Source organism: Crotalus tigris, unplaced genomic scaffold (assembly GCF_016545835.1).
Source record: "Crotalus tigris isolate CLP2741 ecotype Arizona unplaced genomic scaffold, ASM1654583v1 scf7180000018486.1709376, whole genome shotgun sequence".
NCBI lineage: Eukaryota > Metazoa > Chordata > Lepidosauria > Squamata > Viperidae > Crotalus > Crotalus tigris.
The window spans coordinates 219682-341577 of record NW_024097034.1 but is presented as its reverse complement, the minus strand read 5'-3'; the positions used below and the strand labels follow the sequence as shown (position 1 = coordinate 341577).

The 121896-nt window shown below is 36.9% G+C and overlaps 1 protein-coding gene across 3 annotated transcripts; it reads right to left on the bottom strand.

The window, feature by feature from the left end:
- Positions 1–454: 454 nt before the first annotated feature.
- Positions 455–97461, bottom strand: LYST (lysosomal trafficking regulator). 3 transcript variants are annotated; one of them, XM_039352983.1, is made up of 54 exons: positions 97320–97427; positions 96785–96830; positions 84296–84376; positions 82725–82923; positions 81146–81236; positions 78153–80235; positions 76074–77031; positions 75055–75216; positions 74220–74376; positions 73239–73465; positions 71121–71187; positions 69555–69664; positions 67650–68073; positions 66712–66853; positions 65674–65847; positions 63421–63581; positions 60469–60659; positions 59723–59968; positions 58694–58867; positions 58054–58203; positions 56733–56870; positions 55635–55833; positions 54214–54327; positions 52963–53593; positions 51901–52078; positions 50074–50243; positions 48984–49214; positions 48134–48300; positions 47877–48029; positions 47313–47504; positions 45319–45488; positions 44361–44567; positions 42682–42858; positions 41527–41603; positions 40722–40910; positions 39564–39709; positions 39381–39477; positions 38517–38578; positions 37200–37255; positions 36613–36765; positions 34925–35169; positions 34704–34770; positions 33115–33271; positions 32690–32830; positions 30370–30587; positions 28848–29069; positions 26142–26331; positions 25086–25222; positions 23875–23973; positions 19851–19990; positions 18711–18808; positions 8674–8830; positions 7266–7337; positions 3069–3207 (listed from the first exon to the last, which is right to left on the bottom strand). In XM_039352983.1, exons 4-54 carry the CDS (start codon positions 82914–82916, stop codon positions 3069–3071), a joined length of 11298 nt encoding a protein of 3765 aa, XP_039208917.1. In that variant the 5' UTR covers positions 82917–82923; positions 84296–84376; positions 96785–96830; positions 97320–97427. The 3 variants fall into 3 exon arrangements, with proteins under 3 accessions (XP_039208918.1, XP_039208917.1, XP_039208916.1); XM_039352982.1 differs by lacking the exon at positions 96785–96830 and having other exon boundaries at positions 97320–97461; XM_039352984.1 differs by lacking the exons at positions 84296–84376; positions 96785–96830; positions 97320–97427 and having other exon boundaries at positions 455–3207; positions 82725–82916.
- Positions 97462–121896: the final 24435 nt, after the last annotated feature.

Below are 121896 nucleotides of genomic sequence, written 5' to 3'. Positions count from 1 at the left end.
TTAGATTGGGTATACAAAAATATTATATAGCTTTTTCATAAGTTTTATTTTTATATATATTATAGATATCTTTTTTATATATATAAATATAAAGTTTTTAATTTAATTTTTATTTTTTTTTTTTTTTTATTATTATTATTTCTTAAGCCTATATTCTGCTCTGGGAAGCTCAGGGGGGGGGAAGGGAGGGTTTTTGGGAGGGGTGTGGGGTGGGGGTTTTTTTTATATGTATTGTTTAATTTTTTTTTCTTTTGTATATGTTGTTTTTTGTTCTGTATTGTTCTTGTTTTTTTTTGTAAAATTTATAAAACTTTTAATAAAAAAAAAAAAAAAAAAAAAAAAAAAATTTATCTGTTTTGGATACCAAAATAGAGTCCTTGAAGAAAGCTTGATAGTTGGTGAAATGGAACCAATTGAAAAATAGGCTGGCAGAAAGCAAGATGACTAGACACCATTACTGATACCATGAGCATAAGTTTATAAAAATTGTTGACAGTCCTGGTGAACTGTTCACATCATGAAGAGTCATAAGTAACAACAACAGAAACCCCCCTTGTGGTATCCTTTTCTGTATAACACTATGGTATAAAGTTTAACATGCTACAGTTTAAATAAACAAGTTCTATTTCATTCCAATATCCAGTAATAGTACATACACCCTGTTTTAATAGCCTAGCCCTAGCTTGATTCCACCCATGGACATTGTCTTTTTATTTAAAGTCCCTAACTACCGATGTGTTCAGGCGTCCAGCACTTATACCAGCTTGCAAACATCAGTTACACTCTCCTAGATTCTCTAGTACCTGATCCAAATTTCACAAGCCCAAGATCCTTGCTGTTTTATATGTGCACAGTGTTTTATTTTCTGTCATGCTCCAGAATGTTCACATTATTTCTAACATAGGCAGCCCCTGAAGTTCGAAGTCCAAGACAAGGGAAACCCCTCTAGACTTTTTGCTATATCATAATGCTGCAAACCCTGTATTGGAAAGAAATCATAAAATAATTCATCGTAGTCCTTAAAATTCTTGTGCTTTTTGATGTTCAAGCATGGAATTTAAGGTGTTACACAGAATCTTCTGAGATTCTGAGACAAGCTTAAGTCATTTTTATATATGTATTCCTAAATAACTTTTCAGATATCTACCTCATTAAAACATTCATTCTGAAAAAAATGAAGACTCCAGTACTATGAGGAGTCTTAGAAACATGATTTTCTAAGAAAAAGAGGAATGCCTGCATGATGGTGTTTGCCATTGCAGGCATTTTAATAAATACTTGTTTTCAAATTTATTTTTTAAATATCTGGCACCCATCATTTTTTATTCCATTGAAAGTTTCTACAATATAGTACTTATTTCTAGAAAACATTTTACAGTTATTTGGGTTCCACTGCTAACCTGAAGGAATCCTTTCTTGAGTTCAGTCATGGATAATAATGTACAATACAGCCCATGGTGAAACCATAGTGCATACTACTTTTATTTTTATTTGTATTCATTTTTTAAAATGTTATTGGATTGCTAAGTTTTTAAAATATAATATTCCATCTATTCTTGGCATATCTTCTGAGTGCTAATTATGCTAAAGGCAAGTCACTTTGGGGGAATCAGTTAAGGAATAAAAATGCATCTGTATAATATCTGTATAATATTAAATCCTTGTAAGGGTTTATTTTGTCAACTTTATGCTATATGCTATAAAAGGAAAAAAAAAAAAAACACTTTACCAAGCATCTTGTAAGTGAGGAACGGGGAAAAAAGCTTACCGGCAATTGTTTACCTGGGGGTTTGTGCAGGCATTAAAGATCCTTATTTCTAAAAAAAAAAGGTACTAAATAAACTGTGTTCTATTTTATGAGAACAATGTCTTCTGCACACTTCCAGATACATTTCAAAAACCATGTTGTCTGGAATTCGGGAGTTGAAATCTGGGATTACTACCAGTAATACCGGCTGTCAAAGCATAAACCCATGATTATTTAAATTATACGCAAGGACAAAAACTTGCAGAATGAAATGCCAGACCTGGTTCACAAATAAGGGCAGGCAAGACTTTTTCAAACAATTATTTCTTGGCCTGTAGATTGTGGCCTGGCCATATAAATCATTAAGTAAGTTTGCACATCACACTAATGAACAAATCGCCTTTTTGACTGACATCATTTATGAAGTAGGGCAGTGTACTAGTTATTTCATTTCCCAGTTCCTGCATGATAAATCTAGTAAAAAGTGAACTAACACAATTTATTAAAAGGCATAAGTATTCATGAAGTACAGCTAGCTTCATCTAAATTTAATCTATAGCTCAAGAAAGCTTATGCCTTTTGAAAAAATCTATTGGTCTAGAAAGATGGATAAAGATAATGTTTATAGTTTTAATAGATACATGTATTATGCTTTTTTATTGATGTTGTTTTAATTGTTAATTGAGAGCCACACAGAGTTTGATACAAGATGGGAGGCTATATAAATGTTTTAAATGAATAAAATTAAATACATAAATTCAAATAATTTTAGTGGAGAGACACCTATTGAATTTATCAAATTCTCCATAAAAATTTAAGCATTTAAAATTCTAGTTTTTAAAACACTTGAAATCGCTATATGTGTAGAAGAACAAGATGGATTACAATCTAATAATGAGTTAAACACAAACACTGGTTTTTATATAAACCTTTGAAGTATTTTAATTATATTTTTACATAACAGATGAGCAAAAGTTACCGCTAGCGCTTCAAGATTTAGAATATGTCCAGGAAATTATCCATAAAAATATGTTTATGTTACATAACATATTGCAGCATATATACTTCTGGGTTAGTGCCTTTAGCATCCTCTTGGTATCAAAAAAGATAAGCCAGAATTTTCTTAATCACTGTGATATAGTTCATAAACTTGGTGCATAAGCATACATAACAGCCTTTCATTGACGTCATCAATGATCTACTCGCTGATGATAAAGTTATACATGTACTTCAAAATCTAGCAAAGCCAAAGAGGCTCCACAGTCCACTCTGTATTGAAAGTGCTTCACAATTTACCAAAGCCGAGAAGTCCACAGAACTGTCAGCCAGCTGCGTAGTTGCTAAGGAATGAATAGAACATAGGAAGCTTCAAGCGTTGTTGGTCCTTGCGACACCAAGAGATCACTGTTCCTTCATTATTTGCTGTGTACAAATGATGGCCATCACACGAAAAGGTAAGGCTATAAAGTTTTCAAAAAGATACAAATAAAAACAAGTCTGTTAGATAGCCTATAGGTCCTACGGTATATATCACTAAAGGGGGAGAGGAAGAGAAAGAAAAGGATATAGCCTGTGAATGGGCTAAAGTCCCACTAAGTCTAGCCCGTCCTACTCAGGCCGGCAGAGATGACCTGAGGCCGGCAGAGATGACCTGAGGCCGGCAGAGATGACCCTTCGGTCAAAGAACTCCAAGTGTCACTGTCGGGATCCAGAAGAAGAGCCTTCTCTGCCGCAGCACTCACCCTTTGGAACATCCTGCCCTCCAGGGTAAGATCTGCCTCCAACCTCCTATCATTGCGTAAGAGCCTGAAGACCTGGCTCTGCAAGTTGGCCTGGGGACCCAATGGGGAAGTTCAATTCTGAATTGATAGCAGATTGATAGGAGAGTCTTCCTCTACTCCGAACTCATCCATTTTTTTTATTAAACATATTGATGTATTTTCTACGTTTTTTCTTTGTTTTCCCTTGATTATTTTCTTTTCCCTTGGTTATTTTATTGTTCTATTTTGCTTTCACTTTGTTTAAACTTCCTTTTTATTTCTTCAGGGGATTTTTTTTTTTTTTTTGGTTATGAGCTGCCTAGAGCAGAGGTCCCCAACCTTTTGGGCATTAGGGACCGGTGTAATGGAGAAAGGTTTTTCCGCGGACCAGAGGGGGTGTGGTTTTGAATATTGCCTGCATCCCAAGGATGGATCTTTGCTTGTTTGTGCCGCCACTTGCTGGCATGCTGCGGACTGGTGCCGGTCCAGAGACAGGGGGCTGGGGATCCCTGGCCTAGAGTAGTCCCATGATCAGATAGGAGACAAATAAATTTAATAATAAAGACAATACAAATGTTAATTTTACTCATTTTTTTCATTGAATACATATATTTCTATTCAACAGAGTTTTAGTATAGAAACCAAACAATATGTGATATACACCATAATTGATGCATATCAAATCTACTCCCATCTGTTAATTATTTCATTCCGTGTGTTTTCCTAGCTAGTGATATCTCTTGCAATAGACTGCTTATTTAGTTACATTTACATTGAGTTTTATTGTTTACAAAACATATCTCTCTACAGCAAACTGGCATGTAAGCAATCACATATTTGCCTGTCCAATGTAGCCATTCAAATCTTACTGATGTGATCTGGAACCCCATGGAATAGATGTGCAAAAAATTACTCGAGGAAATATAAAGCATAGTCCTCACTTGTCTCATTTAACAGCCTTTTATACTATTGTATTAAAAAAATAACTTTGCAACCAATCTTCGCTTTCATAACCATTGCAGTCTGGTTCCGTGTTGCAGTGCAGACGGTTGTATGAAGAGACTTCTCTCTTCGCCGGCCAGTTTTCCTCCACTGGTAGACCCTTAACAGAGTCAAAAAGTCGCCCTGGAGGGGTGACTACCGTTGAGGAGGCCCCTCATCAGACTGCAGAAGGGTGGCAGCTCCTTCCGCTGTCTGAGCCAGCTCCTTAGGGCCAACGGAGAAAAGATCGGCCAGTAAAATGGCCGATCACTTAGCCACACCAGGCGAAAGTCTGAAGAACAGCTAAGCATAAAGAACCACCGTGGAGGATCTGGGTGAGACCTTTTCCTCCCTTTGCCTTAACTACTTTTCTGTAAAAAGCTTCTGAATTACTTCTCTGCTTTGAGAGAGCGGCATCTGCTTACTTGGGAAAAAGAGCCCTGGAAACAAAAGAAATAAAATAGCTAACTTTTATTGACTATTTAATTTTTGGGATACCTAGAGGTCCTGAAAAAATTCCTACTATAGAACATTATTATTATTTTACTTATTATGTTGGAGATATCTGTTTTTTTTCTCTATTTCCCTAACGAGATAAAATTTCATTAACTTGGAAAAAAAAATCTTACAGTCTGCTGAGGACATCTTGTGGCGAAAATTGTTACAGAAACTGTATTTCTTTTTGGTGTTTGAAGATGGATTTGACCTTCAAATGATAATAAAAGGGAAAAGACAAAGGACTTGAAACAGCTGGGTGGTGAATTTGTTTACTAGAAATTGTGGAGGTGGATATTTGTTGACTTTTAGTAAATATAGCCTCCACTAAAATATTAAAAGACTATTTCACCACTGAAATGGAGGAATTTTACCCACAGCTTGATTATGAGCTTATACTTGAAAAAGTTTGGAAGCTACGGAGTACTTGAAATCTTGGAGAAAGATTAAAGATGATATTTCAGAACCACAAATTGAATCTCAACCCTTAATGGATCATTCTATAGGCCAAGGAACAATAGAGGAACAGATTAGCTTCAAAGAGGCCTTTACGCAACAATATACACAACTTAAAGAGATCTACACCACAAGTCAAGAAACAACAGAAAAAGAACTAATTAACACAGAACTCCATGCACAATTTATGGAGAACTTTGATGATCAAAGAATGACTTTAACTGAGATACCTGCAGTATCAAAAACAACAGGAATTGACATTCAGACATGTGTCACTGAAAACTGTGAAAATGTGGATAATCAACTAGTAACTACAACATGGAATAAAATTGATTACACTATCCAGATGATACTGGAAGAAGGGAAAGAGAACTTCGATCAGATAGAAGTGTCGATAAATACTCCTATTCAAATATTGAGATTCGATGATACAGAAGCTTTATTATGGAAACCAGTTTGGCACAGAAAGAAAGCCAGAGTTAGATTTAAAAATGCGATTTAAAATTTTATTTAATGAGTTAAAAAGGCTTTAGAGATCTTGACTGACTTAGTAATTAACGGAGTATGTAAATTCAACAAGAAAATGCTTTTGTAATAATATGCTTGTCTTAGATATGATAATTATTTGGAGGGGATTTAAATTTTACCTAATGGGTTAAAAAGACTTTTTATGGACATAGATTGATTAATAGAATATATATTTAAAATAAAGTAGAAATGTATTTTCTGAGTAATATTTTTATTTTAGGTAGGATAACTATTTTGTAATGGAAGGAGGATAAGAGGGATTTGTGACAAGAGAAGAAATTGTATTAATAAATGAATTATTAGATTAAGAAATAGAATATATGTGGAAAATACAAGAATGTTACTATTGGAACAATATATGCATTTTAGATATAACTATTATGTTAGGAAAAAAGGGAAACGAGGGATACCCGAAGTATCAACAATATGTTTATTCAAGACTAAATTGGAATATGGTAATTCTAAATTAGTAAAGTTTAAAAAGAGGATTTTTTAAAATGAAATGTTATTGATGACTGTTTTGATTGATTGAATCTTATTTAGAAATGTATTAATTTGAATATGTTATACTATATGAGGGAAACAGAGGGAACTTTTAATGAATCAACCTGAATTATATATGTATGATTTTGTTTTTGGATGACTGACTTCCCCACCACCACGGTGTTTCTCAAGCACTTTGATGTAAAAATTAAAAAACCAATAAAACTTGCTTTAAAAAAAAAAAGAAATGTGATCCTTATTCGGGCATCTGGCAATTTGTTTGTGACAAGCAGAATTAATACAGAAGGTGGAAGTAAAATCATTAGTCACAATCATATATCTTGCTTAATAACTGCAATGATTCACTTAACAACCAAAGTGGAAATGAGGTAAGCCCACCATAATCATGTGATATTTGGTTTAGCAACCATGACAGTTAATGATGATCCTAATTGTCATTGCCAAGCAACTTATTAGTGCAAGATGTTATATTAACAATTTTCTAACCTTTCCCCCCTTTGATTAATTCTGCATTTTAACAAGGAACACATTATTGGGATAGTTTAATGTCATATTAGGCATTGGGCACTTTTATTAAAAGTTATTAAGTGCTACTTCCGAAAGAGAAACCTTAAGGCATTGCTGGCTGTGGAATTCTGGGAGTTGAAGTCCACATGCCTTAAAATTGTCAAGGTTGAGAAACACTGCCTTAAGGGAACTCTAAAGATAAGCAAAGCACTCCAACATTTATACTGACTTTTTGGAAAAGGCATAACAATAAATTGCTAAATGCTATAAAAAGATCATTTTTTTACCTGACAATTGGTTTATTTGATTTAGAAAATGTAATTTCCCGGACAGGTTTCAAATCCCATGTGCTCCACAATCTAAAGAGAAAAGACAGAATGAATGCTACTTTGTGCAGCCTAAATGACAGAAATTGCTTTTGTATTCTGCTATGACTTTTGCTCAAGTTATATTGCAGATTTGTATAATCTGTTGAACTGAAATTGAACAAAACTGAATGTAATACTGAAAAACATGATCCTGATGCACAATGCATACAGTATATATACATTTTGTTATGATCTTTACATTTTATGGTAACAGAAATCAGAATCTGAGAGAAGCCCTGCTGTGCAGGAAGAGATCTCAAGCCCATGTATTACAGCATCTTATTTCCAAATTTGTCAGTTGTGCCACTGGTCTACCCTGAACAAAAAAAAATTCTAGCTGTTTATAGATAGGATCTATCATTATAGTCAAGCAAATTCCCTCCCACCAAAGTTCTATCTTCTGAATTTCTATTGTAATAAATTATTCCTGGATACAAAGTCAGATTTGTATCTTTTTGTTTAAGTGAGACAGCCCCCATATTTGATCTCACAAAATTACAAGACATCCACAGCATTCAGAGGTTCATTAGGTTGCCATCTTTCATTACAATATAATGATTCATGATAGACACCATCCTACATGGGAAAAACAAACCAGTCGCTAAGCATAATCATCTATGGGCATAAATCAATTATGAAAATACCCAAAATTAAAATTGAGAAAATTTCAACCATCCAGATATATTGTTAATATTTGGCTGGGTCTGTAAGTGCTTGTCTTTCCTGCTCTGGAATTATTGATTTAGAAGGGCTGCTTTTCTTTGACAGATGTTAGACACAGGTAGCTACTTCACAATTCCTTGAATGGGATGCTAGTTAGTTCACTGGAGTGGACACTACCTTGTGCTCTGCCCATGCAGTCTATCTGAAAAAAAGATCACATTCTGAGGTCCATGCTAGAATGTACACTGAATGTACAACTAAAGAGAATTTACTTATACTGCTTGGTAAAGCATTTGGCAGTATTCTGAATGGAAAGGTCAAGAGATGAAAATAAGCAAAATTTGGGAAATACAGTATGGTTTTATACATTATATAGGGTAGAAAGACTAGATTTTTGCTTTTCAACGAACTATAGAAATGTACATGTATTTCCAAAGGTTCTTTGTTCTCTGTACTGAAATAAAGCTATAAAAATAGAATCTTTGTAGAACAATGAAGGAAAATGTTTTCACTATATCACAGAATAAAGCCAGAAAGCAACTACACATATCTTAAAATCAGATACTTGGGGGTAAAAACAATGCACACACTGAATAGTACCCAAAAATGTTTTATAAGTGACATATATCTCTAAAAATAAAAAGGTTCTATTAGCGTTACTCACCTCACAACTCCATTTTCCAGCCCTCCAGCAATCACATTAATAGAGATTCCTTCAGACTGGTTGGAGAAAGCAACAGAGCATATGATTTCTCTGCAATGCACATGTCCTACCAGGTCACCATTGACTGTCCAGAGTCTGAGATCACTACCACCAACAACTGAAATATAGTCAAATTATTGAGTAAGCAAAGTAAAATCTGGAACACAATGAAACAAAATAACATATGGAATCCAAATAATTCTACTAGAACAAAGGAAAGAAAAGTTTATAGTCATATACAAGCAGTTAACTGTATATCACCATCTGGTAGTAACAATGTCTACAAAAATATGTAATAAAAATTGTTATAATTGGTTGATATAAAGGTAAAAGTTTCCCCTGTCCACTCATTTCCATCTTTAGGGGGTGGTTCTCATCTCCTTTTCTTAGCCAAGGGAGGCAGAGTTGTCTGAAAACATTTCTGTGGTCATGTGGTCATTTGTTGAGGCACATGGAACGCTGTTACCTTTCTACCGACATGGTACCTATTTATCTACTCGCATTTGCATGCTTTCGAACTGCTAGCTGGGTGAAGCTGGGACAAGTAACAGGAGCTCACCCTGTTGCATGGCACTCAGGACTATAACATGGGCTGTCAGTTTTCCAGCTGACAAGTTCAGCGTCTTTAAACACTGAGCCAACACGCCCTCAATTGAATAATATAATCGTAAGTAATCATCACTAAAAGACAAAAGATATCACTGGATTTTACAAAGACATTTTGTCAGTGGAAAAATAAAAACTTTCTTTTATTTGAGGATGTAAGAAACACTTGAGAAATTACCCTCATGTGAAAAAATAACTACAGCCCATTTATTTATTTATTTACTTTTTCCACATATTTCAACATACAGATATTTGAACTTCATTTCAACAATACTAATTGATAAATGGGATATAATACAAAAGATATCATGCACTATTTACATTTTATGGTCCATTATGTAATTTAAGTAAACATAAATGCAAATTTCCCATGTGGAAAAACCCGAGTACATTCCTACATAATCACTTCCTCATATATCTAAAATTAGAATCCATTGCACCACATCAGGTGCAAATAATTAAAACATTGTTAGAGAGGATCTGGGAGGAACCTGTCTTATTTAAAATTCAAGTATTTAGTCTGATTTGCTCTTTGTTATTTTAGTGTCTACTATTACAATGCCTAGATCAAAACAATTCTTTGTGGTCTTCAGAAAAAAGATTGTAGATCCCTATGAGACTACAAAAGGATTTCAAAAGAGCACAAAAAAATAGGACATAGAACATTCCACTGTCTGGAAGATCATCTACAAGTGGAGAACTACCAACTTGCCAGGCCAGGCCAGGCCAACAAGTTCAGGCCAAGAGCAGATGCAAGATGCTGAAAAAAAGTCCCTAAGATCACCAGAATTTCATCAAGTGACCTAAAGGTAGCTCTCACACCACTGATGTGCGTGATTCTACTATTAGAAAGCAGGCACACAAATTAGACCGATACAGAGGTATCCCAGGAAGAAACTTTTGCTATCTAAAAAGAACATCGAAGCAAGAGTAAAGTTTGATCATGAACATCTAGGCAAAGAACAGGACTTCTGGAACAATGTACTCTGGTCAGACAAGGCAAACAGAGGTATTTGGCCACAGTGCCAAAAGACACGTTTGGCAAAAATCAAAGGTATTTCAGGAGAAAAACCTGATACCAGTGGTAAAGCATGGTGGTGGAAATGTTATGATATGGAACTGCTTTGCTATATCAAGGGCCAGGGTAATTAACCATCATAAAATCCATTATGAATTCTTTATGCTACTACAGAGTCTTTGAGAAACATTTCAGTGTATCCACCATGAAATGGCAGAAAGAAAAAAAAAAAACTAGTCAAGTAAAAGTTTGGATCAAAATCCCATGGAGATGCTATGGAGAGATTTGAAACAGACTGTGCTTGCAAGAAACCTCTCAAATATACATAACTGAAAGAATTCTGCATAGGAATGAGAAAAAAATCCTCCATCTTAAAGAAAAAAATGTCAGAGACTGTAGACGGTTATAAGAAACTTATTCTTGAATTTGCTTCTGCCAAGGGTGGCAATGCCAGTCATCAGGACCAAAGAGGTATTTACTATTTGCAAAGAAGGAAACAACATATGTATTAATTTTTTCTTGAAAAATTGTTTTTTTCATATTTTTTCTTCACCTTTATCTTTAATACTGTTTCAATGAAATACTGATATCTCCATATATGTTGAAAAAGATAAAACAATTACTTGGGGTGTACTTACTTTGTCACATTATTATATTTAAATGTGAAAAACCACAGAAATGTTCAAAATGAGTTTCCTCTAAACACTGAAAGAAACAGTTATGTGAAGTCTATTCCTGGTGTGCAGACTGTCAGTATAGCTTACTGGGCTATTATTCCACAGAATTAACACAGCCAAATTGAACCTCTTTGTTCAAGCATCACTTGAAGTTCGTTTAGCTTTCTGTGTTTTTTAGGAAATAGAGAGATACTCTAGTGCAGTGTTTCTCAACCTTGACAATTTTAAGGCATATGGACTTCAACTCCCAGAATTCCACAGCCAACAATGCTGGCTGTGGAATTCTGGGAGTTGAAGTCAACATGCCTTAACATTGTCAAGGTTGAGAAACACTGCTCTAGTGGTTAAGGCACCAGGCTAGAAACCAGGAGGCAGTCAGTTCAAGTCCTGCCATAGCCATGAAAGCTGTCTGGATGACCTTGGGTCAGTCAGTCTCTCTCAACCCAACCCACCTGGGTTGCTGTTGTGAAGATAATAGGAGGAAGAAGGCGTGTTGGATATGTTTGTTACGTTATTTGTAAAAATAATAACAGCAGGATACAAATAAATAAAAATACCCTTTGGACCAGGACTCAAAAATATCTTCCCAAGTTGGCCCAGTTTTGTGCCATCATCTGCATAATATGTCACACCGTTACCTAAGTTTGGATACTTATTTATTCATCAGGCTCTATAATACTATTTTTATTCTATTATATGCACTCTTATTTATCTTTATAATTATATTCATTATTTTTGGATGGATGGATGGATGAATGGATGATAGATAATAATGCCTCTTAAGCATTATTGATTGAAATCAGGAAAAAGATTAATATCTAACTGAAGCTCAATCAGCACTGGTTGTTAGCATTTAGAAAAATTGCCATGACTTGGGTATTTAACAAGCCTTTGGATATGATAGGCGATTCCCTCTTTGAAGTATGGAATTGCTAAGTTTTCAAGAAACACATTATTCAGTACGATAGAGATAAAGTCTGTTATTATTTTTGCAGGATTTTTATTGCATTATTATTATATTCTGTTTTAATCCTTCTATTGTGTTGGAGTGTGTATCTAAAACCCCAAATAAATACGCAAACAAATGCCTCCTTTAGATATCTGAAAAGCAGAAAATCTCTTCTTCTAACACTAGCAACACAAGCCTCCTGAATCGGCTTGTAAACACACACTGTAAATCTCCTGCAAGAAGGAATAACAGAATTAATACTACGCAAAAATCCAAAATCTCTACTTTAATAAACTTCTTCCAGCAAAAGCATGTGGGAGAAAAGGCAAGCAGTGCAGCTCAGGTAAAAATTCATTTACACTCCAGTGAGTGTTAAAATCCTGAGCTGCTTATCAGAGCAAGGAAGAGCAACCAAGTATGAGATTCTCTATTTGGAAAAAAAAAAAATCAGCTTTAGGAACTAAAATGAATTGGATCAAATTATTTGAGAATTTTGGCCTCAATAAACATGTGGCTGCAGAAAATAAGATTTTTAAGAGCATAAGCATAAAGTTTTAAAGAAATAAAAACTTCGAATCAATAGAGGAAACAGGTTAGAAGTAATATTTACAAGTCTTCATATTTCATTCTGTGGGTCCTTCCCCCTCAACTGATGTTTAATTTATGATCAAAATTATCTTGCAAGCAGGATAAAAGTATCCCTGTTCTATTAATATTAATATTCCAATCAAAGGAACAGATTAAGAATTTATGATCTGACCGTCACAGGTGGAGTCCCTGGATGAGTCATGTTAAGGAGAAGAGTATGTGGAAGCTTCTCTTTGGCTCCCAGACTGTTTGCAGAGAAAAAAAAAAAAAGATTTCCTCCTCTTAACAGATTGCAGCCAGGCGGATGAAGAGCTGATCTGCGTATGTGAGATAGAAGACTGCTTGGCATGTGCACGTATAGGAAAGTATGGGATGCCTCTTTTATAACATTAAAAGGTTGCCAATAAATATTTTCAGATGCTAGGGACTTTCAAATAGCTCTGGACAAATTCACATTATCTACTGAATCCTTCTATTTTTAGGGACATCTATACTGCTCATTTTGAGAAGGGGGGGGGCAGGGAGAGAGAACACAACCTTTATTTGCTTCATTCTTTTCATCCACAGTTAATTTTAATGTAATCCCTATGCTGCCAGTTATTTCTCATCAGGAGGCCAGGAGGAGATATAATTTCAACAAAAGCAATTTGGGTTTATTTTCCCCAAGCTGTATCTTGGTTAACAAACGTAATATCAAAGCCATAAACTTTTAAAACACAATGTTGAAGCCACAATATCACCTATATGTGCCTGCATACATCTACAAAACATATTCTCATTAGCATACGGTAATCATCTTGCTAGGATTCAGAAACATTACAAGTTGTTTGGCTGAAGATTCCAAATGAAGATTCCCAAAATCCCAGATCTGGACAGAATGTCAAAAACCATACAGAGCCACTACTGGGCCATGCAAACTATGATAAGCTGGATGATCAATCTGAATCAATATGTTTCTTATTCTTGCCAGACCTGAAATTGGGATTCTTCAATATATTTATTTTATTAATTTATTTAGTAGAGATATATTTCTGAATTCAACTGAAAATTAGAATAGAATAGAATAGAATAGAATAGAATAGAATAGAATAGAATTTATTCAATTGAATCACTGAGCAAGTGTTTAGATCAGCGGTTCCTAACCTCTGGGTTGTGACCCCATTTGGGATCAAACGACCATTTCATGGGGGTCGCCAAACAAGGCTGTCCACCATTTTTTCCCCCTTTTCTTTAGCTGTGCTACTCCCTCTTATTCTATTGGCTTTCGAAAGCCAATAGAATAGACTCTCTTGAATAGAGTCTAATTCTATTGGCTTTCAAAAGCCAATAGGAATTGTCCAGGCTGTCTCTGCCCTGCTGAGACCGCCAAAAGCCCCAGTCTGCAAATGGTGCTGCAAGGAAAGCTTCCCTCCCTGCTGAGCAACTACTAAAAGTAAGTAAAAGAGGGTCAGGGGTGGGAGGTGGGAGGCCGGCGAGTGCAGGGAGGGTTTCTGGTGCGCGTGGGGCCCGGCGGGTGCCTTACCTGCCTGGGCTGGGCCAGCTGGTAGCCCAGCCGGTGGTCGCCCTGCGCCATCTCTGCCGCTTGCCATGGCCGCCCAGGAGCGCCTGGGCCTGCCTGCCGCTGCTTCAAACGGGCGGTGGCCAAGGTAAGGTTAGCAGGGCAGCAGCGGGCGCAGGGAAGGTTTCTGGCACACATGGGGCCCAGCGGGTGCCCTACCTGCCTGGGCTGGGCCAGCTGGTGGCCCAGCCGGTGGTCGCCCTGCGCCGTCGCTGCCCCTTGCCAGCTAGGCCTTGGCTGGCGCAGGGTGCATGCGCGGCACTCCCGGGCAGGGAAAGTCCTCGACTTATAACCGGTTGGGTAGTCGCGGCATGAAAAAGGTTGAGAACCACTGGTTTAGATAATGCTAATTACAACTAGAGTAGTGAGATCATTTGCTAGATTTCTATTACTGTGGAAAATTTACTCTGTGGACAAGTGTCAAATTCAATACTCTGATTCCAATACAAGTTCTTGAAAAATTCCCTTCTCTGCTAAAAATATAGCCTGAGACCTTGGAAAGCAGCTGTCAGTAATGAGCTGATATAAACATCTATGTTTATACCATAGAACAGTGATGGTGAACCTTTTAGAGACCGAGTGCCCAAACTGCAACCCAAAACCCACTTATGCATCGTCGGGTGCCAGGTGGGTGTGGCCCATTGGGTGGGTGTGGCTGTGGTGGTAATGGCAGACTGGGTGGGACTAAAAAGTTCAATCAATCAATTCCAACTTTGCAAGATCTTTTTTTTCCCCCGCGAGAAGTTGAAATTGACTGATTGATTTAATCTTTTTTTTTTTTTGCACATGGCAGCGGAGGCCTAAAACGAAAAGGTTTTATAAAACCCAGCTGAAGGCCTAGGACTGGGGGGACGGTGCGCGTGCCCACAGAGAGGGCTCTGAGTGCCGCCTCTGGCACCCTTGCCATAGGTTTGCCACCACTGCCATAGAAGGAATAATATAATAAAACAATAACATATTGGCACAATTACAGGATGGTCTTGGTTTGGGAACTTTAACTCAAGAACTAGACATTTTATAGTTTTAAGGTAAAGGAGAGGAGAGTTTCATAAAACTGAAACGGGAAGGTGTTATTTTTCCTTTCCCCTAAAGCACGTCTGCATATTAGAAGTGTGGTTATGCTTCTTCAAGGAGCTACACTCTATAGTTTCGAAGCAGCACTATATGGCACCATAGGTATTCAAAATTTAACTCCACTATCATCTAGTGGTAAACTGGATTTTTGGAGCCCAGATATCATATGCTTATCTATGCAACACTATGCGACTCCTTCATAGAGAATAAAAGCCTCCATCAAGAGAATGTCAACCCTGGGCCCAAATCAAACAGAGAATTCAAAGCCTTGAGAAGCTCTAGGATCCTGACCCAATAAGTCAGTATATAAATAAAGAACAGGCTTTTTTCAGAACAGGAAAGAGTATTTCTAAAGGGAATACCAATAGCAGCTTGATCATGGTAGACTTGCTTTGATCAGCTTTACAGTAATTTATGACCAACTACTGTTGGGGAAAGAGATTAGATTAACACGTTGTGCTAAGCTGTTGTTTATTTTAACAACACTGTATTTCACTGAATAAATCACACAGTTCTGGTTCAGACATAATGCTCTAAAGATGTGGTTTACAAATCATAACCAAACAAATAACACTTTGGCTTAGCACATTGTTTCCAAAAGTGCAAATTATGACCTCCAATGGAATCACTTAGACCAGTGTTTCCCAAACTTGACAATTTTAAGGCATGTGGACTTCAACTCCCAGAATTCCACAGCCAGCGTTGCTGGCTGTGGAATTCTGGAAGTTGAAGTCCTCATGCCTTAAAATTGTCAAGTTTGGGAAACACTGACTTAGACAACAGAGGTCCTTGCTGGACAGGCCTACCAGTTTGATGCAAATATATGCTAAATGCAAAGCAAGGAAACTGCTTCAGACCCTTTATGAAGCCTGAATGATGCTCCTGTTTTTTCAATGCTTTGCTCCTGCCTCTTGAAGGGAGAGCAATCATACCTGGAGGACATAAGGCTTCAACAAAAGCTCTGACCATCTGACTTGATCCTTACTCTGAAGAGGAAATTACAATGGAGAGGGTACTGCCCATTATGCTGCAGGGAGGAGGAAATTACAAAAGGGAAGGTGCAGTTTACAAGCACAGATCAGTGAGCTAGAAATGAAAGAGGAGAAAATGGGCTGCCGCTCTTTATCTCTTGAGGAGCATAAATTGGGAGAAAAGAGAGCTTTCAATAGATCTACAAACTGCAGCAGTTGAAGAGAAGGTAATGCGGGGAAAACACTTTTTGCTCTTCCCACCCTGGATTTTGATGAATGAGCTTTGGAAGCTGCCTAAATCAGTGGTTCTCAACCTGTGGGTTGGGACCCCATTTGGGGTCGAACGACCATTTCACGGGGGTCGCCAAACAAGGCTGTCCGCCATTTTTTCCCCCTTTTCTTTGGCCACGCCCCTAGCACTCGGTGATGTATAAGTGGTTGGGGGTCACCACAACATGGGGAACTGTATTATGGGGTCGTGGCATTAGAAAGGTTGAGAACCACTGGTCTAAATGAAACCTAGATTTCAGAAACTATGCATAAATAAACATTAAACAGCTTGTCCCCATTAAAAATATGTTGGAGGTATGTTTGTTTTCAATAAAAGAATGTTATAAGTTGTATGCTCTATCATTGTTTTATTTAATATATACATTAAAATTTAAGTATTAAAAGTACTGCATATTGTATATGTATTTCTTACACAAACCTAACTCCCCCAAAAATGTTTATTTGTGGAGAGATAATTGCATAAATTCATAAATGCATCATTTTAGGAAGTCACAGGTCAGTGACTCAATCCAGGCAGCATCTGGCTCTAAGCTCCTATCTTAACCTTGTTACTGAGAACCTAAATTGAACTGACATATGATGAATCTAAATTTATCTGTTTGTCAAGGAAACCCTTAGCTTTTAGTATGAAATGGTGCCTCCTAAAGGATCCAGTAAATTGACTACACACTGACACGACTGAATTCAGCTTTTGTTTTACCCTGAAAGCCTCCCCAGTATAACCCATTTATGTAGTGACACAACTGGGAAAAATTAGACTGTGTTTTATAATTTCACCAAGGATCATTAGGAAAGTAGTTTAGCTCTTCAATCATTTCTGATTTGCTGACTAAACCCAGGCTTTCAAGTATCAAAGCATTTTTGTGTTTGGGCAAAACAGCCGACAATCTGCCCAAAGGGATTGTCTTTCCATAATCACCCTTATTATTTGAAACGGAGGATTGTGCTTGAGAGAAAAAAAAAATTGAGCAGAAAATGAAGAAAAACTTCTCTAATAATCTTTTGTGCAACAAGTGCTGAATGTGCACTGAAACCCATCAACTTATTGAAGCAAATAAAATTTAATTTCTTTGGCTAGATTGTTTGCAGTGATTTTAGCTGGAATTTCTTCGTATGTTCATTTCCCTATTGTTTTTTTTCCTAAATTTTTCTTTTTCCCAACAAACCTTCTTTTAGAGTTGTGGTTTCATGGGTTTAATAAGTCAGTTTTCTATTAAAACTACGTGAGACTGCATAGTTGCACTTTGTATTTAAGGACTTGCGCATGGTTTGTTAAGTTATATATTTCTGGGTTTTGGGGTCAAAACATCTTTCTTTCTATTCCTTTTAGGGCTGTTAGGAAAGTCCTTGGTAGGCTAAGAACTCCCTTGGTGCATCAACTAATCAGTGTTTCCCAAACTTGACAATTTTAAGGCATGAGGACTTCAACTCCCAGAATTCCACAGCCAGCGTTGCTGGCTGTGGAATTCTGGGAGTTGAAGTCCACATGCCTTAAAATTGTCAAGTTTGGGAAACACTAAACTAAATGGTGCCAGAAAGTTCAGTCTGATATATATCGGCTTTTCATAAGTATTCATTAATCAGAACCCAAGAATCCATTACAGGAAGAAGTCCTCCAGTGATATTTAATTCCCTTCTCAATTTGTCATAACAGCAACCTTCTTGAACAATGTGCTGGATCTTAAACTATCTTCTGATTCTCTTGTATGCCAATTTACTTCCTGATATGTTAACTGGCTAGCCAGTCACCCAGGCTCTAGACCAGGGATGGGCAACCATGGCAACTTTATGACCTATGGACTTCAACTCCCGGAGCATAGTTGACTCAGGAATTCTGGGAGTTGAAGTCTGCAGGTTGTAAAGTTGCCATAGTTACCCATCACTGCCCTAGACTGAAGACAAGTACAGCAACCATTCTTCCAATTCTAAACCATCTACCCAGGTTATTTACTATACGCTTTTAAGACAAATGAGGGGCTATCAGGTAAGCCAGTTTCACTTATAGATGCTCATCCACCTGAAGTTACTACTGGAAATTAAGTTATTTAGTTAGCTTGTTCGCAGTATAGTTGGGAATCAGTTACATTTTTATTCTGACCAATGGGGATTTCTGCACAATTGAAAAGCTTGCATATCTTGACCGAAGTTAAGATAAAGATTTAACTTCTTACTATTTCCTTTGCAATTCTCTGAAAAGTTGTATAAAATTAACTTCATAGGCTTAACGTTGCTAGTTTGCATCGTTTCCACTTGATAAGACACCTACCTGAATCACAAACAGTTGCAATGTCCCCTGTTGTTTCACTAGCAGACACTGCTGTAACAGGACTTTTGTGCCCAGCAAGACTTTGCACATAGCACAGCCTGCAACAATGATTTGATTGTTAAAAGAATCACTCTCAAAGAATCAATCATTAATATATCATGTTGTAATGTTTTAAAGTAATGCTTTAAATCCTTATTTCCAATAATAATATTGGAATATCTTATTACTTAATTGTTATCTAGAATCAGTGTGTAGATGGGGCAAAATACACAGCTTAAGCAATCTTACTGGTAATTTCATAAAATGGAGCAATTCCACCTTCATTATAATTCAGAAATTGGGGACATTCGATATACTGTGTTTCCCCAAAAGTTAGACCCAGCCCAATAGTAAGCCCCAGCTTGATTTTTGGGGGTGGGCCTAATATAAGCCCTACTCCAAAACTAAGCCCTAGTTTTGGGGCAAGGTGCACCCCTAAAAATAAAGATGGGGGGATAGGGGGTGAAGCTGCCCCACGCACCCCACACCCGTTTACCTTACCGGTAGGACCAGCATAGCCAGGCCTCCCACACCCCGACACCTGTTGCGCCACTACTTGATTTCTTCTGCAGCCACTTGCCACCACTTGTGGCCAGACGCCATGTGGCGCATTGTGCCGTTGCCATTCCTCCTGGTAGGAGGCCGCATGGCGCTTCGGACCACTTCCACTGCTCATGCACTTCAGGCCGCTTCTGTTGTTTGCAGCAGGAGGCCACATGGCGCTTCGGGCATTTCCGCAACAGAAATGGCCCAAAGAGCCACGCAGCGTCCTGCCGCAAGCAGCAAAAATGGCTCAAAGCACCATGCCGGGAGGAGCCGAAATGGCACAAACCACCATGCAGCCTCCTGCCATGAGTAACAGCAACGGTGCAATGCGCCATATGGCGACCGGCCGCAAGTGGTGGCAAGCGGCCACAGAAGAAGTTAAGCAGCGGCGCAACAGGTGTCGGGGTGTGGGAGGCCTGGCTGTGGTGGTCCTAAGGCAAGACATTCTCCAAAATTAAGACCTAGTGCCTCTTTTGGAGGCAAAAAAATATAAGACCGGGTCTTAATTTCAGGGAAACATGGTAGTAAGAGGGGGTGATTTAAAAATGCTTATACCTGTTCAAATCCCATATGATACAGGTTCCATCTTTGCTCACACTTATCATGATGCTATAGGGTTTGCAGACTAGCAAGCTGGTGATCTCTGCAGTGTGTCCATATAGATGCATCTGAGACTCCATGTCAATTTCAGAGGGCTGCAAAGGGAAACAGACAACCATGAATTTATCAGGAGGAGGGAACAAAAGTAGTGTATTACAAGTCAAACTTGAGACTAGATTTGAAGATACAGCTGCTTTGTTCATTATTTTACTGATTCAACAAGTGCTATTTCATTATTTTTGTCCTGAAAGGTGAAGGCTTCCCCTGTCTAGTTGTGTCTGCCTCTAGAGGCAGTGGTCATCTCTGTTTCTTAGCTGAGGGGGCCAGCATTGTCCAAAGACACTCCCGTGGTCATGTAGCCAGCATGACTATATGCCAAGGCGCACGGAACACTGCTACTTTCCCACTGAAGGGGTATCTCTTTATCCAACTGCATTTGAATGCTTTTGAACTGCTAGGCTGCCAGGAGCTGGAGCAAGCACGGGAGCTCACTCCATCACATAGTGCTTGGGTCCCAAAGTGCCAACCTTCTGATCGACAAGTCCTGCGTCTTAATCATTTTTGTCTTATGTAACTGTTTTTCTCAATTTCAGTTACAAAAACAGAAAGCCAAGACTGCTTATGTCTCAATTCAAGCTTTTCTTTAAAACTGAGTGCTTGATTGACACACAATTGCTGCTATGGCATTAACTGTGAAAAGGAGCTCATTTAGATCTTTCACATAGTTATTAGCACAGGGGAAAGCTCTAAATAGCTGCTCATTTTAAAGCACATATCGTTGCTTGAGTAGTTCGTGAGCAGATATATCCAATATATTTCTACAGTTGAAACCAAATGGTGTGCAAAATCAGTAACTTTTTACCCCATGCTGTTTTTTATTTCTGCTGCTTCCTCTCTTAAACGTGAGAGCGAGCTAATTAAGACGCAGAAATGTAATAAAATAAGCTGATAATGAAAGCTGAGGTGATAGACAATAGCTTTGATATGCCAGGTACAGCATTGTCTTGTTGGAATTCCAGAAGGAAAGCTGCTAGACTTTAAAAACTCATTAATATACTAAATCCCAAGATTTCTTATGCTGCAAAATAATTTTGGGCAAATAATGCATATTCAAATTGTACACTGAAAATAGTGTTTCAGAATCTGACCTATCTTTTACAGATAAGAAGGGCAGTGAGAGGTATTTAGACCAAGTTCACTAATTAGTGCACATAGCTGGCATGCTTTTCCTTATTACTCTGTATAGAATCTCATTGTTACTCTAAATTAATATTCATTTTAGAAGAGGAACCTAAACAGATCTTATTGAACATATTGTCCATATCATATGGCCACTTCTCATGGTATTAGCTACACTCTGTATCAGGGGTCCCCCGAAACCCTGATACACAAAATCATCCCCTCTCCTCCCCCGCCAGGCCACAGAGCTGGAAAGGCTGGGGACTACTGCTATATGGTCCAGAGTGTGAGACTCATGAGAAAGGCAATCTAAGGACTACAACTGAAGAGCAGTGACACAAATGTTCCCATTTATCTCATATGACTGAACATGTTTACAAACCAAAGCAAAATCTGTGTTGCAATAATTTACTTTGAAACAGTACTGCTATTATGAAAGGACTACTTTCAGACTGCAGAATCACCCAACAAACTGCTTAACCAGAGGAATAAGGAGATTTTAAAAAATTAGATTTAAAGGTATTTTAAAAATCTCTTAATTAACAGCATATTTTGGATACCAATTCATATAAGGATCGTCTCATTTCTAAATCAGAGAACAATTACTTAAACTGACAAAATCCCTTTGATATGTATAACCAAAACCTGACTGGGGAATTCCCCCCAAGATGAAAATCCAAAGTGTGACTTCAGTTGATAGAAAACTTTATGGCTTTCAATGAAATAATCAGGAGTGAAACCCCATTTATTAAAATGGACTCTAGATATACCATAGAAGAGATACAACGTAGCTCAGAACTGAACTGCTTGATTTTTGGTATGCTCTGAGCTTGGTTGCCTTCTTTAGATGTTTCATTATCAAGCTAGGTGACATCATCAGTAGAAGAGAAAGTGGGGGTTGCTGGCTGTTTTTGTATAAATACCTTGCTCTGCTAGTCTTGGTGGGGGTTGTATTTCTTCCTTGATAGTTCTTTGATTAGAATATTGTCTCTTCCCTAATCATTTATCTAGTGATGTTTCCTGCTTATGTGTGTACTGTCTGCTAAAAAAGATGCATTCTAGTTGTTTGTTTCCTTCCTGGAAGCTTGCTATTTGAACAGATAAGCTATCAACAGGCATCAACATAGCGATAAACTCCATTTATATACCATTTAAAACAGGGGTTCCCAACCTCCAGTCCATGGACCAGTACCGGGCCGCGGCATGCCAGCAACCAGTCCGCACAAAGAAGCAAAGCCCCATCCGTAGGATGCAGGCAGCATGCAAAACCACACCCCCTCCGATCCACGGAAAACCCTTTTTCCACGGAACTGGTCCCTGGTGCCCAAAAGGTTGGGGACCTCTGATTTAAAAGATACAATCAAGAGCCCATAAAGGAAACAAACAGGCTACAAAGCTTCCCCTCCACTGCCTAAATGGAGCAAAACATGTTAATCCTGACAAGACTGAATTGCTATAGATAATTATGACTCAGCCCTGAGCTGAGAATTTACCACCTTTGGATTTGATTGTGATTACACTGATGCACAACTCAGGGCTGTTCTTAGATTCCTGGCTCCTACCCAAGGAGCAGATGATAGCCACGGCTAGAGGATCTTTGCACAAATCCATCTTGTGTGCCAATTGGGTCTATACCTAGACCAGGAGGCTCTATTCACTGTCACTCATGCTTTGTCACACATCCTGTTTGGATTATTGAAACACACTCTAGATGGTGCTGCTCTTGAAGATCATCTGAAAATTGCAGCTAACCTAAAATACAGTGACATGGATGCTTCAATTCATCTGTAATACCTCTCCTCAAGGAATTTCACTAGTTTCAACTAGACCTCCAGGTACAATTCAAGATGTTGATTATCACCTACTAAGCCCTTCATGTTTTTTTGTAGATTGCCCATCTTCAGTTACATGGTCTGGCAGTTATTTTACCACTAATCCCCTTTATTAAACAGTGCCATCTAATGCAACTCAGAAAGCATGACTTCTCTGTCTTGATACCTGCTCTTTGGAACAACATAACCTTGAGCTTTGGATGACTTTAATCTTGCCAACTAGCCTTTTTAAGGCAATAAACACCAGTCTCTTCAACCAAACTCTGGATGTCAGCATTGGGATAACCCCACTGTGGCGTAATGACTATTTTGCTAAATTTTGCTATGGGCAAAACTTGATTCTAATTGTTTATAATAATTGTTGTGTTTATTTTACTGTTTTTAGCCATTCTGAGTTATATACTGGTAGTGCAGTCATATAAATCTAGATGATAAATAAAGAAAAACAAACAAACATGATCCTGGAATGTTTGGGGGTCTGCAAAATGGAACTGAGTACCATGTAGCCCATAGGTTTGCTTATTTTCAGGGTAATAGATAAGAACCAACATACTTGAAAGTTAAGAAACTCCCAACTAGATTACTAATTATATATTTATATTTCAATCTAATAATTGAAAGGTGCAATGATAATTGGTGGCTATACATATGTACATATATATATATGTAGGCTAAATGATAGGTACAGGATATACATAGGAAAACATTTGTTTTCATAATTATTAGCAAACTGGCAGAGGTAAAAGAGTTAAACATTTCTTTTATAGATGTCCAAACTTTACCTATTCAGATAAAACTGGTATGTTTGGCAAAATAAAAAAAGGGAAATCAAATCATTTAATAATTTGGCTGAGGGATGGCCAAGAAAGACACAAGATCTAATATTAGGAAAGTAGAACCATGTTAGGGAAACTAATTAAACGACAGCCAGATTTTAAGCAGTTATAGCGTCAATTTTATATACTTACAGTGCAACTAGTGAATCTGTTCATATACGCTGTGATAACTCCACATTTACTCCCGGTAAAAAGTTGACAGCTGTCTGGCACCCAGGCACAACTTGTTACCTTAGATACAAAAAAAGGTGAGACATTTAAACAGTATTTATGCTTTATCTGCTGTTCATCTCAAGGACTGCCGAAGGGGATTATATTAAAAACAGATACATTTAAAGAAAAACACTTCCTGTTTTTTAGTTCTTCAGCTGTTTTGTTCTTGAGCTCATTCCATTCCTCCACAGAAAAAAGGCCACAGCCTTACTTACGATAATGAATTAGGTTGCAAATCTACACGCATTGACTCACATACAAAACTAAACTTTCTGCTACTGTAGTTACTCTATGTCATATAGCAAACTAGAGTACACAAGAAAGTTATAAGGGTGTTGGAAATAAGCTTTCTAAGTAACAGGGAAAACTGCAACTCTAAACTCTGCAGCTCAAGCTTTTGATATAATGCATATACCGTGTACAATACATGCAACTGGGCTCTAGAATCAAGTAGTTTGATTCAGTTAATTCAGATAGAATCATTTTCTGATGACTATTGAAGTGAGCAGTGATTCCTTAAGTCTGATAGTATAATAACCATAAAGTAGCAACTTCATCTGTATAGATAGGATCAAAAGCAAACACAGATTTAAGAAAGTCAGAGAGTAGCATGAATATAAGAGCAGTTTATTGTGGTATTAATTTGCCTGGACCAGAGGCCATAAGATCAGGTATACACCTACATTCTACAATTGTGTGGACAAGGTAGCAAAAACACTTATGAATAGTGTGATCGATGAGAAGCAGGAAAAACAGCAGCTGGCTCTTTGTTTGCAACTAGGAACATTCATCCTTTAATGTATTTGATTAAACAAGCTGAAAATCGTAAAAGCTCACATCCTACTGATGACTAATTGTAACTGTATGGGTTGTCTTTGGTTTTCTTTCTATGTTGTACTATAATAACACTTAAATAAACTTAATTGTTTCCATTATTAAGAAATTAAATTATGGATTATGACATAATGTTTAACGTTTAGAAGGGACCTTGTAGCAAACAGTGACTTATTAGACTAGGATAAATACATCTAAAGCAGACTTTATTTGTTAAGATGCTGTAAGGATTGCTTCCCCCCCTCCCCCCCCCAAATACTAAGTTAATTGAGCAGAAGAGAATTAACAGGTCTTACCTGGTGAAACTGTGAGCTCTGTATAAAGTTTACTGGAGGTTCACTTTGCTTGCTTTTTAATCTTAAAATATTGTCTGCATATCCCCAACTCAGAATGGCTGACCACTGGATATCTGTACTATGCATGCTTCTAACACCTGCAATAGTAGTGCAATTCAGTTGACATTTCAAGGTATTCTATCATGTATTATTATTATTTTTTAAAAAGCAAACACTGGAACCTATTCTTTTACTGTTAAAATCACTGTTATTTTAACAACTGGGAATCTTCTGTTTTACAAACCTATTAAAGCCTTAAATAATGTGGTCTTCATAAGAAGAAATGCTTTCCATTTTCTCTATGTTAAAATCTGAAGCAATGAACTTGTCATAACAAGAAAAAATGTTGGAGTCCTTAAATTTCCTTATTTGTTTTTGTTGCATAATGGGTCCATAATAAATAGAATTACATTACTTATACAGTAATTGATTTCTGTGGGATCCAAAACATGTTTCAGCCAGAGCTATCTCTACAGGAAGCTACCTAAGGGCAGTAATTTCAACATGAAGAGCTGAGGTGGCGCAGCAGTTAGAGTGCAGTACTGCAGGCCACTTTAGCTGACTGTGTTCAGCAGGTCAGCGGTTCAAATCTCACGGGCTCAAGGTTGACTCAGCCTTCCATCCTTCCGGGGTAGGTAAAATGAGGACCCAGATTGTTGGGGGCAATGTAAATATATATATACATTGCTTACTGGTGTACACCGCTTAGAGAGTGTTTGCACTTAAAGCGGTATATAAGTCTCATAAATAAATAAAGCAGAGCTGAGCCATTTCATTGTGGATGTTTCTACAGTTGTCATCAGAATTGCTATAGCTTGTGTGGGAGCCATTTCACAAACCTGCCACCCAATTTAAGACCTCTACAGCAATTACGCTACCCAGTAATATACAGTATGGGTCCCAATAACCTATTTGTCATTTTGGGATGACTGAACCAATGGATAAAGAGGGTAATTTGGCCTTTTATGAACTCTGGTTTCCAATGTTTCTGCGAGGACTGTGTACTAGAGTGCTTACCTTGCTCTTTGCTGTAGATCATCAGAAGGCAGAATTTACGGGACAAACCACAAATTGCTCTAGTTGGTAAAGCCTGCAAGGAGCCAAATCTTTCTCCATGTGGCTGGCTAAAGCAGACCACTGGATCAGGGGCACTGGGAGAACCTACGTACTCTCCCCATTTTAAGCCTCTGATCCAAGGTAAAGGACTCTAAAACAAAAACGAAACAAAACAGCACTCAGTGGTGCCATTTTAAAACATTTTTTTTAAATACCAGGTTTAACGTGATTTTATTTCTAATAAAATTGTTAGATAACATATTTACCCACCCAATTTTAATCCCAAACACTTACTTGTGAACTGGAGGGTGGTTATTAGGATTGCATAGTACTTCTCATTAAAAAGCAAAAAACGTACTCCAGAGCTTGCAATGGGCTAATGCAGCACCTGTTCCTAATTCCTTATCAAATATCCCTTTCCCTGGCACAGGGCCCAAATGCCAATGGCAGCCATGTGATCCGAGAGAAAAGGTTAGAGACAGCTGCAGCAACTGTGTCCCCATCCATTCCAAAGTCCCCGTTTACCTTTCATTCTGATGAGCTGCACAGTCCTAGTAGCCATCTTTTTTTTTTAATTGAAAAGTTTTATACAAATTTTCCATTTTATTACAATACAATATCCCTCCTCCCTCCCCCCCACCCTAACCCTAATCCCCCCTCACTTCCCAGAGCTGATTAAAGGGTTACAAATAAGCAAACAAATTCTAATTAAGCTTATCCAACTATACCAATAACCAAATCCATAAAATACTTTAACTCAAATACAAGAAAATTCCCCCCCAAAAAATTAAAAATGAAAATAACAATATAAGGTGGCGCAGCAGTTAGAGTGCAGTACTGCAGGCCACTTTAGTTGACTGTGTTCAGCAGGTCAGCAGTTCAAATCTCACTGGCTCAAGGTTGACTCAGCCTTCCATCCTTCCGGGGTAGGTAAAATGAGGACCCAGATTGTTGGGGGCAATGTAAATATATATATACATTGCTTACTGGTGTACACCGCTTAGAGAGTGCTTGCACTTAAAGCGGTATATAAGTCTCATAAATAAATAAATAAATAAACAATTCCCACTTTAAACTATAAGTTATTCAAAAACTAGTAGCCATCTTAAAACTGGCCGATTTGCGTAAAAGAAGCCACTGAAGAAAAAATAACTGGTGTAGATAACTACACCATCATTGTTGCTTGGTGCATTTAAATCTATACTCTTTTAATAATACTTAAATAGAGTTTCTCTCTTTTCTCTGCTGTCCAATTGTCTTTACCTCTCAATTCCCTCCAGTTTTATTTCTCCACTTTCTCTTTTCTGCTCTTTCCAACTCAGTTATCTCTTACTCTAACTTCACCCCCCCCCCCCGGTTTCTACTGGAAGGAAGGAAAGAAGGGTGTTCTTATGTTTGTGTAAGTCAGTGTTTCCCAAACTTGATAATTTTAAGGCATGTGGACTTCAACTCCCAGAATTCCACAGCCAGCATTGCTGGCTGTGGAATTCTGGGAGTTGAAGTCCACATGCCTTAAAATTGTCAAGTTTGGGAAACACTGGTGTAAGTCAAAGTCACAGTATAACTCTGCATGTAGGTAAGAATGGCTGCCAAATGCAATTGGGGAACAATTGAGTACCTGTAAATAATTTTAATTAATTTAGTTGAATTAATTTAACTTAAGTAATCCAATTAATATACTGCTTTTATCTTGACTCTTTGGGGCAGGTATTTATGTCATGTGTTGAGCAGTGGGACAGGGAATCTTCTTTACTGGTTCAGAATTGACAGCATCAATCTATTAAATCATTATTTAGTGATTTGGGAAAGGTCACCCATGAATCACATCCAAGTGTGAGGAGCTCCTAGAATAGTTTCTCAGTTCAGAGTCCCGCGGAACTACAGATTCAGAAACCAAGGAAAGGTCCCTAGAAACAGATGAGAAGGGAAGTTGCATACAAACTTCTAGAGCACAGGTGTCAAACTCGCAATGTCACATGATGTGTCGTGACATATCACGACTTTTTCCCCATTGTCGGCAATGGGGTGGCCGCGGTTTTGGCATGACGCATCAGGCCTGCAGGCCGGCAGTTTGACACCGGCAGGGATACACCATGATTTATCAGACTGGAATTTTTATATCTAACCTAGGTCTAGAGGTTTAATAAAGCTGGATCACAATGCTATCTTTATTTTGAGTTAAAAATGTGATTTCATTAAACTTATCTCTAAAGAAACTGAGTAACAGTAGTTGAAGAAATAATGTTACTTTTAAACTTTCTTTAAAAAAATTAATAGTTCTTGACTTCTCTGTTGAGAGACACAGATAATTGTTCTTTTAAAAATATATATGACCATGAAATAAACAAGGAATCTAAAGCATGAAGAATTACTTGATGCTCTTCCAATCCAGAAAAAAAAGGCTTATTGAAAGAAAAGAGGTGCTTAGGTAACACAGACTTGACAGACATTTTAACAAAAGCTTTAAAAACAATATCGATTTCTCTACAGATATTCTCCACCCAAGATCCTCCCACCATTAAAAAAGCAGTAAGAGATAAATGGATAGATAGACAAATAGTGAGTCAGTGTATACATGCGTGTGTATGGCATGTATCTATTACACTGTGATACTTTACAGGAAGAAGTTCTGTTATATAATAAATAGGGCAGCATTATGAAACATACTGGATAGACAATCTCTTTCGTATGCTCCCTTGTTTCTCTGAAGGCAAACTGCACTAATAATCCCATTGCAGCAGGGAGTTCTCCTTCCATAAGTTTCGATCTGCTGACGTGTGCAGAGTGGAACAGCTGGCGAGGAGTCTGCCCATATGTTTTTATCATAGTCTCCAGAGCTCTTCTTTGGACTGGATCTTCAACAGCTGACACATCCATTCCAAAATATGTCTAAAATGTAAACAGAAATGAATTATATCTATATACATGTATAAGCATATATGTGCATAAAAGGATAAGAGAAGAATTCATTCTTAGGGCATGGATATATCTGTATTCCTGTTATTAGATTTATGTTTTTGTTTTAAAAGTCACAGTAGTGTTAAAAAAATGCTTTCTCTTCCTATTTTCCCCACAACAAGCACCCTTTGAAGTGGGTTGGACTGAGAGAGAATAACTGGCCTAAAAGCATTCAGTTGATTTCTCTGCCTAAGGGAGGAATAAAACTCACAGTCTCCCTATTTCTAAAACCTTAAACATTACATCAAATTGGCACATATAAAACTTGTTCAATAAAAAAATTAAACAGCTAAGCAAGTATACTATACAGTTGAGACAAAACAACAGCACCAAAGCTCCAAGCTAACAAAAGTTCTTCTTACTTCCTCTTGGTTCAATTATCATCAAAATAAAAAGATCCAGAAAGCAGAAGGAAAAAATGCTAAGTTCCACACATAAAGCACTAACACAAGAAACACCCCCCCGTATCTCCCAGCGTCTGAACCTCTGCAAATTTACCTTTGATCCTTCTATTATTTAGCCACTCTCTAAAGTATTTTAATTTTTAATCATCGTAGAAGCCATCTACACCTTAACGTGAACATCTTGGCCTGATTTTAGAACTGATTCTGCTATGGATGCCTTAGGGTAGTGTTGCTCAACTTTGGCAACTTTTAAGATGTGTGGATTTTTGGGACTTGAAGTCCACACATCCTAAAACTGCCAAGATTAAAAAACACTGCCTTAGAAGATGATATTTATTAGGAACTGGACCAAGATTGTTTCTATTGATTATACCTGACTTCTTCACAAACTTCAATGCTACCATCTTTAGTACCCTGTTGGATTCTGAAACAGGAACTGATACCGTAATTCCAATTTTATCTAACACGTCTTAAAAAGGGATGCTGGAAGATTGCTATTTGTAACTGAGGGCCAAGAAACAGCTCAAGAGATCATTCAGAAACTTCAGCAACATATGGCTGATACCCAGTTTTCTTTTTTTTTTTAATGCAAAGTAAGCAGCGATAATTTTGAACTAATCGCTGACTATAATAATGGGTTGGCTGCAGCCTAATAAAGTATCTTAAAGCATAGATGACAGGTAACACCGTTCTGTAGTAGGAATGTCCACCTAAGAATGGGAATATGTTACATTTTAGATGAGCCTGGATCTCTCGTACATGCTGGGTCTGATCCTATCATTGAATGAAAGTCAAATGTATTATTTTTTTTTAAAAAGGATACTTACAGCAGGATGAAAGACATTCATAGCTTGAACAGAGGCCTTGCCTTTTTGTTTATACCCAAATACTAAATCAATCCAGTGGCAGATGGTTTGGGAAACATGGTCAGACTCTAAAGCTTGACGGTGGATCAGAATAAATAATCTTGGATCATTTCGAGCCCAGGGTGGGAGGTTCACATGGTTTACTCTTTCACCATTCTGACGTACCCCAAAATCAAAACCTAAAAATAGAAATAACTTATATTAGTTGGCTTAAATTTAAATAACTAACGTAAAAATTAATTTTCATGTTCACGCCATATTTCTTAAAAAACCAATTCAGAGCATTAGTCACAAGATTTTGTTCTCCAAAATTTTACATTAACAATTGATTAAATCAGTTGCATAGTTTTCATATAGCTTTAAATCTGAATGTGAATTTTGGACTTGTGCATTGCTCCTGTTTCTCTCCTCCTCCAGGAAAGCCTTCTTTTTCACCAATCTGCATGTCAACTCTACAAATGAGCATGGCTGCAGCCATTTTTCCTACTCATTTTCGGTTGCCACATAGAATAGAGGGAGGGGGGTTGCCCAGGTGCTTCGCTAATCCCATGGGAACCAAGGTCATCGGCTGCTCCCAAGAGGCTGGGCTTTGCGTAAAAAGCCCGCCGAGATATATTGTTTGCATGATTTTAGGAGTGGGATTTTTTTAACTTTGTATTGGGGAATTGCTATGTGTATGTCCAGACTTGGTTTCACTTCTGACATGCCGATACTTTGTAACTAATAAACATGTTCTTTGAGGAATTTGCAAGCCTTGGAGTTCTGCTTTATTCGTCTCTGTTTGTTGGAACCATGACACTGCAGTCTATTATGAATGAACCAAACATTCTGAATGTATTACAGACCCATTTATTTCTTTTAAACAAAGTTTTTCAATAACAATAAAAATGGTGCTATTGACCTATGAGTAGATAGTAAATTTTAACACAACAGTTGAAATATATGTTTTGTTTACCGACAGTTGAAGATCCATTGTTTTATTTTTTTTAGATTTCTGGATCACTGCAACCATATGATTCCCAGCAGTATATAGAAAACAGTTAAAACATAAACAATAATGGCATAATAACAATATTATTAAAAAAATGAAAATCAATTAACTGGAGCAATATAAATACTGGCATTTCACCAGAGGAGTTTAGTCTTAACTTGCTTCCAAAAGGGAAGCAACATTGGAATCATTTTTATTCAGGGGGGCATAATATGGAGACCATTTTAGAGAAGCCCCTCCCTCTGGCCTCAACCCCTTCATGGTAGTGGGGAACTATGAGTGAATGTTCCACTTCATATAGAACAGTAATAGGTACACTCGTTGGAACTGGGTAAAAGCTCTTTGGGTCATAATCCTCACTTTTCCTTTCAGCTGTAGTTGAGTCCAGAAGGACTCCTGATTCATGGATCTGCTTCCCTGGAGGGTAGTACCTACTCCTTGAAAGATAAGACCAGAGCTACCAGAGAACCTTGTGAATGAACAACACTTCATCTTGCTTTGATTCAACTTCAGTTTGTTACTTCCCAATCATAGCCTCCAGGCGCTGAAACAAGATGCTAACTACATTGTGTGGGTGGCAATATACAAGTTACTGCACCTTGAACTAATTAATAACCTGTTTCAGTAACTAAGATTAAAAAGTAGGGTGGAGAGAACCAAGCTCTGCAACACTCTGAGCTAATCTGACATAATCTTTCTTACCTACAACCCCTGATTAGAAACACCTACTGAAGGAATGGAAGGAAGGAAGGAATGGTACCACTGGAGCACAATACCCCAATTTCTTGCCCCCACAGATGATCCAAAATGATAGCATGATCAACCAAGGGACTAGTGATTAAGGCACCGGGCTAGAAAGCAGGAGACCATGAACTCCAGTCCCAGCTTAGCCATGAAAGCCAGTTGGGTGACTTTAGGCCAGTCATTCTCTCTCAGCCCAACTTACCTTACAGAGTTGTAGAAAAAATAAGAAAAAGAAGAGGTGTGCTGGATATGTTCACCTTGAGTTAGTTGTAAAAATAATAAGGGCAGGAAATAAACAAACAAACTAATGCAACCAGTATAGTTTCCATCCTGTACCCAGACCTGTTTCCCAAATGAAACATGTCCATCTCCACTTTTTCTTTTCACCACCCTCACATGAGCCAACTGGAATAAAGTATTTTTTTTCTTACCCATTACATCTGCAATCTACCAAATGAGAGCCCAAACTTCAATAATTGCAGCATTCAGTATTACTGAATGCTGGATGGATTATAAAAAATATGACAATGTCTTTTTAAAGCATACCTTCCCTGTTAACTAAAAACTCAGGAAGATAAAAAAATTCTGGGATGAGTTCCTTTACATCAGTCATTGATTCGTACGACGAAAGACGCCAGGTTGTGTTAGTAGAATGGAAAGTTCTGTCTGGAATATCAAAACTCTGATCTGAAAATGAAACCATATTAAATTAATTAGAAATTAATATATCACACTTAATTTTTGGTGATCATCAGGGAATACATTTAATTTTCTGTATTTTATTTATGTGCATATACTTTTACTGGTGCAGACATACAGGATACATTTCAGCACTTCTATTTCTAAGGATTGTAAAAAAAACAATTAAAATAAATATTTGTAATAGTCTGTTGGTTCTGTGTTGTATCTATTGCCCATTCAAAGCTAGGAAATTAAAAGTATTTAAATAATAAAAATCTAGGAAAACGTACCTTGATAAGCTAAAAACATCTTTGTGAAGGGTGGCATTCTAACCAGAAAGTGAAGAACTGTTCCGCTATTTGAGTAATGAGATCCATAATGATAAGGTTGTACAGGAGGCATGGGATCATCTTCTCTAGCTCCTTTACGATATTCTTCTTCTAAGTACTGCAGCAGAAAAGAACAGAGGAAAAAAACATGCAGTTTTTGTAATTTTTATTTATTTCCAAAGTTCAAATAAAATTTTTTTAAAAAAGACATCCATTTCTGTCTAATACAATTACTGCTTGACTTACAACGGCAATTCAGCCCAAAATTATGGTTGTAAGTCATGCTGGTTGTTAAGCAGATCACCGTAGACCAGACATGTCAAACTCGCGATGTCGCGCAATGCCATGCAACATATTGGCACTATTTCGCCATTGCCAGCAACGGGGTGGGTGTGGCTTCCATGTGATGCATCTGGCCCACGGGCCAGCAGTTTGACACCTCTACCATAGACCATGCCCGATTTTACAAGCTTTTTTGTTGTGGTCATTTAGCAAACATTGTGGTTGTTAAGCAAATCCATTCTCTGTAATAGGCATTTTTTGCTGGAAACTGGAAGTAAACGGAGGTTTCTGGCAAAAAAACCATTGTAAACGGTGGTCATGTGACTGTAGGACACTGCAAAGGGCTATAAATGGAGGCTGGTTGCCGAGTGCCCCAAATGTGACCAGGTGACTGAGAGGGAGGCAGGGGGAGATCTTCAGAACTTTGAATCCAGGTTATAAGTAGCCTTGGGGAAGTCCATCATAACTTCAATGGTCATAAGTGATACTTGTGTACAGCAATACTAAACTTGTGCTGATTACTTAATCTTATATTTGGACTGATAACTTAAAAATCAATTTATCAATCAACACGATAAAAATGAAAGTTAAAAAAAGTAATTTCCTTTCTATAAAAAAGAGAAAAACTTCAGATATAAAAATTGGATGTCATCAGGACTAAAGAGACCATCAACAGTGTCAGTGAAGACACCATAGCAAGAGAACTCTATTCAAGGCACTCCACTCAAGACAATCTCAAAGAGGAAATCTGAAAAGGTTTTCTTCAGCTGTTAAGTAAATAAATCATATATATTTTCACAGATTATTTAGTAATAGTACTACCAAATAGTACTACTAATTGAAACTAACTCATCAGCCTCAAAATGGGTTAGACTCTAAGCCAGTGGTGGGATTCAGCCGGTTCGCACTACTTTGGCAGAACCGGTAGTTAATTTTTTGTTGCCCAGGCCCAGAATGGACTTCCGGAAGCAATATCCACACAGAGAACTAGTTGTTCACATATTTGAATCCCACCGCTCTAAGCTCTAGCAACAAAGAAAAGTAGCTCCCACAACAACTTGCGATCACTTCAAAAGACAATTATCTTTTATCAAAAACTAGAATGAGGAGGAATATTGAATATTGTATTCCCTTTTGCTCATTTGAATCATCAGGCAGGCAGTTAGCAGAACAAAGACAAATTTCATGGTTTAACATATTCTCTCTCTCTGTCTCTCATACCTTTTCAATTTTAAATATGAATGATATGAACTGAAATATTTCAGTACCTTGTAAGTGTCCACGTAACGATCTTCCTTTTCCTTTGACTGTACAGCTATTGGTTTGATCAAATTTCTGAAATTACACCATTATAATTTGTCAATTCCAGAACTTAAGGAATACAACAAATGCAGTCTAATGGTTTTTTTTATCACTACCATTATGTGAATATGACAGAAAGTGATATATCTAGTAAATCATTTTAAAAGACAAGCCATTATATTTTTACCTATAAACAGATGGATCGTTTAAGTCCAATGTTTCATTAGTATAGTCGGAAAGTATAAAGGGAAATACTGGATACTGCATGAGATCATTGAAGGAACGGCCAGCATGTTTATTCAAATGAGTGAGGTATTCAAAATTAGTGATCTGTCCAGTATACCACAGATGGGTTAATGCAGTAATATTGCCATACTCCAAGAGATTAGGAAGATTATTTGTTAGAATATTGTGGTATACATCATCCCGCACCTAAAAAGAATCAAATAGAATTTTTACCAAGCCTTAAAGCATGAATCTTTTGAAATACACATTTTCAATATACTTGAACAGTCATGTGTTTATTTTAGAAGTGTAGCCAGAGTAATACATACATATCTTCATGCCTCATTCACCTCATTCAGCTCTTGATGTGTAGTCTCATGAATAAGTGCTTGACTTCCCTTTCCAAAATATGTTGCCTACAGGTAGTCCTCGACTTATGATGGAAATTGGGACCAGAATTTCTGTCCCTAAGTAATGCAGCCGTAAAGGGCAGGGGAAGCATGGCAAGGCTTGGGGAAAGTGCACAAGAGTGCACAATGTTGTATGAGTGGCTAGTGGGGCACAAACACAGAAGGGTCTGGAAAGGGTTTGCAGGTGGGGGAGACTGATCTCAGCGACTTGCGACCTTCTCTGTCAGCTTCCCCACTGACATTCTGGGAAGGCTGCAAATGGCAATCACGTGATTGCAGAGAACTGCAACCAGCTCTAAGTGTGATTTGGTTGTCAAGTGCCCAGATCATGATTACATGATTGTGAGGTAGCTGGGATTGCTGGAAGGTTGAGGACCAGTCATAGCCACTGTTTGTTCAGTGCTGTTGTAACTTTGAACAGTCACTGAATGAATGTTTACAGGTTGGGGACTACCTGTACATGCATACTTGCCCACAAACTTGTTCATGTTATCAAATGAAATGCCATCACTACGACATCTGTGGAACTTTTCCACTATAAGCTCTCAATATATAGAATCTCTCTCAAGGGAAAAACTATTAAACCCATAAACCTTTTGCTGACTGATCAATCATCAGAATTAAACTGTGATTATTTCTTTTCTCTTGTGATCTTTTAAAGTATACATTAATATAGTGGTATTAAATGCTTCCTGCTATTCACTGGGATGGGTAACCTTGGGGCCAGAATATAACCTCCTAACCTTCTGGAGGAGGACATAGGAGATCTTCTATGATATACAGCAGATGTCCCCAACCTTTTGGGCACCAGGGACCGGTTCCGTGGAGAGAGGTTTTTCTGCGGACCAGAGGGGACGTGATTTTGTGTGCTGCCTGCATCTCGCGGATGGGGCTTTGCTTGTTTGTGCGGCCCGGTTGCTGGCATGCTACAGCCAGTACCGGTCCACGGACCGGGGGTTGGGGACCCCTGATATACAGTATATTTATGTTCAAAAGTTGAGATTTTCCATCTACTAGATTCCAGTAGCCTCTTCAGGATGCCTGGGTTTTAGCAAAGAATTGTTCTTTTCCCAGACATACATGCAAACTGGCAAGGGTTGGAATTCAGAGATGGGTCTGTTGCTCGGTTTTTCTCTGCCTGGATTCCCTTTGATTTCTTTTGTAAATTTTCATACATATGAAACTAAATGTTACACAAAGCTCCATCCAACATTACTATATAGTCACCCAACATACTTACCTTTGTGTTGTCAAAAGCCAATAGTAATGTTCTGCCATTTGTTAAAAATATTTCTACAGCATTATCTCTTAATTGCCACCAACGCTTGTGTACTTCTTTGATTTCTTCAAATGTCCAAGAAAACGAAGCTGGCTCAGTTTCCCCCTGAAAACTCTGAAGAAAATGCAGCATGTTAAAGCAATTAGCTTTTTCATCATCATCATCATCCCCAGAATGTACTTCTTTGATATAGAAATATTTTAATGCTTTTGCTATTTTTACTATGGGATGCATAAATTCTTAATGTTATTGTTTTATTTTGATATTTCATGCCAAATGTCAGTATTAATAAATGTACCTATTCCAATGCATTTTAACTAAGTATCAAACATTTGTAACTAACTTAAATACTTTCAGATGCCAGAAAAAATCTACTGATGAAACTTACCTAATGTTTTATTTTTTCTTTCAACAACATATCCATAAAAACGGATATCTAAATTCCTAGGATTCTTACTTATTATAGATTTTGCGTGAATTATAATCACTAAATGTACATAAACATATTTAAAAGTATGATTTAAAAACAATTCAAAACTTTTACTTACTGAATTTTCAATAATTTCAGAAGCATTGTCTTCCACAAAATACATTCCACATTTGCCTGCAAATATTTAAGAAATATTTTTAATGTACACATTAGAGTTACCATGGTTTATATTTAACCTACATATGATATCAAAAGACTGACATGAAAATAAGTTTCATTTAATTTATTAAACCTAAGTATTGCCCATCTCCAAACTGAGTCTGAGCAGTGTACATTAAAAGCAAACAACATAGAAAATACAATGTAATAAACTCATAAAAGAGAACAAGAACCAATGGCAAATAGCTAACAACCTACAGAGACCCAACACAGTTGTTTTTAATATTTTAATGTATTTAATTTTATAGTTTCAACATTTTATAGTTTAATTTTTGATTAAGAGCTGCGTAGATTTGGATAGTAGATGGGCAGCTATATAAATATTTTGAATGAATGAATGAATCCAAAAGGGGCTTCAACCACCTTAACCCAAGGCTTGGGAGAAAGTCAGGTCTTTAAGGCTTTCTGGAATGCCAAGCAGGATGTGCTTGGCATCCCCCAATATCTGTGTGGAATGCCACACAGATATTGGGGGGAGGATGAGGGGGATCTCATTCCAGAGCCACCTTGCTGTGGCCCACTCACCAAGGCCAACTCACTACAATCAACTCACCGCAGGACAATTTAACAGTTCAATTTAATTATTTAAAATAAATTAAAAAATTGTTTTATTTTTTGTCATTCACATTTCATTTTGTCCCTCCTTTTTCATCCTTTCTTTAATTATTCTATTCCGCCATTTCTTCGATATTAGCGTAACTTGTGTTCCGCAGCAAGTTGGCCACAGCAAGTTGGCTGTGGAGAGTTGGCCATGGAGAGTTGGCTGTGGCAAGGTGGCCATGATGAATTGTCATAGACCCTCCCTAATTTGTAGGCTGCACTAGTTCACCAGTACCCTGTTTCAGCTCATTCCAGCTGAGCAGACACCATACCAGTGCCTTGAATCTCACTTGAAAGGGTCCTGGTAAACTAGTGCAGCTTAGAAAGCAAAGATGTCACACTGGCATACACAAGTGTGCCCATCACTGCCCATACCACTGTATTTTGGACTAATGGATGAGAAAACCACTCTTAGCATTTTTCTTTTTATCCTGTGTGTATTATCTTTTCTTTTCTAAGACTAAGATGAAGGTGATTTTTTTTTAAATTTAGCCTGGAGGAATTTTTGAAATAGCTAGATTTGCTATTTTCGCAGATATCAAAAGTACTCATCTCAAAATTGCTACCTTTATATAAGAGCCAGATTGCTTGGTCAAGTTAGGGAAAAAAGATTTACCTAGTAACAATTCACCAGGGGTCTCTCTCGACGGGGCCACATTTATACACCTTCGATTAACTCTGCAAAGAGACACAATAAAATATGACAATTCAAATAGTATGGTAATATGAAATCAAGGATGGCAGATCCTAGTTATCACATGTGAAATTTGCAGGTAGAATATTTCTTCTTTTCCCCTCCTCTTTCTTCTACCGTCTCCTTTCTTCTGAGATATAGAGACTAGCTGATAGGAGCCATGCATCCCACAGTTTGGACTCAAACCTAATAGATTTATTACAGCAAATGATCTTTTGGATTATAATCTATTTCACTAGATCAGGGGTTCTCAACCTTGACAATTTTAAGACTTGTGGACTTCAATTCCCAGAATTCTGGGAGTTGAAGTCCACAAGTCTTAAAGTTGCCAAGGTTGAGAACCCCTGCACTAGATATTAGCAGGATACACACACACACACACACACACACACACACAGAGAGAGAGAGAGAGAGAGAGAGAGAGAGAGAGAGAGAGAGAGAGAGAGAGAGAGAGAGAAAATATATAAATAGAGGTGGAGGGGAGGAAATGTAAATTGCATTACTAACACAGCCTAAATACATAAAAATATGTGTATTTGGTAATAACTGAGCCCTCCTCTTGTCAATTAAGTTAGCCTGACTTCCCCCCTACTTGCTTCTCCATTTACCTGTTCAACCTGCACACATATTTCTGTAACTCAGGCCTAATTGGTAAGAAGCTTTCTGGTTACAGACAGATGATTCTTAAGCATCCTGTGTGTAAGTACTGATGACCTTGCATTATGTTACTTTTTTTCACAACCCTCCTGCCTCTTTTTGAGCTTTTGACCTTTCAGGAGAACTAACCTTATATGCTCGCTGGCAGCTTTGTCTTTCACGGTGGAAGAGTGAGATGAATGTGTTTTGTCTTCAAACAGATAGGCCAGAGGGGGCTTAAGAATCTCTATCAAGAAGCAAAACAAAACTTTATGTTTTAATTTTTTTTTTTAAGAGAAAGTAACTGGACTCCTAAAGAATGCTATAACCTACCTTCCAATTTTTGCCTGTCTTTGAGGAGGTATTTATTTGGAATAGTTAAGTAGCACCTCTGCAAGCGCCGCCTCTCTCTGTTAGGTCCTTCAGTTGGGTCCAGCTGCCAAGATGTTGGGTAGGAGGCAGGGTCATACCAAAGAGCCCTGCAAAAATCAACCCATAGAGTGTGGCTGTAGTATTATTGTTATTTGTTAATTATTATCTTCTTTAGTTCCTGCTTTTATTGGTATTATTATTATTTTCTCTGTTGTCTTCCAAGTACACTGAGTGTTTCCGTACTGGAAAGAAATTCCTCATGTGTCTAATCACACTTGGCCAAATAAAGTATGCAATTCAATTCAACTCAAGTGGAAGCACTGGAGTAAGGCTGATACCCTATCCTGTGGTAGGTCCAGTATACAAAGAGTCTGTACCTTCCCAATTTCACTTTATACATCAACAATTTCATTCTGATGAGCTTAAATGGACTCCAGAAGATGGTAGAGGACAGGAAGACCTGGAGGAATGTTGTCCATGGGGTTGCGATGGGTCGGACAAGTTGTTAGGTCAAAACTACAGGGATCTCTCTAATGCCAAGTGACTGGTGGCAACAATACTAAGTTCCTAGATGTAAGAAAGGTGGAGTACAGTTGGGAGTAGAGGATTCAGTAATCTCCTCTCATGGAAGCCATTGTACCCAATCCAACACATCATGTATTACACATACAATATGCAATGCTGCTAAGCAGAAATAAGAAACAGTCAATCCCTCAGGAGAGATAAAGCTGGAGATGATAATTTTGAAAGCCAAATAAATCAACTTGATCTGCTGTTTCAGTGGTACATTAATTTGGAACAAAATAGATGAGGTTTTTTTTTCTTCCACATTTTACATTACTATAACTTGCTCAGATTTTTAGGTTGTACCAGAGAAAAGGTTATTTGGTTCACAGCATTCTCACCCTATACTAATTTTGAAGAATTGCAGTTTGCTTCTTTTGAGGGAAATAAAGGCAGAGTTTCAAGTGAATGTTTGCATGTGTCCTTCTAAAATACAAATCTTAATGTGAATAAAATTCTATTTCACAAATGGGAACAGGTATCTCAGATTTTTTTTCCCATTAAGCAATAACAGCAGCCATTATTTTTTTGAAAGACAGAAAGGTAGCTGCTTACCTGTCATGTGTAAATTGCTGAATGAGCTCCTGCCAGTGTCTGCTGGCACTTAAGTCTGTTTTATACATTCCCCTGATGTGCTGAATCACCTTCTTTCTTTCCATGCCCTGGGACAGAGAGGCAGCCTGAGTGATATCCCCTGCAATTTTAGAAATCTCCTTTGATTTTGCATCCAAGCGCTGAAACAGACTAATGGAAATACCAATTTATAAGGATAGCACCATTTACATTAAGGAACAAACAAAGCAAGCACTATACCAGTCTGTAGCTGGGAATTTCCATTTATAAGGATATGGGTTTTTTTTTCTGTTCTTCTCTTTTAGTTTAGCCAATTCCCTTCCCATCCCCAAATGTCTCCTCTACTATTAAGTTAAAGGATTTTATTTAAGTTAGGATTCAGTATGGGTCGTAGGATTCAGAAGAAACTTCTCAAATCACCAACTTCTGAGATAATGCCAGGTGTAACCATAATTTAATTCTGTAGCATAACGTTGAAGATATCCTACTGTGAAAAGAAGTGGATAAAAAGAGAAGACCTTTGATGCTAGAAAGAGCAATTTTATGCTGTTTGACTCTTCCCTCCCACACTGTATAATAATGACATGACATTTTGTATGCTTTTTTTTCTATTCCATGCTTTTGTCAAGATGCAGAGGTAAAGAAAAGCACAGTGCAACAATATCTTGAATTTTATGTTCCATGTTATAGGAGAGGGAAGGAAACTAGACTGGTGCCTGTCTTGATGAAGGCTCAATGGTTGAGGTAACATTTATTTTTATTCTTAGTAAAAGCAGTAGCAACTTACGTTTGCCAGTTGTTGGCCATTATCTTTTCCCAAGAAGCTTTATTCACCTCTTCTTCACCCACATATTTCTTATGGTCCTGATAAGCAGTTTAAAACAGTGATTCACTTTTTCAGCTATATTCTTATTTTGCAGCAATATCAAGTACAGTATTTATATAGTATAACTGGTTTGGTACAGCAACCAACTATGACAAGTACAGAATTCAACAGATAGTTAGGACTACTGAAAGAACAATTGCAACCAGCCTGCCTTCCTTGGAAGACCTGTATATTGTGTGGATCAGAAGGCTGAGAAAATATCCACAGACCCCTCACCTCCTGGACATAAACTGTTCCAGCTCCTCCCCTCGCGATGCTGCTATGGGGCATTGCCAAAACAACTAGACAGAGATAGTCTTTTCCCTCATGCCATCACTCTGCTGAACACCCAATTCCTTATGTCTAAGGATACTTACCCACGTAGTAGGGTTGTATTACTATTATCCTTCTCATCTTTCCTATTACCTTCTATTATTGGTATCTTATGATTATATTACTTTGTTGTTTGTATGTACACTGAGAGCTTATGCACCAGAGACAAATTCCTTTTGTGTCCAATCATACTTGGCCAATAAAGAATATTGTATTCTTTGATTTTATTCTATTTCTAATATTTCAATATTACTTGCCTATTGCAGCCAAATTTTATTTAAAGATACATGTTTTCCTATTTTTGTTTAGTGTATTCCAATTATTTTAAGAAATACATTTATTAAGACAAAGCTCCAATTTTCAGTGAAGATGTTACATATATATACTTTTATCATTATTTTTGCATATCTGCATGCAATTTTCCTAGTATATATACTGTTTGCAAATAATTTTTCTTCAATTAATTCCCCTCCCTTATCTTTCCAAAAATATGGGTTTTTGTGCAAATCCTTTGCTAATATGTTCATTTTTACACATATTCCTTTTTGAGAGAACTATACTATATAATTTGGAGAAAAAATGTCTTTGAATGAATCTCAGTGTTCATACTAATTTAAAAATGCAGAATTGTGTAACTTTCTATTGAGACAGAAATTTCAATAATGCCCCATATCTAGTTTTGCAAATATGTTAATGCTATAAATGTAATCAAGTGAGATTAATATATTCTATAGATTTACATACCTCTTTCATTGCTTTTATGAGATCAGGTTTCGGTGGTGCATTGAGAGGAATGCATTTGTACCCACAAAGCTTTAATGTGTTCATCAATGCTCCAACCGATATCTGTTCTTCTTTGGTTAATTCATCTTTGTGATCATGCATTAATTCAAATAAGTACAGTGTCAACTTAGGCCCATGCTGCAATAATAATAATATATAATAATAGAACAGTTATAAATTAAGGACTACAGAAAGAAATCAGATACATATTTTATAATTATTATAATTTGAATAACTGTAATTATTCAAAGCATATTCAACATGTTTATGCACTCAAAAAGATTGTATGATGTTCCTCACATAACATGGTTAATGCCTTTTAAAGTTAAAGGGACAAAAATGGCTGACTTATTATATACTATAGCTTGATACAGGTAGTCCTCAATTTACGATCACAATTGAGCCCAACATTTCTGTTGCTCAGTTAAGTGAGTTTTGCCCCATTTTATGACCTTTCTTGCCACAGTTAAAAGTGAACCACTGCAGTTGTTAATAACAAGGTTGTTACGTGAATCTAGCTTCCTCATTAACTTTGCTTGCCAGAAGGTCACAAAAGGTGATCACATCCCTGTCCCATTCGTGTCAGAGGCACCATTTAAGGCACTTCCAGGTTGAAAGGATTAGCCAGTGACTTCACCGTTGCCGAAACAACCGTGGGGGCTCTTTTCATGTCAACAGAAATGAGCTAAATGGGTCTGCAGCCTAACAGAGAGACTATCTCTACTGTTATGCTGAAGTGCTCTCAATGCACTTTGATTTACCATATCATATCCCCACTGACAATTCTGGTTCTGCCGCTCTTGCCTCGATCTCTAGTCATTGCCTCACCTGACTTCCCTACAAGGAAACAGGTAGTAAAGCCTAACAGAAAGTGCAACGCCTTGAGGCTGCCTTTAGATAGTGTCAGAATAAGGGGACAAACAGAACTAATATGAGTAGAGTTAAGAAGACTAACACCAGTAGAGTTAAGAAGACTAACACCAGTAGAGTTACACCTGTCTGCCTCATGACAAAGGCATGTCATGGAGACTTGGTAGGAAATTAATTAATTAATTGCAAGAGGGGAAGTGCCCTCATAGGTGCTTCAGCTATACTACATTTGGTCTGGAAAATAAGTAGCTGATATAGAACACTGTTACTTATTTACTGATACACAGTATAGATCAAAAGAATATTCTATTAGTTATGAAATACTTGTATTGCTTTTGGTTTGCCTTCAGGTACAATCCAAGGCAATAATTTTAACCACAAATGAACTTCATATTTTAAGCCCAATTTCCTCAGGCAATCATTTATCCCATGTGATTTTCTATTTCTTCCATATTTTGACAATGTGGCTTTGGTTCAAATCTGTCAGTTCACAGGGTAAAGTTATCATCTATTAAGACCACATTTTTTCCATATAAATTCCTCTTATCAAGGTTTTGTTGAATAAATAAAAAACTAAAGAAAAGCACTGGTAGGACTAGAAATCTAAAAATATCATTTCCCATACACACAACAGGCTATTAACAAATGGTACCTCTCTCCATAGAGTTTTTACGTTTTAGCCATAATAGAGCTTAAATAAACATCTGCATTCTTCAAAAAAACATTAGAGCAATCTCCCTTCAAGCGTTTAAAAGTGCTAGAATTCTTACCTGCAAAGTTGTACTTAAACAGTCTCGCAAAATCTCCTGGTGGTTAATTTCATGTAAGAATTCCAAGGTGTGCTTTTGTTCTTGCAAAGAGCGTGTTGGAGACAAAGCATGCACAAGCAGTCGCCCAAGTTGCACTCTAAAAGTATCCTTACAAGACAAGAGAATTTTCTTCCACTGTTGCTTTGGGGTGCTTAATCTGGTAGTGCCCTAGGCATGAGAAAAGTTACATTATCTCCCAAGATTCTTCTTTCTCATCTAAGAACAAAGCGCATAACTAATACGCTATAAGCATTTGACTAAAATGAAGCATTCTTAAAAGGTTGTGGTTTTTTTTTTTTACAAAGATACACACCAAAATATCTGGAAGGACTCTAGCCAACAAAACATTGATTCTAGTTCAATTGAAAAATTAGAAAATTGTAATTCTGTGCAGTCTGTATAAAATAATGTGCAATATGTATGCTGTTATTTTCCTTCTTATTCCCATACAAAGCCTACTACACCTCAGGCAGATATACTGACACATTCTAACAGGCACTCTATAGCAGGGCTCCCCAAACCCAAGACTGCAGACCAGTACTGTTGGGAGCATACGAAACTTTATTTGCACATGTGCAGATTTAGCTTACATGCGCAAAACCATCCCCCCCCCCACTGACGGTCCATGGAGCCAAAAAGGTTGGGGACCGCTGTTTGGTTAAGAGTGATGTGGGAAAATCAAAAAGAAAGAAATATCTGTCTATAATGGGGGTGGGCAATTAATTTTCCCAAGGGGCCACCTGAGAAACTGAGAGTTCTGTGGAGGGGCCCTGTCATCCTCTCTGCCGCCACCCCCTGCCACCGTGGACCAGACAAGGATAGTCAGAGGGCTAAATGTGGTCTGGGTTACAATAAGCAGTAAGACTGAATCAGAGGAATTGATGAACTTAAGGAGGCAATACATAGCATAACCACTTACAATAGATAATCCGATTCCTTCAATCATTATTTTAAACATTTCTCGCAAGAAAGTGTTTCCTGGGGTACGTTCCTTTTGTTCATCTTCCTTTTCAGTCTTGTCCAGTTGGGAAATTGAAGACCTATTCTGGAATGGGATCTCAATCATTTCAGGGCAATTTTCAGAAAGGTCTGCAAATTTGAAAAAAGATTATACAGTCAACGTTAACCCAGACTGTCTTGATCCAAGGTGTCCAAGCTGCACTTGTATGACTGGTAGATAACAGCAAAGAACAGTTTTGACTGCAAGTGAATTGAATGTAATTGAATTTTATTCAGTTCTTTACTTTGAATTAAAAGGACTTCAGGCTATTATTTTCTTTGCTATAAAAATGAAAATAGACTAAGACGACTTTGTGGTAATTGAAAGATATGTAAAAATATGTTAAATCATTGCTAAAACAGTGCCAGCTGGCAAGAAAAGCAACATGTAATTTTTTTCACATCAAGTTTTAAACTGTACCAATATCTTGCATTTAAATGTGCAAACATTTCTAAATAAAGGATTTGGAATATTTTAAAAAATATAGGGAGAAGAAAAAAAAATACAGTGAAAATTACTAAAAATAAAAATGGAGCTGCAGAGTGGAGCGATAGCAAGTGCAGCAAGAGGCGTCAGTCACCTGAAAGCAAATCCTGGCTTTTAAGAGTTCCTAACCCACATCAATGATTGCTTCCAAGGACAGGACAGGGGACAAAGCCTGAAATGAAGATCCCTAATGCTAGAGCCTGGGTTCAGGATCACTGAAGTAATGGGCTGCTTAACTTAGGTCTCACATTTGCATAACAAATGTTAATGAAGCCAAGAAATCAAAACCATTATGAGTATAGGACATGTATCCTGGGCACAAATATTAAGGAAGAACAAAACAATGACCTGCTTTTAAACGAGGAACAATATTTACTTCCACAATTCTTTGTACGGTATGAAGACAGGTTTGAGCAAAAATCTATCTGGAGAGCACTGCTTCCCTGCCCCACTGAATCCTTTGTTGCTATTAAAAACTCTCCTATCCCACGGGTGGGGGTGAACTGAATGGAAATTAATCAGTCTTTTGTGCAACTAACAAACAACAAACTACAATACGAAAGCTAATGCATTCTATGCCACACAGAGTTATAAACTGGATTAGAAATGCCAAACTGTACAAATCTGGAACTTTAAAAAACTATTAACCCAAACTGGTTACCATAAGGAGAGGGTTTGCCATTCATACAATGCATGCCACGGATAGCTATTGCACATAAAGACAAACCTGATAATAGTAAAAGGCAAATAATTCATCCAAGAACCTAAACACAAGATGTAATCAGGATCTCCCAAATCATGTGTAATATTTCTATCATTTTTTCTAGACCTCTCCCACATTTACTTCCCTCCCTCAAGCAAGACACAGCATAGTCTGCCACATTCTGCTACTGATATTTCCACTTAAGTCTTTGTTTCTAGTTGCCTCCTAGCTTGTCTTCCCTCCACCATTATCCAAGTATCTCCTTCTTCCATCCTCACCTTTCCTTAGTTGCTCCAACCCTCCTGGTTTACTAAGTGATAGAAATAGAATCTGATCTATCTTTTATTCCCTAAGAATAGACCCATATGGGATGTGGAGACAGGCGGAAGAATTTAGATGACAGGCAATTCAAAACCAACACTTTAAAGCACTCTTGCCTCTATTAGTTGTTTTTTTTTATTTTTTTCTTAAAAGCAATAGCCAAGACATGCATAGTACTGTCACATAACTTCCAACATTATAAGGGACCATAATCTGCATAATCCTTCTTTTGGGGAAGTTTTAATATATTGTTTAGTAAATAACTATAATATACGATTATTTCTGTTGTAGTCTGACATATTGCTCAAGTGATATGTTTTAATGGACTCCAAAGATTCCTTAAGAAAGCTGATATTAACAATGTGGATTAATTTTAATAAAAACGTTGGAAAAATACTATTACCTTGATACATGAATCTATTGGTTGTTAGTACAGTAATCCTCTGTAACCTCTGTATAAGCTCTGCTTCAGTGGCACAAAGAGAACTGTCTTGACTCATTCTACGCAGCATCATAAAATCCAGTTCCTCATTTGCAATTGTATGCATTAGCATTAGGAATGTCTCAGACTGAGCAATAGAAAATGTTCTTGGTGCTTCAAAAATGAAAAGGAAATGCCAATAAAACTTCACTGATAAAAGTTTTAAATTTTAAATATCAAGCGTCCACAGTATTTAGTGGTGACAGCAGGGGGAAAAGGTTTTTTTTCTTTCTTTTGACAAGGATTTTTACATAAGGCAGAAATTATTTAGCAAAATGAATTAAAGGATAAAAACAGGTTAAGAGATTCTGCTCGTGTACTTAATTAATATAATAACAAACATTTGGATAATACGTTGTTACAGAGATATATTTTCTTTTAATGGTTACTCATCTTCAATAAATAAAACTTTAAAAAAACGCCACCACACTTCACCACAGAACAGTGAGTAGTTATAGTCAAAGATTGCTTAATTAAAAAACTTACCAGCAATGCTTTTACGTTTTTGAAATATAGCCTGATGATCTGCAACTGATAAATGGAGTGAATTGCTTAAATGCTCTGAATCTGGATTTCCTACAGTTTTTATATACTTTACAGCTGATTGCAAGACTGTGAATTGCAAATTAACTGCCATTTCTGAAAGCAACAGAGATTAAACAAACAAGCAGTCATTTCTTCTGATTATTTCAAAGATTAAATAATTCAAACAGATTATTCACACAAAGGAATTTGGCACTTACTCCGTGTTCTATTATTCTTGCTCATCTGCAGATGTCCAAGTAATACCATGAGATCTTCAATAATCCGAAAATATTGTGTTCCTGAACAGCTGCAAGCATGGATTGTCACTGCTGCAAGTAACTGCTGTATATCACACACAAGTAAACTGGAGTCATTTGAGAGAATGCTGGGGAAAAGATGAAATCAGTTAATTAAATCTCTATTTTAGTTCCACATCCAAGTTCAACTGATCCAGCTCTACTTCACTCCAATGGCTTACTGGGCAATTCCAAATATTTTGTTTAAAACTATATATTTCTTAAAAGCTGTAAATTTTCTAAAAAGGATTCATGAACCTAGTTCCAAGCTATTTTTAGTGACTACATTCAAAATTACATAACATGTAACATGGTAATTAAGCAATGCTTCTATGTTCATACTTTGAAAGTTGAAAGTAATTTCTTTATATATTTATATAAAATATATAAGAAATTTATGTATCTCTTTTTTCCTTTATTATATTTTCTTTTTTTCTGCCTCTTCTATTTTTTCTTTTATATTCTTTTATTTTTTTATTTTATTAGTTTTTATTGTTGTAATTGTAATCTCTAATTTACAATTAGAATAATCTCTAAGTTTCTATTTAAAAAGACGTCATTTAATTGATGGGACCTGATGTACATCCATTCTGCCTGGACACACTTAAGACAGCCAGCCCCTCAAATAACCAGATCCTATGACATAAATGGCTTTATGTCTTCTTCCAATTCACGCCATTCCATGGAAGCCTGCAACTTACATGAATGTCTCAAAAGTAATCTAAATTATCTCATTGCTCTACAACAGAAGAAAAGTAACAATGCCACTTACTTGGCTTCCAGTCCATTAAGTGTTGCTAAAGTATTACAGAGCACATACAACAAGCCATTATCCAAAAGCATGTCTGCCATTTTAGAGCAAGAATTTATGATTTGCAGCAGGAAACAAAAGGAGTTATGTAACAGGATGCAATCATGGAGGGAATTCTCAATAAGGCCCAGAATAGGAATTACACACCACTTTTGAAAAAGTCCAGCATTTTTCACATCTTCTAGATTAAAGCTATAAAAACAATAATAATGCAGTCTTAAACTCAGCAAAAAGTCTTACATTTATAAAATAGAAATGTATTGCTATTGGCAGTAAGATATATAACTATAATATGAATTTATCAATTTACATGTAATAACTTTAACTCAGTGAAAACCATACTCAATTGTATGGATAAATGGAACTTTTAGCAATGAATAGCTACACAACATGATTCCCCACATTACCTTTAATTACTTATTTAGCTACCACAGCAAGTTTTAGGATTTAACTCAGCTTCCATATTATTATAGGCAATACAATGACTACTAGCCTGAAATTGCTAATGAAAGTGCTATTAGCATCAGAATGAAATAAAGCTTTGCTATCAGTAAAATATATTGGCCATGAATAGAGGTTTCGTATGTTACACTGAACAATACTGAAATAATAAAATTATGAATAAACTACCCTTCTTTCTATCAGTGCCTTAAAAGTCATGATAGTCTAATGACATTCTATGAGTTTTGTCTGGAATATGCCCTAATTTTGCTAGATTCTCCCTTTAGTGTACAAAAGCAGAAATATTAGGTATTTTATCTGCAAGATCCAAAAGATTACTTCTCTGTCTCTTAATATGGAAGCCACTAAGGAAAAGTATGACCTCTCAATCACCTTCCAAAAGAAATTTGAAGAACAATAAGACCATGCTATCTTGGAAGGGTGGCACACCGAATGTTTATAATAACTATATTAATTGGTTTAATTAATCCATTCAATTATTCAGAATCTCCAGAAATTGAGTGATAAAACATGCCTACAGCACTTTACCACATCTTTATTTTTCCTAAAAATGTATTATTCGTCAAAAGAAGGGGGGAGCTATAGTTACTCTTCATCCAGGCCCACTGATCGACCAAAAAGCATTTCCAGAAAGCATTCCATCAGCTCCGGTGTTCCTTGGTGAAGATACAGCTGATTAGCTAACAAGGAGAAACCCCGGTTCTTTAAAAACTTCTCCTTCTGTTCTCTAGTTGCTCTGCTGAAATAGGTGTTCAAAAGCTAAAGAAAAAAGAAAATAAAGATCAGGAGTTTGTAATATATTCTGAGTTTTCAAACAGGATTTGTACTGTCTCACTGATAAGTATGTTACTATACATTATTTGTAAAGCTCTTAAGCATTATTTAGCTTTCATAAAAAACATTAATAAAACGAAATGCTTCAAGAAATACATAGGCAAAAAGAAATCCCATCCCAAAACTGTTTTATATTTCATTAGTAATAGGAGAGCTCAGATCACAGACCCTGAACAGCTTATCTTGTTAGATTAACTTGCACTCTGACCTTTTAAAATATTGCATATTGTCTTCCCCAGATAAGAAATGGGTACAACACTGTGAAAACTGTAACTTTATACAATAAAAATGATCTCAACTATTTTTAAAAATAGTAGGTAATTGTGCAGAAGTAATTAGTAGAATAATTTCAGGAAATTACGTTTAATTTGTTCTTAGCAAACAACTACCTCATGAAGATGTTTTAAAAAAATTTAATTAGAGTAACATACATGTTTTTTTCAGCTTATGTCACATTAAGGCTAGCTCAGTGTGGCAATATACCATTTCCACATAACAAATACAACTTTTCTGCTGGTTACTTCAAGCTCTGCTTATTGTAAACAGTTTCAGCGAAGCTGTCAAGGTCCTATCCTCTTGTTTCAAGGTTGTAAGGATAGGACAAACAGATTCTGGCCCCACCCTAGCAAGACTGAATGGTTGTGGATATTTAGCCACCTGATCCCAGAGAATCTTCACCTTTAGTTCTGGATGAGACAACACTTCCCCATTCAGAACTGGTGTGAACTCATAGCCCCTACTTGAAGAGAAAGTGGCAGTTTTGGCTCAAAAGGTCATTGAACAACACAAAAACGTCATCTGATCCGATTCGTGGCTCCAGTTACCACCTATGAAGACTTTCATGACTTAGGAACTGGCTCTCTGAGGTAGCTTCTGCCTATCTTGTTCAATTAGGCCAGGGGTTCTCAACCTTGGCAACTTTAAGGCTTGTGGACTTCAACTCCCAGAATTCCTCAGCCAGCGAAGCTGGCTGAGGAATTCTGGGAGTTGAAGTCCACAAGCCTTAAAGTTGCCAAGGTTGAGAACCCCTGAATTAGGCGTAGTTGGCATTCTATATGTTCCATCAGACAAATACTGTCATCTGATAGGACCCAACAAGCAGGCTTTCTCTATCATTGTGCCTGCTCTCTGAAAGAGCATTTCCTCAGAGATTCATACCCTGCTCCTACCCTGCTTTCCTTTAAAAAGTTGCTAGAAATATGGCTTTTCCCCAGATCTGCTTAATATGGGTAGTGAGCATGTCATAGGATTTTCTCGGTTGTGTTGGGTGACTATTTCTTATGGGTATCTTTTGTCTGTTTTCTGGTTCATTTTAAGTTTGTATATTATTTATATTGTTGTAAGACACTCAGATTCATCATGGAGTCAGGTGGTCTTGGAAAGGGAGGGAGAGGGAAAGAAAATATTTTCTGGACCAATGCATTTTACAAATGGTGAGTATTTCTTTTTTATATGTGATTAACTTCAGTGGATGTTCTTAATTTCTATTTCAATTGAGATATCCTTGCTTCTTAATTATTTTAACACAAATACATTTTTTTCTCTCATTCATATGCTCACTCATACAGACATAGATCCTTACTTTAATGACTCCTTGCTGAATGAGAGTAGATGGATGGTTCACAAGAACTATGAGAATGTCTGGCTGAACCAGCTTGTCCAATACATCTGGGAGCATCACATCTGGCAAAATTAAAAGAATTCTTCGCAGAAGGTGATAAAGACCATGGCATATGAGCACGAGAGAATCTTCCGTTGATCTGATGAAAATAGAACCCCATATTTTTAGGATAACCTATATTGGTATATAATGAAAGGAGATTGCATCTACCGGACAGATTTGGGAAAGGGGAGAATACCACAGTCTGAACTAAGCCATTTCCTCCATATTTTTACCATAACACAAATTTTCAATAATACATGGCATGCCAATGATTACACTATAGTCCATTAGTCAGTCTTTATTACCATCAACAATTAGCAAAAATTAAAAAACAGAAGTACAGTAAATGCTAAACACTGATGCCATTATTAAGAAGTATTATTGTACTACTTAATCAAATTAAACATTTATTGAACAAAAGTAAAAATTGAATTTGAAGTATATGCTGACACTGTCTCACAATATACAGTAGTTGCACTGTATGATGCATTACAATCTTAGTTGTAACTGGGCAAGATACTAGAAATGTTCTTGCTATATATATTTTTTACTGATTTATGTAGAGAAGGATAATTCAGGCTCTATTTGCTTTAACATAGCATTTATTATTAATATACAATTTATATTTCTGTACAACTCCCAAAAAGAGCCTGTTTGGTGTAGTAGTTATGGAATTAGGCTAAAAACCAGGAGTCTGAGCTTTATTGATGCCTAATGCCCAAAGACAGCTCAGTGACCGTGGGCAAGTCATTCTCTTTCAGCCCTAGGATGTAGACAATGGCATACCACTTCCAAAATCTTGTCAAGAAAACTGTAGGGACTTGTTCAGACAGCTGCCAAGAGCCAACACTGACTCCAAGGCACATAATACACACACACCCAAAAAACCCCACTGTACTCCCAATGCAATCTTCACCAGGTAGATAAAATTAAATAGCATGAATGAACAGATTATTCCAGAGCATAGCAGGCACCACTTACCTATTGGGCATGCTTTCAAACTTTTGTGGAGCCCATTCGTTAGCTGAAGAAAAGGTGAGATGTTCCCAATCTTCTGAAGGCACATTCTTATAGCTTGGCCAGCGATACACAGTAGCTCCAGCGTGAATGGAAAAGGCTAATCCCAAGCCTGATAAATTGCCATGGCTTTTCTGTAAAGGAGACACCCCCTTCAGATTATCTGGGCGCTTCAGTGATAACTCAGGAATAACGTTATATTCATTGGGTTTCGCTCCTGGGATTGTTTCATGGTTCTCAGAGGTTTTATCTAACAATTCTATCTCTTCTTTTGAAATACTCAGTGTTTCTGCAGGTGTTACGTCTTCCGATCCTACAACTGTTTTTGCAGATTCACAACTACTAATGAAGTGCTCTTCCTCAGTTCTTTTAAAGGCTTTTGTGTGCTTTACCAAATTGTTTTTCTGGAGTGGCCCAACTCTTTTAGGTTCTGCAACTTCATGAAGGTTCTCAGCACTCCAGCCTATATTCCTAAAGAAACCTCCTTGATGCATTCTGGGAGAGGATACAGGAGATGATGGTAAGCTTTTACAGAGCCTTTCAGGTGTTTCATGAACTGTGTTTTGTGAGTTGCTTGCTTCGGAAGAATCATTTCCTGAGAAAACAGATATGCCAAATATCATTCACATTTCTTCCAATGGCCCATAATAAAAATGACTGTAGTGAAACCAGTACATTTAATAATTTTGTTCTTGCATTTAATCTGTAAAGCACTCCTAGGGAAACTTTAAGCACACTTTGATAGTCTTCTTTGTCAAGAAAGTTTTCCACATGGTTCATTCATCACCCTGCTTTCAATTTATTAAATCCAGTCCTTATAAGGGCAAAATACCACAAGACAATAAAAGATAATGTATAACTGAATTGATGACAAGAGTTTCTATGACTTCTGAAGTCTATTTCCAGTTTTTTCTGCTGCCAGTTTCCAAAAGAGGCAAGCTATTATTTTTGACAACAGTAGAGCCATATTCTATAAGGAGCTAAGATGTATTGTCAACTATAGCTCTTGATATTTTCTGCTCTATACTTGCTTCCTAACGTACAGTAAATCAGAAGAGTAAGTATATTGATTTCACTAATACAAGCCGGATCAATGTACATTTCACTTTTCAAATCTCTGTGTTCAGTTTTAACAACTCTAATACAAATAATGTTCCAATGATTAACGCATCTGCAGATTTTTTAGGAATGCATGTTATTAGTTTGGTTACTTACCTTGCTGGACAGCAGAAAATCTAGCTAAAACTGGACTATCAACAGATTTTCCACTGCTACTCGAATTTCTCATATACTTGATGGATTGAACCTTCTCTTGAAAAATATTGCCATCTAGAAAAAGTAAACATGGTGAGTTAACACCTCAGATGATTTCACTCTTAAAGATAAAGTTAAAAACTTAGAAGCTTAGACTATGAACTACACTTGTAAATAGGATCTTAAGTCAACATCGTTATCCATCAAAGCTTTCCTAGACAAACATACGTTTCCTTACTTCTGCTGCCACTAATCCTAAAAAGGAACAAATCATAGGTGTCCTTTGCTCTCAGAGATGGGAAGAAGCCAGAAATGTGCAAGGCAATCATATGCATATTTGCTCAGAAGTATGAGTTCAGCGATGCATATTAGCTATGGAAAGAATTGCATCACAGTATCTGTTTGCACAGTAAAGAGCTTTAATTTTCAAAATTAAAGACAAACACCAGAAATGAACTGCTGGGCTCATTTAAGGCTGTAAAAGAGGAGCTAGTTGGGGCGGTTCATTATTTTTCCTCTTGAAATGAATGATAAAATATTGAGAATGGGAAAGGACACCCAGGAGTATTTTATTATTAATTTCAAGAGCAAAAACAATTTACCATCTGTAATATATAATATGCGGGGGCTATAGCATCTTCGTTTAATCAGAAAGCTTTGGAAATTCCTTCTATACACTGAAGACCTAACAAGGCTCTTTTGAGTTAATGTTAAGTAAACATTTTTGAGATGAAAGTGAGCAATTTCTAACAGAATTTCACACAAACATAAATGCCCTCACACAAGCTTTATGGTAATATTAAGGCTACAAGGTGGTCATTCTTTATAGGAAATTACAGCTCGTATATCAGTCAGGTATGACATTAACACAAACTTTTACTGAAAAGATTCTTAGTGATAAAATGTCACGTCACAGCCACTCTTCACGTTTGCACTGCAATGTTTCATTTTCATTAAATCATTCCTTTTAGCTTTTTCAAATTACATACCTTTTCCCCTAATACAATGAATTCAATATTGTAAGATGCAGGCCACTAACATTTAACATAACAGAACTAATTATAAATACAATGAGATTTGGGAGGAATAAATCAAACCAGAAGTTACAGAATGACTGAGATGGGGAGTAGAATAAAATATTATTGGCAATAGTTCTACTACTTAGAAGGGTAACCTACTAGTGTCTTCCTCAATGGAACAGCATGCTTTTATACAATAGATTATTGAAGACCTTTCTACCTCAAAAATGCTTTGGAGGGCTGGAAGACTTGACAGATCAGTTCTTGTAAAGGAAGGAGGCGAAAAGGTATGTTGGGTGCCTGAAAGCCTCTACTGCAATTTTTTAATTTCCTGACTCTTATCAAATGTAATATTTCATCTACCTATATGCAGGGAAAAATAAAAATCTCTGGGATTGTGACAGACATATGTGTTAGTAGCAGGGTGAACTGCTACAAGGAAATTGAAGATCAGTCTCAGCAGTTCCAGATCTGGTGGAGATCCAAGCACGTCTTCAATGATTTTCACAAATGAAGTACAAACGTCTGAAGGAATAGATGTGAAATGTTCTTCTTTGTGCTCCTGAGAAAGAGAGAAATATAGGCAAAAAGCTGAAAACAGCTTCCTACAAAATTAGTATTGCATTTTATAGTTCATCCACAGGTAAACTCAGAGTAAAATATTGTGCCTGCTGACAGTATTTTCCTTAACTTTATGTTTTACTCATATTCCTTGAAAATATGTAGGTAGAGAATAGGAGAGGTTACATCATGCCCAGTTGCTGTTACAATACATATTTCCTTGAAAAGGATACAAAACTTTAAAGTGGATATGTTTTTCTCTTCAGTATATTGGATTAGATCCTCTTGTCAATTAAAAATCCAGATATATAAGGTAATTTATAAGCAATTTGATAGCAATCCCAATTCTCAACAATTATGGTCAATATTACTTGACAACACACTGCACAAGTGTAGCAATATGCTCTATATAAAGCTTTTCTATTCTTTTTCCCTGTTCCAAAGAATTGGATATAAATGTCAGCTAGTATTAGTGGGCTTCTGTGAAGCTGATTCTAAGATCTGAGAGACCAAACAATTTGCAAAGCTGAAAGCCTTTCATGATTTCGTCCCCTCCATCCTCACAACGATGTGCCAGTGGCAAAGCAATAATATACAAGGTATTTGCCAGTTAGACTAAAGCCACATAGACTAGCATAATAAAGTGAGTTGGAAAATAAAGATACATTTCAATAGTCAACAGCTTCTTCTTATAATGGCATTCTAACTACTTCTCATTTGTAGTATAGTTATGAAAAGAAAAGAAAGATTTGGGGTAAAAAAATAGAAAAGCATTATCAAAAGTTCTGACAGAGAGAGAGAGAGAGAGAGAGAGAGAGAGAGAGAGAGAGAGAGAGAGAGAGAGAGAGAGAGAGAGATCACAAATTATAAATTTTATTCAAATTAAAAATGGCATAGTACCTGCAGAACTTGACATGTCTGCAAGAAATGATGCACGACTCGAGCTTTAAGAAGTTGTTTAATGTTAAACAGCTGTTGCCAGTGATTATCTTGGATAAGTGTTTCTAAAGCTGATAATAGTGTTTTCCACACACCTTGCTAAAGAAAGCAAAAGAACAATAATGCAAGCAGGCAGAAAAATCAATTAAGTTAAAAGCAAGTTACCATAAAAACTGTATTGAAAATGGAGATTTCACATTATTGCAAGAAACAATTGTGTGCAATTTCATGATCATGGCGCTGCTTTTCACAACTTGATGTGCTGGAATTAGAACACTATTGCCATTTAGCAACGATTTTTGGAGAGGTTGCATACAAGACCTCAGGGGATGCATGAACTTGCATTCTACACACAAACAAGGAACTTTTTCTCCTTGTCATTTGTCTGCTGTTAATGAGGAAAACGGATAATAAATTTCTCCCATCTTCTGAAAAATGCACAATTTACTATTGCAACATTTATAAAAGGATGGAGAACCTCAGCCAATTACATCTATGGAGATTCTTAATCATCCAGGTCATGGTTGCCCAAAAGGGCTTTTCCAAAAGGCAACTGGACTTTCTTGGTTTTTTTCCTTTGAAAACATTTTGCTTCTCATCCAAGAAGCTTCTTCATGAGCTCAGCCAACTAGCTCTATTTTTAATTGTCTAGGCCAGGAGTAGGCAACCTCGGCTCTTTTATGACTCGTGGACTTCGACTCCCAGAATTCCTGAGCCAGCACAGCTGGATCAGAAATTCTGGGAGTTGAAGTCCATGAGTCATAAAAGAGCCAAGGTTGCCTACCTCTGGTCTAGGCCGTGGACTCCCAATATGCTTATCTGCCCTGTAAAGCTAAATTTGGTTAAGAATGTAAATGGGCCCTGATACATGGGCTGTTTCAAAAAAAGGAAGCCAAGACCCTTGAACTATTGGGGTAAATGATGGATATCTTTACGAAAAGCCTTTCCATCCCATTACAGAATTGTGCCCTGTGAATTTAAAGGCACTGAATTAGCTAACATAGCCAAGGAGCAGCCGATGGAAACAAAGATTGAATACAGCATAAAAGTGTTTTTTCAATTGGAATGTATGTCTAATTCTGTATGAATTAAGTTCCCATGGGCTAATTATAGTTTTAAGAGCTTGATTAAATGTCAGCGACAAGGGGAATGACCAAGAGAAGGTCATCTTTCTTTCTAACAATCATTTTCTGTGGACAGAATAAAGAGACATTTTATCTTGGGCACAGTAATATTTTATCATTAGTTAAAAAGCGGTTGTTTTCTGATTAGTGCAACCTACCTGGGCTTTAGACCATATCTTCCAATCAAACAGTAGCTCTTCCAACAATTTTACATCCTGGATTATTGCTGTGGATTCCATATCAAGCATGAATTGTCCATTCTCATCTTGATGAATCATTTTCTCATTACAGCATCCTTCAAGAAGAATCTTTCAAAGTATAAAAACGTTTTAAATTGAAAACATTTCAGAATTTGTGCATATCCAATACTGCATCACTAACATTTGAGATACTTCCTTTCAAAGAAAGCAAGCTCAAACACGAACTACAGTAATTGTTGGCTACTGAACTCATATTAGAGTTTCAGCTCTAAACTTAGTAGGATGTTTGTCTGGTTGCAATAATATATTTTAGTGATAAAACATAGTTTGATATAATATATGGTTGATATAATATACTGTATGTCTTTGCTGATACAAGTCTCAAGAGTTCAAAGTCAAAAAACATAGTTTATGAAAACTATTATTATTATTGGAGGTGGCTGCTGGATTAATTAGCTGACCCCATTTTCCATTTCATTGTTGTAAGCTGCCCAGAGTAGCCCGAAAGCAAGATGGCCAGCAAATAAATTTAGCAAATAAATAAACAAACAAACTATATTGCTAACTGAAAAGGGAACATTTCAGTACCAAATCTTACCTGCAAAATGTGAAATCCAACAATACACTTTGACTTTATCAACACCTGATGAATCATTGAATAACCGTTGCAGTTTTTTAACTCATGTATTCTCTGTTGATTGTGTTTTGTTAAAACAAGGATAATTTTCAGGGCTAAAGCTTGTGTTTCTTCACAACTGCTGATCTCTACAACCTAAAATTAAACCAGTGTGTCATTGAAGAAATAAAGTGTTTTTGACGTACAAGTTGCAGCTAATTTTATTGACTAAAAATTTATGGTAGATATTTTACTTGCAAACATTCATTTTGTCAAAACAAGTGATGCATGAGTAACTTCATGATGGATTGTTTTGTAATCAAACCTATACAATGCACTCTTGAAATGGGGCATTTAACATAAATAGCCTCATTAAATAGCCACCATTTACAGAGCAGTTCAGAGAATCCCAAGAGCTCCAAATAAATTATAAAGATTTTAAAACAGATACTCCTAATATTAACTTTATTATGGTCACTGACCAACATGTCTAGGAAAAGAGAGACCCAATTTCAAGTCCACCCTCAGTACTTTAAACTCAGAAGATTATTTTGGGTTGTCTCGGCCTCATAGCCCGAGTCCAATGTCTGCTTTTAAAGGGGAAAAGAGAGGAGGAAGCACTATGTATACCACAGCAATTCTTGCAAGGAAGGTGGGATATAAATCTAACACATACATAATATTGCTTTATTTATTTTTTTAATGGATCGCTTGGGTTTTTTTGTTTAAATTAATGCTCTGATGAATTGGTTATTCCTCTTCCTTATTCGCTGCAGTGGTGTCACACCCATTATCATGATAGATCACAGCAGGATAAATCCAAAAAATGTGAGGATTCAATGTCACTTTTACCTTATGACAAAAGAGCAATGTTAAGCGTAATTTTTGGAAGTCATCTATTCCTATGGAATACTCTTTTTATACTGATTCCCATACTCTAGTTACAACAACAGCAGCAGAAACCCTGAAGGCCTACCATAAATATACTAGGTAATGTTTTTAACATCTTACTCGGGCAAAAAGGAAGACAAATGACCCAATTCCACCAATCTCATGAAGTATGCCTTGGAGACCTTTGTATTCAGCAGGCTGCAGCATTTTTAGATAATGAGGATCTGACAAATTGCTTTGTACTTCTTTTGAACTGAAAGGTCGTTGAGAAGGAATGGTTTTCATTTGACCTTTAAGTCTGATTACTGGTTCATAGATTGTGTAGTAACCAGGGCAGCAAGTGGTGTATACTGTAGCAAGGTTTTCCTGAAATATAATAAACAACATTTAAGAAAGGGAGAACCCGTGGAAAATTAATAGGATTAAGTTGTTAGAAAAATATATGCAATATATTTCATTCTATCACTCTTTTTCATTTATACAAATTGTTGATCTTCATATCTAGGACCAGATTAGGTAATGTCCAAGATGGGAAATCAGGACTGCTTCTGAAATATAGTCCTTCTCACACCCAGATAGCTTGATGACACTTAAGACACTTTGAAGGAGTTTTTTTCTCTACACTATTTAAAATTTCACTCTGACACATGTTCTGAATTGGAGTCCAACCCTAATTATTGTTATTCAGGTTGTCTGAAATCAAGCAAAAATAAACTAATCCAAATCAGGTAATAAAATATATCTGCTGTTTCATAAATACATATTCCATTTGATTCAACTTCATTTCTCATGATGGATCTTTTGTGGTGATGCCTTAACCTAAATTGCCACATAGAAGATAACAAGTACCAGAATTACAAACTTACAATTAAAGGTCCAGTGTCTACTTCTTTTTTGCTCAACAGAAGTTCTTTGATTTGTTCACACTGTAGAATCTCTTTGTCTATATATTTGGAGTAATTAGGTATTGACTTGCCATATTTACATGGCATTACAGAAGTGAAATCTGGCCCACCAGCATAGAGATAAAATGCTTCTTTGGGACCAATTGTTGCACCTACAGAAAGACAAACACATCACACATTGTGTTTCAATACAAGTTGCTTATACATGGGCAATATAAGATGCATTTAAGAAAATCAAGTGGCTTAGCCACAGCACACTCCAAGGCATGCAGTGTTCAAAATAAATGTATTCATAAGACGTACAGGGGTTGAAATCCATCTATTACAGGCTAATAATTACATTGCTTCTTATATTATTCCAGCTGAATAAGTGTAATGCATAATATAATATGAACACAAGCCTGAATTATAATTGAAGTTTTTATCAACGTTGCAAAAGTACAAGTTCAAGCTTCCTTGAAGGAAGATAATGAGAAATTAAACATTGAATAGAAGTAGCTCTCAAATGCCTGCAAAACTCCCTACAGTAAAATTGTAAGAACAAAAAACATTACATTTACTCTCTAATGCCATGGTGACTCTGGGAGAAACTCATGACCTCACGCTGAAGCTTTCCTTGATTATTTTCTTTGGTATTACTGTTTGTCAACCATTTTCAAGCAAGCAGCACTTTCTTTTCTTAGGAAAACTCATATCCTGTTATTTTTCTATTTCAAGAATGGAGAAAAGCTTTTGAGGTGGTTCATTGAAATATATAAGATTTTTTTAAAAAAAAAAACTAAATGAACTGCAGCTAATTCTTGACCAGCATATCCAGGGACATAAATATGTTAAGCTCTCATGAGGCTAAATGCTGAAAAGTTTTAATAAGGTAATAGAAAATCTTCACAGAACAGAAAGAATGACTTTCCCATTTAAAAAAATTCATAGCCTAAGCAAATAATGTAGTTATTTTGCCTGTTGTAATAAATCTTATACCTGACACTGAGACATGGAGGAGAGCTGTTCTTAGTGCTTTTTCAGATTGATGTGAGAAGCAGCCCTTCAAATATTTTCTTACAAGCAGAGTTCTGCCTTGTACCTTTTGGGAAGTTTCCAAGTGCTTTTCAAAGAGCTATATTACAATGCTAGATTTCCTTTCTCTAGAAGTAAAGTGCAGTTGCTGACATAGCCAGAGCTGGATAAAAACATTTCAGAAGACCTGAATATGCGAAAGTGTTTTCTCACACCAAAAACCTGAGTCTTAATAGGGGGTGTTATTCCATATTGCAAAGATGCCTTTATACTTTTCTTATAAATATTTCTATCCACTTCGATTTGAGTTAAACTTTCACTCGTTGATTCCTATTCATTGTAATACCTATCTTAAATATTAATTCCAAACAGGTCCCCTGGAATATAAGAAAGTGTTAAACTGACTGTGCATGGATGGTATCGTCATTCAGATCCTCAGAAGACTTCTCCCAACATGTTCACAAGTATTGGGAACTCCACAGTCCTTTACTGCTATGAAATGCTGCTTAGCACCTCTTAGCACAATTGTTGCTCCAGGTGATGCAAAAAATCAGAACATGAAAAACTATGCCTGCTGTTTCTTCCCATCAAGTGGTGCAGGATGCTTCCATGGGTGATATATTTAAAAATGTCTAAGGAAAGGGAATGGGGTTCAGAAGCTTGAACATTCTTGGACAAGGGACTGAGAAGCCAGAACAGTCAAGGGAGCCCTGTTGTCTTGCCAAAGAAAACAGAGCTATAAATGAGTAGCTATAAATTTATTTCTTAAAGTTTGCTGCTATAAATGGCTACTTCTTAAAAACATGGCTAAAATTAACTGTCTATATATTTTATAACTCTTAGTATCTTTATTATGACCATTTGATAAAATCAAGTTCCTAGTTTTCAGGTACATTTAAGAATAACAGAACAAAATAACAGAGCTGGGAGGGACCTTGGAGGTCTTCTAGTCCAACCCCCTGCTCAGGCAGGAAACCCTATATCAGTGATGGCGAACCTTTTAGAGACCGAGTGCCCAAACTGCAACCCAAAACCCACTTATGCATCGTCAGATGCCAGGTGGGCATGGCCCATAGGGTGGGCGTGGCCCATTGGGTGGACGTGGCTGCAGTGGTAACAGTAGACTGGGTGGGATTAAAAAGTTCAATCAATCAATTCCAACTCTGCGAGATCTTTTTTTTCCCACGAGAAGTTGAAATTGATTGATTGAACCTTTTTTTTTTTTTTTGCACACGGCAGCAGAGGCCTAAAGTGAAAAGGTTTTATAAAACCCAGCTGAAGGCCTAGGACTGGGGCGACGGCGCACATACCCACAGAGACAGCTCTGCGTGCCACCTGTGACACGCGTGCCATAGGTTCGCCACCATGGCCCTATACCATTTCAGACAAATGGCTGTCCAGTCTCTTCTTAAAAACTTCCAGTGTTGGAGCATTCACAACTTCTGGAGACAGGTTGTTACACTGATTAATTGTTCTAACTGTCAGGAAATTTCTCCTTAGTTCTAGGTTGCTTCTCTCCTTGATTATTTTCCATCCGTTGCTCCTTGTCCTGCGTTCAGGTGCTTTGGAGAATAGGTTGACTCCCTCTTCTTTGTGGCAGCCCCTGAGATATTGGAGGATTGCTATTATGTCACCCCTAGTCCTTCTTTTCATTAAACTAGACACACCCAATTCCAGCAACCGTTCTTTACATGTTTTAGCCTCCAGTCCCCTAATCATCTTTGTTGCTCTTCTCTGTATTCTTTCTTTTAATGGCTTGCCTGATTTTATGCACTCTAAAATTTTATAATAAGGCAAGATATAAGTCCTGTAAATAAGCCTTAAAAACAATTCCAATATAAGGCACACATTCAAGACAAGCTAAGAAGCTGTTTCTAAAGAGCAAAAATTTGAACTTACCATTGAAGAGAAGCAAATTTCCTAGGCTCCATTTCCCAGTCAACTGCAAAAAATCATCTTGGGATGATGTATAATGGCCTGTCATACAGAAGGTCTTATTACAATCGGATGACAAACTCATTTTTCTTGGAAGTGTATAATCTAAACAAATGTCAGGTTTTCTAAAATAAATAAATAAATAAATAAATACATTTTACCGAGAAGAAAGATAATAAGAGTGTTATGTTATTTATTCTCAATCATCCATTAACAGAAGTGGCAAAAAAAAGATTTAAGAAAATTTGAAGTGCTTTCTAACAATCTTCATCTATTCCAAGGGTTCCCAACCGGGGGTGCTCACACCCCCTGGGGGTGTGAGAAGATATTCCAGGGGGTGCGAAAACTTGGGTTTAGAAGTTTCAAAATTATAGTGTATATGCATAAAGCATTTTGAACTTTTGTAAGGGGTGCGAGAATATATCAGAAGCGTTCTATCGGTGCGGGCTATAACCACTGATCTATTCCCTTCTGTTCTGCCCTAGAGGATTGTGACTACGTAACCCTGCACCAGTAAATTTTGCTTTTCTGCTTCTATCGAAGTGGCCCACATGTAGCAGTAGATATCTGGTAGCAATTCAACATTCTTCAACATTAAGCAAAGCAATTGCTAAATGAAAAACCACTTTGACTTGGTTTGTGCTTACAATTTTACTTCTGTTTTCTTTTGCTTTACAGCATTATAAGGATATGATCCCAAACAGTGAACCCAAAAGGCAGGGGAACTCAATTCAAGAGGAAGCTGGGTAAAAGGGCAAATCATACAGCCCTTTTCCTCCACTCCACCAATCTTTGGAACTGGAGTGTTAGGATAATTAGCAAGAAAAATAATTGATATTTGTGTTTACATTCATTAGAGAGGAAGGAATTACAAGAAAGTAAGCAAGCAGACAATGGGGAATACACACTGAAAGGAATGTATCTGTGTCTGCCTGGTATGTTCAAGATATGGTCAATTTTAGGCACAAGCTGCAGCTCTAATTAACTAATTAAAGTCATAGCACTGAGCTTGTTAATTTGCAATCTCCACTTTTTAGGGATGTACTGCAAGAAAAGCAGCTCAGGAAGAGATTGCTTCTTTAGGCAATTTCTCCATTCTGAGTGGAGTTGATGAACAGATCAGGCACAGGACAACAAGTAGTAATTGACTGTAATGGTGACATGACATGTGACTGAAAGTTACTTTTTCATCATCATCATCATCATCATCGCAAAAGGCAGTCACTAAATGAAGACTACCTGTCAATGTCAATGCCCACAATTCTCTTAAGAATCTCTCCCTTTTCCTGGAGCCAAATCACCACCTTGATTTACCAGGGAAACAGATGGAATATTGTTCAAAGTGCCGGTGTATCTGCATAGATCAGACTTTGTGTGAAGTAAATCTGTACTCAGAATCTAAACACCTACTCTGTAACAGTGAAAGTAGGTTACTTCTCTGAGTCAACTGCTTCTATACAAATTAAGCAATTGTATAGGCAATTGTATACTGTATAGCTGGATCCATTGCTTCTATATAGAATAGGCAATTGTAGAGGCAATTGTCTACTGTATAGCTGGGTCTACTACTTCTATACAGAATAGGCAACTGTATATTGTATAGTTTTCCTTTACCAAGAAATCAGAGAACAGAAAATACAACATGCAATGGCATGCTTCAAACAAGTTGCACTGGAGCTGTCAGAATTACAGCAGGTCACAAAAGTATGACGACAACAACCACTTGCCAAGTACTTTTTTAAATCTCATCAGCTTATGACTCTTGAAAATGTGGAATGTGGAAAGGTGAGGACATCTCTTGCCTGTTAGTTAAATCAGGCCCATGGTTGATAGAGATGACCAATACCTCCTTATGAGAGGAATATATTCCACTGCCTAGATGCAATCAACAGACCTTTACTGAAGACCTGTAGAATTATAAACCATCTGAAAAGTTGTCTATGGAGGTTCTTAATCATCCAGATCACAGTTGTCCCAGAAGTGCTTTGTTCAAAAGGCAACTAGACTTTTTTGGTTTTTTCTTTGAAAATATTTTGCTTCTCATCAAAGAAGCTTCTTCAGTTCTTTGGAGAGCTGAAGAAGTTTCTTGGATGAAAGCAAAACCCTTTCAAAGAAAATGTTGTTTTTTACTCAGAACTTAAAAGAATAGACAAAGCTTCCAAAGACCTCCTTAGTTTTATATATATATATATTATTTATAATCTTGGAAAAGCATACCTCTGACCACAAATCCACAGAGAGAGAGTTCCATGGATATTTTTCTTGTTTTCTGGCTGTTCGAGGTACGTTAGTGCCAAATGCTGCCATTTGCCTACAAGGAAGGTATTCTCTGGTGTTTCAGCTTGTGCTAATAATCCAGCTTTCATTTCATCATTTGGATCCATACACATACTATGAAAATAAAAAGAGAGGAAAAAGTTATCAAAATATATTTCAAAATATATATTAAAATTCAATTGGATATGGCCAGATTAGAGAAAAGAAGGACTAGGGGTGACATGATAGCAGTATTCCAGTATTTGAGGGGCTGCCACAAAGAAGAGGAGGTCAACTTATTTTCCAAAGCACCGGAAGGCAAGACAAGAAACAATGGATGGAAACTAATCAAGGAGAGAAGCAACCTAGAACTAAGGAGAAATTTCCTGACAGCTAGAACAGTACTTCCTAACAGTAAGCACAATTAATCAATGGAACAGCTTGCCTTCAGAAGTTGTAGACATTTCATCACTGGAGGTTTTTAAGAAAAGACTGGACAACCACCTCCTGCTTGAACTGGGGGTTGGACTAGAAGATGTCCAAGGTCCCTTCCAGCTCTATTCTGATTGATTGACTGATTGATTGAATCCCTTTCCCAACACTACTTTGCTTATATTGCCCTATCATACGCTTTATTGATCCAAGACATAACACAGGAATCTGAATTACACTTTAACAATGTACCAACTTATTTTTCTAGAAGCTGCAACTCTATTGTATATGCCACTTTTTCATGTTACAAAAACACTATTCCCATCCAGTTGGTTTCTAGGGTTAGTAAAACATAAATGCTACCAGTTAAATTGATTAAACAGAAACATTATTTTACTCATTGTGCTTGACTCATTCTCTGAACTCAATAAAATATGGTAAAATTGGGGTATATAAAGTACAGAACATGGCAACATTTTATTGGATGTTATAGCAAGGCTCTGATGATAAAAGGCATAAATAATCTGTTCAAATTCATTTTTTGATCTCTAAAACAAGATAATGTACCGAAATGTGAAAGCTCCTGAGTTCACATTAGCCCAGACTTGTATCATCAATGCTTTGGAGCCCAGTGAAAATATATGAAGGCAGCCATCTTCAAGAAGTTTGTCTCCCAAATTGAGGTAATCAAATCCAGGTTTGCTTTCTTCTATAACACATAACAGTTAATCCAAATTGATTTAGAAAAAATATATCAAATTTAAAGAACATGCAGATCAAATGTCACTAATATGAGAATATTAAAAGTATTAATTTAAAACTATGATTAACATGTTTCAAGCAAAAATGCAGTATTTTTTTCTGTACCTATAATTTAAATCTTTATAGCACTAAATGCAAATATATCAAAAAACTGATAAAACGGCACCAACCCCACCAAAATACAAGCCTTCCCCAAAGCTAATATTAAGTAACAGAATTTAATCCCAGCCCTCATCAAAATTAATAAGCAATATATAAAATTAAGCAAATCCTGTCATTGTGTGGGACCCAGTAAGTATGCCCTTTTGTATGATACCTGCCCTTTGAAACACCTCACCACCTGAGAAGGGACTGACACCAAGCCTGCTGGCCTTCCAGAAGGTGCTTAAGATTTTACTGTCAGCCCAAGGATGAAGTCGGGAAGCATGGAAGGCATAGGTACTTGACATTGTTTTGAATTTTTTCATATTTGGATGCTATTTCTTTTAGTACATGTTGTGTTTTTTGCAGTTTGCAGTTGTTTTAACATTTAATTCTCTTCATCACTTAGAGCAGACATGTCAAATTCCCGACGTCACGTGATGTCACAAGACGTATCAGGACTGTTTTGCCATTGCTGGCAATGGGGTGGGCGTGGCTTCCAGATGACGCGTTTGGCCCGTGGGCTGGCAGTTTGACACCCCTGACTTAGAGGAACAGTCATATAAATATGTAATTGCCACAGCGTTACATATGTGACTTACCTGCTTCGTCAAAACTATTATCATGTGAAATTAGCGACTTGCTCCTCCTTTTCATTCTTTTGCCTTTCTCCAAGGAACTGCCTGCTCTGTGAACACATTCAGCGCTAAACCACAACGAGATACTGAATCCTTCAGACATATGCGGCCAGCAATTTTGTCCCACCAGAGGTAAATGGATTGGAGCCACATGCCATGGAGAGAGAAGATGGTGTGGCAAACTCTCAACCTCTGGTTCTTTCTTTGACTGGACTAATTTTGCTCGCCTTAGTAATGCTACAGTTTTGCTGCCGAGTGTAGGGGCTGATTTTTGGCAAGGGCTGCTTCCTAAACTTGGAATTTGGTGCAAAGGAAATACGATATGTTGTAAAGGCCTCATCCTTGTATTTGCCTCCAAAATCTTTAGGATTCCTTTCAGGAGGATGCCCTAAAAAAATGAACAAAATAATTAACAAATGGTCATTATACCACATAATTTGGCTCCCTATTGTAAGATTTATGAGTGTCAATGTGCCTGCTGATAGCTCCTGCTCACTTTCTAAAAGGTTTTTTAAAACAAATTAAATTAATAGATGCATACTACAAAATTAAGCATCATCCTCAGGCGTAATCTACTTCTAGCAGAGCTTCTGAGGATCAGATAGAATACAGAGGCATTCTGAGAAAATAAATGTCAGATTAATATGGCTATATAAATGCTGTACGGACTGCTCTACCCAAAATTAAGCACCACCCTTAAACATAATGGATTTCTAGCAGACCTTCTAAACTTCAGACAGAATATAGAAGCATTCTGAAAAAAAAGGAAACAAAAGATCAGTGGATCTCAACCTTTGGTCCACGGACCTGTGGGAGGCCGTGGTGTTGTCACAGGGGGTCCATGAACGCTTGAAGAAATGTTATGATTTAAATCTTGAGTTATGTCTTGGTGGTGCATGGCTATGGCCTGTGGCCACAAAAGGTATTTAAAGGGAGTCAGTGGTGAAGAAAAGATTGAGAACCACTGCAATAGATGAATATTGTCATATAATAGATGGATATTGTCATATGGACTGTCCTGCCCACTAGAAAAGCAGGACAGGATTAACAGAGGATATCCTGGAAATCTAGAAATTATGGTAAGAAGTGAGCTCATCAGTTTGCTGTCCAGTGAATGGATGGTTTGTGCTATCTTCCCATCATTGCTATCTACCCATCCACCCAAACTCTCATCACCACCAAAAATCCCTTCATCAATGGACAACCTATAGGTTTATATAGCATATGGGGCTCTTTAGGGCATAATCTTATCTCTGAAATTTATATTGTTGAAACTATTTTTTAACCAGGAATGTTATTTCCCCTCTATGATGAAGAAACAACCACAAACATAAATTATAACAATAACCTTAAAACAGCACTATTTTCAAGCCATCAAATTATTTCCCTGGCTACTTTTCCCTAAATTTCTAACAAAAAATATTGCCCAAATCTATACAAACTGTTATTATATTTCAGTTACAGCAGCGGTCCCCAACCATTCTGGCTTGGTGAGTTGATGGGGGGAGGAGGAAAGGGGGTGGTTTGGTGTGAGCGGCAGGTGTGCGTGTGCAGCTCCATTTGTGCAAGGAGGGGCACGCACAATGGAGCTGAGCATGCAAGCGTGCTGCTTGCATAAATGGAGTTGTGCAAGCAAGCATACTGCTTTTGTGCAAGTGGAACTGCGCATGCACCTAGTGCTCGCCCGCCACTGCGTGATCCGATTCCAAACAGATAGCAACCTGGCACCGGGCTATGACCTGGGGGGGTTGGAGACCCCCAAGTTACAGGACAACATGCTAATTTGACAATCTCAGTAATAAAACACAAATATTAAATCAATAATTAACTGCAATTCAAAGTACTTCACTTTTACTATTAAAATCTTACCATAGCAGGTGTTTTTTCTAAAAAGATCCTTAGAAGAAGTGTGAGCTCTTCTGAAGATGTGCTTGAGCTCATCAGAGAAACCAGCAGATCCACTAATATTTTCTGACATTCTGAAAAGCAGAAACGTGGTTTTAAAATTATTTCGTATTGTAGTACACTCTGTTAAATCTGTTAAAAATAGGATGCAATCCAACAAATTTAATCTAATAAACTACTCAGTATGGTTTCTAGAACTTTTATTATTTATCCTAGCAGCAATCCCTACATTGTTGGATATTTTTTTTCTCACATCAGAGGAAATAACTGAAACAAAAAAAAACTACATAGATTTGTGATTAGAACAGGTATCTTGCTTCGTATCCATCTGCTGTTTGTTCACTGCTACAATTTCTGGTGTGTAAGCACCAGCACAAAGACTTCCTGCTCTAGAAGTTTTTTTCCCCACCTAATAGCAATGTAAAAATGTAAACAAATATGGTGTCATACTATTGATGATATGCACAAGAAAGGGCAAGTATATTTTAAATCCTTCGGGTTACATTAGTAATAACAAGGGCAAAGCAATAGCTTGCAATAGCTACAAATAATACTATATATTATATTCTGGATCTTTTGCTTGTGGAATAATATAAGTGATATTAGTTTTCACCTCAAATGTGATATAGATTGTGATACAGCTCAATCACTTATTATAAGCAGATTCCCCCCCCCCCACACACAATATTTTAAACAACATTGTGAGGAAAGCCAGCCTACCTTCGTACCTATACTCTACACAAACTATGGTAAAATAAGAAGGGAAGCAAAATCAAGTTTCCAGAGAAAAAATAAAATAATCTATACAAAATGTAATTTCCCAATCAAGACAGGCAACTGAAGTCACGTGATTATATAGTAAATAATATATTATGAAGACAATATATACTAAAATCAATTTTCTTGAATTAATGTTATTTATTTCATTGTCCTTATAATGAGTTTTTAAATTTCTAGCTATTTATCTGAAAAGATTCATCAAACCAGAAAAAAAAAATCAATTCAGAATCTTATTGATTCGGTATCTAACCTAATAGTGGCTATTACTTAAGAGGGATGATTGCCCTCTCATAGTTATAAAACTTTCTTAAAACTGAAGATTAAAACTGGTTCTCTTCTGAAACTCATTAGAATACGAAATAGAACGGAGAGTGTTTGAACAGGTAGCTTACGAATTGAGTAATAACTTCTTTCACACCCAATGTAATCATTACACTGGGGGAAATATAAAGTTAAATGCTCATTTACAGACAAAAGCTGTATATAATCCAATAGGATAAAGCACATTTAAATCTCAGTATTTCATTAGGAATTTACCTTATTACTGTAATGTTCTCCCACATAAACCAATAAATTGCTTAGCTTTGCTAGAGTGTGCTCATATTAGAAGCATATACCGGTACTGTAAAAATACATATGAGCAGGAACATCTAGCATTTCAAAATGCAGATCTATTCATTTGTATCATAATAGTATCTGCCAATGTTAAAGCAAATCAAAAGGAAATGTCCATTTTTATTTACAGCTCACCATGAAAACAGGAATCTGTTTGTGTCAATACATGGAGGAATCCTCCCAAAAGGCTCTTTACAGCTCCCTATAAAAGAACCGGGGAAAAAAATATAAACATGTGAAATAATTTGCTCTTGTTCAACCTCTTCTCTAAATTCTAAATTATCCATCAACACAGTGCTTTCATACCAAAATGGTCTCATCCGTTATTCCCACATTTATTCCCAATCTTTTGTTTCCATGCCTATTAAGAATGTCAGTGTCTCTATTTAATGTAAGGTTGACGGATATATGAATAGACATGAGATAAGCTTGGACATTGGTTTAATGACTGCTGATATCAGAATACAGTGACCTCCTAAAGGAGCTTTTTCAAAAGGCAACTGGACTTTGTTTTTTCTTGAAGATGTTTTGAAAAAGCACCTTTGGAAAACCATGACCAACATGACTGAGAATCTCCATAAATATGCAATGACTTCGTTTACCCAATATACTAAAGCCATCCAAATGAACAATAGGAGAATGCACACTGTCATCTGGCTCCTTATCCAACAAAGTCCTTTAAATGTGCTTTAAGTCCTATCTAAGGCCAGGTGTGACATTTAAACTAGGAATAGCAATCATTTCTAGTTAGCAAGAGGAGGAATTTGAAACCGAATATTAACCTGGTAGTTGAATGACATTCCACTGTTTGATGGAATATTTCACTTCTGGAACAGTCTGATTTCAGATGAGATGGTTTCTCTATTTTGGAAACGAACCCTCTATCAAAAAGAGTTATCTGTGATCCGGAACCCAATGGTTGTAACATTATGAACACATTTAGAACACAATGAATTACTTAAGTGTTCCAGAAGACTCACTTCCAGAAACAAAACATTCCTGGAATGCTTTAATTAGCACATCTCTTCCTTGTCATAGAAACATATTCACTAATAATTCTCCTAAACCAGAAGATGACAATTGCAAGATATATGGGAATATTAGGATAAGGATTCCTTGAAGGTTTCCTCTGGTTGAAAGGCTGAAAGTTTCTCAAATTGTCAATTGATTTCTCTTTTTTCTACGCTTTGTAGGAATACGTCTCTTGCCCCTCCTCTCCAAGCAATTCATGAACATACAGAAATATTAATATAAAAGCAATATATCGATCATCTTCTATTCCAGCCATCTTCACCACTTAACACAACAGCCCATAATTAAAATCATGTATAAACAAAAAATCCACATAATCTGATAAAACAGGAGATATAGCAGAAAACAAAATCTCAACTAAAATTTCAACTCCCTGTGAAGTGAATGTCTTTTGCAAATAGAAAGTCAGTCAGTGAAAACCATGGCCTGATGTTCCAAGGCAGAAATTTTTTACAACTTAAATATGGTTACTGAAAGGTCATTTTTCTTGTTCCCATCAATGCAGAGAATAAGTTCTGCATCAACTCTTACAGCATAAGCAACCTAATGCCAGTCTCTAAAGTATTGTGCATCAAGCTCTTCAGCTCTAATATTTTTAATTATGTCCTCAAATGAACCAAGACTTAATTCATTGGTTGGGTTGGCATAATACCATTAAATTGATCAAAAGAGATCGATTCTGTTAATGGTTGAGATGGCCACTCTTACTTTTAATTCTACTATTTTGGAATGATTTGGACAAGCCAAGGAAAATGAAAGCAACCGTGACCTGATTCAGTTTTGGCTGTCCCAAGTCATGAAGGATAAAAACATAAAATCACAACTTACTTGGCAGCTGGCTTATTCAAACAAAGTAGAGAATAAAGCCAGAGCCTTGCCAAACCACACCAAAAGTTTTCCTTCTCATTTTGCTTGGTCAAGCCAATAGTCAATTTGTCTACGGAAAATAGATGCAAGTTATAGCAGCAATGCTGAATTTCAAACACAAATTCCCCAAATTTGTATTGTAGCATGTGTGAACTAGGACATAATATTAAGCCATTACAATCTTTCTTTGGGCAACTACTAGTTTTAATGAGTTTTTGTGAAGTTGGTCTTAATGGTTTTTAAGAGACTCTGAATCAGACTACCATAATGGGATTTCTTTGATTGAGACAGATGAATTTTGTCAAGCTGTGTCTGTACCTAGTATGTTGTGTGAACCCAGCTACAAGGATATACCTGTTGCATTAGTAATGTTGTATTTTTTTCCTTCAACCTGACTACTTTCAAGAAGCTGTGGAAAACATGAGTGAGGACATCTAGGCTTGGACTGCCAACAGAAAGTAAATGTAATTCCAGCATACATAGTTCAGGATATATCAATTCTCCTTGAATAATATTTTCAGCAAGATCACTAGGAACACTGCAATAGCCAAAACATCCTTGCTCCCTTTTAATGTCTGTTCCTGTAAAAAAAGACACTCAATTATATATGGAAATTCCATTATTCAGAGACTATTTGCCCTACCCATCTTTATTTGTGAGTCTTATTCTATTACCCAATAATGATGTTCATTACAATAAGATGGATTACTAGAAATCAAATATTCTACACAGTCCAAAGCCCTAGATAAATTTGTAACATACTCTCATTGAAATGTAAAGGTAAATCATATACATTCATATTCAGTGCATGTCTTAGCATATACAGACATTGCACATTAAACGATAATACCCTGTCTATTTTGAAGGCTTTTTATTGCTTTACATCTTCATTAATAATGCTACTTACAAATGCTGTATGACTATTTAAAAAAATATTCTACAAAGTGACATTTTATAAAGGGTTGCAGTGTACTACAAAACATCTATAAGGTTTATAGAATGTAGCTCCTATAAACAAAAACTAAAAACTCAAGTAGTTTTGAGGGACAAAATTATGAAGCAAAGAAGAATAGAAAAAATAATGTAGCTGCTTCTGTTTTCTAATAGTAAAGCTATTACAAAACTTTCCAGGACCCTGATATAGGTGTCATTATATTCCCTCCAATTTATGATTCAAACAGCAAACTATAATGATAAACTAGAAGAAAAAAATATGGTGTGTTTTAAAACAGGGGCATAGGATCATCAACTGTGGGGGAAAAAATACTCTACAATTTGCCATTTCAGTGCAAAAGGGATTTAAAAAAAACAACAACTCTGAGCTCAAGTACTTGCCTTCATCCTTGCTTTCGTTTTCATCTGAATTACTTTCACTATCGGCATCATAGCCTTTTTCTTCAGCAAAAAATTTAAAACAATAGCATTGTGATTCATCAGCTTCTTCAGATATATCATCAGGTCGAGACACAGGCTCCTTTTCAGACTGATGGATCTGGAATGCATATTATAGATGTTTAAAATATGCAATTAGAAATTAGACTACAATGTATTTTCATAGATTCTAGGTTTCATAGCACTGAGAACTATGCTAAAATACTGAAAGGTAAAATAGGATAGAAAATATCTGGCCAAATATACCAAACCCCACTTCCAGTTAGGCACCTAAACTCCTTAATATCTTAGATTAAATGTATGCAGGATGTAGCAGACAAAACAGAAATACAGGGAAATTCATGCTAGGGGGAACAAATAAATGGGAAGACAGCATTTAGACTAGTAAGTTTGATATCTTGTTTTTTGAAATTCGCATTCACATTCTGGCTTACTGTCTTTTAGTTCGCCATGCATCCTAGCTTGCCCAGTTGGTTTGCAGAGTTAACAAAAAAAGATGCTAGATCAGACTAAAAATCCTATCTAGTCTAGTATTCTGGTCCAGCTATTTACAAAACTTCTAAAAAATGAGACTGTATTTAAAAATAACATGAAAGAGAAATCAAATTGTTGCAGAAATCTTGGAAGTTACTCAAAGTTACCACAATAATAGCTCAGCTACAATGAGTATGCTACTTATTTCAAAAGGATGCCAAGATGCCTAAGAGCAACCTAGTAACTGCAGGATCTGGGACAAGTAGGCAAACAATAAGAAACAAGTAATTTGAGCCAATTATACCTTTTCTTTCTTTTCTTCTGAACAATCCAGATCAGTAAAATATGTTCCCAATGCAACTCGAAGCAAAGAATCAAATAAAGGCTTCACCAATTCCGTTTCCATTACTCTAGCTTTAGTAAGCTGTTCCTTCATTTCAAGTAATATGTCTTCCACATAAATGTTCTAAATTAAAGCACAAATAATTCACTTTTAATCTATGGAAATGCTATCAAAACCAACTACAGTTTCTTCTCTCATTTGTATTCTAAACTGTTGCTGAAAACAAGAACCAACAATCATTTCTCAATGGGCTTTTTTTTTTTGTATGCTGTGCTCCTATTGCAATTATTTCCAATTAAATTGTTGCATTCTAATATGATATACATGGTTTAATTTTTAAAAAAAGCCCTACAAATTAAGTTAGTAAAAACAATAATACATTACTTTTGGGTAAAGGATACTACAATTTCTACATCGGAAATTGAAAAGTACACTGAGAATAAGAATTCATGCTGATTATCCCTTGGCAGCTTTTATTTTGTTCTCAAAGACTCTTTATGGAAATGCATTTCTATCCATTTTCTATGCAGTTATTTGTATTAGTCCTCATTGTATTATTATTTTCTTTCTCCTCAGAATTACCTTATTAAACGGAATTACACTCCCTTTTAAATATTGGTTCTCAGCTGTTCATTTGCAGTTATATTCTTGCAATGGGCTCACCCAAATTACTTATTATTCACACAGGACTTCCCCTTGGTTTTATCTTTGCCCTACACCCAGCCCCCCCTTCCCCCAAGCTGTTCAAGAATATGGATAACTCATAGCACATGGATGGCATGGACCTTTTTGTTGTTGTTGAAAAAGGCCATTCTGTCAACTGATACATTGGTAAACTTCATTAAACTTAAAAATTCTCCCTGTCATGAGATACTTATTTCAACATGCCAAACAACTGACTTTTCTGATCCACTTTCTAAGGCATCTGTCAATTAGAACCTGCAATATCAATATTTCATGAGGTTTTAATGGCACAATACCTGAATAGACTCCATTTCAGCCTTTTGCTGGAAGTTATTTGCACTGTGTAAACAAATTGCCAGCAGAGCTTCCAAAAGTCTTATACCTTGCAGCGACCAGCCATTTTCTTGCATTAAGACATGTTTTGATTCTGCAGTGCCATCAGTCGAAGCTTGCTCTGCCTCTGAATGCTGATAAGAAGTCAATTTCTGTTGACCTATGTTGCCAAGATTTTCATCAGTATTATTGTCCGACTGCCCTTTCCCATTGTTCATTATTAATTGCGATGAGCAATTTTTGAAAAGAAATTCAGTACCTTCTTCCTTTTCATCTTTCACACCAAGTTTCTCAATAATCATGCCTATTAATCTGTGACATACTTCAAAACCACCAAGTCTATGGAATTGTCTTTGGAATAGTGCATTACACAAATAGATCGAACGACACATTGACCAAGTATCTGCTGCCCTGTGAATATGTTCCAAGGAAGGCAAAGTCAAACTTTCAAATGATAGACATGGAAGCTTATGGCTGAAAGGTTCACTAGCAGTACTATCATAACCTGAAGTATCTTCAGAATCATTGGTTGAATCTCGATCAGCCTCTGCTTCCTTACTTACGCATAAAAACGTAACACAGAGAAATATGTTTATCATGTTGAGGTGAACATCTTGACTGACTGATCTCTTCTTTTTCGGATTGACTTCTTTGAGCCCAGCATAAAATTTACTTAGGCTCTGAGGCACATCAGAAACCATTTGCCGTCTATGAATTGAAACATCCAAGTCTAAGGCAGGCACTTTTTCTTCACTGTCCAAAGCATCCACATTTGGCATCAATTGATCTGTCTGCTGATCTCCAAGGGACAATATTAACGTTTCAAATACTTTCAGTGAGTATGCTCTCACACTGTCCAAGTAATTTAATTCAATTATTTGATTTATTCCATTACAGTTTAAAAATAATTCTTGTATTATTCTGTGGAGAAAAATATATTTTAAATTGTTATCAACTAAATGAAAAAGAGAGAAAGAGAAATAATTTACTATAATGCGATATGTCATGGGGGGGATGGCTTATTAACTCTAAACTTCTAAATTCCTTTACATTTTTTCATTTCTTCTAGCTAGTCCAGGATAAGCTAGTGCAGAGGTCCTCAACCTTCTGGGCACCAGGGACTGGCTCCGTGGAGAGAGGTTTTTCCACAGACCGGAGGGTGCGTGGTTTTGTGTGCTACCTGCATCTTGCAGATGGGGCTTTGCTTGTTTGTGCGGACCAGTTGCTAGCATGCCGTGGCCCGGTACTGGTCCACAGACTGGGGTTGGGGACCCCTGAGCTAGTGGGAAGAGGAGGAGGATTCAATCAGCAGCTTTCCCAATTCTGGAGATGACAAGGACTGAATTTGGATCTTCTAATCCAAAGCATGTGCTATGCTGCTAAGCTATGCTATGCTGTGCTGTGCCGTGCTATTCATATTTCAAAATACAGCTTCAGTAATTAATTGCTACATTTTTAGTAACAAATGAAGAAAGCAATTGAGAGGTGGGATGCCATAAGCATAGTAACATACAAGCTTTTATTGGAATACTAGACTTTGGTCTTGAACATACACTGTGGGAATTATGGAATATGTGCTTATATATTTTTAAATACAAGAGCTGATTTTTCTATCAAGCAATAGTTTTCATAGCATTCAGGGGTTTTTTTTGATAGGACCTTAACCGTCTGGAAATATATGTGCTTATTTATCTTTAAAGATGCAAGACCTATTGTCAAGAGAGGAGAAAAAAAATAAATGTGGGCTCATATAGATTTAGTGTAGAAATAAATTCCAAAATTGGCCATTTATGTAAATCTAGTACGGAATATAAACTTGTAAATACTACACCAATATAACTCCCTTAACTCAGTAGCATCATAAGAAGTTTAATCCAAGGCCAATTTAAAATGGGAACTGTAGGAGTTTATAACTTTACCCATCATCTACATTGACTATCACTAGTGACCTTTTTAGCTTCCAATTTTATTATGCCAAGAAGAGGTATGGAAGAAACTGGCCAAATATATTTGTTCCTCCGCAATGAACAAAATGAACAAACCTGGATTTAAACAGTAGCGGTAGAGTCTGTAAATAGATCTGAAGGACTTCCTGAGGCAAACACCTTTTCTGATAGCCACTTGTTTGACTAAAAGCAGTAGTTGCATCAGTTTGTTGGAAGTAATGAGTCAACTCAACACCTCTCTGGAGCACTGGATTGAATATATAATTGTACAGTTTCCACTGAATAATCTCATTGCCTTTTTGGATCAAACTACAAATATGACTAGCAATCTGCACGCAACGCAATTTGTCATCGTCCTCAAAAACAAGGCTCTGATATGCCTCCAAGGCATCCCATTTCAAAAACATGTTTTCAGATCCTCTGCTAGGCAAAATTCCTTGAAACCAGTATGGAGCTGATGAACTTGACGCTGATACTTCAGCAGCATTCCCATGTAGGAAGTCATCAAGTTCTGCAAGTTGATCACAGTCAATGCTACAGATGTTGCAAGAGGCGTGCGACACTTTCTGGGAAATTTGCAATCCTCCAAGTTGATCTAAAATAAACTTATTAAGGATGCTTAATATATGTGGTTGAAAATTCTTGAATGTTTGTGATCTGAAGGAATGAAGCAAAGGGCTAATTACTGATTTAGGATCCATGCAGCAACATATGCCTACATTATGGATTCCAGTTAAGATCTGAAAACACGTACTGTTCAGAGAAAGTTTTTGCAGCAACCTCAGACACTGATGAGCACAAATGGCAATGCAGCAACACCGGTCAGGATAATGAACTTCCCCATCAGCTGTTTCTTCAAAAGGACTCTTAGAAGCTTGATTTTTAAAAGCAGAGACAGGCAATCCTGAGAGATCTCTGTGGTGATGCATGAAGTGGGAATACTCACATCGTCTGTGCCGTTTTCTTGTACACACAGACTGATGAAGTTGTTCCGATTTTACCTTTTTGATAGTGCTGATTATTTTCATAATGCTGTTGATGAGGACTTTGAGACACTCTGATGCTTCTGTGTTGACCTCTGTGTCCCTTGCACATAATCCTTCCATCTGGATTGCTGTGGTTTCAAACAGTTTGAAACCCTGCTGCTGTATGAACTCGTGAACCAGATCCATGGCTTGGCTAAAATAAATTGGATTAGAGGCTGCACTCTGAAGACAGCAGATTAGAATTTGCAGAACTCCTTCTATGAACTCGGGCAAAAGAAGGAATCTGTGGCGATTCTGTGAGAAAAGGTTAACCTGCATTATGTTTTGTGAAGTTCCTTGTGATCTTGAAGCAAAAGGATTAAATAGTGTATCTAGAATGCATTTCACTTTCAAGGCTGCTTTAAGTAAATCAGTAAGATTTTTTCTCAAATTGCCAGGCATGGTCTCAGCATTATTAACATCCATTGCCATAAGGTGCAGCACTGTCCTAAAGAGCATTCTCTGAACCAGAGCAACTGGTTCTCCTGTCCAGCTTGATGAAACAGCTTCATTTTCAGCAGCACTATTTATATTATAACAATCTCCAAGTTTAGATAAGAATTCCGTTAGCGTGCCTATCACACTGGCTGCCAATGCAGACTTGTGGTTCAATGCAATATCAAACTTACATATTTTTTCTAGCAAAGACAGCAAAACGTGGCACAAATCAAAGGAAGAGTTGTCTAGACAACTGGCAGATGATGTAACTGACACATCTGAAGCCTGAACAATACTTTCTTGAACTGGAATGGACTGTTGGGAGTTTGTATTCTCCCTTCCATAATTACAGCTTTGGACCACTTCAGATTCTATAAAATTGCATCCACTTGTTACAGATTGCTCTTTAGACTGGTTTGCTAGAAAAGGCTGCAGAAGCTGTGGTCTCCTGTGCCTTATCATGGTGCTAGTCTTCTCATCTGAATTGCCTTCTGAATCAGAGGTGGAGATTTGGGATTTCCTTGCATCCCTCACCGAATATCGATGAGTAGTTTTGCGCTGGCGTCTGTTCTTCCAAGAAGTATTTAGTTTTCCAGAAGCCTGAGCAGACAGGTGAACATTTTCTCCTATATTTTGTTTTTCCTGAGTAAGTTTCAGAGAACTTAAGGTTGTCTCTTTGGTCAAACATATTTCAACAGAGAAGGGCAGATTAAAATCTGTTGGAAAACAGGAAGATTATTTCAGCTGATACTAGAATCTCATAGCTTGAGATACAAACGTTATCATCATACAAATCTAGAAGCAAACTTATCACTTACCGGTACCAACCTATCACTCATAAGATCTTTAAGGACTGAAAGCTATGCAAAGGACAAGACCTAACTGTGTAATATATGCACCTAAAACTTTTGACATGATCTAAATGAATATTATTAAGATTCACCTTGTAATAAACATAATGTATTTAGTCAATTCAAATGGGTCTTGACCCAAATTCATTTTCTTTTTTCTTTTTGGTTACATATAATAAGAACCAGGGCTTTTTTTCTCATAGAACGCCCAGAATGGAGTTCCGGCACCTTTTTTGGATGGAACCTTGTAGGGTAGGCAAGGCGGGTTGTATGACGTGTGTGAGTTCTGGCACTTTTTTTTTTTTTTAGAAAAAAAGCACTAATAAGAACTATATAGTTTTTAATTATGAAGTGCTATACTTTATGTTTTGAAGAAATAATTTAATGAAACTAGCTGAAATAGTACACAAATTTCACCTCTAAGTTTAGCCCTTGAACATAAAAACTGATAACAAACTTTGCATATGAACTCTTTAAATCAAAGCTAAAAAAATCTCAGCTTAATTTCAGACACAACTCAGCTCAGTACCCTATCTACAATGTATGAGTCTTCGTTTTTCCAAGTTGTCATGAATATTTACAAAACATTTTAAAAAGTACTTTATAAGATGATTGAGAGATGTAGCAGAATACAATCATAAAAGCTCTATGTATTAAACAACCTTGCTTTTATATAGTTACGTATATGTACAGAAATTATAGATGTTCATTAATTTGTGAAAAATGTACTTAAAATATATTTTAAATTCATGCATCAGAATTACAGAGAACTTACCTATGGCCTTTTCTTTGTCCACAGGTATTTTCCATACTAGTGGCAGAAGTGATAGGAGGAGAGTAAGAAGGTCTTCTCGACAGGTAAGCTCCTATTAAAGAAACAAACGTGCATATTTTTATGATAATTCAGAAAGTATAATTTACCACACATTCACAATCAAACCTGGATTAAAGGTTTATTGTTTTTACTTTTTTCAAAGCTTCTAATACCCCCAATTTACAGGATTCTGTCTTAACATTTTAACCATTTAACCTGAAGTGAAAAAAATTACAGGTAATCCTCGAAGTAATGACTGTAATGGAGCCTCATCAGTCCCCTTTTTCAGGTCAAGCAGTCACTAAGCGACCAATCATAAATCGAGGACCACCTATAATTCAATAGAGCTCTATCCTGAGAAATGTTCTTTCTTCCATTTCTCAAAATTTTCTCTATTTCTTTCCATTTAACTTAAGATTTAGTTTAAAGACTAAAAATGCCTTACATAATCGGTGCGTTCCTCAGACTTCCTCTTATATTTCAACACAGCTAAATTCACAATAACATTTTAGAATAGCTGGCAGAAGGTTGGAGTACTGTTTCATAACACTTCTACTCCTCCTTCCCATTTTCAGACTACTGTATTTTTCTATGGAAATTGCTTCACAGAATTCAATTTTATTACACACTCTTTTTAACCTGTACATGAGTAACTTGGGGGGTGCCCTGCTTTACCTTTCTATTTAATCCAGGTGAGGCAACAGATACCCTGACCATTTTTACCAGTTATTTTTAGATGATACCAAGGCCTACATCAATTTCAATCAGGTTTTTCTTTGATCTCTGGATAAGTTGGCTCCAGGGTAGATTTTTCTTTTTTACTAGTTTGATTGATTCCAGAAAATACTAGAAGTATAATGGGTTCTTGCCTTGTCTCCAAATACTGTTTAATATTGACATTAAAATGATAAACGAAAAGACAAGTTTGGAAAAGAAGACCATTAGTGTGACGACACCCAGGTAAACATACAGATGCAAAAAAATATTGTATAACCACAAAAATAAAACAGTAAAAAATAGAAGTAATATTGTCTAAGACAGTAAAGGCTTAATCAGGCTATTAAATTTGTATTGGCTGCATTCCCACGGCAGGTTAACTTGACAAATTGCAACTCTGGTTTATTTTTAAATAACAAGATATTTAAACCTGCTTATTTACTTCATTTATGATTTAATATAGTATGAATCCTCTGAAAAAATTACCAAATTTTGTTAACCTAGGAGCGAACTGGCTGGTATGAAAGCCTGTCCTTCAAGTCATTCATATCTGATTACTTCATGTGGCAAAAAAACCCACCATATCCTACATTATTAGTACAATGGCTAAAAGCTACAGCACTGGCTCCCATCTTATAACATTGGCCTAATAGAAAGCTTTTGTGTGAACCATACACCACCACCAGTCAGCTGATTGGCAAATACATCTGTCATTCTGATCCAGAATATGAAAGTGATCCTAATTAGACAGTCTTTCATTCAAATAGATATTGTTCTAGCTAAATGCATCATATTTTTTACAAATGTGAAAAAAAAAATTTACCTGGTCAAGGATGGAATTAAGCTTAGTAAGCAAAATGAATCCACGACCTTGGATAAGATATTGTCCAAGGGCAGCTATGTGTGTTTTCTCTTCCTCTTCCTCCCTGGCTTCCACCCTTTGGTCCACTGCATTACAAAGATGACTGACATCGGACAAAAACTCTCGTGCCAGAGAGTTACTCGCACTGCTCATGTCTGAGCTGTCACAAATAAACAAAGAATTTTAACATTAAAATAAACATGATTTCCAAAGATATAAGGAAACTAGAATAACTTATATAGTTTGTATAGGTATCATTTTTTTAAATTTGTGCCTTTGAGCCAGTTTTTGACTCCTCAACTAGTCCCTTCAGTTTTCTTGGCAAGGTTTTTTGGAAGTTGTTTGCCATTGCATCCTTCCTATTGTATAGTTTAGCAACCTAAAATAGATTCATTTGTCAGCTAACTGGCTGCTACTATAATCTATATTATAGTACTAAATACTTTGTTTGCTAGATTAGAATATTTTCCCCATATATTAGAAAAAGATATGTGAGAAATCATCTTACATTGCAAGACTGACATCAGTATTTAATCATTATTCTAATTAAACAATATGCATGTTATTGGGATACATAGAGGACAGATACTGGGTTTTTTGAAAAAAATAATAATTTATACAATAACATTTGTAAAAAAAATGATAGAAGCATTCTCCACTGCAAAACTGTTCAGTTTCAAATAAACAGACATTAAAACACTTTGAAAAGCTATTAACAGAATTGGCTTTGCATAAGCTATGGTATAATACATTCTGTTCTCATCTGAGCTGGATAGAAGGAGAAGAGAAGAATAAAAAGATTAAAACAGGAGCACGTTAGAGGAAATGTGAAAGCATGCATTTAAAATTTATGTACAAATTTAAAATTCTAAAAAGTTGCATAAAAATTAGGATGGTCTTCATATCCGTTCCCTGAAATGAAAGCAAAATTTGTGCAATTTATTTGCTTAAAACAGCTCTTTCTCCAAAAACCTTCCTAGGAAATTACTTCTAATGCATAACACACAAGGAAAAATATATGGAGAGCGAAGAAGAGCGTCCTTTATCAATTCAAATTTACATAATTCCAAGTTGGAAAGAACAAAGTGTCAGTACATGGTAACATTATAAAAATTGGAAGCTATCTTGAAATTTTATTATTCATTTTATCCACAATTAAATTAAGATACTAATGAAATATGATCTAAGGCACACACATATTTAACTTTTCTTAAAGGTCAAGTAAGATGTATGTAAGCAGTACTCAAAATATATTTATTCATTAATTTTAGTCTGTAAAATTACAAAAAAACTGTATCCCAAGTTTATTTAAGACACATGAAAACCTATACAAGGTTTAGGGTCATAGAAATCATCCTGCATTACAGGAAGACCTACTATTTAACTTCTAAAATTATAATTTATTTGTTATCGCAAACAGTAGAATTGTAATGGAATTATCCTGTTTTCTACAATCTTCACCCTGATCTTGATTCAGTACACTTTCATGCTTATTTTAATATCTTAAAAAACACTCACTCCCCAAAACTCACCAGATTACACTTCCTCTCTCATTGATAGTAATTATCAAGCGTTAAATAGATATGTTCTCAGTATGTCTGTTAGCGACTGACCTGTAAAACAAGGCATATATGAAATAAATAAAGGCTAATAAAATAATGTGTCTACAAATAATTGTTAGAATCCTTCACAAATTAAAGGCTTGCTTACAAAACACAAATTAATTCCTAATGGCTACATATTGCATGCTGTTATTTAATCTATACTCCTTCCAAATGGGATCTGCATACAGAAATCAGCAGAATACAGAAAATAATTACTAAAAGACAAGCTGTGTTCAAAGTGAATAAGTGAAAAGGTAATTAGGAAATAACCTCAAATGAACATTACAGCTATTGAAGACTCAGGTATTTTTTAAAACAATTTCTATTGAAAATTTTAATTTGCTACAATAAAAGCAAATACAAACTAAACAATTTAGTTCCCACAAAAGACTGCTTATTTATATAATTATTTCCTAGACTCGTGTGTTTTTGACCTTAAGATTTTATCTAATTTATTAAGAAACAGAAAAGGTAATTAATACAGGTTATGTTTTAAAAATATGCTGTAATTTCTTTAAAATTTAAATGTTCTTTCAAAGAAATCTGATTTAGAAAGAAATAGTTTGAACAGAGGTGGTAGTAGCTTCCTGCTACAACATCTCTCCCAAATTATTTCTTCCAAATTCACCCTTGCAAAATATTCAAATGTGACCAAAGTCTTAAAAATGCTATATAAACTAAATAAACAGAGTAATAAAAAGATGTAGCAAATGTTTTATTGTACAAGGATTTTTTTGAACAAAATTACCAAGAACACACATTATGAAGTAGCATGAATGGAAAATGTACATTAAATAATTACTATATTTTGTTTATATTCTTATCTCGCATCTAAGGAGTAAAAATAATGCATTTATATCTAACTAAAATGACATAAGAGCTGTTTCTCCCTTCCTTCAATTCAAACATTAAGGTGGCATAAGAAGCACAGAAATAATTGTACAAAACAAATTGGATGAATTATTTCAATTGAGAATCATTAATCTGGGAGAAAAATTAGAGCAAGAGCATGAAAGAAACCACAACTGAACTGTTTGCCAGAAATGCTTTTCTCTAATTGATGTATGCATTTCTATGATCACTCAATTCAAGTTATGTGACTAATAATAAACTTTCTTGACTGCACTGCTTGTAAAAGCATACAAATATATTATCTTAATATTCCTGCCTAGCAAGGGAAGGCACTGAATGCCACATAAATGTGCAAGCTGGACCATAATGGACACTCCAGAAAGAAGACTGACACAATGGCTAATGGTAATTCAACTTGGCAAGTTTCCAGCAACAGTGAACTTGACTAGTGCCCCAAGGCATCACATGCTAACAAGAGCTGCCCTCCAAAATTCTGGATCTACACTTGCAATGGGTTGTGGTCACTGCTTCTGGGAACTCAGAGCAAAGGGGCAATGAACAAGCAAGGCTTACCTAACTTTGCTGTGGCATGGCAACCATGGGTTGAACAACAACAACTTAAGAAAGCTTATCTTTTTTGCCTTATAGTGGACTTGGAACAATAATAATTCTATATAAGAATGTGTCCACACACAGAGTGTAAAAGAGAGAAAGAGAGAGGAAGAGAAAAAGATAGCCCAAACTGGAATCAGTACCTCTTGGACCGATTCATACTTCTATAATCAGAATGCCTTCACATAACAAAGAATTTCTGGACTAAGTAGGTTTTGCATTTGTTTGAAAAATTACCAGCCTCTAGCTAGAAAAGCAATGTTTCTTTGATTCATATCTCATGTTCTATTTTGGCCCATCAGCTTATCTGTAATCCCTTTAACCTTCCCATATGCATTCTTACTCTTGGTTTTTCTATCTGTCACTCTGCAAATTCAGATGCCCAAGATTCCTTGAGATAGCACTAATTTGCAAATAATTGATTTTTTTTAAAAAAAACTGTACTTATGTCAGAACTACAATGAATATTTAATGAATTAAAGAGATACCTCAATGAACTTGACAGTAGATTTTGAATTTGTAATAGAAGTCCTCAGAAAATGCATATAGCAAGCATCATCTTAAAGAAGCCGAAAAAGGAAGACACTTCCTACAATAGTTCTGCATTTCTGGAAAATATATCCTTTTTTAATTCAGAACTATTCATATTTTGGAGAAGTTGGAAATCTGGAGACAAGTGAGTTTTGTAACTGTTTAAGAATTCTTTAACCTTATCTAAGTTCTGCTTCTTTTTATAAAATGTATATATAATACAAGTTCAAATATATGCTCTTATAGTATGTATACTCCAAAAGCATATATTTGAGGTTGTATTATAGCAGATAGCAATATACTCAAATCCCTATTAATTAAAAAGAAGCAGGGTGAATAATAATCAATGATTTTTTAAAAAACAATATAAAAATCGGATTTTTTGATTTAAATAGATTTTTTTTATTTAAATTGGATTTTTTTATTTTTCTCAAATTTATTTTAATAAAATGCTTTTGGAGTAAAAAAAATCTATCTAAATATAGTTTTCTATTTAAGGTACATTAATAATTTAGTTTGTTCAGCATGAAATGGAGCTTAATTATGTAGCATGAGGCCATATACTCTGCAATATTTACATTTTTGGTAAACTCATTCAATGAATCCAAGCTCTGCAAGCTGAGATAACATGTACTGCATTGATGCATTCACACAATTTCACAGTAACCATGAGATAAATCATAAAATAAAATTCAGGAATATTCCTTTATCCCATTGTTTTGCAAATCTATGTACATTACAAACTGTATGATTGTTTGAAGAGAAATGCAACTGTACCAGGCTCTAAGTGTTTTAATTACATAAAAGAATTTGAGTAGTTTTCCAACTACGTGTGATTAACCTTTTAACCTAAAATCAGTTCTGATATTGTTGTTTTACTAACCTGACAGCTTATTATTCTAAATAGGAAACCTTCACTTTGTTTGCAAATAATATTAAAGATTCTAACTACCAGCAAGAATGAGTCCTTACATTTAAAGAGCATCTGTCATTTCAGATCCATCATGCCAGCGCCTGTTAGCCGGCATCCATTCACCTGATGCCCGCCACATCCCTCACCTTGTTGTGTCACTGCCGCATCACCAGCCGTCCCATTAAAGTGAATGGGACTGTCGGTGAGTCAACAGCGGGTCAGAGAAGCCGCTCCGGGACAGAAATGACAGTTGCTCTTTAAAAATTACGATTTAAATCGAATTGATTTAAATCAAGCCTTTTTATTAGTGATTTAAATCATGATTTAAATTGTGATTTAAATCAAATCCACCCTGAAAAGACGTCTGCTGCCTTCTGTTCCATTTACCCAATTAAATACTTATTCAACAAAACTGAAATTTAGGGACCATTTTTAAAGATATTTAAATTACTGAAACATTAAATTATACATATCACAGAAGTATAGGCAAAAATAATTCTATCATCTATCATCTATTTGATAGCTTCAAATATCTACTAAATTTAATTTGCACATATCATCTTTTAAATCATTATAAATCCAAGGCTGTAATGTAGGCAAGGGGAGAATAGATGTTGAAAAAATATCTATATTCTCTTCAAATGTTATATAATCCACTAACCTGATATGCAAATATTGAGAAATGGTTGTTTGTTTAGAAAGTGTTTCATATATTTCCATGATAACAACTGCTTATCTCTACCAGAATTCAGATAAGAAAACAATCGAACAGCTATTTTAAATTTGAATTTTCTGAAAAGATGGTATGTGTTCCACCGAACTACTAAAAGTGCAGGTTAAAAGGATTCTAGCCCAACTTTGAAAGAAATATGGGGAACATCTACTGATTTTGAATAAGTTCACTTCTCCTTGGCAAGACTGAGTGCATCCTAACTAATAAAGAAACCTTGTGATAAGATTCTGAACTATTTTTTCTGAAACGAAAACTTCAGTAGTGGATTTGGGATGTCAGTGTGATAACAAAAAACAGATCATAAAATCACTAATACATAAGCTTTTTGAAAATATGGAAGTAGTATTTCATTGTAAAATTAATTACATTTTTTAAATTGGATAACTACACTCACAGATTGTAGAAATGTTGTGGACAGAATTATATCCTGACTTCAACAAACATGACATTCCAATACGTATATATAAACCCAATAATTAAGGGGTTAGATTTGGGAAAGCTAATTAGGTAGAAGGTGAATGGCAACTCTTTTTATGGCAAAGTAGTACATTTAGTAGACCAAGGGAATGCTGTGAATGACATATATCTTGATTTCACTGAAGCATTTAATAAATTTTCTCATGATATCCTTGTGGACAAATGGATAAATGAAAAGAAGATAGCAACACAGCAGATTTCAAACTAAATAAACACACTCAGAAGATGTTTTGCATCATCCTGAAAAGAAGTAATTGTGGGACTTTTCCAAAATTTTCTCTGTCCTTGGCCCAGCATTATTCAACATATTTATAAATGATTTAGAACAGCGGTTCTCAACCTGTGGGTCGTGACCCCATTTGGGGTCGATCGACCATTTCACGGGGGTCGCCAAACAACACGATCCACCATTTTTTTTGTCAGCCGGCGCAGGGGCCGCCGCCGCGCATGCGCACCGCGCAGGGGTGGCACTGCGCATGCACGCCGCACAGGGGGTGCATGGGGCGCCGCCGCGCATGCGCGCCACGCAGGGGGGGCTGCCGCATATGCGTGCCGCGCGGGGGGGCACTGCCGCGCATGCACGCCGCCTGCTTATGTCCGGGGTCGCCGTATAAAAAGGTTGAGAACCACTAATTTAGAAGAAGACTTACCAGATTTGTTAAGAAAGTTGTTGCGCTTTTACACTGTTGTGTCGTTTTGCCTTTTGATGATGGTCTTAGCTTGCTTTTATTATGTTACTATGTGCGTGTTCATGTACAACATAGGGAAACATATTCTAAATAACTAGGGCTTTTTTTCTCATAGAACGCCCAGAACAGAGTTCTGGCACCTTTTTTGGATGGAACCTTATAGGGTACGCAAAGCAAGTTGTATGACATGTGTGAGTTCAGCATCTTTTTTTTTTTTTTTAGAAAAAAAGGCACTGTAAATAACTAATATTCATAAGTACAGTCACTGTCACCCAGAGATCAGAGTACATGTGTTTCGGGATATAAAAAATCAAAGTGCATAGTGTAAAAATGGGAGTAAAATTAAATATAAAGAAATCAAGATAATGACAATAGGTACAACAATTAAGACTTAGAACTGACAATTAGATGTTGAAGTGGTAGATAACTTCTGACTTTTAGGATCAACAGGAAAGGAACAAGCGGTCAAGAAATAATTGCAGACTAGTATTTGGTAGAATAGTAATGAAGGCCATGGTAAAGATATTCAGATGCTGTAATGTGTCTACCTACAAAGATCAGAATCATACAGGTAATGGTTTTCCCAAGGACAATCTATGGAAAAGAAAGTCGAACTTTTAAGAAGCAAGATAGAAGTTGTATTGATGCTTTTGAACTTTGGTGTTGGAGAAGACTCTTGAGAATACCATGGGCAGCTAAGAAAAGAAATGGATTATTCAACAGATAAAACCAGAATTCTCAAGCGCAAAATACACAAAGTCCTGACTCTCTGTAGAAGGCTGTAATCCTGGGAAAGATGGAAGGAAAAAGAAGAAGAAAACGGTCAGCAGCAAGGTGGATGGACCAAGCTACAGTAGCCATGGATGAATCACGGGAAGACCCGAAATACCAGATTAGGGATAGATTGCATTGGAGAAAATCTATCTATGTGGTCACTGTCGACACTGACTTGGTGACATATAATCAATAGGAATAAATAGAAAGCAAAGCACAAGCCCAGTTCCAGTAAATTGCTTGGTAAATATGTCTAACCCATGGTAATTAACGACATTTGCTAATACCATTTAAAACACTCTGTCCTTCCATGAATACACCATTGTACTGGTTTTAGTGAAAGCTACAAGTGATTTTTGTTATTGTTTTGTTATTATAAAGTGATTCTTCAACTGCTTATCTTGGTTTGTTAAAGTTTTTAAATGCATTGGATAAATATCTATTTGAAAAGTTAATGTATCCTCAATCTTGTTTTGAAAGATATAATACTGAGGATACATTAGCTTTTCAAGTAGATATTTAAGAGTGCATTTCAAATACCCTTAAACAAAAAAAGTGTATTAGTCCATGAAACTACCACTACTACCGGATTAGTCAATAATTTCTCATAACAATCTCTGTTCTAAAGATAAGCGTGAAGCTTTTTCAAAGGCAAGCTTGTTTTTGTATGTCATCTCTAAATCAAACCAAATTCAGCATTGCAAAATACTCATTATTAAATTACACAACATGTCCCATATTTCACCGCTTTCCACTTTAGACTTCCAGTGAAAACAACAATTTACTTCCCCTTTCAGAATGCTTTATGAGAAGGGATTAGATAAGACACATTCCACTGCACCTGTGATCCATGACATTAAAAGCAAATTTTATTTCTGCAAAAAGTTTTGGGAATGTCCTTTAAGAGACTAAATTCAGAATAAATTGATTTTGTATACTGTAGTACTACCAGTAGAACAGCAGTCCTGAATCCAAAACAAGGCAGAACCAATAGGAACAATAACAAATAAACTACAATTCTCTATACCAAACCAGATAAGCCAAAATTATCCTGCGTTCATCTCACATTATCATACAAAAAAACAATATTGACACATAAATGGAAGGAAAAAAAACTATTTTAAGGCAGCAGATAAACTTCTTGCAGAGCCTCTGACTCAGCCTCACAACAAACAGCTCCACCCAAAGCAATTACACAGAAGAGAAGGTCAGAAAAGTTCTAGGGTGTTCTTTAATTAAGAGGACCAATCTAATAAGCCAATAATGTTAGCAAAGAATTATCTGACAAACTTTCCTGTAGGATATTACTATCAAATTTTCCCAGTAATATCTAGCTAGTATTATATATTTAACTTAAGCAGAATATCAGCCATTGTAATTACGGTATCTCACATAAAATTAGAATGGTATATCTTCCAGTATACAAATCTGAGTGAAGAGGCATTGTGTGTAGTAATTAAAATGTTGAACACAGGTTCAAGTCCAGCCTCAGCCATGGAAGCTCATGAGGTGACTTTGGATCAGGCATTTCTCTTAAAGGTTGTACTATGTATTCCACCTTGTGTTTTCAAAGGAAAGGAAGGATATGTAGCTAATCAACAAGCAAATGAATAAAAAAATCTTGATAACACAAACAACATAAAAGAAACTGGTTGAAAGCAAAAGATTTGCAAAGAATCTTTTTTCAATACTGTATTGAGAGTTCAGGAACAGACTTTCTGAAAAGGAAGTGGGCACATCCTAGAACTGTGGATTAACTGACCACAATGCCAACAAGAATTGAAACTTAACACCATAAAAACTGGCTCATCAGGCTAATATAAACAAACTGTTTCAGAAATAGATATACACTAAGATGGCTAATCTTAAACATTTGGAATATCTATTTCTGAAACATAATTGTGGAACTTGCAGTTTGTTTATATTTTAGCCTGATGAGCCAGTTTTATGGTGTTAATCTTTTGTCATTTAATACAGGGTACATTGGCATCTGGCAGGTGATACGCAACCATCCTAGAAAAGTGCTAGCGGGGGAGGGGAATGAGCTGAACCTGTGGCAGCACCGCACAAGCCTGAGCGAAAAATGGCTGGAGTTGTAGGGCTGTCAGGGCTCAGCGGAAGCATCAGGATCAGTGCCGCTGTCCAGCTGATCGGCGCTTCGGAGCTGTCAGGGCTCAATGGAAGTGCCAGGATCAGCACCAGGCTCCAGCTGGAAAGCAGCACTGATCCTGGTGCTTCTGCTGAGCCCCGAACAAGCGCCGATCAGCTGGAATGTTGCATCATCTCCAGGGTCTTGTGATTTACATTCAGATGCTTGGCAACTGATTCATATTTATGATGGTCACAGTGTCCCAGGGTCATGTGAAGTGATCAAAACCTGCTGCAATCACCCAGCAGAATAGAAACCAAACACCCCCACCCCACCCCACCTCCGCTGCCAATCCTCAACAGAAATGCTCACAACAGTGAAAACCTCGGACAGGAGGAACAGCGCCGCCGGGCAGGCAGGCAGGTGTCTTGCTCAGCTGTGGCTTGGGGGGCACTTTTTCAGTGCCATTGTAACTTTGAACAGTCACTAAGCGAACTGTTGTAAGTCGAGGACTACCTGTTACTTTATCAATTTTTTTCCTTTTGGGGGGGGTTATCAAGTTTTTGACACCTTGCTAGGCGACTGGTGGTACTCAGATGTTGCCATATCCTAAAAGTGGTACAATGGGTAAAAAGGTTGAAAAGCCCTGATTTAATACAGTACATATCCACCTGGATGCACCAAAATCTCTACCCACGTTAAACTGTCTAGACATAAAATATATCCTAAATTATACATAAAGATGTGCAATAAAGAAGGAACCATAAGTATTTCATTATGCAACAATGAAGACAGAGCATGACTACTTTTAATAAATGTCCTTATATTCCTAATTACTGCACTTCACAAAAAAATTCGGCAATTATGAAGTCTTTAGGTAGTCATATCTTTAGCAGCTAATATATCCAGCTAAGCTTATTCAGCATAAAACATTAGGATATTAACTGAATGATTATAATACAAAAGCCTCATAAAGGCAAATATATTTCTATATCAAAAAAGTTTTATTAGCCATGTATAGTATCACTTGATTACAGTCTGCGTAGCCTTACTGTAAAAGAGACTAATTGCAGCCATATTAATTGCAGGTGATCAAAGTTTAGACTGAACAGCCATTGGCAATCTGCTATGACAACATAAGTGCTTTCTTTGCGTAATATCTCATTTCAATCCCATACATCTTTATATAAAAGCTCTTGGTAACAGAGAATGAGAATGGTCTTTGCTTGATGTTCTATTTGCTTTATTCTAACAATAAATAAATAAAGTATTGCTGCCAGTTAAAGTAGTTATACTGAATCAGATAGGCCAATGATCCAACTCAATAGAAAACTATTCTAAGTGTAATTTCTTCATTCACAACTACATTACAAGCACAGATATTTAGCCTTAGGCATTTTTGCTACATTTAAAAAAACTAATTAAATCCACAATATGTAGGCATCAGCTAGCTCTAGAAGACAGAGGAAGTGTCCTGATATCATGAACATTTCAGATTATAGGTTTTATTTCCACATACATTAAAATAACAATATATTAATGCTATCATGATCACAGAGTACATAATTTAATTTGAGCTAGAAAATGATCTGGGACCATATCTGTTTTTTTAGAATTAAGTAAGTTTGAATTATTTCATTCCTTCATCTCAATATTAAATTGTGTTTTAAAATAGTTTTGCAAATAAATCTATATATAGCCTAAATAGATTATACCCTTTCGCACACTGATATTGTGAGCCAATTATCCTTTTGGAAGACTGAACTTTCTTTATATATAATTCTTTTTTGCCTTCTTAACATATGCTGATTTGTCACAGGGAATGAAACAAATGATTATTTACTTTTCATATTTTTATGTATTAAATTTACATGCTGCCCATCTCATTGTCAAGTGACTCTGGATGGTTTACAACAGGGGTGTCAAACTGCTGGCCCACAGGCCGGACGCATCACCAGAAAACCGCAGCCACCCCATTGCCAGCAATGGAGAAAAAGTTCCGATATGTCGTGCGACGCCACGTAACGTTGCAAGTTTGACATGTCTGGTTTACAATATCATGAAACAATATAAATCAATTAAAACGTTTAACCTTAAAATTAAAAGGTAACAAAAAAAACTGAACAAAAAGGGACCAGTATATAAACAGGGTGAAGATGGGATTTTCTCCTAATCTACTAGCCTCCTTTAAAGTAAGACACACACCCCCATCAGAGCTCCAAACCAATTGCAGGGCCAGGTTTTCACAAGGCCAGCAGGTGTATCTAGTTCATCTACTATCCATATGAACACAAGTCCTTGCTTACAGTAAACAATCTACAATTTTCAGTTGCACATTTATTTGGCTGGTGTTTCATTCTTTCAATATCCAGAATTACATGGAAAGGTATTTGACTAAACTTCCAGCATGTGTTGCATATCTAACAACTTTTACACCAAGGAAAAGAGATAAGGAATAATAAAGCATATATTTATTACATGATTATCAGGCATAAGAAATTTACTCTGATGCTTAGAACTGAAGCGTGGGACTGTAATTACTCTTTTGTAAGTTCATGTTTTTAATGTGTTAACATACTGTACTGCACTTCTAGCCATTGGCTTATATTCCAAATTTGAATTTACATTCCAGATCTTTCATATGTTTTTCTAGATGTGAATGTAATATAAATTCTTGAAGTTAGCTTGAAATCATCTTTGTATGTTATTCAGTTATCTTCATCCAGAATTCAATACAAACTTACTAAAAGAGAAAAATGATAAAGATAACTTTCTAATTAGTATTAAAACACATAAAACCCATAAGGCTTCTGATAGCACACATTATTTTTAAACTGTTTTATATTAATGAATAGGCTCAATTTCATCATGGCACTGAAATGTCATGTGTGAAATATAACTATAAAAAATACCCATCCAGATTTGGTTGGAATCGCTGCAAGGCCATCAAATGTAATAATTTGTTATAAAGTTAGGGTTTCTTTTTTAAAAAAAATCAGTTAAAATTATCAAATAAGAACTGCCCTGCAAACCGCATGAGATTTGGACTCTATGCAGAGAAAAAGCTTGTAGTGCTAACATGTTTTTACAAACAACACATTCAATGCAGTCTTCAGAAAAGATAATTGGTAACATGCAAAGAATTATTTTTCCTAATTGTGTTTTAATGTTAGAAATGACATGTCATGCAATCTAACAGAGATTAAGTTATCTAAATTAGTGGATAGGTTCTTCATAGAATACATAATGGCTGTAAAGATAACAAATTCAGATTGTGCTTAAGGTACCATAATAAAGAAGATAAAACTTTGGGCCGATGTATAAAATAACGGATTCTAGCATCCATCTGGCTATGTAGTTCATTGAATTCATTGCACAATTATTTCTCAATCTAATCTATCTCAAATTTATATTTATTCTACAAATAAAAAGAATCAAGCCCCCCCCAAAATAATACACAACCATCACAGCTTTTCAAAGATTAAAGTACACAGATTATCTTCAGTATTTTTAAGCAGTCAGATATCTTTGCTATAACATATAACACAAAGTAAATTTCCTAAATCTCCATTAATTTCAGAATGTATCATTCTTGTGTTATATCACAATGACCATTATATTAAAGTCATAGTAACATTACATACAAAAAACCCTCTTTGTAAAACAATTTAGGATTGCACTAAAATTCACATAAAAGAACATTCAAGCGAAGAAGAAATACAATCTATTGCTTGCTTATCCCAATTCTTCTTGGCTCAAATCAACTCTGGACATAGCATCAACCGGTTATGAGAGCTTGGCGTTTAACGCTGTGAAATAACTTCCAAACAATGAAGATTTTTCTTCTTTTGGGAACTCTGATGTGAGTAAAGCATTTTTAAACTCTTCTGTTTCCTTCCCTTTATTCCAAATTAGCCATTACTCTTAAAGCTGTAGTCATAGAACATGTTTAACCACATCAGATAATAGACACATCTAAACAAAACATTAAGCCTGATTAATGCTAACATTGGTTTGGTTATTTAGTTGATTTTTAAGACTGTCCAACTCTGAAAAGATTCTGGGCAGATTTCCATATTTGAAACACATCATTTATGCCTTACATTTTTTTTATTAATCCAATCTTACAGTTTAAAGCTCAACGCAGTGTGCAAATGCCACCCAAATGTATTATCAATACCCAAGTTATGTGTTTACATGAATTAGCACAAGTCTGTCACCTGCCAAGTCTTGGGTTTTCCACAGCATAAACAAAACACTGGGAAACAATACAATTAACCAAGGCAATTAGCAAGAATATGAGGAAATTGTCCAAGGCCTTACAGGAAAGGAGAAACCATAAGTGCATTTCATATTCAAAATATCCAGCAAGGCTTGTGTTTATCCTCTGCTATAATGAAGTCTTCACCTACACTTGGCAACAGCATTTTGCTGCTGAGTTAATGAGAACTGGTGCCCAGGATTAACAGTGCATTGTTTTCCCTCTAGACCCAACTTCAGGGCTGCTGCAGCTAATTACTATCCCTTCTTCCCTACCATTTCCTTGCAGCCAGTCTGGTGATCCCAGACAGACATGGGGGAGTTAAGCTGAGTAAAGCTGAGTATCGGCCTCCTGGCAAGAACAAGTCCTGGGTTCGTCAAAGCTGCTAATGTATCAGAGATGATGATGCAGAGGCAGCAGAGAGCCCAAGAGGAAAGGAGAGGCAGAACCTAATTCTACACCCATGAAACAGCAATCTGCACTTACAGGATGGAGGCAGGACCTCTTCAGAGACAGCAAACTCCATTTGATTCTTGGTAAAAAAACACAAAAGTTACTGTCCCAAGGGCTCCCTATCTAAATGCCCCCTCATTCCTCTACCGGGCAATAAAAATCCCTTTTAGGAAGGTGGTCGTTGGAATGATGCTAATAATTAAGAAATGCCCATCGCTTCAGAAAAGAATCGAAAAGGAAGGGGAAAGTGCCTGCAAGTTTTAAGTCTCCCCCCCCCTTCCCTCCCTTTCGCCGCCAAGCAGACCCGGCAGTGTCCTGCAAACCCATATTACGGAGGAAAGTGGGCCAACGGAAATGTTGGCAAAGCCTAGCGGGATGCAACCCTAGCCGAAGCAAGTGCGGCGTCGAGACCTGCTCTAGGGGCGCAGAGAGGCAGCTCGAGAGGCAAGGCAAGCCAGCCTGTCCGTGCCAATCAGCAGCCACGGAGAGATGCCGCTCGCTCGCTCTTTAGGCCCCAGCTCCGAGGCGGATGCGGCTCGAAACCCTTCACTTCCTTCCCGCCGCTTACCTGCTCCCGCCGCCCGCGCAAAACCGCCTTGCCCAGCCCGGCCTTCCGCCAGCCTCGTCCCTTTGACAGCGAAGCCAGCGGCGGCGGCGGACAACTACTACCGCCCATGGCAGAGCAGAATCCGGACTCCTCCACAAGCCCTCCCTTTCCCACCTCCAGTCGCCAGGGAAACCCGAGAGCCCGCCCACTCCAGCAGTTGTAACAGCAGCAGCAGCAGCAACTCCACCCGCTAGGCCACGCAGTGAGGGTTCCGCCCCCTCCCCGCCGAGACGCCCCTCCAACGTCACGTGCAGCTGAAAGGCCAATAGGAAAATAGATTTAAATCTTGACCTCATTGACTGAAAGCCCGTTTTTTACGCAGAAGCTGGAAAATCCTGCGTTCTGATGGGAGGGTGAGGGGGGGAAGAGCTTGGATTTCCCTTCTCGGTTTCTTAAATTCGTGGCTTCCGGGATCTCGATTTCGTCTGACCTCGTTTTTGGACATTGCCTTTACTATTCCAGTATTATTTCGAACTCGGAGCTCTTTCTCTCAGCTTCAATCTTATTTCTGGATGCTTTTTTTTTTCCTTATCAAAGGTTGCAAACGCGGGTCACATACTCAAGCCAAGCACGCTACAGCTTAGGATATTTTATGAACACAGCCGTTGTGGTTCAAGGTGTTATGCAAACTCGGACAATTGGTTTGAGTACATCATGGATCAGTTAATAATAGGAAAACGGATAGTGGGAACCCAGTCTGTGATACTCAAGAAGAGATCGGACAGCAATTTGTCTGAAATGGTATGGGGTTTCCTGCTTGAGCCAGGGGTTGACTGGAAGACCGCCAAGATCCTTCCCCACTCTGTTATTCTGTTATACTTAATTTACAATGCAGTATATTGTTCAAGAAGTTAGGGTAATTCGATAAAACAGGATCACAAGCTCTGTCAAAATGATGAAAACTTAAGACTTTGATGCAAACTCTGCCTCTTTGGCAGACATAACTGCAGTTACAAACGCAGTGGAGCTTGTCTTGCAATATTCTTTCATCAGTTTTCCCCTCTGCAGTAAGCAGGAGGGGCAAATGACAAATCATGCCTTGTGCTGTTATGATGCAAACTAAGTGACTTCCCTTGATGTTAAGATACAAGTAAGAAAGACTCAGATCTGTATTTTGATGCTGCAGTGCACAGTTCATCAGTTTTTATCACAATTTGTATTAGATGCCTATGTGTTGCCAATTATGAAATGTGTGGCTTATTAAAAAAATACTAGTAATTCTACAGCACTATAGTCAGGTGCAGATTTGTATCATCACCTTGTAAATCAGTGTAGCTGTATAAAGAATAACATACTGTAAAAAAGAGAGAAAGCAGAGCTGTTTAACTCATTTTTTGCATTAGTCTTCACACAAAAAGAAACTAGCCCAACCTACCAAAAACTTAACTGTAAAAGATGGACTAGAAATAAAAATTAAAATAAGCAAGAAAACGGTAAGAGAACACCTATCTGACCTGATGGATTACATCCCAGAGTTCTGAAGGAGCTAGCACGTGTTATCTCAGAACCGCTGTACCATGTCTTTCAAAAATCCTGGAGCATTGTGGAACTACCAGCGGATTGGAAAAGAGTTGATGTGGTTCCCATCTTCAAAAATGAAAGAAACAGACCCAGGAAACTACAGACCAATCAGCCTAACATCAATATCTGGGAAAAATAATAAAAAGCAGATTTGTGAACATCTAGAAACAAAATCATAACTAGTAGCCAGCATGGGTTTGTTAAAAACAGATCATGCCAAACTAATTTTATTTCATTCTTTGACAAAATGACTAAATTAGTAGACCAGCGAAATACTGTGGACATAGTATACTTAGACTTCAGCAAGGCATTCGACAAAGTAGACCACAATCTACTTGGTAAACTAGAAAAATGTGGGATAGACAGCATCACCACCAGATGGATTTGTAACTGGATGACAAACCATACTCAACAAGTACTCCTTAATGGTACTACATCTGCATGGAGGTAAGTAAGCAATCGGGTACCACAACGTTCCGTCTTTGGCCCAGAACTGTTCAATATCTTCATAAATGACTTAAATGAGGGAATAGAAGGGGAACTCATCAAATTTGCAGTTGATATTAAACTGGCAGGAATACCCAACACAAGCTCAATATCCAAAAAGATCTTGACAGACTTGAATAATTGGTTCTATCCAACAACATAAAATTTAATGTGGAGAAAAGCAAGGTTTCACACCTAGGCAGGTCAAACCAAGGGTACAATTACAGATTAGACGAAACCTGGTTCAAAAACAGTAACTGTGAGAGAGACCTTGGAGTCCTAGTGACCAATCACTTAAACATGAGTCAGTAGTGGGTGGTGGCAGCCAAAAAGCTAATATAATCCTTGGTTGTATAAACAGAGACATAGGATCAAGATCATGTGATCTATTAGTACCACTTTATTAATCCTTAGTAAGACCACACCTGGAATACTGCATCCTGTTTTGGTCACCACATTACAAAAAAGATATTGAGACTTTGGAAAAAGTGCAAAGAAAAGCAAATAAGATGATTAAGGCCCTGGAGACAAAAACATGAAGAATGGTTGCAGAAATTGGGTATGGCCAGTCTAGAGAAAAGAAGGACTAAGGGTGACATGATAGTTGTATTCCAGTATTTGAGCTACTGTCACAAAGAAGAGGGGGGGGGTCAATGTATTTTCCAAAGCACCAGAAGCCAAGACAAGAAACAATGGATGGAAACTAATCTAGAAAAGAAGCAACTTGGAATTAAGGAGAAACTTTCTAACACTGAGGAAAATTAACCAGTGGAACAGCTTGCCTTCAGAAGTTGTAGATGCTTCATCACTGGAGGTTTTTAAAACAAAATTGGACAACCACCTATCTGAAATGGTATAGGTTTCCAGCTTGATTAGGAGGTTGGACTAGAAGACCTCCAAGGTCCCTTCCAGCTCTATTCTGATTGATTGAAAGTCTAAACACTACAAAAATCCTTCACAGGATTTAGCTACTTTCTAAACTGACCAAGACAATCTTATGAAGATTAAACAGTGTGAACTAGTTAAATTCTACTGTAATAAGTGAGAAGTTTTGCCTTTAACTTCAAGTAAACTACAAACATCTCTATACACAGAATTGTTGCAGATAAGACACATATAACTCTGGGCAGATGTACTTCATTTTATGAACTTGCAATTAAGAGGATTGAAGTTCTGTTCTGAATTACAATACTGATAGGCTTAACAATTGGAACATGCCGATGTCAGTTTTCTTAATAGTCCAATATAAACATAAGCTTAAACATTGAAAGTCCTCTCTAAATAGTTGAGTAATAATAAGTATACTTATTTTAGGTTGCAGTCTAGAGCTTAAATCCTAAGCATAATTACCAGGAAATAAGTTCTTTGGAAGTCAATGGAACATTTCATTAGTAAATGTGCACATAATTGTGCTATAAATCTAGTCATTTATAAGTATTCATTCTTGATGAGTATGTGCAAAATACAATTTTCCAAAATACTTTCATATTACCCCATCTAAAAGGTTACATTTGTATCTATATGCATTTAGTAAACATTCTGGCCATCAGCACTCTTCAAATAATATGCTTCATTTTCAGGACAAACTCTAAATTTATCTAAATATAAAATATAATAACTGTGCAGTATAATTGCATACAGTACTAATTTACTGAGAAGGCCCACTTTTTAAGTTTTCACTAAGTGTATTTAGAATTGTATCTATCTTTTCTGCCCCTTTAAATTACTTTTTTTCCTTCGTACACATTAACCATGGATAAAACATATAATACATAGGAGGTTCAGCTCAGTATATAACAAAACAGCCCTAATACCTGTATAAGCACAATTTAAATACTCCTCACCATATAACAAGTGAGCGACTAGCTATTCAGTGTGCAAATTAGTCTATTTACTAATTTGTAGAATCACATATGTGGGCAAAACTTTATTTTCATTTTCGAAACAATTTTGTTTTGTACAACATGGAACAAATGTGCACTGAATTAGGAGGCATACTGATGGATGAGGCTAAAATGTCCTATCTTTTAAAATTATCATTAGTTGCAGAGAATTTAAAAAAAGATTATAGTATTATACCTGTCTCTTTTTATTTTGTAAAACTGTATATAACTGTAACTTAACCTGACTGTATGAAGTTTATATGAAAAATAGAACCATAAGCTAATTGTATGGGCTGATGGTCTAGAACAGCAGTCCCCAACCTTTGCAGCTTGGCGGCCTGGCTAGGGAGGGAGAGGGGAACTGGGCTGCACGAGCTACAGGCCGACGTGCATGCATGTGTGTGCCAGCCCGTCGCTTGTGCAAGTGGAGCTGCGTGTGCACAGCCGTGCTGGCCCACCTCCCACACAACCCCATTCCAAATAGGCCACAGCCTGCTAATGGGCTGCCTCCCAGGGATTGGGGACCCCTGGTCTAGAATATGAGACTCGAAAGTGCATTCAGTGAGTTCAGGCTGTTTTGCTGCCTTTTCTCTCTTGTATTTCCCCCACTGCAGCTAGTTTTGGAGTTTCCATCATAGGGTAATAAGAGAAAAAGATAGATTTCCTTTTTCTGTTCCCACTAAGTTCATCCAATTTTACCAACCCCGGTATTGCTGTCACATGAGAGATCAGCCATTTCTATTGCTCTTTTTCCCGTATTCTTGTCTTTTGCTGCTTTTCTTAGAATGTGTATTTTCCACATTTGCAAGAACAAACCATTTACCTTGCCTATCTTATATGACTGAGCAAGGTTACCCATCTTCTTTAGATAATCTGTGACGTTATTCCACTGCAATGATAAGCAATCTTGTTTACCTTTAAGTGGGAATAATCCATGACTTTTACACAAATGTTACCTCTGAAACACAGGTCTTTATGACTCAGCAGTTTCAGCCAAAATTCAGAAACATTCATTTTAAGGTTTATATTTCTTTCACATCTCATCCAACAAAATCTGAATTAACGGAAGTGAACCAAAAGCATAGATTTTATAGAGTAATAGAATTGTATGTCTTACTACGATTTATAAACTATTATATCAATAGTCTTGATACTTTGATCTTTGCGTAGATAAATATACACACTTAATTTTTCTATCCCTTGGACTTGCTGTCTCATCTCTCTCCATTTTATGTTTCCATATTTGTGGTACTTATTTTTGAGATTAGTAGTCATCGTATCTGGATCTCAGGCATTGCCTTCCATACTCAGAGTATCCTCACATACATTGGATAAGTAATTCCCTGTCTCCATTTTAAAATAGAATAGAACTGGAAGGGGCCATGGAGGTCTTCTAGTCCAGCCTGGACTAGAGCAGAACCTATACCATTTCAGACAAGTGGCTGTCTAGTCTCTTAAAAATCTCCAGTGATGGAGCGCCTATGATTTCTGGAGGCAAGCTGTTCCACTGGTTAATTGTCCTCACTGTTAGGAAGTTTCTCCTTAATTCCAGGTTGCTTCTCTCTTTGATCGGTTTCTAACCATTGTTTCTTCTCCTGCCTTCTGGTGCTTTGGAGAATAATTTGACCCCCTCTTCTTTGTGGCAGCCTCTCAAATACTGGAATACTGCTATCATATCACCCCTACTTCTTCTTTTTTTTAGACTAGCTAAACCCAAGTTCTGCAACCGTTCTTCATGTGTTTTAGTCTCCAGGCCTTTGATCATCTTAGCTGCTCTTCTATGAATTTTTTCCAAAGTCTCAACATCTTTTTTGTAGTATAGCGACCAAAACTCGTTGCAGTATTCCAGGTGTGGTCTTACTAGGGTTTTATAAAGCAATACTAATACTTCACGTAATCTTAATTCTATCCCTCTGTTTATGCAACCCAGGATTATATTAGCTTTTTTGGCTGCTGCTGCACACTGCTGGCTCATATTCAAGTGATCATCCACTAAGACTCTAAGGTCCCTCTCACAGTTACTGTTTTTGAGCCAGATCTTGCCTAATCTGTACTTATACCTTTGATTTTTTTTTTCCTGCCTAAATGTAAAACTTTGCTTTTCTCCACATTAAAGTTCATTTTGTTGGATAGGGCCCATTGTTCAAGTTTGTCAAGATCTTTTTGGAATCTGAGCTTCTGGGGTGTTGGCTATTCCTGCCAATTTAGTGTCATCTGCAAATTTGATGAGTTCCCCTTCTATTCCCTCATCTAAGTCATTTATGAAGATATTGAAGAGTACTGGACCTAAGATGGAGCCTTGTAGTACCCCACTGCTTACTTCTCTCCATGTGTATGTAGTACCATTGAGGACTATTTTCTCTTTCACTTCCTTGGATTAAGCGGTTAATGTAGCAAATTTTGCTCCAGGCCATTTTGTATGAAAGACATATATCAGCTGAGGTTTTACAACATACTAGTCTAGATTATATTCTGGATTGGGGCTAATTTATGGTTCAATGAATTAAGGAAGCACAATCACTTTGATTAATTTATGCTTTGATGCATTATTAGAAGTCCAAGAAATGGGCTTAATTAAGATAACCATAAGTAAGCCAATAAAAATTCAACATACTAAACTACAATGAGACAGAGTACTTTGATCCAGTGTGTCATGTGTACATAGCCAGAAATATCATGCAGCAACTGGATTCATGCATTCTCTTAAACCATAATTTGCTGAATTAAGTACAATTGTTAAATTCATACCTTACTAAGTGAAATCACACAACACACTAAGGCATATAATGCAAAAGAAGAGAAGACTGGAAGAGAAATGCCACTTTTGATTCAGTTCTTTCCATCTAAGAAACGAGAAACATACACCAGAAAAGCTACACTGCACATTCTTGGCTTTATTTGTTAGAGCAACAATAGGCTGTTAAAGAACATCTTATTTATGGAAAAGGCTTTCAGCAGCAACTGTTTCATGATGGTCCAGAATCTGCTGCCAACTTACAGCTTCTTCCTTTTGGGAGGTAACCCCAGCTAATTTGTTCCATGTTTAATGCAGCAAATATTTACTAACCTCAAAAAAATAACACATTTTAAGAAAAGGGTGGAAAAACAATAATTCAAGTAAAATGGGGGAAGATTATCAGCTCTACTCATGAGAATTTCTTTAAGGCAATGTTCTTCAAACTTGGCAACTTTGAGATGTGTGGACTTCAATTCCCAGAATTCTCCAGCCAGCACTGAATTATATCAAGCTGTAGACCCAGTTAACTACCTAGAAAGTTCCATAACGGTAGAATGCAACAATGGCTCCAACTTGCTCAGGTTTTTTTTCCCCTCTTAATATCCATCCTAAAAGCATTAAAGCTGTTATTCTTTCATTTTCTTTTCCCTCTTCCCTCTAAGTCAGTGGTTCTCAACCTTTTTAATGCCGCAACCCCCCAACCAGTTGTAAGTCGAGGACTACCCAACTGGTCGTAAGTCGAGGACTTTCCCTGCCCAGGAGTGTGACGCATGCGTGGTGCCGCCCCCTGTGCCGGCTGAGGTGTAACTGGCAAGCGGCAGAGACGGTGCAGGCCGACCACCGGCTGGGCCACCAGCTGGCCCAGCCCAAGGGAGGTAAGGCACCCGCCAGGCCCCACACGCGCCAGCAATCCTCCCTGCGCCCGCCGGCCTCCCACCTCCCACCCCTCAGCAGGGAGGGGTGGAAACTTCCAGACAGCTCACCTTCGCTGCAGTCAACTTGCAGCACCGTTTGCAGAATGGGACTTTTGGCGGGCTCAGCAGGGCAGAGACAGCCTGGACAATTCCTATTGGCTTTTGAAAGACTCTATTAAAGAGAATCTATTCTATTGGCTTTCAAAAGCCAATAGAATAAAAGGGAGTAGCACAGCTAAGGAAAAGGGGAAAAAATGGCAGACTGCGTTGTTTGGCGACCCCCGTGAAATGGTCATTCGACCCCAAATGGGCTCCCGACCCACAGGTTGAGAACCACTGCTCTAAGTACTGCAGCACTGATACTCTTAAAAGGGTTTAATCATGTCATTGATACAACCCTGTAACACAGAGGTCTTCAAACTTGGCCCTTTTATGACTTGTGGACTTCAACTCCCAGAACTCCTCAGCCAGGCACACTGGCTGAGGAATTCTGGGAGTTAAAGTCCACAAGTCATAAAAGGACCAAGTTTGAAGATCCCTGCTGTAACTTCTGATTTATTTGGAACCTTTTATACGAAAGGTTAGAAACTGATGGACCTTAGCAAGCTATGTGACAGTAGTGTTATTTGGTGCTTTTCTTTTTTTTCCCTTTTGTTACATGTTGGATCTTCTGCGGTAGCATTTCCCTCCCATTATACACAACTTGCTTTTCTGTGTCTCCCACCTCTTGTGTAACTTTTTGCAAAACCATGAACGCTTCAGGCAATTTGTACATCTGATAATGAGTGGGTGAGGTGGTTTTTGTTTTGTAGGACAACGTGTCTTTTTAATTGTACTATGACTCTCCAAATTTGGAAGCTGCTCAATGTCTGATTTGAAGAGAGCAAAGAAGATAAACCTGAAAAGCCCAGAACTAGTATATCTGTTTACCTAGAAGTGTAGTGTTACAGAATCCATAATCTATTAGCCATGTCATTTTCTTTTCAAGAAGAATATTGACAGAATCTATTTTGGTGGGAGAAGAAGCATAGCTTTAAAAAAGGACAAGACAAAGCCATAAAATTGCATCAGATACACAGGAACTATTAAGCAGTTCTACAGTGCAAACATTGCATATATTTTTTATTGATAGTTCCTGTATATGTTTGTGAGTGTGAAACCTTTATCGTAAAAACACACACAAAAATGTATATCCATACTATCCAATACTATCTTCTTTATCTCTCAGATAGAACAAGTAAAGTGTTTAAGCCCATGCTTAAAAGAAACCCATCTGATGTATGCAGGATGCTGCAGTTATGAGATGAAATGAGAAGGGCTATTGGATATTGGGAACAGATAACCTGGTAAATTTCAGTGGGGAAAAAAGGGAAAATGAAAGAGAGATACAAGTATGTGGACAACTTTTATGAAGAGACTATGAATATGTGTATGTGTTAATTGATGATGATGATGATGATGGAAGGTACCTTGGAGGTCATCTAGTCCAACCCCCTGCTCAGGCAGGAAATCCTATACCATTTCAGACAAATGGTTGTCCAGTCTCTTCTCAAAAATTTCCAGTGTTGGAGCATTCATAGCTTCTGGAGGCAGATTGTTCCACTGATTAATTGTTCTCACTGTCAGGAAGTTTCTCCTTAATTCACTCTTCCTGTCCCTTTAAACATAATTGGTTCTTCCTTTCCATTTAAAGCTAAAGGTATTTAGAGTTCACTAATGGATTTCAGCGTTGGAAAGGAAATGAGCGCCAGGAAAAAAAAGAACAGGCCAGCAATCAGGGAAGTATCCTCTCTCCCACCAGCCCAGCTAGACACTGCAGCTCTTGCCAATTTCTGTCTTATATGATAATTTCTGTACTAGCAATTTGTAGTACTTTCTAGAGTTATCCAACAGTCATTGTGCCAAAAATAACATTAATGCAAAGAGGGTTTTCATTGCTTCAATGGCTCAATAATGCTACATGTACACATTTACTTGCATCCAAGAGAGCTTTAGTCCCATTGCTTGAAGATGTCTGCCACATCTGCCATTATATAAACCTGGTTTTATAAGGAGCCTGTGTAAATACCCAACACATATTTCAGAAAGCAGCTGGGAAGTGACTCTTGCAGAAGCCCAGTATCAGGTCTCTTCTGCAGTGCAAATGGCCTTGGCGGGACATGCTAAACAACTTTTGGGAAATGCCTGCACCAATATATGGTGCAGGCATATCTAACACCTTCACCAATGCATTTCTAGCATTGCTAAAGAAGCATCATAGATGACATCACAGTGAAAATTGTGTCTGAGAAACTGGAACAGCTAAAGGTAAATGTAAGCTGCCTCTATGGTAGGTTGGACATGAAATGAAGACAGGATCATAAGAATCTATTCTTTAGAAATGCTTAAGGAAGCATTTTTAGGCTGAATGCTAATTAACAATTAGGTTGTTCTTTCCAAGACAGATCTACTGGAGCAGGGGTCTTCAAACTTGGCCCTAGTACAGAGTGCCTGGCTGAGGAATTCTGGGAGTTGAAGTCTACAAATCATAAAAGGGCCAAGTTTGAATATCCCTGTACTGGAGGAACCACAGGGAGGTTAAAAAAAAAAAAAAAAACCAGGACAGCAGTCATAACGTGCAATTGAAGCTCTGCTGCTTTTTAATGTGTGTCATGACGTGTTTAAAAAGGCAGGTCTTCAATTTCATGATTGTTAACTACTATCTTGACTTTTTTTGATAACCCTGCGCACAACCTAAGGTAATAAACAGAAGAAAGGAGTTTCTGAGGGGCTTTATTAACTCCTGAAAAAGAAAATAGACATTTGGCAATGGTTTTGATGACTGTGTGGTCCTTTTTTAAAAAATTTTTTTAGCTCATTTAGATACTAAGAAGGAGTAGAATGCCCAAAGCAAAGGACCAGGATAATGAAATGGGAGGCTTAAAGGATTTAGGAATGCAAATATGTAATTTTCTTGTCACTTTGTTTATCAATTATGCTTATGGAATTTTATACTAATTAAATTTAGATGCACATGTCCAGATTGAGTGTAATTGGAGACAGAGTTAAATAACCAATAGCCCACATAAAATCTCTAAAGAAAAACAGTTATCTAATCCAACCATTTTTGATTCTCATTGCATTGTTCTGGCTTTCTTTTCCTGTGATCCATAAAGGCACAAGAGAACAGAGGAATGAGAAGTCCATGCCCTTCAGCACTTTCTCCTTTGCATCCTGGCTGAGCATCTGCAGCAAGCTGACATCTGCTTATGCTCTATTGAGCCTGCAGAATTCAAGACTGCAATAAAACTAGTGCAGAAAATATTTTTATAAATGCACGTTTGCCTTGTCACTGCCAACAAGCAAAGTTATAATATATGCCTAAGATGCTATATATGTATAAATAATGAAAGCACTCCCCAAAGTTTGTTAGGCTCTGGTGAGCCCAGGTTCATAATAAACCAAAGCTATAAGCAAGCCTTTCAGATGTCTGTTTTGGTTTTAAATTTTAGGGAAAAGATGCTTTCTCTTGTTTGTTTTCACAGTATACGAGATTGGTCCTGCAACTATGCAGCTCTTGTGCAAAACTAAAAAGCAGAAAACTTTCTGATTTGTAATTGGGTCCAACTGAGAAGGGCAGCAAAACCACACCAGCCCAGCTGACTGCAAGTTCTGAAGTGGAGAGAACTGGATTCAATTCATGCAGGAAATCAGAAGGAGATAAAATTAATCACTTGATGAAGAGGCATGAGACTGGGTATCATGTGGTAGCTAAACCTCTAAGCTCCAATCTCAGGCGTTCATTAGTACAGAAGAATGTGAATAGACAGAAGGCAGAAATGAGCAAGATTTCTATGATTATATACAAAAACAATTCATGTCAGTTATCCATGGAATGCACAACATTCAGGCATTTATATAAATTGTTTTAATATGTTTCTGAAGATCAAAATAAAACACTGTACAGAATCAGTGTATGTCCAAAGCTGCAGCATTTAGAGGTCCTCAAAGGGTCTCGTTTGAGCAGACAAAAATGAACTTTATTGGTATGAATTAGTTCTTTGATAACAGTTACTGATATTTGTCTTTTGTCATATATTGTTTTTACTCTCTGAGAGCCTATGAAAACTAAAAAATCTGTTTATGTCATATTACACAGCATCATGTGACATGGAGTTTGATTCTCAGATGTAATCCCCACTCCAGGCCTCCTCTGGTGTTCTCTGATTTTTTTTTAAAGGAGACATGCCAAAAATTAAACATGATCTTTATCAATTAACAATGGTCTCTGCCTCAAATGAAACAGGACTGATGTGACTGGGATCACATTAATGTCCAGTCATCTTTTCAATCAATGGTAACAAGGTGCGAGAACAATCAGATCTCACGATCAAAGTAAAACCAGAGACTGAAAGATCAATATAGGAAGAGTCAGGCTGTGCATCACTTTTATGTTAGCTCTTCGAGGCGGAGCTGATCAGGTAACCAACTCCATAGAAAGAACTACGTAGACTTTATTTTACCGAGAGGCTATAAGGACAAAATTTTGCAAGTCTGATTGTGCTTCCTCTTATACTCCAGTGAGTCAGAGAAGAGTCATCTTGAATTCCTTCTTAATACTATCTCCCATTCCTGGACTTCTGTTTGCATAATAGTTTCTGAATATTTGCTTCAGGGTCATCTCTCTGGCTCTCTATACCTTAACAGAGAAATCAATGATTCAAAAGGCAAACAGCACCAGTTGCTTCTGGATCAACGGTGAGAGGCAGCATTAAAACCAAGGCTTGTTCGTATTTTGAAAATCTTTTAGAACATGGGCTTTGAACCACAAGCACAATGCTTCTTTGCTGTGCATTGAAAATGCCCCTTTTTTCTGCCTTGTGCAGAAGGTAGGGAAAAAACAGGACTTGCTTTAATAAAAACAAAAGGCTGCTGTGCTGTAACAAGGTCTAATGAACTTCTTTCATCCAAATCATTTCAAAGCAGGGACTGCCTTAATTAAAACCTTCTTCCTAGACTTGAGCAGCAAATAGGATTTGAAAAGGACAATTTATTTAATGACAGCTTTAAATGTTGGATTTAAGTAATTTGAATTCATATTAAATTGTCCATTCACTACACCTAATTTATTCAATACACCTAATTTTTGTAGTGAAAAAATACTAAAGAGGTACTCTTGTTGAACATAGGTTCAGATTTCTATTTTAAATATTCTTTTAGGAAAAATCTTGCACTGGTTGGCTTCACAGGCCAGACTGAACCACAGACTAGCTAATTTGATTTTAACCAAGTGTGGCGTATGAATCTAGCTGATGTGGTTAGTTTTCAGTTTGGTGTGATATGTGGTCCAGAAAATAGAATTCTGTAAACCACGATTCAATTAGACATTGGTAAACATGCTATGCGGTCTTCTGTAAGATATGGTTTGTTGGGTAACTGATTTTATTAAGGAACAATTGCTTGGGTAATCTTATGTTAGGCTGTATGACATGATTCTGATTTATAGCTAACTGGAAAAAATAATAAATATTATTCAAATATTTAAGAGTTCTTAACCCATAAACTCAAAGGTGCAACTTAGAGACAATTTTACAGCTACCATGTTTCCCCGAAAATAAGACCTGATCTTATATTTTTTTTGCCTCCAGAAGAGACATTAGGGCTTATTTTCGGGGAAACATGTGCAAGCTAAGATGGTTGGACAGAGTGGGTGGGCAGAGGCAGGCAGAGGCAGAGGCATGGGGGGAGGCAAGCAATCCCAATTGTCTCTCAGCTCGCCCGCAGCCATGGGTCGCTTCCTCCTCTTGCTGTTGCTGCTGCTGTTGCTGCTGCTGCTTTGGTAGCTGTGTGGGCAAAACTGCAAAGGGGGCCAGGAGGCCAAAACCACCACCCAGAGAGGAGGCAGAACTGCAGGCCTCCAGAGCTGCCACCATTGAAACAGCAAATGGGGAGCAGATAGCATTATGTGGCATTGCAGGACCGAAGTGGCAGGTGGAGGAGGAGGCCATCGCTGGGCAGGTGATTGGCAGGGTGGGGGCAGTGGGGACTGAAGAAATGGACACAGCTGATGCAGCAGTTTTCCACCTCTGCCCCTCCCTCAGGTAGCTTACTCCATCCCCCACATTACTTTCAGTGTTCAGGGAAGCCCATGCCTTTACATGTCCTTAAGTCACACTTTGATCTTTATCCTAACCCCCGCAGACCTATGTTTGTCTAGTGTAAAAACTTCAGTGAGTCCCATAGCAAAAGCAGGGCCCCTCCCCATTTTCCATTCTCTCTGGTGGCAGCAATAGTGGCAACTGGAGCAGTTATACCAGGGCTGGCGGAGGGAGGTGGCAGGTCATGATGCAAGCCACAGGAGATTTGGCAGAGGAGAGGGAGGTGGCAGCTGCCGCTAGGCAGGTAATCTGTGGGGCAAAGCACAGCAAGCTAGGGCTTATTTTTGGGATAGTTCTTATTTTCAGGGAAATATGGTAGTATGTTTGAGGGTCATTCAATGGAATCTTATGAATGATAAGGAGATACATAGGACAAATAAAATCAGAAATACTGAAATGACTAAGCCACAAGGCATTAATGATTTATTGGGTTTTGGATTAGCTTGGTATATCAGCCATTGTGGCTTAGCAATACATATGAACTGCACTGATTGGTCTATATTTAATACATGCCCAAATCAGTGATTTGAGAATAAAATAAAATAGGTATCCTTCTGGTGATTTCATGTGCAGTTTTCTTGGAAATGGTATGGAAGTGACTTGTGTTGTCTTCTTACAGGATATCTTTTGATTTCCCAGTTCTGTGATTACCTGTAGGCCTCTTATTTGACAATCAAATTTGATTCTGTTTAGTTACCTTGCCCAATAAGGTCAGCCAGGAGGCAGTTTGAGTATGGGATATATATATATATAAAAATTACAGATCTTGAAAAAATCTCAACATTGGGCCATATATCTGTTCTGACCTGAGTCATGCTGGGAAGGCAAAGGTTAAATAGACTCTATTATTGCACAATTAACATAGTACCAGATGACCCACCAATGGTGCCGGTGAAACTCCACTCCAGCCCACACTTTTCCCTCAGTCCAAATTCCCTGGTTCCACAAACTAAGCCCTAGCCGACCCACAAGGCAAAGAGTGAAGTCCCAATACCCACAAGTACCAAGTCCACAACACAAAAAAGGAAGCACAGTCCCAGAGTCTGATGTTAGAGAGCCAAGTCCAAAGTCCACAAAGTCCGAAGTTCAGAGCCAAGAAACACAATCCAATATTCACGAGGCTGCGTCCATGTAAGCCAGGAGGATGCATATTAAAGTAAACAGGTGTCCCGACAAATACATCTTCCCCCTAGGTTCAGCTTAATTACCCCATCCCAGGTGGTCCTTGTGAAGAAGAGCAGGGCTTCTTTCTTGCAAGCAATCTTGCCGACTCCTCTGTGCCTCCCTCCACTCCTCTGTCCACACCACGGATCAGGCAGGGGAGAGGCAAGTGTCCCTCAATGGAAACAATCTGTAATCTGTCATCACTGCTGATCCTCCATAGCTGATCCTCTCCGACAGATGTCTCCCCATCCGGTCAACCACCCCTCCCAATGCTGGATGGGCCCAGGACTGCATCATCCTCAGCCCCTGGATTCTCTGGGCATTTGGGGGGACCATACCATTCCCGTCAGATATCCCGGTTCCAGCTCCTCTTCCTCCGAACCCAGGTTCGACAGGACCATGATACTATCAATGTGGAATAGAATAGAACATAATATTTATTGTAGTCAATCACCAGTCCATAAAACACTTGGATTCATAAACTTTATGATAAAATTTGGCCACACTTAAAGAGATAAATAAAATCATTTGAATTTAAGAAGTTTAAATAGATATGATCAGAGTGACCAGGATAATACCAGATCTGGAATTAGCAGAATTAGTGGAGTGTGTTAGTGTAAAATGGACAATATATTCTAGGTAGTTCTTGATTTACAACCACTTACAACCAGTTGCAGAATGACTGTTCAAAATTCCAAAGGACCTACCTGGGGGTACTTATGACCCAGATTTGAAGTCGTGGTTGTCCCCCCTCCCATGGTTGCATGACTGCATTTTGGGCACTCGGCAACTGGGCAGCATTCATGTGACTGCATTTTACAATGGTTTTGCAGAAAACTGACATTTTCTTCCGATTTTTGGCAAAACCCTCACCCATAGAAATCCATTGGTTTACTTAACAACTGTGTGATTCAGTTAACAGCCACAGAAAAAAGGTCGTAAAATAAATGACTACCTTCTGAGACATATTGATGGTTTCCATGGCTCCTTTGCCATATGGGAAGAATCTGGACTCAATGGGAATCCCTTTGTATCTCCCTTCTAAAACTGCTAATGAAAATATGTTAAACCATGCTAGTCTTAGGGCCCTCTTTAGTTTAAGAAAATTAATTTTGTTTACAAGTATCAAGCAGGTCTGTAAGGGTATCATTGTGAATATTCAGAACATTTCCTATTAAGAAACAGTACAATGATAAATTATATTTGTTTGCATCTCTTAGATATTATTTTTAACCAGTTTGTAGGAGTGTCTCTGTTAAAATAAGCCATTTTTTAACTTTAATATTTCATAACATGTTGAGCACCTGGATGATAGGAATAAGTGCCTTTAAAAGACAAAGCAAAGAATTAAAAATGTGCTGAATTAAAACATTCAGATTGCTACTCATGAAATAAAAGCACTGGCAGCTGACTAAATCTAATGATCCCTAAAAAGACCATGATGAGTTACTATACTATTTAATTGATAATTATGAATTGAAAAGAGGCGAAGAAGCAAAAGAGTTGCTAAAAACTTTTCCAGGATTAAAGGTGTAAATATTTTACACCCTTTGAATTGGATAATGCAGCTATGGGAGCTTTAGGAGGAAAAGATAAACAATAATATCTCCTCTTCTATTTTGCCCTAATTCTGTAAGTACTGTATATCAAGAAACAAATGATATGGTAAACCTTCTGCATGAGACAGGCATAGGTGTTCAACTTGTCCTGAATGATGCTTGATAAATTTCTTGATGTCTTTGTTGCTCTTTGATATCTCTGAGTTGTAATTTGAACTACAGTGTGGAAATAAAGACAGCCCTTCCACTAATTAGGCCTTGACTTACTGTAGTTTGGTTATCTAGATTCAGTTTCTGAACTTTCCAAAGCCGTCTTTGTATTGGATGTCGCAAGAATTGCATCTACTTTCAAAAGGCTTTCAATAGTGAAAGTAGAAAAGAAACTCAGTTGACCAAGTTAGCAGACATTAGTAATTTGATATCAGCCACGCTTTTCAACAAAAAAACAACCTGAATACAGTTGATATCTACTACAGTGTAAATGCTATTTGCAATAGATTCTGACAATCATTGTAACATTGCTCCAAAGGATGCTTTTAATGGCTGTGGGGTGTTTTTTTTTAAAGGAAATTATCTTACTTTATTTTCAGATTGTATGTAGTTTAGTGTACAGTATTTTTAATGAACAGGATGTTACGGCAGCCATTTATTAATTGCAATTAATGATTCATATTTTAGAAAAGTAACTAGGTTATGTATATAGCTGAAAAGATCACATGGGAGGTACAAATACCTGTTTCCTAATTACAAATATACTTAAATTGACATATCTATTGTGCTAAAAATCCTGCACATTCAAAAGATTTTGGATTCTGGAAGTTGTTTCATAGCAAAAGAAAATGTCAAGCCACAACTGCCATCTCTTTGATCCTCCTCATCTATCATTGATCAGTTCTTATTTTATGATTTTTTAAAAAAATTGTATTATTTAACTTGTTATTGATTAACAAGTTTACAGAAGAGGTAGAAAAATTAGAAAGTAAAATATAGCAAGAAAGAAATGCATTCATAAGTGCAAGAAAAAAGAACAGAGAAGGAGGAAGCTATTGCTATGACATATACTAATCAAATGTCAAACAGATTTCTAAATTTACCTTTGGAAATAATTATTGTCTAATATTACAAAATAACATCAAATCTATACCATAAAAAACAAGCTGAGTCATTTTTTTTATTAGTAGATCAAAATGTCTTTTGTAACAAGAAAGGGAGAGATGATCTGTACCCACAAAGAATTACAGGTAGCCCTCGACTTACAACTGTTCATTTAATGACTGAAATTACAACAGCACTGAAAAAAAGTGACTTATGACCCTTTTTCACACTTGTAATGTTGCAGCATCCCCACAGTCACGTGATCAAAATTCAGATGCTTGGCAAGTGAAATAAGGCATCCTTTAATACTTCATAACAATCTAACATCCCAATAAATGCCAGTTCCTTGAAGTTAAAAGTATCTTATGGACGTATTACTAAATCGGAATATATATGTATATGTATACTGATTTCTGTGAAATTGAACAGTTTTCATCTCTTTATAATCCTCCAGCATTCCTGGAAATTTTGTCCTCTTTTTATTTTTTCAAAAAAAAGTTATAAGCAAGATTAGGCAGTTCCCTCCACCTCCATATTATCCAACGAGAGAAAAGAGCTCATGGTTCAGAATCAGGAATGAGTAGGCCTGGTGCAAACCCTGAGCTGGGAAGAGCTGTTTCCTAAATATTGGATCCAGCCTTGAAGAAAATTAGAGCTATGTATGCAGCCATTTTAACTAGTGCCAAAGCCCGGATAGTCCAGATAGTAAAGGCATTTTTGACAATGCTATGATGCAGGAAGGACACAAATCCCAAAAGCAAGTAATGAGTCTCAGATCTCCAAATAGTTAGTCCACATCATAAGATTGTGTAAAATACAATCTAAAACAATTATGACTGATGAAATTGTGGCTGAGTCATCCTGCTGTCAACACAATGACCTACAAGTCAGAAGAACTGCAAACAATTTTGTCTGCAAAATGTAATCCAAATTGAATGGAGAATGAGAAACCCCAAATGTGGATTATAAAATTTTTACTTCAATTATAATGGAGACTGAATTTTTTTTAACTGAATTTATACATTCAGATCAAAATGGATTTTTACCAAAGAGACAAATCAAAAATAATCTAAGAGTTATAATGGACGTATTGGAATATTATGAATTGTATCCAGGGAAACAATTGGCACTAATATTTTTAGATGCTCAAAAGGCATTTGATAATTTTTCCTGGCAACTTATGATCCAACAATTAAAAATAATGGACTTTGGACAAAACTTTATAAATATGATTAAAATAATACATTATAAACAAACAGCGAAAGTGATTGTAAATGGAGACCACACAGAGAACTTTGAGATAAGAACAGGTACAAGACAAGGATGTCCATTATCTCCATTGTTATTTATCTTAACTTTGGAAGTTTTAAATAGAAATATTAGACAAGATATAGAAATTAAAGGACTAGAAATAAAAGGTGAAACGTACAAATTGCAAACATTTGCAGATGATTTGGTATTCATTCAAGAAGAACCCTTGGAGACGATTCCTAAATTACTGGAGAAGATGGTACAGTATAGAGAAATAGCAGAACTGAAAATAAACAGAGAGAAAACTAAAGTAATAGTTAAACATCTCTCAGATAAGCAACCCCCCCCCACCAAATATCAGAAAAAATAGAATCACAAATAGTTAAAATGTTAAATACCTGGTGTTATGTCCCGAGTCTTGCAAACGGCTCGGGGCGTTTGCAGGCAGTCCCGGGCAGGTGCAAAGCTGCCCGGGACCAGACAGGCTGTCGCCAGCGCCGTGCGCATGCGCGGGTGCTGGCGCGGGAAAAGTATCGCATTGACCCGGGAAATGCCTATATAAGAAGCTGGGAGGTTTTGGGAGCTGCTGAAGCCATCTACTTGTGAGCTGAACACAGAATAAAGAAAACTGAGAACTACAACTGCTTCTCGTGTCTTGCCTTCCGCGAGGGACTCAACACCTGGGAAAATACTTAACAGCAAGATGTTCAATGATAAAAGAAAATAATTATACAAAATTATTGAATCAAATAAGACTGGATTTGGAGAAATGGAAAAATCTTCAACTGTTGATATTAGGAAGAATTGCTACTGTGAAAATGAATATATTACCAAAAATCTTGTTTCTATTCCAAACAATACCTATAAAATTTGAGAAAAAAATTATTTGAAGATTTAAATTCATTAATTTTGAAATTAATTTGGCAAGGAAAGAAAGCCAAAATCAAGATGAAAATGTTACAAGAAGCCAAGGAAAATGGAGATTTTGGTTTGCCAGAGTGGGTCTTATACTATCAAGCATCTATATTAACATGGGTAAAAAAATGGATAACTCTTAACAAACAAAAGGTTGTTATATTTGGAGGGACATGATTTAGAACTGGGTTGGCACGCTTTTTTATGCTATGGGAAAAACAAAATCTATAAGTACTTTCAAAACCACTATATAAGAAACTCATTATCATTAACACGGGAAAAAATAAAATGTAAAATATACTTGAAAATTCCAGAATGGCTTTCAACAATGGAGACATTTGTACATCCAAATTTAGTTAATTTTGAAAAAAAAAATTGGACATACAGAGATATTCTAAATTCTGAAGGGAACTTAAAATCTAAACAAGAAATGGAAAATCAGAATATTAATCTATCATGGTAGGCATACTTACAAATGCAAGTTAGATATGATAAAGATGTTAAACTGTATGCATTCTATAAGGAGCAAACCTTGTTTGATAAGATATTATTAACCTCTGATGAGAAATTAAGAAAATTTATAAATTTTCTATTGAACTTGAAAATGGAAAGCAAACAAAGAAACAATGATAATAGGGGCAAACCAGAGTAACAACAACAATGGCACCATTAAACAATTTAGAGGAAAAATTGAGGTACTTGTTGTGAGACCACTTATTACAAAATGATTTAAGAAACTGACATTGGAAAAATAAGCAATAAAGTAAGCAGCCACCATTTTTTTAACATAAATGTCAAACCATTTTATGGTACAGTATCCAAAAATCTATTTTTTCTAACATGATATCATTTGTGGGAATACAACTCTCATTATCCCCAGCCGCATAATCATTTGAAAAATTAAAAGTTAAGTTCTAAATACAGTTCAGCAGGTAGAATAATTGATCCAATGAGAATTCACTGTATATCTATTTTCTATTCAGTGTATTTATAAGATTTAAGAATATGGATAAGTTTTAGTAATTCTAATACAGGACTTTTATTTGTGTGAAAAATAGATTTACTAAGCCTTGTACATTAATGAGTGTTGTGCAATTCATATTAGTCCATCTGATTTGGAATAATGCACATATGTTTTAGTTGACTGAAGTTCATTCTCCCTGTTTCAACTAAGCTCAGTTTGTCATGGTCCAAATAGACTGCCCTGATGAAGCTAAGAGAAAATAGTAGACTATGTTTGAGGGTTTGCATTATTCAGTGTGCCAGCTTCCATGCTCATTATAATGAAAAGAATGCCTTTGTCAATTATTTATTGAAGACAGCTTAGTTACGATCATTCACATGGATCATAAAATTAATTCACTCAAACAGCAAGATTCATTATCCAAAGCTGCCTGTGGCTAACTCAAGGCATTCAAAATATGCTCCATTTTTGTGCCATGGACACAAAAAGGAAATCACAGGGGAATTTTTAAAAGAATTAGCTCATCTCCTGCATTCATTTACATTTTATAGCGATTACTGATTCCACAGATGCCCAGAGATTGTATTTCTAGCCAGCTTTTTTTTTTTTTTGCAATTGTCATTAATAAATGCTTGTTTACTATGAACTGTACAAAAGCAAAGGCAAGGAACTCTTCTTATTCATATAAACAATTCAAAACAAACTTTCCCTCAGGAAGGATTCTTCATAATTAATTCCAAAGTATTATTTCAAATTTATCTGATTTGAATCTAGTCTGTTTATAACTTTCTAGAACTAAAATTCTAATTAGCATTTTACTGTTTATTAAAAAAAATTAAGTTCTTAAGCTTGTAATTAAGGCAGACTGACCCAGTCTTTTCAGAGATATAGATCCAAGGGTTTCTAAGAGTTGAAAACTAATTAATAAGCATTTTGTCAATATTGTTAGAAAAGGAAGTATGCAAACATGGTAGTTCTTTTAGACACCGATTGTGATTTGAGCAAGATAGCTATTCCCTCATCTCCTCAAATGTACTGCCTACTATCTTGTGATCTGATCACGAGAAACAAATGTTGGAAGCACTTGTGGGCAATCGTCCATCCTCTCTTTGTCCAGAGAGGTTTGAGAGCCAGTCTACTTGCCAGTTCTTTGTTCTTCATTGTGGTTTCAGTTCTGCTTTTCTCAGCACCACTTTCAGTTGCCATTTCTTCCTCTGGAAGCTGTAACACAGTGATGGCGAACCTTTTAGAGACTGAGTGCCCCAAAACCACCCCCGCCTCCCCGCCCACCCCTGCTCTGCGCCCTGCCCACCCACATGGCCACCCACTGCTTCCACGGCCCACCGCAGCAGATCGCCCAAGCAGCCCAGCAGCACCATGGTGACAATGCCCTCCGGGGCACGAGGGCAGAGTCTTGTCCCCGCTGCCTGGCTGCCATGCCCTTGGCTGTGCTGCTCTGTGCAGATTGCGCTCAGGGGCAACTGTCCTCTGGGGGGGGCTGCTGGTGAGGAGGGGGGCATGGGGGGAGGCAGGGCTGGGGCGATGGTGCACGTGCCCAGAGAGAGGGCTCTGAGTGCCACCTCTGGCACACATGCAATAGGTTCGCCACCACTGCTATAACACAACTACTGCATTCATAACATACATCTCCTTCAATTGTGTTAAAATCAGTACAAAAAGTGGAGAAATATAATAGCTATTATACTGTACTGAAAAAATTCACAAATAATACAATACATTTGCATCTGAATTTGCATACTGCAACAGTTCATGCTATGGCAGGGATTTAATTTAGGGATGGGGAACTTGTACACATCCAAATGTTGATAAATTCCCCATTACTGGTAGTCTTTACTTACAGCTATTTGTTTGGTGACCAATCAATGTTGCTGAAAAGTGACTTATGACCTGACTGAAGACTTAAAACCATTGCAGTGTCCTTGCGATCATATGGTCAAAATTTGGGGGGGGGGTTTGGCAATCTGCATCTTTTTACGACAGAATTCTGGAGTTACGTGATTCCCATTTGTAACCTTTCCAGGAGGCTTTTGACAAGCAAAGTCAATGGGGGAAGCTGGATTTGGTCAACAACTGCTGTGATTTACTTAATGACCATGGCAAAAAAGGGTCATAAAATCAAATGCAATTCACTTAGCAACTACTTTGCTTAGTGATCCCAACTGTGGTCAAAAATCAAGGACTACCTGTAGTCATTCTGGCTAAAATTGCTAGCAGTTTGAGTAATTGGAGGATCATAGATTTTCCATACAAGTACGTAATTGGAATTTTCTTTTCTCCAATATATCATTTCACACAGAACTCTTACAGATATGGGTAAGATTTTGAGTGTAGTAATTTATTCATGATATACTAGTTTTATGTATATAAGATGTGTTTTTTTCCTTGTATTCTTTTTCGACATTCATGCCTCGTACATTATCCCATTAATGATCTGAACCACTTGCAGTCTATTGTACATGAGAAGTCTTCAAAGAAACATGGCTGACCTGGAACCAATGAAGTGCACAGTAGTTTAGTCATGTGGAAACTACTGGAAATTTCTCCATGTCAGAACTTAAAGTACTGGCCCTTAGTCAACTCAGCACAAAGAAATGCAATTGTTCATTTCCACGTCCCAAAGGGTAAAATTGCAGAATTTCTCACTTCAAGGGAGCTAGATGGTATGAAGACATTATGGTAATTAAGGCTTTGCCAGGAAAATCTCTGGAAAGGTCTGGCTTCAAGTTCTAGTATGGTTGGAAAGGTGGTGTGTTGTTTCTATGGAGAAATACCCCTAGGCCTTGAAACAACATATTCATCTGATATGGCTATCTTCTCTCTGACAGTTCTCCCAGCTTCCTCAAGAATTTGTTGTCAGACAAATATAAGATATAAATTGGGCAGATTGATGTGATGATTAGCAAAATATCAGGCAGTGGTTAAAGCTCCTCTAACACTTGCTCAGTTGAATATGATGATTCTAAGGCAGGCTTGTCCAGTGTCCATAGTATACTGTACTGCAGCTCTCAGAAGATTCAACAGTGCAGAGGTTGTGCTGAAAGCACCATCATATTACTCAGAAGAGCTCTGTCATTCAAAACAGGTAGATCAGCAATATTAATAACAATATTGATAATAAAAAATATTGTCAATTAAGCCTGACTGTTATTCTAAGCACTTGGGAATCTACCTAACAAAATATAGTAAAAATTTATTCAAAAACAAATATTTAATAATTTCAAAAAGTATAATTTCAGATTGTAAGACAAAAAAAGTCAAACTTGTCCTGGTTATGAAGAACATAAACAGTGAAAACAAATATTCTACCAGGAATCAGGTTTCTATTACAAATAATTCCAGTTGAAGAATTGAACAAAATGTATTGAATGACTTTTAGAAATTAATAATTAACTATATTTGGCTTCATTTTTGTAGATGGGGAATAAGAGTACGATTGCCATATTTGGACTCAAATAGCTTTCTGTATCTCAGTATATAGTGGTCACACAGATTTTTGCATCCTGGCTATAGAAATTCTAATTGGGTAGAACACAATATGGATGTCTTAGGCCTTGCTGAAATTTAAGGCAGCAATTTCCCCATTAAAACTCGTGAAATCCCATCCTAAAATGGATCCTATTTCTGTCTATTGCTATGCTACGGCATGCTAGAGCTTGCCAAGCCAAGCCCTTTGACTTTAAGCCCTTTATTTGATCACAGAAAAATGGGTTTAGCTCTGTTATCTCTTGACAATGGTCTGCTTTATTGTGATGGAATAGTGTTTATTTCTTCATGTCAGCCTTTTCCAAAACACACCTTACTCATAAGGAAGTACTTTCTTTTGGGTGTTTTAGAAGCAGGATTTTCTACAAGTGATTGAAAGAAAATAAATTGTTTAAGCTGAAGAGTATA

Bases quoted from the DNA above. Each gene is read 5' to 3' on its own strand.
- LYST (XM_039352982.1), bottom strand. From the start codon at position 82,916: ATGAGCAGTGCGAGTAACTCTCTGGCACGAGAGTTTTTGTCCGATGTC. The intron at 60,660-63,420 runs GTAAGTTCAAAT...GTCTTTCTGTAG, and splicing joins AAATTTGCTTCTCTTCAATG to GTGCAACAATTGGTCCCAAA. The intron at 19,991-23,874 runs GTAAGTATATAA...TTCCCTTTGCAG, and splicing joins ACAGATTCACTAGTTGCACT to CCCTCTGAAATTGACATGGA.